This window comes from Mustela nivalis, assembly GCF_964662115.1.
Source record: "Mustela nivalis genome assembly, chromosome: 13".
Taxonomy (NCBI): Eukaryota; Metazoa; Chordata; class Mammalia; order Carnivora; family Mustelidae; genus Mustela; species Mustela nivalis.
In genome coordinates, this window is record NC_139032.1 from 83,476,125 (window position 1) to 83,618,107 (window position 141,983).

The 141,983-nt window shown below is 45.9% G+C and overlaps 6 protein-coding genes across 17 annotated transcripts in view; 3 read left to right on the forward strand and 3 right to left on the reverse strand.

Moving 5' to 3' along the window:
• The window catches only part of OLFML2A (olfactomedin like 2A), a 27,918-nt gene extending 26,016 nt beyond the window's left edge, over positions 1 to 1,902 (forward strand). Inside the window, exon 8 of the mRNA XM_082695534.1 lies at positions 1 to 1,902. This exon is cut by the window's left edge and continues 2,524 nt beyond it. The gene's annotated coding sequence lies outside the window, so the exon portion shown is untranslated.
• Positions 1,903 to 32,903: 31,001 nt separating this feature from the next.
• On the forward strand, positions 32,904 to 37,838 carry WDR38 (WD repeat domain 38). Of its 3 annotated transcripts, XM_082695592.1 has the most exons (9): positions 32,904 to 33,278; positions 33,809 to 33,929; positions 35,241 to 35,357; positions 35,461 to 35,558; positions 35,868 to 35,948; positions 36,198 to 36,329; positions 36,409 to 36,558; positions 37,316 to 37,363; positions 37,467 to 37,838. In XM_082695592.1, the coding sequence occupies exons 1-9, from the start codon at positions 33,210 to 33,212 to the stop codon at positions 37,539 to 37,541; spliced, it is 891 nt and encodes a 296-aa protein (XP_082551718.1). In that variant the 5' UTR covers positions 32,904 to 33,209; the 3' UTR covers positions 37,542 to 37,838. The 3 variants fall into 3 exon arrangements, with proteins under 3 accessions (XP_082551718.1, XP_082551717.1, XP_082551719.1); XM_082695591.1 differs by having other exon boundaries at positions 37,316 to 37,838; XM_082695593.1 differs by lacking the exon at positions 35,868 to 35,948 and having other exon boundaries at positions 32,960 to 33,278.
• On the reverse strand, positions 37,839 to 47,051 carry RPL35 (ribosomal protein L35). The gene is made up of 5 exons (XM_082695604.1): positions 46,853 to 47,051; positions 42,036 to 42,740; positions 41,482 to 41,618; positions 39,980 to 40,061; positions 37,839 to 38,019 (listed from the first exon to the last, which is right to left on the reverse strand). Exons 2-5 carry the CDS (start codon positions 42,036 to 42,038, stop codon positions 37,870 to 37,872), a joined length of 372 nt encoding a protein of 123 aa, XP_082551730.1. The 5' UTR covers positions 42,039 to 42,740; positions 46,853 to 47,051; the 3' UTR covers positions 37,839 to 37,869.
• Positions 47,052 to 47,152: 101 nt separating this feature from the next.
• ARPC5L (actin related protein 2/3 complex subunit 5 like) lies at positions 47,153 to 54,498 on the forward strand. Its single transcript, XM_082695600.1, has 4 exons — positions 47,153 to 47,427; positions 51,848 to 51,920; positions 52,838 to 53,014; positions 53,968 to 54,498. Exons 1-4 carry the CDS (start codon positions 47,279 to 47,281, stop codon positions 54,028 to 54,030), a joined length of 462 nt encoding a protein of 153 aa, XP_082551726.1. The 5' UTR covers positions 47,153 to 47,278; the 3' UTR covers positions 54,031 to 54,498.
• Positions 54,499 to 55,515: 1,017 nt separating this feature from the next.
• GOLGA1 (golgin A1) lies at positions 55,516 to 103,879 on the reverse strand. 2 transcript variants are annotated; one of them, XM_082695496.1, is made up of 23 exons: positions 103,674 to 103,879; positions 102,814 to 102,863; positions 101,664 to 101,966; positions 96,522 to 96,612; positions 94,501 to 94,575; positions 93,486 to 93,583; positions 92,103 to 92,135; positions 89,350 to 89,478; positions 88,861 to 89,030; positions 88,299 to 88,410; positions 78,127 to 78,252; positions 76,018 to 76,113; positions 73,097 to 73,192; positions 71,471 to 71,620; positions 70,673 to 70,768; positions 64,813 to 64,902; positions 63,705 to 63,807; positions 63,421 to 63,578; positions 62,794 to 62,937; positions 59,287 to 59,346; positions 58,565 to 58,735; positions 58,168 to 58,254; positions 55,516 to 57,686 (listed from the first exon to the last, which is right to left on the reverse strand). In XM_082695496.1, the coding sequence occupies exons 3-23, from the start codon at positions 101,796 to 101,798 to the stop codon at positions 57,606 to 57,608; spliced, it is 2,301 nt and encodes a 766-aa protein (XP_082551622.1). In that variant the 5' UTR covers positions 101,799 to 101,966; positions 102,814 to 102,863; positions 103,674 to 103,879; the 3' UTR covers positions 55,516 to 57,605. The 2 variants fall into 2 exon arrangements, with proteins under 2 accessions (XP_082551622.1, XP_082551623.1); XM_082695497.1 differs by having other exon boundaries at positions 103,199 to 103,814.
• A 1,038-nt stretch (positions 103,880 to 104,917) lies between these two features.
• The window catches only part of SCAI (suppressor of cancer cell invasion), a 143,147-nt gene continuing 106,081 nt past the window's right edge, over positions 104,918 to 141,983 (reverse strand). For 7 of the 9 annotated variants that reach the window (XM_082695536.1, XM_082695540.1, XM_082695542.1 and 4 more), the window contains 5 exons: positions 140,585 to 140,666; positions 126,802 to 126,874; positions 122,961 to 123,134; positions 122,687 to 122,787; positions 104,918 to 114,072 (listed from right to left, as the gene is read on the reverse strand). In XM_082695536.1, coding sequence (XP_082551662.1) covers positions 113,926 to 114,072; positions 122,687 to 122,787; positions 122,961 to 123,134; positions 126,802 to 126,874; positions 140,585 to 140,666 — 577 coding nt within the window. In that variant the 3' untranslated portion in view covers positions 104,918 to 113,925. Of the gene's footprint in view, positions 114,073 to 122,686; positions 122,788 to 122,960; positions 123,135 to 125,917; positions 126,060 to 126,801; positions 126,875 to 140,584; positions 140,667 to 141,983 lie in introns of all 9 variants that reach the window. The other 2 variants (XR_014301975.1, XR_014301976.1) reach the window with 2 other exon arrangements.

Sequence of the window (141,983 nt, forward strand, 5' to 3'; positions counted from 1 at the left end):
TAGGGAGCCAAGCAAGGCCTGACTCATAGTGGTGGACACATCCAGCCTCCCCCACCCAACGCCAGTGGCCTCCACTAAACAGTTCCTTCAGGGGGCTGCGTTTCCCTTGGCCCTGGGTGTGGGTTTTACAAGACTGTGTCTTTCATGATATCACAGCCTAACCATGCGAGCAGTGTTCAGACTCCTCTTGCTCATTAGTCTAGAAAAAGGGAAAGTTAGAAAGGACAGGATTTGGGAAAACGAAAGGACAAGCAAGATCGTTTTCAGGGGAAGGCGATGCTGCCTGCAGCCTCCAAACCTTCCCAAAGCCCCTTCTGTTTTCAGGCCTGAGTGGGGGGGGGGTGTTTATGGTAGACGGAATTATTTTCCTCACTTTATAGATAGTTGAACTGGAAGCCAGACATGGGTCATTTGTCATGAAAGCAGTTACGTGGGGAGCCGAGTCTCAAAACCAGGTCATCTAACCATCACCACTGACTGAGTGTTGGGTAGGCCAAGCCTGCCAGGTGCGTATTCTTGCATCATTGCAACAGGGAAGGTCTATACTCAGAATACGCCCATTTTATAGATGAAGAAACTGAGGTGAAGGGACTTACCCAAGGTCACACAGCAACTTAGTCTGTGGCAGATCGGGTTTCAGGGCTCGTCGGTCCATGTTGTTTGTCAACTGCATGACACTCCAGGGGCAGCTCCGGAAGTGTAACCAGGCCACAAACTGCATCTACAAAGGACACCCAAGAAGGAGATTGGGGTCAGCTTGTAAAGAACCTTGAATGCCAAGCTAAGGACTGCCTCCAATTGCATTTGGAACAAAGTCAAGTGTAAGTTAACAGAGAGAAAATAATTCTAAGACAATTGGAATTGATTTCATTGTTGATGGGAGCCAGGGACAGGTTTTTGTCATGGACTTCATTGCATTTGGCCACAGGTACTTCAAGTAAGAAAGGACCTGGACTGGGGAGGGCCAGTGTTTCTTTCTGACCTTTGATGTGGAGGCAAAGGAAACTGTCTCTGGTATTCTGAACACATGAAGGGGCTTCGATTGCCACCTTACCCCCTAGAGATTTCTAGCTCTTGACATTTAATTTGCTCTGTCTGTGGAGGAGAGAAGGGGGCTTTGCCTTGGGAGCAGCCCAAGGTTTTCCTGGGAATCATTTGAATGTTCCTGAAAACCTCTATGCTCCAAAGCATCATGTTCTCCTTGACGGCATTGGAAACCACTCTGGTGACAGGAGCACACAGCACCGGACAGCTGTCAGGGAGTAGGAGGTAGGGAGGCCTGGGTTGGGAATCTGGCTCTGCCTCTTTCATGCTGCATGCTTGAGCAGGGTAGGGACTGACAGAGGGGACAGATGTCAACTCCATTTTGTGGCTGAAGACCTGCAGCTTAGGGAGGACTGAGGGCAGCTGAGGACCCAAGCAGCACCCTCCTAGAGCCAGAAGGCGCCTAGCACACGTTCTCACTGATGCACCCAGGAACCCCCAGGACCCTGGCATTACTTTCCCCCCTGACAGGTTATGAACCTCAAGTTCAGAGAGGTTAAGCGACCTGCTCAGGGTCCTAAAGGTCCTCAGGTCCTAGCAAGTAGTAGAGTCAAGATTTGAACCAGGTCTGTTTCTATACCAAAGCCCCAAACTCCCTGTTAGGAATCTTGTAACGAGTCGTGTTTTCTCTTTTGCTTTGGCCGCTGAGAACCTCAAAGTCAAATTTGAGATTAGTTTTAATAATTGTACTGAGTCACCAACTGGACTCTGACTTCATTCTAGCTTTCTGCTTTAACTTTTATCCTGATCTGTTTATTTTTACTCTATTGTATTTTATCTATGTTTGTAAGTTGCCACAATACCTTTTTTTGCAACAAGGTGGCATATACCTAAATAAATACATGATCAAAAACTCCATTGAAAGTCTTGACTAAACGCCATGGTCTGCTTCCTCATCATAACACAGACATCTAATAACAAAAAGAATTGCTTTCCTGGGGAAAAGAGTATCAAGGAACTGGGGACGTGGGCCTTGAGCATCTTAGTCTCACGTTTCCCAAACTTGTCCCTCCTGTACAGACCTTCCTTGTGACTTCTGCCATTCCCCTTGAACATCTTCAGTATGGTTTACTATTTCTCTTTCAGATGATTTCATTCTTTTCCTTTTTTTTTTTAAGGTTTTATTTATTTATTTGGCAAGACAGAGATCACAAGTAGGCAGAGAAGCAGGCAGAGAGAGGAGGAGGCAGGGTCCCTGCTGAGCAGAGAGACCAATGTGGGGCTCGATCCCAGGACCCTGGGATCATGACCTGAGCTGAAGGCAGAGACTTTAACTCACTGTGCCACCTAGGCGCCCCTGGATGATTTCATTCTTTTTACTAAAATAATTGTATTTCTTTTTTTTTTTTTTTTTAAGATTTTATTTATTTATTTGACAGAGAGAGATCACAGTAGGCAGAGAGGCAGGCAGAGAGAGGGGAAGGAAAGGAAGCAGGCCCCTGCTGAGCAGAGAGCCCGATGCGGGACTCGATCCCAGGACCCTGAGATCATGACCTGAGCCGAAGGCAGCGGCTTAACCCACTGAGCCACCCAGGTGCCCTAAAATAATTGTATTTCAAAGGGAATCTTAAAAAGCTGTCAGCAAAAACAAAAATGAGTTTTTATTTTTTATTTATTTATTTTTAAGATTTTTATTTATTTATTTGGCAGACAGAGATCACGAGTAGGCAGAGAGGCAGGCAGAGAGAGAGAAGGAAGCAGGCTCCCCGCTGAGCAGGGAGCCCGATGTGGGGCTCGATCCCAGGACCCTGGGATCATGACCTGAGCTGAAGGCAGAGGCTTTAACCCACTGAGCCACCCAGGCACCCAAAAAATGAGTTTTTAAAGGAGGAAAATTACAATAGTAAAAAAAAAAGTTCTTTAAACAAAAAAAAAAAGTTAGTGGCCACCGTGCAAGGTGGCTGCGGCGGAACACTGAAAGCAAGCAGCACTACGGCTTTCTTGTGGTTACTGTGCCTGTGATCTCTGGCCCAGATGTTCTTCGTGTCAAAAGCAAGGTTAGCAAATGTCAGGGGTATGAACGACAAATCATCAGCGAGTGGACATTGACCTTGATATGATCAGAGGGATGAGACAGGAGGGAATGGCTTCTCCCTCCTGTGATTCAAGGTGATTCAAGGGCCTTTCACCTGGCTTAGATAACTCTAAGGAGCTCTCAAACCACTGCTGGTGACACGGATTTCGACAAAATTTCCCAAACACAAACACATACACATTCAGCTAGGCCTCAGCTCCCCAGCCTTGGCATTGCTGGGCCCTGTCCCTGTGGCCCCTGGCAAGAACAAGGGTCCTACTTCGCCCAGGCCAACCAGCCAGAAGCACAATGCTAACAGCGGTTGATGGGCCCTGTCCCTCTCACAGTGCAGACCCCGCTGAGGCTGACTCAGGCAGGCCAAACATGGCTGGGCTTTGGGTAGTCTCTAACATGGCCTCTCACTCAGGCCGTTGGCCAACCCTAGCCCAGCCTCTTCCCCACCGCCCCATTTTCTCCAGCCTCTGCGTCACCTGTTCCCTCTGGCTGCTACACTGGTACCTGCACCTGTGCATGGCTGCCTCCTTCTGGCCATTCATGTCTCAGCTGAAATCCCACCTGCCCAGGGAAGCGGTGCCTCAAGGCTGGGTCTGAAGTCGGCCCCAGTCACACTGAGTAAGGGACAGGTGAGGCCAGGTAGGGAAAGATAAGTAGGAGGCAACATGCCTAGGGTCACAGAAATCCTAGTGCAGAGAAATGATATAGACAAGATATTAACCAGAGAGAAGGGAACATAACAAATCCACTTATTTTCATAATATTTACAAATCCGCTTGCTTGCCTTCAACATTTATAGACAAGATATATACCAAGGTCCCTGGTGAGTTTTCTGTAAAAGACTGTGTCCATAAAAGCCCTCAGTGGCAATCCATTTGGGACCCCTCTCACTCTAAAGAGCTCCTTTTCTTTCCTTATTGTTCTCACCTTCACTTAATAGACTTTCACTTCACTTCGCCCTTTTGTCTGCGAGATTCATTCTTGGTCTCCATGAGACAAGAACCTGCCCCACCGTGGTCTTTTGTCTCTTCCCTGTGGGCACCTACATTCGTGTACTTGAGCTCCATGAAAGCAAAGCTGTTCCCACCATGTCACCAGCACCCAGGAGACTCCCAGCAAATGGCTGCAAATGACTAAGGGTCAGAACTTTGGGCAAGTTCATACAGGGTCTGCTGAACAAGGCACCCTTGGCTCCAAATATGTGACCACAGGAGGGGCCCCGCTTCTTTCATTAATTTGTGCAGCATAAGTCAGGTTCCAAACAGAAATCTCTGGAATGCTATCTCAGATTGTTAAGGCTGGAAAGCAGATTGGATATTCCCAGAGGCTCCCTCCATCCTGCAGGTGGGTGTAACTGGGAAAACCCATCTTCGGGGGAAGACACCCACCTAAACACTGTTCTGCTCCACAGCTGGGCGCTTACACAGCAAGGAGAGCTGTAGCTTCACGGTGCTGGACATGACAGGCACTCGGCTCTGGGTCCTGATTCAGCGTTCAGGACAGCTCGGTGACCAGCAGAGGCCGGAAGCTGTAGAGTTCAGTGGGCTGGGGGGCTGGAGGGACTCATCTCTGACCCTCACCCGCGTGGCTGACAGCAGCCTCTGCCGGGGGGCGGGGGGGGGGGAGCAACAGTAAGGCTACGGAGCAATTTTGTAAGCCCTAAGCATGACGTCCAGGAAGTGGCGGCTACTGTTGCCCTTGTGGCCAGTGACTGCCCTGCTCCGAGGGACTGCCAGTTCCCCATGGCCTGTGCTGCGGGCTCTCCACCGTGTGCTGGCCCCTGGGCACCGAGCTGAGCAGGCCTCCTCCCTGCCCTTGAGAGCTTGCTGGGAGGCGGGGAGCCAGACGCAACACCACCCACGTGGGGCACTTGGGGCTCCTCCAGCGGAGATTCCCAAGGGGCTCCACGTGCTTTGCTAGGGAGCCCCGGAGGAACCAAGCCCAACTTGCCTCTGCATCGAAGCAGAGCCTCCCCTGGCCCCCCTACTGATGTCGTCCTCAAAGAGGACCACTCTCTCTCTGCCCTGTCGACTTTCTTCCCTGGTTTCAAGCCCTAAAAGCTCCCCGTGGCAGGTGTGGAAGGGAAGAAATAAAACTACCTAATTATCCCTAGGCACTGAACATCTGAGTGTGTGCCCTGCGCGGCGGGGGCGGTGCTCCGTCTTCACAGCCAGTCCTTGGATCCTTCCAGTCACCCCCCACACGGTAAGTACTATCGCTGTCCACGTTTCACAAGTGAGGAAACTGAGCCGCCCACCGCGACCTCATGAGTTCAAGGTCACACGGCTGGTGGAGTCCTCACCCTCTCAAAATGCACATCAACCTCAGCTCGTTCCAGAGCCGCTGGGGAGTATAAAGGGTGCCGATGGCCAGGCAGCCCCACTGGCTGATGCACCATAGGCTCTGATGGAGGACTGGGATTGAGTGTTTTAAAAGCTCCCCAGAAGATTGTGCTGTGCATTCAGGGCTGAGGCCCCTGCCCCTGCCCCTCCCGCCGCTCAGAAAGAGCACCCAGAGCACAATGGGGCGGATCTGTCCGATGCCAGGTTGCGCCCAGATTAGCCGCTGGAGAGGGAACAGAGAGAGCAGGCCTCAGCCTGGCATGTCAGCCACTTCTCCCCTGTGGGGCGGCTGCGGCTGGGGGTGGGGTTCCTAGGGCTCAGAGCTCAAAGGCTCCCTCTGCCCCCAGGCAGTGCCCAGACGCTGCCCTGCCTACCCAGCCCGCTCTGAACTCTGCCCACGTCTGGGGCCAGCCCCTTGACCCCCCACATTCCAGCAGGGACCCTGCGAGGCAGGAACAGACAGGGCTTTCAGGGTGCTTGCCGGCCAGGGGGGACGAATTATTAACGAGAATTATCTGCCATGAGCACAGGGTGCCATTTCACGTGCCAAAGGTTGGCTGGCCCCGCCCCAGCCCTGGCTGCTTGGCTCTGGGGCCCTCATTCCAACTGTGCGAGGACAGAAACTTTATTCTCTTCCACAGCCAGAGGCCTCCGCCCCTCACCATCTGTGCAGCCCCCCTCCCCCTCGGCGAGCCCCCCCCCACACACACACCCAGGGGCCAGAGCTTTCCTTCTCCAAGACTCAGCACAGAGCGGATTACATAAGGGTGATTTGAAAGTCAACTTTCCCAGGTCTTTTTAAGCCAAGGACTTTTATCGACAAGCCAAGTCGTTGCTGTCAAGATGTTGCCAAGATGCCAGAGTCACTGTTGCCCCAACCTGTTCTGGCTTTTCGGCACAGGGCCCTGACAGATGCAAACAGCCGCTGCAGCCGGGACAAGCTTCCTCTGGAAGGAGCCAGGCCGTTTGGAGCCAGACAGCCCTTGGTGTGAATCCCGCCTCTGCCACCTACCTCCTGTGGAACTTGAGGGCTCTGTTGGAAGTTTCTTACCTCAGTTTCCTGATCTGTAAAATGGGGGTGATGACCTTGACCTTCCAGGAATGCTGTGGGGTTGAAATGAGATAGTGGATGTGAAAAACTCCTAAGTGGGAGCATGGAGGGCATACAGCAAGGCAAGGCACAGTTTCGGTCAGGGACCTCAAAGGCTGACTTAGGGCATCATCTTGGTCCTACTCCCAGAACCTCAGGTTGGGGCAGACCCAGAGTGACAATTGTCAGCAAATGTGTAAGCATATTCTCAAAACTTTTGATGACTTTTCCTTGCCTTATATGACAGAGCCCAGAGGGCACATTCCTTTCATCCATCGTGCCTACTCGGATTGATTGGTGCTGTCTACGGAAGCTGCCCAGTGTAAGGAGGAACACTGAGAGATTAGTGATGTCTGCCACGAGAATAAAAAGTCAGGCCAGTGTTACATATGCTACATTTTACCATTCCTATTACAGAGCAAGGTCTAAAAATACTTCTCGCTTGAGTTTTTGTCTAGATGTGTGCAGCAGCCTCCACACAGGTCTCCTGGCTTCTTGGTTCTTCCCACCCTCCGATCCTCAACTTCTGCTGCTGGAGGGAATTTTCTAAAACGAAAATCGGATCATTTCATCCCATTACCTATCACTGACCCCTGGCTCCTCCCCTTGCTTGGAGGATCAAACCACACTACAGGGTTGACAGTCCAGGCCCCCACTGGCCTTCCCTGTCTCTTCCTTGGCCACTCATTTCCAGACACCCCCACCTATAGCCCCATTGATCTGAGCATCTTCAAGAGCGGAATTGTGAAGATTCAAGGCAGCTTGGAAAGTCAGACCGAAAACCCTGATCTGGAGTTGTAGACTTCAATGAAGATCAGAGGGGCAGCCAGAGACCTCCTCAGCATTTGCCACTAGTATGTTTGACAAATGAGAGGGGGCTGGTAAACTTCCAAAGACCCCTGTGGTGTGGTTTACCAAGGCTGTCATCCGGCTCACCCTGAACCACACTGACCTGTCGGGATTAGTACGGAGTTGCCCCACGGAGGGGAATGTACCCTACTCTCTCTCCTGATTGCCCATTCCAAGACAGCTCCCTCATCAGCAAGACACAGGATGGAGGCTTTCAGGCACTGCTGGGTCCAAAGCTCTCTTGCCCAGGGTCCAGACAGGCATAAGGGTTCCTGCCCCACCAGAGGCCAGTAGGGCTCCTCTCCAAACCCCCTCAGTCCTAACTCTTGCTAGTCCCCTGAAGGCAATCAGATAATTCAGTCTTTCAATTTCACAAACTTTAGACTGAGCACGAATTGCTGAAGAGGCCTGAATGAGTGTCTTGAGGGAAAATACCTTCTTTAAAGAAAAGAACCGAAACAGACTTTTTTGTTTCTTATTTTCTATTTAACTATTACTTTGGAATAATGTCAAGGTTCTAAATCACAAGAGTAGCACAAAGGATTCCCGCATACCCTTTCCCCAGATTCGCTGATTACTCGCATTTGTGAATTTGTTTCACCATTCTCTCTCTCTAGGTAGATCTTTTTTCTGAACCATTTGAGGGTAACTGGCAGAAACGATGTCCCCTTTGCCCTAAATACTTCAGTATGTATTTCCTGAGAAGAGAGATACACATATACCCACAGGACAATTAGCAAAATCGGGACATTTAGCATTGACATAACATTCTATCTATTCTACAGGTCTCACGCAAATTTAGCTAACCGTCCCAGTGATGCCCTTCAGAGCAGTTTTTCTCCCAGTTCAGAAACCCATCCAGAATTATATATCACATTTAATTTTCATGTCTCCTTAGTCTCCCCCAACTTGGGAACAATCCCTCCTCCTTTCTGTCTTTCATGATGTTGCCATTTTGAGAAGTGCCAGTCATTTACTCTGTAGGATATTCCTCAATTTTCATTTGTCAGGTATTTCTTCATGATGAGATCAGGCTGTGCGTTTCGGGCAGAGCAGAAAAGATTATTGTCTATTGTGCATTCTATTAAGAAATACTTGTTGGGGTGACTGGCTGGCTCAGTTGGTAAACTCTTGATCTTAATTAATAAATCTCTAATTAATAAATATTTAATTTAATTAATAAAATCTTTTAAAAAAGAAAATCTTTAAAATTTTTTAAATTATTTTTTAACACTTTTTTTTTTTAAGATTTTTTATTTATTTATTTGAGAGAGAGAGAGATCACAAGTAGGCAGAGAGGCAGGCACAGAGAGAGAGAGAGAGAGAGAGGAGGAAGCAGGCTCCCTGCTGAGCAGAGAGCCCGATGCGGGACTCAATCCCAGGACCCTGAGATCATGACCTGAGCCGAAAGCAGTGGCTTAACCCACTGAGCCACCCAGGCGCCCCTAACACTTTTTTTTTAAAGGTTTTATTTATTTATTTTACAGACAGAGATCACAGGTAGGCAGAGAGACAGGCAGAGAAAGAGGAGGAAGCAGGCTCCCTACTGAGCAGGGAGCCCGATGCGGGATTTGATCCCAGGACCTGGGATCATGACGTGAGCTAGAAGCTTTAACCCACTGAGCCACCCAGGCGCCCCTAAAAAAAAAATTCTTAATGTCAGGTTGTCCCGTTACAGGTGATGGTTATTTTGGTCACTTGGTTTGGTCACTTTGGTCTACCAGTTTTACCTACTGTACAATTACTATTTTCTCTTTGTAATTCACAAATAATTTCTAGGGGAGTACTTTGAGATTATACAGATATTTTATTCCTTTTTTTTGAAGATTTTGTTTATTTATTTTGAGATAGAGTGAGCGAGAGAGAAAGCGAGCGAGAAAGCACGTGAACAGGGTCAGAGGGAGAGGGAGAAGCAGACTCCCCACTAAGTAGGGATTCAATCTCAGGACCCTGGAATCATCACCAGAGCCGAAGGCATATGCTTAACAGGCTGAGCCACTTAGGCGCCCCAGATATTTTGTTCCTCATCAAACTTTCATTCTCTATGTTTAGATCTTGACAATTCTTATCTATATTAATTATTACTCTGATGATTACAAAATTGTGGCTCAAAATTTCTGTTGTTATTAGCAGTCTACTATAAAGAAGAGCTTACAGTAGTTGTACATGTATGCTTGTTTAGATGACGGGCCATGAATACTTATCTGAGCCAGTGGGTTATAATTCATTACTATCATTATTTACTTGATAACCAAACTGTCCCAGATTTGTTTGGGATGAAAGCTCATTCAAGCTAGCTGGTATGGCGTTTTGCTGATCTCTCTTATTCATTGAGTGCTAGCTTACTTTTAAGGGCAAAAGAATGCTCCCGACTCATCTTCTACTCTCTCTGGCCTGGCCCAGAAATCACCCCTTTCTCCACAGAGCTCTGGTTCCCTTGGTAGAGGATGGTATTTAGAAGCTAGGAGATGGAAGCCTAGGTGGCTCAGTGGGTTAAGTGGCTGCCTTCAGCTCAGGTCACGATCCTGGAGTCCCGGGATCAAGTCCTGTATTGGGCTCCCTACTCAATGGGGAATCTGCTTCTCCCTCTGACCCTCCCTTCTCTTGTGCTCTCTCTCTCATTCTCTCTCTCTCTCAAATATAAAAAAAGAAAATCGTTTAAAAAAAGAAGAAGAAGCTGGAGCTAGGCACTGGGTGGGCTTATTATTTCTAGGTCCTCTCAGTGGACAGAACTAGGAAGTTCATGCGTACCTAAATAGAAATCCAGGAGTTCATCCCGTTACCTCCTAGTCCAGTCCAGTATCCCAACATTCTTCACGGCCTTCCCCATAGCATATCTGAGTGTCTATTTCAGTGAGAAACCTGGTTCTCAATATCCTCAATGTAGTTAATCTTTTACTCAATCCTCCAGTACACAGAGAATAGTTTTAGAATTGCTAATCCATGCCACTGTGAAAAACAAGCCTTTTAGATAGCATTTTCAACATTTGTTTGTAATTCTTTAATTTTTTTTTTTTTTAAAGTAAGCTCTACACCCAATGTGGGGCTTGAACTCATGACCTGAGATCAAGAACTACATGTTCTACCGACTAAGCCAGCCAGGTGCCCCTTTAATCTTTTTTTTTTTTCTTCACAAATTTGCATATCATCCTTGCTCAGAGGCCATGCTCATCTTCTCTGTATATGGGCTGTATATAATTCTTTTTATCTTCAGACTGAGAATATATATCAAAGTTCTGTATTCAGTGGGAGAAGATATTTGCAAACGACATATCAGATAAAAGGCTAGTATCCTAAAATCTATAAAGAACTTATCAAACTCAACACCCAAAGAACAAGTAATCCAATCAAGAAATGGGCAGAGGAGGGGCGCCTGGGTGGCTCAGTGGGTTAAGCCGCTGCCTTCGGCTCAGGTCATGATCTCAGGGTCCTGGGATAGAGCCCCGCGTCGGGCTCTCTGCTCGTCAGGGAGCCTGCTTCCCTCTCTCTCTCTCTCTCTCTCTCTGCCTGCCTCTCTGCCTACTTGTGATCTCTGTCTGTCAAATAAATAAATAAAATCTTTAAGAAAAAAAAAAAAGAGGTGATTTATCACATATATGTAAATAGCTTAGTTTAGTTGTTACATAAGACTTTGTCATGTCAGCAAGTCATAAAAAAATCTGCCCTGTGTACTGAAAAAAAAAGTTCTGTATTCAAAAGTTACATGGATTGGTTCTTTTTTCCCTTCAGTATGGTTTGTTATTCATTTGAAATATAATTCAACAATTTATAAAATTATGAACACAGAGTGATTTCATTGGAGATTACTTCTTTCCGGGGCTTGTTTTACTTCCCTTATCAATAACACATAACTAAATTTTCTTTTTCTGCTTTTTCACTTATCTTCTTGCTGCTTTTTGTTTTAATAAAGGAAATTAACTAATTTACATGTAAAGTGAAAGCTAATATGTCTGGTCTTTTTCCTGATACTTTGTTTTTGTTTTTTATTTGTTTACATCTTTTTTTTTTTTTTTTAAGATTTTATTTATTTATCAGAGAGAGAGGGAGAGAGAGCAAGCACAGGTAGACAGAATGGCAGGCAGAGGCAGAGGGAGAAGCAGGCTCCCTGCTGAGCAAGGAGCCTGATGTGGGACTCAATCCCAGGACGCTGGGATCATGACCTGAGCCGAAGGCAGCTGCCCAACCAACTGAGCCACCCAGGTGTCCCTACATCTTTTTTTTAAAGATTTTATTTATTTATTTGACAGACAGAGATCACAAGTAGGCAGAGAGGCAGGCAGAGAGAGGAGGGAAGCAGGCTCCCCACCGAGCAGAAAACCCAACACGGGGCTTGATCCCAGGACTCTGAGATCATGACCTGAGCCAAAGGCAGAGGCTTAACCTCCTGAGTCACCCAGGCACCCCTGTTTACATCTTTAATATGTCCTTTTTTTTTTTTTTTTTTGAAAGTAGGCTGCATGCCCAACATAGGGCTTGAACTCACAACTCTGAAATCAAGAGTTGGAAGCTCTACTGATTGGACCAACCATCTCCCCCACCTTCAATAGGAATGGGAGAGAATCAGCCCCTTTCATCTGCCAGTGTCCAGCATCTGGTCTGGAACATAATAAAGCTCAGTAAGCATTTGTGGAATGTTCACTAAAAGCTCAGCAAGTAGCTTTCCCTTGTACCTGGATAGATAGACATGGAGTCTTTGACCTCATTGAGATGATAGCAATGACTGTATCAGTAGTTGCTGAATAATGATGCGGAAAGTCTAAGCAGAGGGACTGAATGTTGCAATCACTGAACAGACTATACTTGTTACTTCTGAACACTGACTCGGAACCAGGCATGGAGCTATATTATGCTATTTGATCCTCACAATAATCCTATTTCACAGATGAGGGAACAGGGTTTAGAGAAGTAATTTGTCTTCACAACTAGGAAGCAGTAGAGGTAGGATCTGAATCCAGACCTGATGTCAAAAATCTACCTTTTACCCATCACATGTCCCTGCATCTACATATTCAGCGACAAACACATACACGGGCAATCCCAGGAACTCTGAAGCTGTTGTTTACAAGATTAAAGTTTCCTTCACTGGACCCAACTGCCAGCCAGATGGCCAGAATGGAGGCTAATCCCACATGGTCATGCCCATGAAAGGATAGGAAACGCTCCTTTAATGGCTTCGAAATGTACCACCCTACAATGTCCTGCCCATCAAAGGTAACTCAGATTTGTAAGGTTTGGCCAAAGTATGAGGAAACGAACATTCTTGGGTTCTGCTGGTGGGAGTGTAAATAACAGGCAACATTGATAAGACCTTATTACAGGCCAGGCCCTTTACACCGGAGTTTCTCAACCTCAGTACTATTGACATTTGGGATAGGATCACTCTTTGTTGCTGGAGGGGCATGTTTAGCTGCCTCTCTGGGCTCTTCCATTCAGATGTTAGTGCTACCACACCCTGGCTGGACAACCGAAAACATCTCCAGACATTGCCGAGTGTCTGTAGAGGGGTAAAGTCACCCCCAGCTGAGAACCGCCATTTACATGTATCAGACTAATGTAATTCTAACAACAATCCTGTGAAATTGGTACTTTCATTATCCCCATTCTATAGATAAGGCAGCTGAGTCATCCATAGGTTAAGGTCCTATCTTTCAGGAACAGTAGAAAACAGATTAAAACCCAGGCAGTTAGAGTCCAGAAGCCACAATGATTCACTGTAGTGGGCACCCTTTCTGATCTGACATTTCCCTAGAACAATCTGAGACAATATAAAAAGAAATAAACATGCATGCCATTTGGCCCAGTCTAGAACTTTAAGGAAATGTACACACAGGATGCTCAGCTCAGCGTTTACTCTCACGAAAAGCTGGAAGGGCAGTAAAGACCCATCCAGGGGGGGTCATTCTTTCCTTTCCTTGTGGGCCTGAATGCTTAAGCACTGAACGCAAACCAAAATTATTATTATTATTAAAAGATTTTATGTATTTATTTTAGCAATGGGGGAGGGGCAAAAGGAGAGAGAGAGAGGCAGAGTCTCTGCTGATCGCGGAGCCCGATGTGGGGCTTCATCCCAAGACTCTGAAGTCATGACCTGAGCCGACACCAAGAGTCAGACATGTAACCAACTGAGCCACCCCAGCACCCCAAAATTGTTTTTTAACCTTATAAATTATTCTACAGACATTAAAAAGGGTTATGCAATACTGAGATAGATAAAGGTCCTCCGTATTTTACTGAATAATAATTTAAGAAAAGAGTAGAAAACCCCATGTAGACTATGGTTTTATTTAGAGAAAAAAAAAATTTGTACGTAAAGCAAGGGGGAAAAGTACTGTTTGTACCTAGAGGTGATTTGCAGCAGCCCTTTCATTTGTTGAGAATATTACCTGATGGGATGCTTGGTGTGAGAGAAGGGCCAGTCACAAAGGTCACATACTGTATGATCCCATTTATGTGAAATGTCAGAATGGGCAGATCATGGAGGCAGAAAGCTTGGCGATTGCCAGGGGCTGCGGAGTGAGGCCGGGGGAGTGGCGGCTGATGCACGTGGGGATTTTTTAATGAGGTGGTGAAAATGTTCTGGAATAAAATAGTGATGATGGTCCCATAGCCTCATAAATATACTAAAACTCACGGAATTGTACGCTTTTAAAGTGTGGATATTATAGTATCTGAACAATGTTTCAGAAAAGCAAATTCTGACAGAAATGCAAAGAGAAACTGACAGATCCAAAGCAATGATTAGGGAGCCATTGATGTGATGGAGTCTGGCTGCCCAGGAGGCCTTGGGACTCCTGGAGAGATATTTCCGACAGAGCATGGGAAGGGCAGCTACGGTTAATTGAATGTCAAAGAGTACCCGGACAAGATGGGGGCATCCAGGGCTGACACAGGGCTTCCATGCACACAGATGGGTACTCATTTCTGCCCCATTGCTCTCTATGTTCAAGCCCCAAGAGGCTCTTGAATTAGAGGTTATTCCCTTCAATGGGCTTTGGTGGAGCCAAAGGGACAGTTTGGGGGTCCACCAGCCCCTACTCCTACCCCTAGTAAGCCCACAGGCCAGGTAAAAACAACAACAACAACAACAACAACAAAACTGTGCAATTACTGCAGGACAAGCCCTTCAGTCCCCACTTCCAACTTGACCGACTTCACCAAAACCCAACTCAAAATCACACAAACAACAAGGGGCCTTCTTTTCCTTGCATAATGAGAAATTCTGAGTAAGGCAGTACAGAATTGTTTATCCAAAAGCTAGAGGACATCGCTGAGGACTCAGATTCTTGCTTTTTTTGGCTCAACCACCATCAGATGTTGGTCTCATCCTCAGGGGCGCAAGATGGCTGCAGCAGTTCCAGATATCACATACTCACCATCAGTGTCCAGAGGCAAAAAAGGGTTTGGCTGGTTCTTCCCAGAGGCCCTCCTACAGACTCTTTTCCCTCCTCAGAGTCAGAGCTGGACCACATGCCCTCCCCTGCCCCCAACCACTGGCAAACAGATGAGGACCTCTGTGATCTGCTTAGACTCATCAAGATAACCTGAGGAGGGTGCCTGGGTGGCTCAGTGGGTTAAGCCACTGCCTTCGGCTCAGGTCATGATCTCAGGGTCCTGGGATCGAGTCCCGCATCGGGTTCTCTGCTCCGCAGGGAGCCTGCTTCCTCCTCTCTCTCTCTCTGCCTGCCTCTCTGCCTACTTGTGATCTCTCTGTGTCAAATGAATAAATAAAATCTTTAAAAAAAAAAAAAAAAAGATAACCTGAGGAAAGCAGTAAGCTAATGGCTGGAGGGGTACACACCAGAACAAAATCTGGTTTTTTATTGCAATGGAAGAAGGGGAACTGGCTGCCAGCTGTGGTGGCCCCACTGGAATTCCTCCTCCAGAGGCTTGCCCTCTATGACATGCTCTTTCCCAATTTCTCCAGGTAAATATCTTTTCTATACTCACATCAATCTGTCTTCTCCTCTAGGGAGCCCTCCCTGTCCTCACTGGCTAGGTCAAAGAACCAGCATCTTCTTCACATCTCTGGCCACAGTTGCAACTAAATAATCACATATGTCATTCTCTAATGAAAGTCGGTCCCCAGAAGCAGACCTACCCTTTATTCCGAGGACACAGTCAGAACCTGACACACAGTAGGTACTCGATAAACAGTTATTGGTTAGACAAATGCATCAGTATGTTACAAGAAGCAGATGTAAGTTCTGGAACATGATATTAAGAGCTTTCTCTGGGTGGTGAGATTTTTTTTTATTAAAGTATAACACACAGCAGAGTGCTCACATCTTAGGCGTAGCTCAATGACTATATAAATGTGTAAGCAGCTGGGGGAGTGACATGGAGTAATTTTATTTTCCTCTCTGTCCTTTCATGGGAGGTTTAAATCTTTTTCAAATTTACAAGGGGCTGAGTCATTTCTACAAAAACAAACCTTTATTATTATTATTATTTTAAACAAAGAAAATGTCATTTTCAACTATTGGGGATGTGGAAGGAACCCATGGGGTGCTAAGAATTTCTTCCTTCGTTTTGTTTTCTCTTCCTCCCCAATCCCGCAGCAGGGGCACCCTCCTAGAGTTTTAGATAACCTCCTCCTTCCTCCAGGGGGTAAGTTGGAGTGTGTTACAAAGGCCCAAAAGGCTGTGCTGGGGTCAGGATTAAAATGAGGCAAAAGGTAAATTTTCATGAGAAAAAAGGTATAGGTGTCTTTGTCTTACTTTTCTTTTTCTCCCAAAGCAGGAATTTGGGGGATTTGAAATATTTGGCTCTCTCTCTTTTTTTTTTTTTTTTTAAGTTTTTATCTTTTTATAGGACACAGAGAGAGACAAACAAGGGGAAGGAGGCAGAAGGAGGAGGAGAAGTAGAAGTAGGCTTCCCACTGAGCAGGGAGCCTGACATGGGGCTTGATCCCAGAAACCCGGAATCCCGACCCGAGCCAAAGGCAGATGCCCAACCAACTGAGCCACCCACGCGCCTCATGTTTAGCTCTTTAAATAAAGAACGGGAATTCACTCTTAAAGATGTGCCCATCTGAATCATTTGTATATGATGAAATGTTCATTGGTTCATTTGTTCAGTCACTCATTCATTCACTGGGGTCCGCCTGTAGGTGTAAGGAACACAGAAATGGATCAGATCCCGTGCCTGACCCCAGAGAGACAGACAGCCACGACGACTATCACTTCAGAGTGTGACTGGTGCACTAATGATTCCTCAGTGGGCACGACATAGAGCAGGGGCTATTGTCCCAGGGAAGGGGCATCTGATGTGGGTTTTGAAGCAGAGAAAGTGCAGAAAGGCATTTCAGGCAGAGAGAACAGCTGAGCCAAAGCACGGAGGCTAAGACAGCATAGCACGCTGAGTGCGGCGGTCAAGGGCATGGATGCACAGCCGGAAGGCCTGGGTTTGCGTCTTGCCTTAACCCACCTCTTAGCTGTACCATCTTGAGCAAGCTTTTCACTCTGTGCCTCAGTTTTTTCATCTATTAAATAGAGCTAATGACAGTGCCTACCCCATAGGGTTCATGAGGACTAACTCAGATAAATCACCAAAGAGCTTATGCCTTTTTTTTTTTTTTTTTTTTAAGATTTTATTGGGGGTGGGGCACCTGGGTGGCTCAATAGTTAAGCCTCTGCGTTCAGCTCAGATCACGATCCCAGGGTCCTGGGATTGAGCCCTGCATCGAATTCCCTGCTCCATGAGCCTGCTCTTCCTCTTCCTCTGCCTGGTGCTCCCCCCTGCTTCTCTCTCTCTCTCTCTGTCAAATAAATAAATAAAATCTAAAAAAAAAGAAAAAAAGGATTTTATTTGGGTGCCTGGGTGGCTCGGTTGGTTGGGTGTCTGCCTTTGGCCTGGGTCGTGATCTTGGGGCCCTGAGATCGAGTCTCATGTCGAGCTCCCTGATTCGAAGGGAGTCTTTCTCTCTGCTTGCTTCCCCCCCTGCTTGTGTTTTCTCTCTCTCTCTGTGTCAAATAAAGAAATAAAACCTTAAAAAATATATTAAAAAATATTTTATTTATTGGGGTGCCTGGGTGGTTCAGTCATTAAGCATCTGCCTTCGGCTCAGGTCATGATCCCGGCGTCCTGGGATTGAACCCCACATTGGGCTCCCTGCTCAGTGGGGACCCTGCTTCCTCCAATCCCCTTGCTTGTGTTCCCTCTTTCACTGTTTCTCTGTCACATAGATAAATAAAATCTATTTTAATACATCCCCTTAATTGCCTCTTTAAAGGCCTTAGCCCCAGAGGCGCATGGGCGGCACAGTCGGTTAAGCATCTGCCTTTGGCTCAGGCTGTGGTCCCAGGTCCTGTCTCAGGGCCCTGGGATCGAGCCCCATGTTAGGCTCCTGGCTCGACAGGGAATCTGCTTCTCCTTCTGCCCCCTCTCGGACTTTGCTCACTCTCTCTCAAAAAAAATTTAAAAAATAAAGAGGCAATTAAGGTAAAATGAGGTCACTGGAATGTACCCTGATCCAGTTTGACTCTTATCCCCATAAAAAGAGAGAAGGACAAGACAAGCGCGCAGGGAGGACCACATGGGGGCACAGGGAGAAGCCGGCCGCTTACATGCCAAGGAGAGAAGCTTCAGAAGGAATCCATGCTACGGCACCTTCCTCTGCAACTTGCCGTCTCCAGAACTGTGAGAAAGTCAACTTCTCTTGTTCAGTCTGTGGCACTCCCCCATGACTGCTCGACTCATCCAGAGTCCAGGGGTGCAGTGGAGGGACTTGGGGTTGACTAGATGTGGGAGCTAAGGGACAGAGAGAGGACAACCGTGGATTCCGGCTGATGTAAGTGGAAGGAGGTGCGGTCGCCGAGATGGGACAGGGGTGAGGGCAAAGAGAGCGAATTCTGTTTCAGGCTGGTGAAGTATACCAGGGGAGGAAATGCCTCCACGCCCTCCCATCTCTGCGTCCTGGCCTCTGAGTGTCCTGGCGCCAGGCCTACAACGGCTCTACCAGCCACGCTGTGGTGACAGATGCTGTCCCACCCAGCCCCAGTGCAGCCTGGGTGGGGTGCAGCCAGCTGGGCCTTGCCGCAACGTGCAGAAGTGGAAGGAAGGGTGGACCAGCTGCGGCACAGGCCTCAGAGATAGGGCCAAGGGCGCCCATCCTTCTAGGAAAACAGTCTGGTCCCCAGGATACGGCTCTGTATGTCTTATGTCACCTTGGCTATGTCACCTTGCTGCTGGCCCAGTCCAAGTCACAATTTTCTTGGGCATAGTGACTGGGCTTTCACCACTATGAAGGGTAATAGTACCCGCTCCCTGGCTGTCATGGCCAGGGCTCATAGGGGTGCAGTGCCTTGTCCGGCTGCTTGTGCATGTCTGTGGGCCCCTGGAGTCTGTGCTCTTCAGAGCTCTGATGGCCGGCTCGGTTCCAGGCTTCCCTCAAAGTGGACTTGGGCCATCTGCCCCAGACGTCCAGTCACTTCTAGAGGTGTCATCTCTGAACATGTATTCCTAGATTCCTAGATTTTATGGTTAAATTTGTTTTGTTTTGTTTTGTTTTGTTTTGAAGGAGTTTCAAGGCTCATCTGCTATAAATATTTAATGTGAGAACTTGGAAGCCTTTGGAGGCCGGAACTGTAATTACCGCAAAGTGCTCGGGTGGCATAAATCCCTGCCAATTCCTGGGCCATCTGGGGAGCCCAGGCCCTGCCCCAGTGTAGCCCTTGGGGATTCCCCCCCACCCCCTCAGGGGTCCTGGCCAAAGCCACTTCCCATGGACTAGGTCCGAGCTCAGCCCGCCCGGGAAGCTGGCTGGCTTCCCGGCTGTGGTTTTTGTCCTGATGTGCTGGGAGGTGTCCCACGGTCTAAGGCCTGGCTTTGGCTAATGCCTCTCCTCCCAGCAGAGGGCTAGGGGAGACATGGGGCTTGCATCCAGTGAGGTCCTGGGTTCAGATCCCACATCTACCTCCTAGAGGTCCACAGGACCTGAGTGTGGGCTCAGGAGCCAGATTCTGGATGAGAACCCAGATTCAACCACTTCTCAGCTACATGGCCTTGGGCATCTCCTTGTTTCCTCTTCTCACATAGGAAAGTAGGAGAGTACTGATCTTTGGGTACAGTAAGTACAGGCTAAGGGAAGGCATTAAATGACCCAATATGTATAAAGTGCTTGGAACAGTGTCTGACACAGACTAAAGGCCCAGCGAATGTGGGGTACTACAGTTATCGTGGCTTTGAGGAGTGTCCCTTCAGCTCCCTGAGCCTCAGTTTCTCCATGAAAATGGGAGTGATAGGGGACCCTACCTCAGAGCACTGATCAGCTGATTAGATGAGATGATACAAGGAAAACATTTAGCACAGTACCTGGCAACTAGTGAATGTTCAGCAAGTTACTAGCCATTATTTTCATCATCCCAAACCCTTCCGGCAAGCTCACCCTCCAGAAAAACCGTCTAAGAGGTTAAAGGATGGAATTAGTGGGAAGAGAAGCAAAGCTCCACATCAAACCATTTCTAGAGTAAGGCTGCTGGCCACCCTGAAGCCCTGTAAGCCCCTTGGTGAGCAACACATGTCGGGCGAGGGACGGGGAACATGAAGGGTCCGCAAAGCAGCATGTCCTGAAGGCGAGGCTGGCAGCTGACGATCGGAAGCGGCTGGGAGGATGTCAGCTGTGGGGCTGGGGGACTGGGCTGGGGGGAGGCAGAATGCCAAGGCCAAGGGTGGGGCGGGGAGGGGCTGGGAATCTGAGCCAACGGGTGGGACCAGGGGCACCATTCCAATCTGGCTGGGAGCTCAGGCAAGTTCCTGCCCCTCTGAGCGACACTTTGCTCATCTGTTAAGTGGGGCCAATGATGCATCCGATGACTCAAAGAACACATGTGCACACCCTGCCAGGTGCGCGGTAGGTGCTCAGTCACAGGGCTGTTGCTGTGACCTGGAGGCCTAGACCAGTGTTGGGGAGAAACTGGGGACAAAGCCTCCTGTACATGGGACGGAGCACAGAGAGAGGGCAGGACTGCTGACCCTGGCTTTAGAGCATCTTGGCTTTCCTCCTCAGCATCTTCTGCAGACTGTGCAGACCCGGGCAGTCTCCCCGGCATCCTAAATGTGGAAGCAGATTTCCCAACCTAAGAATGGGGCTGGTGATGCCAGTGGGCACTGGAGAGGGACCCTGGGGGTGAGGCTGCCCTCCCAGGGACTGTCTGTAGCCCGTCCCCATGCTCTGCAAACTGCTTCTTCCTGAGACTCACTCTGGGCCTTTCTTCCAACCAGGAGGCACCAGGATCATTATACATTCCTCCCCAGGCTCCAGACTTCAGGTCTGCAGGGCTGGGAGTTCAGACCCACTCTGCTCCGAGCACTGGGACTCTGATCTCCAGCTGCGAGGTGATAAAATGCCTACACGATGAGAGGAAGTGAGGTGAATGACAGAGGTACTGTGACCGGCGTTAGGCTACTACTAACTGGCGATAGGTCAGTGGGAGAATCAGCTGCTCCCAGACCACAGCTGACCACAGGTAACTGAAACTGTGGGAAGCAAAACCTCCGGTAAGGGATCTACTGCATAACAAATCTAGGACCCTGCGGCCCACACACGCAGAAGGCACAGCCAGCGTGACAGGTGACAGGGACAGTGCGACATTTGCAAAAAGTGACCACATGCTGGGATTGAAATCATTCTGAGCCTGGTGTGACCACATGCATTAGAAATAAAAAGACCCCCTGGGGACCTGGGGGAGGGGAGCTGCCGAGGCACCCCATCAGTCTTGGTCGTGAGAACAACGGGATGTGTGGCCATCCTGCCTCATTGTTCCTGGGGCGTTTTTCAAAACCAGCATTTACTGAGCATCCCCTGTGTGCCAGGTCTGTGCTCTCACTTGTGACTTCTCACCAGGAAGTGGCAGGTGTCATTATCATCCCCACTCTGTAGAGGACTAGGTTGAGGGTTGGAGAGTTCAAATGACTTGCCCAAAGCAAGTATAAAGCAGCCCAGGGCTGTAAGACTCCATGATTTTAATTACCTGTGGAGCTGGTACCCCCCACACACACACACACTGATACCCCCATTTTTCAGATGAGGAAACAGAGGCTACGGCACAAAACCCATAAATGGTAGATTGGAACTGGGGATCCGAACCCAGGTCTAAAGATGGGTATTAAGTCTTTACAGGGTGGGAAACTGAGGCGGAGGGCTGCTGGGACTTGCTTGGGAACGCACAGCTGGGGGTGGCAGGAGGCTGAGATTCAGGCCTGAGCTTCTAGAAAGGGAAACAAGTCTTAGAGGAAATGACCACAAATGCCTCCCACCCGGTCCCAGACAGGAAGGGAAGGACAATGCCCCAGACAGACTGAAGGAGAGGGCTTCTCACCCCCTGGGCCCCAGACCCCGGGGGGGGCCCCAAGGCGGACAGGCATCCATTATCTCGTGAGGTCTCGGGGTTGGGGCAGCTGAGCAAACAGCAGTCCCCTGGCAACGACACAAATTGGCCATTGAGGAAGATCAGGGCCTGGGGGAAGGGTGGGGCTGTTGCGACCAGTCCCCAAGTGGAGGAGGGAGGGGCTGCCTGCAGGGCATCCCAGCCACCAACCCTCTGTTTGTGGGTGAGAAAACTAAGACACTGCCCTGGGATCACAGAGCTAGTCCGTTCCATTCCCATCGCTCTGGAGTCGGGTGGAAGGCTGTGTGTTGCCCTGTGGGGGCCAGAGTGAGGTTCCAGGCATGAGGATATGAGCCCAGGAAGCCACAAGTTGCTTCTAGTTCATCCCCGAGCCCAACTCCAGGTGCCTCAGAGCAGCCCAAGCCTGAGGAACTCAAGGTCCCATAGCAAGCAGAGGCTGTGGTTCTCTCCTTGCCCTGCTCCTCTGCTCCTGCTTTCTGGCAGCAGCTCTGCTTCCCGCCCTACCCTTCTCTCCCATCACCCCCAGACCAGCTGCGTCCTTGGAGGGTGCACGAGGCTGGTCAGATTGCCACATGGCACGCGGGTGCCAGGTGTGGCTGAGACAGCTGGGAGGGCAGGTGGGCAGAGGGGGCGTGGCTGCTGGAGGCTCCAGCCAGGATGGAACCCACAGCAGCTGCGCCACACCTGCTCGGGGCTGCCCAAGGGGGCCCAGGCTTCCATGGCCGCCAGTCCCCAGGGTCTGCATCCTGAGTCTGCCACTGAAACTGGCTGGTGACCCTGGTTTGGAGTCTGTTCCTCTGCCAGGCCCTCAATATCCCCATCCGCAAAAGTATTGGCCTGGTGTGAAAATGTGGTGTGGTTGCGCTGTGCGTGGCACCACACCTCCCGGCACCGTGATGGTTGGGTTATTAGGATTATTATTGCCTCCTGGTGGCCTGAGAAGAAAAGGGCAGGAAGCCAGAGACCCTCTGCACAAAGGCCTGGGGGTTCCTTGACCCCTGGAGTTCAGTTCTTCCTCCAAGTTGGGCCACCCCTTGACCCTGCTGTATACCATTCCCCTTTCCCCATTGCTCACCCCACATGTGTGGCATCACAGCCCATAAATGGTGTGAAATTAGAGTCATTCTGGCTGGAACCGGGCCAGCGGCCCAGAATTCCACACCTGGGTCTCCTCTTCCCAACCTTTCATTGACCCCGTCAAGGAATTCCAAGGTTGTTCTCCTCTTCCTTTTCCTCTTCTTCCTCTTCTCCTCCCTTCTTTCTTCTTCCTCTTTCTCTTCTTCTTCTTCTTCTTCTTCTTTTTATTTTTTAAAGTAGGCTGGATGCCCAGTGTAGAGCCCAATGCACAGGGCTTGAACTCACAACTTTGAGATCAAGAGCCGGAAGCTTAACTGACGGAGCCACCCATGCACTCCCCACTCCCCAGGTTCCTTCTTGCACCCACTGGGTTCCATGACATCTACTCTGAGAACCACTGCCCAGGAGATGTGAACCAACCCCCTTATCCTGGCATTTAAGGCCTCCATTTCCTGCAACTCTTTTCAGCTTCTTACTCTTGCTTCCCATATTTGACCCTCCAGGTGGCCCCCAGCCCATCGCTGCCTCCCAGATCTTTTTCTCTCTGTTTTGCATCTGACAGCTACCTCCTTACCTCCAGGAGCCTAGAAGCCCATAGTCTCCTATGGGCTCTCCAGCTGACCTCTCTGACTGCCCAAAGCGGGCCCAGTCCTCCTCCCTGAGTCTCTCAGGCCCTGCAGAGCTCAAGCGGCAGGTGCATAGGGCTTGAGGGGCAGGATTTGGCAAGAGCAGGAGAGAGGGATCTAAGTGGGAGAAGGCTATGTGGGTAGAGGACAGAAACAAAGAAAAAATGAAAAAAAAGTGGGGGAAGGAAGCAGAGAGGAGGGCCGGTGTGGGGTTTGGCAGCATGACCACCCCATCTCTTTCTGCCCCACTTTGCCCTGAAGCCAAGCCCGTCACCCCCAATTCCAGTGGGATTCCAGGAGCTCCATTCAGGGCCCAAGGTGGATCAGCAGCCCAGGGACCAAGGGACAGACAGGGAGACCACCCATCCTGGGTCTTTGGTCCCTCAGTCTTCTGGGTCAAGTGTCAGGACAGAGCTAGTCCAGATCCCAGCTGGGGCCACACTGGGAGGACTCAGTGAAGTAGGACAGGGTTTAGCCCAACTCCGTGAGCAGAGCTGTGGCCATGCTTGTCTTTCCGATGCTGCTGGGTCAGCCAGGCTACGTGCCACTGGTTTCATCTCTCAGGGCTCTGCTCCCAGATGATCTGCCCTCCTCGGTAATTCCTAGGGTAGGGTCAAGTTCCCCCAAAACACTAGGAAGTGAGGGTAGGGCCACCAGATGCCAACTTTGGTTCTCTGCCTTCACAGATGCCCCAGAGCCAGTCCTCACCCTTCTCAACTGTTCTCCCTCAGAGCCAGGATGGACACAGGGAGCCCAAGGGCTGGACACCGGCTTCATCTGGGATCTCTCTACATAGAATCCAGGGGAGGCTGAACCCAGCGAGGCTAGAATGGTCATTCAGGGGACTTGGGCAAGTGTTGCAGGACCTGATCATTTATTTGGCTCCAAGCAAACAAGTAATGCATATGTTTTCTCAGGGGATTCATGCAAGCATCTGGCGGTTCACTACGTACTGGCCACCTGCTTTATGCTCTGCCCATGCTGGATTCCTCCAGAGGTCCCCAAAGCTGGCCCCGGCACCATGGAGAGAGCAGTGGGGGTCAGGGGAACCATCCACGGGGCCTCTGAGTTCGGACACTTTGGGCTTGAGTTCTGGCTCTCTTTCCTTGTTGTGCTGCGGCTAAAGCCTAGGGCGAACTGAATCTCAGTTTCCCCATCTGTGAAATGGGTGTGAAGTTTCCTGCGAGGTAGGATCTCGTGAGAAAAATCACAGGGAATAAGGGATATGAAAGGAAAACCAACACTGTACTGATCAGAGTGACATAGAATATATATAATGTAGCCCAGCTCATTTATTCCTGCGTCTCATCACTCAGAAAGCATTTTCAAGACCTCCTCTGGGCCTGGGCTGAGCACAGCGAAGAATGACGGACTTGCAGTCAGGGTGGCATGGCAAGACGGACAGTTTAGGACTCAGGCCTGGTCTCCATTCTGGCTCTACCGCCCACCAGTCGCACTGGTTTGGGGAACTTACCTCCCAACTCAGACCCTAGTCTCCTCATCTGCAAAAAATAAGATTGTACTAAGTTGTCCTTATCAACTGAGACTGGCAGGCCTTTGAGTGCTCTGAGTTTCACTCCCTCTCCTGCCCTGATTATTGTTGGCCTGGAGTTAATTTCTTCTGGAAGCATCTAGAAAGCAGTGGGTGGGGCTTGACCCCAGGCTGCAAGCTGGAAGACAGATGGAGCCACTGAGGCCTGAAGGGGCACAAGTTCTTGGTAACCACTGGAAGGGAGCAGCCATTTCCTGACCACTTATTAGGCCCAAGGCCCCAGGTCAGGTTCTGTTTGTCTCATTTAACGAGGCAGCCCCTCCTTTCTCAGAGCCCCTTGGACCAAGTATCACTGTTTCCACTTTACAGAGAGAAAACAGGGTTCAAAGGGGAAGTCACTAGAAAGATGCCCACCCCCACAACTGTTCACAGCTGCCTCCTTTAAGGAGTCAGGCTGGAGGTATGGGGGAGTGAATGGACACTTGCATCTTTTATTTTTTTAGTATATATATATACATATATATATGTATGTATTTGCAGAATGTAATTTAAGACATTCTTAAGATGCAGGCACAGGCCTCACCTGAAGAAAAACAACGGCCACAACCCCGGGAACTTGGGAAAACGGGTGACTGTCCCCCTGTTGTGTCCCGGATGTTTTAAGCGTTTTAAAAAGTAAATAAATACCATAAAAGTCCTCTCGGGCTAGGCTGAGGTCCTGTCTCCACAAGTTGGATGAGCGCACAGAGGCCCTGCCCAGACACCCGCCCCTGCCCCCTCATTCCATCCGAATCCGGGCCTGGCTTGAGGAGTGTGTCCATGACCTTCGTGGTGCTCATCCCAGGGCCTCGGAGATTTCTCCTTCTCTGTAAAAGTTACTGGAACGTGGGATTGGCCCAAGCAGCCTGTGGTTAAGTGTCCCTGAACCTGAGAGCTTGGAACGGAGGCCCAGGGCCACGGCCCATGTTTGGGAGAGTGGGTGGTGGTCAAGCCCCCTGAGCTTCTCCAGTTCCCTCTGGCATCTGGGTCACTCTGCTACCCAAACAGAAAAACGGTCTTAGAAAAACACAGGCTAAAAATATGATAAGATAAATAAATACAACCGAGTTTCTAGGTCTAGCAAATTGTATGTCAAGAGAGCCAGAACAGAAGGTGTAACTCTGACGCCACAAGGAACTGCCAGAGGCCAGGAACCAGGAGGGAAGAAAACCACTGCATTCCCACTTTCCCAGAAAGGGTGAGTCCAGCAATCAGGGACTATTAGCCCAACACTGATTGCCAAGCAGTTCTGGACAGATTATCCAGCAGTGATCTGAGAGTCCTCAGAAAAGGACGCGGTGACTAGAAATGCCAAGGAGGGTCACTGGGAATGAAATCACTATGCTCTTCCCTCTCTCCTTTACCAACAGGGCAACCGTGCCCTTCCAGATAATTCCTGTCCTCCCAGGGTTCCCTAAAACATGGGGGATTATCTTCTTACCTTCCGGACTACACTAGAAACCCGCGTACTTGTGATATAATACTTCAATAACACAGCTCACCATCACAGAGCACTTAACAATGTGCCGGACGCTGTTCCAAGCACTTTGCATGTATTAAAACTCAATGCTCAAAACAAGTGTAGGAGGTGGGTATTAATCATTATCCTAATTGTAGACACGAAGAAAAGGAAGCACAGAACAGCAGCACAGAACTTCCCGAGGTCACAAAGGATGGACTCTGGGGCCAGATCGGAACGCACTTGTGGGCCTTCTGACCCCACTGTGCACAGCAGGTATTAAGCCCTGACATCCCTGATTGATTAGCAGAGGAGGGTGGGACTGGGAGTAAAAGCCCTGATCATACCAGGAGTGCCAATCAATGTGCCCCGCCCCACCGTGCACGTGATCCATGCTGGGCCAATCATATGCTGCCCAAGGATCCTGTGAGCTTTGAGGCGCCCTGGCTTAACCGCCCTGCTTCCTGTCCTTCCCATCATTGATTCCCCCCAGCCCCTTCCCATATGGTCTCTTTGGGCCATGGATACTTTCTGTTCTTTGCAACCAGAGAGCCAGGCTTGAGGTAGGAGCTCATTGCTCTCCTCCCTACCCAGATCCACTCCTAAGGGAGTGGGCGCTCCTTCACCGCACAGTTAGTTCATGATTCTTGAGCATGGATGGGTGCGGATGGGTGCAAAAACAAAACAAAAAACCAAAGCAGAATCCGTGGAAATCTCCAGTGGTAGGCCACAGGGCTCTGTCTGTAGCATTTCCCATTGATCATCATTTTCACAGTTTGAATTTGGAACACGGAAGACCTGCTCATAAAATTCGCAGCTGCCACAGTGGCGGAATCAACGTTTTGTGCAACAGAAGCCAGACTTAAGAATGCTTTCAGGACTAGATGGCTGGCTCAGATCCAAGAGAATGACACCTAATCAACATAACATAACATTTTGCGTGTTCCCGATAAGTCCATTGTGCAAGTGCCATACAGGGAAGGGAGAGTTGGCTGGACAGTGCTTCGTGGGAAAAAGCCCTCCCTGCAAATTCATTGAGTCACCAGAATAATGCAGCTGTTGCAAAGATAAATGCCTCCAGCAATGCAGGCTGCATTGTTAGAGATTGTCTAGAAAACTGGAAATGACAGGGCCTTTCAACTTGGCACTTGTTGGCCCATACACAGAGAGCATGTTTCCAGGTCTGGTCCCCATACTTTAGTAGGAGTGACCATAACAATGGCAGTGCAGTCCAGTAAAGGTGGCTCCGGTGTTGCTCCCACCTGGAGAGCTAGGACCTCTGTGTGCAAGTAACTGCAGGGGAAGTCTAGAGAAGCCCCAAAGATACAACCGTAGGGGACCAGCTGTAAAGACCACAGAAATGCTTTAGCCAAAGCCGTTTGGGAGGCAAGTCAATAGAAAACAAAACAATACACAACAACAACAACAAAACCACACTGGAGCTGACTCGGCAAAAACAGGACTTTGAGGGGCGCCTGAGTGGCTCAGTGGGTTAAGCCTCTGTCTTTGGCTCAGGTCATGATCTCAGAGTCCTGGAATCCAGTCCTACATTGGGTTCTTTGCTCAGCAGGGAGCCTGCTTCCCACTCTCTCTCTGCCTGCCTCTCTGCCTACTTGTGATCTCTCTCTCTCTGTCAAATAAATAAATAAAATCTTAAAACAAAAACAAAAACAGGACTTTGAGGAAATTGGAGCAGTTTAGGCGGGCAGCCTCGGGAACCAGTGCTGGGAGCTGGAAAGCTGGCAGGAACCAGCGCAGTCTGACTTTCCACCTTTGCTCTGCGGGCTTTTGATACAAAACAGCCTTCTCTGTTTCCTGGGGCACTGTGGGAAAGCGCACCCCAACCCTGGCATTGCATGATGCCCTAAACTGCTCAGGACCATGGGTGGTGGAGACAAGGGATGGAGGACGGGGTGAGGAAGCCAGAAGCGGGCAGGAGGGGTGGACAGGGGCCAGAAAGGTAGGGCAGAGTATTAGAGACCAACTCAACAAACACCTGAATGCCCATGGCCCAGCTCTGAGCCAGAATTACCCCCAGGAGCAAGGACTGTTCCGGGTCCCCTGTGTCCCCTCCCTTCTTCTCCTCATAGTTAACCACTCTGGTGATTTGGAAGTTTGGTGTTCCCTGCTTTACTTAGTTTCAGTACCGTGGGTGTATGCCTGAGTAAAGGAGGGTTGCCTTCGGCATGTCTTAATTTTCATAAGATGGGACCTTGTCTAGGGCACCCTCTGCTACGTTGTTATTTGCTGAGCTGACGCTGATGGTTTGTGAGACGTTTGTACATCAATATCAGAGCTATGTGTTGTTCATGTCCCTGGCGGGGTAGCTGTCATGGTTTGGCTATACAATCATCTATTTCTACAGTTTTTGACTATTTGGATTGTTTGTAGCCTCTCAGAGCTAGCTGGCTGTGTCCCTGCACTGGAATTGCAGGGATGTGTGCTGGGCCTAGCTCCGACTCTGTTGGACAGTATGAAGCAGATTCTGACTCACCCAAGACTTTCCAACAGTGGGAGTTTCCTGGGGGCATCTGGGTGGTTCAGTCATTGAGTGTCTGCCTTCAGCTCAGGTCATGATCCCAGGGTACTGGGATCAGGCCCCACATCAGGCTCCCTGCTCTGCGGGAAGCCTGCTTCTCCCTCTCCCACTCCCCCTGCTTGTGTTCCCTCTCTTGCTGTCTCTCTCTCTGTGGGATAAATAAATAAAATCTTAAAAAAAAATAGTGGGGGACATCTGGGTGGTTCAGTGGGTTGAGCCACTGCCTTTGGCTCAGGTCATGATCAGGGTCCTAGGATCAAGCCCTGCATTGGGGCCTCTGCTCGGCAGGGAGCCTGCTTCCCGCTCTCTTTTCTGCCTGCCTCTCTGCCTAATTGTGATCTGTCAAATAAATAAATAAAATCTTTTAAAAAGATAAAAAATAAATAGTGGGAGTTTCCTGTGATGGGATAGGCTATCGTGAGGGGTAGTGAGGTCCCATTCATAGAGGAGTGGGCTATGTGTTGGGGGCAGACGGGGGCTCACACCCCAACTTCCCCAAGCTATATTGAAAGAGTGTCTGGTGCATGGAATGAGCCAAGGCCTTGGGGGTGATCGACACAGATCAGAATCTAAACTTTACTACTTTTTTTTTCCTAAGATTTTATTTATTTATTTGAGAATGAGTGAGAGAGAGAAAGAATGAGCAGGGGGAGGGAGAAGGAGAAGCGAATTCCCAGTGGAGCAGGGGAGTCCGATGCGGGGCTCAAGCCCAGGACCTTGAGGTCATGATCTGAGCTGAAGGCAGATATTTAACCAACTGAGCCACCCAGGCACCCCAGGTTTACCACTTTCTGGCTGTGTGACCTTGAGCAAGTAATTTCACTCTCTGAACTTCCAGTTTCATCTTTCAAGTGGTTGTGTACTCATGGCAGTTTGAGAGGGAACCGAGGGGCGTGGGAAGGCAGGTATTTTGAGAAAAAGAAGAAAGGCAAGGCTGGTCCCAGGACCGTGGGTCACCTTCAAGACTCAAAGTGAGGGGCGCCTGGGTGGCTCAGCCATTAAGTGTCTGTCTTCAGCTCAGGTCATGATCCCAGGGACCTGGGATTGAGCCCCACATCAGGCTCCCTGCTCTGCAGGAAGCCTGATTCTCCCTCTCCCACTTCCCATGCTTGTGTCCCCTCTCTTGCTGTGTCTCTCTCTGTCAAATACATAAATAAAACCCTTTTTAAAAATGATAATTAAAAAAAAGAGTCAAAGTGAGAGTAGGAAAGTCCAGCAAAACCTGGACAATCTGGGCTGGGGAGAGAATGTGGCAGTCTCCCTGAGAAGGAAGAGAAAGTCTAGAGGTGGCAAAAGGCATCCTTGAGGACCCTTATGGAGAGGTTAGAATCAGACTCTCCCAATCCCAAGGGCAGAACCTGGGCCAGTGAAATACTTCTGCCGCCATGGTGACCATGATCCACCACTCAGGCCCTCCCTTCCCCCACCACGGACCAAACCCTCTGCCCAAGACCCTCAGCCTCCACTGGGCATGGAGTTGGACTGTCCTTGGGCACCAGGTTCTTTCTACGTTGTGAGGTATGCCCCGCTGCAGGCCGCTTGGGTGAGCCTGGCAAAGGACATTCAGAGCGTCACGTTTAGATTTTAGGCTTGTGGCTGTCGCAAGCTCTCCCACTTCTCTGAGGGTTTACTGCTTGCCAGGAGCCCTTCTGGCACCATCTCACCGATTCCTTAGAAGACAGACACTGTGACGGTGCTCATTTTACAGTTGAGGAAACAGGGCCCTGAGTGATCAGGTGACTTGCCTGGTATGCAGAGCTAGAGTGGCAGAACTCGAGTTTAACCCAGACCCGTGGCTCTAATGCCCCATCTCTGGGGCAGAAGCTCTGACTTAGTCTGGGGGATGGGCAAGGGAAGGCGCCCCAAAAGTGATATTTGAGCCAGAGCCCAAGTATGAGGCCAAGAGGATGGGGAGCCCTGTGTACACAGGCCCAGGTTGGGAGTAAAGCTGGAGGGATGGGGAAAAGGGCCCTTGAGCTGAGTTTGGGGAGCAAGGTGGGGGTGGGAGGGCAGCGGACAGGGACAGGATGCGGCCGGAGAGGTGGATATGCTTTGGCTCCTGAGGCCCCTGGAATTCATGGTGGGTAGTTTCAGCCAAAACTCCGCTGTCAAGCAAAAAGATTTTAATCCTGGGGGCTGGCTCAGTCAGTAGAGCATGTGACTCTTGATCTTCGGGTCGTGAATAGTTCAGGCACCAAGGTGGGCCTAGGGCTTACTTTAAAAAAAGAATGGGGGGGGGGCCCGGGTGGCTCAGTCAGTTAAAGGTCTGCCTTCAGCTCAGATCATGATCCCAGGACCCTGGGACTGACCCTCACAACTTCCCTCACCCTCCCTTTGCCCCCCCTCCCTGCTTGTGCTCTCCTGCTCTCTCGGTCAAATAAATACAATCTTTTTTTTTTTTTTTTTTTTTTAAGAGAGAGAACATGAGTAGGGGGAGAGGCAGGCAGTGAGACAGGGAGAGAATCTTAAAACAGGCCCCATGCCCAGCATGGAGCCGGACATGAGGCCTCTTACGACCCTGAGATCATGACCTGAGCCAAAAAAAGAGTCAGATGGTTAGCTGACTGAGCCACTCAGGCGCCGCCCCCCCCTCCAAATATTTTAACCCGAGCTCCAGCTCTACCAGCTGAGTAGTCCCTGGGCTGGTGGCCAAGGTCTGTTCCCAGGGCTCTGGGAGTGATGGGCTGGACTAGGTTAGGTGGTTTGGGGCCCTCCAGGTAGAGCAGGAGCAGCCAGTTGGCTGGGGAAATGTTCCAGAGGGGGCATGGACTCAGAGGCGGGGTTGCCTGCGCAGAGGGAGGGGAGAGGGCCCAGGGGCCAGACAACTCTGGGGAGCTGCGTATGCACGCATGTCTGGGGATGAGGTAGTGGCCTTACAGGCCCAACTCAGTGACCTGGGCCCTTTTGGAGTTAGGATGCGGGTGGTGCCGCCTCAAAGCCACCATTGTCGTCCCTTCTCCCGCCTGACTGTCTGGGACCTAAAATAGAGCAAGAGCACAGTGGATCTCGTGAGAAGAGTCTGGCAAAGAGGTCGGGGGGTGGGTGTGTGTGGAAGGGTGTGAGTCATGGCTGGGAACCCTTGAGTTTGAAGCTCCCAAAGCCCAGCTCCCCCACCTCCCGGCCTCCAGGGAGCCTGGAATCCACGGGATAGTGGCGGGGAGGATATCTCTGTCCCATCCCTGGCCCATTGGAGGGACTGGGCCCAGCTCTGCCATAGAGGTGCTGGATGACTAGGCCACATATGCCCCTTCAGGGCCTCAGTTTCCCAGATGTACCAGGAGTTAGGGACCTTGGCATCTGCTTGAAGCTCCTGGAATTCATGGCAGATGGTCCTACAGGCCCACAAAGTCAGACAGACATGGGCTAAGTCCTAGTTCCTTTCCTATTGCCTGAGTGGCCTTGGGCAAGTCCCCCCACCTTGTGGAGCTTCCATTCCCTCATTTGTAAAATGAACATTGAAACCAAACCCCATTCTTGTCTGATATCAGCTTCAACTATCCAGCAAGGAACTCGACAGCTCCTGGAGCCTCCTCACCATCTCCACATCCTCGGATGCCACATTTTGTGCTGCCAGGATGTTAGCAAGTGACCCCACTTTCTCATGCCCTGTGCTCTACCCACACTACCTCTGACCCCCCCAACATTCGGCAGGGCAGAGCTGGGTATCTGTTCCAGCCCCCTCCATGGGAGCTGTTCAGCCTTAGTACTGGACACTCCAAGAGGAAAGAGGTCCTGGCACCAGGGTGGGCTCTCCTGGGCACCTACCACACGTGCCAGGCCTTGCCCTTGGCTCAAGCCTGCAGTCCCTGGGGGACGGGGATGTACAACCCCATTGCGCACATGGGGAAACCGGCTTCTCTCAAAGGGGTCTGGGAGCCCTGGGCGAATGACTCGCCTCTGTGCGCGGGTTCAGGCGCGCGCGGTGTTTGGGGCTGGCATGCCCTCTAGCGGCCGCCGTGCGCGTCGTCTGGCCCCGCGATCCGAGCTGCCCAAGGTCCGGCCGGCGGTGGTGGCCGGCGTGGAAGTCCCTAATCCGGGCCGCCCGGAGGTTCTGTCCGCTGCGCCCCACCTCCCAGTAGCTGAGAGCCGTCTCTCCCAACCTGTCCTTTTGGCTTCCCAGAGACTCTGAGGCGGCTGCGCACCCCGCCCTGATTGCCATGGAGACCGCTTGTACACAACTTCTCCCATCCCCTCTACCTTGTCCCAAGTGAGGGCTGCAGGCCGGACCAGCGCCTGCCTGGGAGACAGCCCACCAGGCCCGGCGGCCTGGGGCCCATGAACAGCGGGGCCCCAGGGCCGCTGGCCGTGGAGAGAGTGAAATTCTTCGGCCGGCACCGTGGGGAGGTGAGGTCCAGTAGGGCTCTGCTGACTCTCGGCTCCTGTCTTTGGGTTTAGAGGGTTCCTGATTCTGCCTTGGGTTCTCTGGCCCCCAGCTCCAGATTCTAAGCTCTGGTTCTTGAGGGCTCAAACGCTTGACCGACTCCAGTGTTTTTTTGACTTTGGCTTTAAAGTGAATCCATGGTTTAGAGTAGGTCTTCAACTCCTAGGTCTAGGCTCCATCTCTAGAATGGGCTCTTGGCTCTGGGGTGTTAGGCTCTACTCCTAGAAAAGGCTCCAGCCTCTACCTTCAATGAGGGCTCTGAGCTGCAGGCTCAGGTTTTACAGAATTCTAGAGAGGGCTCCAAGTTCTTGCCTCGGATTGCAAGAGTGGTTCTGGCATTCTGGGCTGTGGTTGTAGAGGGAAGCCTGAAGTCCAAGCTCCCACCTGGGGTTCCTGGGGCAGTGTTTGGGGCTGTTCCTGGAGTCTAAGGTCAGGGTAAACTGACAGGTGTTTCTTGCCCCAGGCTGGAGCTACTTCTGTGCTCTCCTTCCAGGTCAACTCCTCCGCCTTCTCTCCGGATGGCCAGAGGCTGCTGACAGCATCTGAGGATGGCTGTGTGTATGGCTGGGAGACCCACAGCGGGCAGCTGCTATGGAGGCTGAGTGGCCACACAGGTGGGGCTCCTCAGGCTGGATGTGGACACGAAGGCCTGTGGTTCTGTCTGGCATTCTGTAGAGCCTATGACCGTGACCTCTGACATCTGACCTGGGCATCCAGACAAGACAGTCTGGGCAGGGCTGGAGCAGTAGAGAAAGGACACAGAACATGCTCCCTGGGAACTTTGATGCCAACAGACCTGGACTCAGATCCTACTACTGTTTTTGTTTTTAATTTTTTTTAAAAGATTTTATTTATTTAGTTGACAGAGATCACAAGTAGACAGAGAGGCAGGCAGAGAGAGAGAGAAAGAGAGATAGAGGGAAGCAGGCTCCCTGCTGAGACTCGATCCCAGGACCCCAAGATCATGACCTGAGCCGAAGGCAGCGGCTTAACCCACTGAGCCACCCTGGCGCCCTGTTTTTAATTTTTTAATCTCTACACCCAACATGGGGCTGGAACACATGACCCTGAGGTCAAGAGTCACATGCTCTACTGATTGAGCCAGCCAGGTGTCCCAACTCTACTATTGTTCTAAAAATTGTTTAAAAATATACATATTTACTGTCTTCACCATTCTTAAATGCACAGTTCAGTAGTGTTAAGTATGCTCATTATGTAACTGGTCTCCAGAACTCTTTATCTTGCAAACTGTAAACTTTATACCCATTAAACTCCCCATTACCTCCCTTGTTTTAGACCCTGGCAACCACCATGCTTTCTCAATGAATTTACTCTAGGTACCTTGTGTAAGTGGAATCATACAGTATTTCTCTTTGTGACTTGCTTACTTCACTTGGCATAATGTCCTTCAAGGTTTCATCTATGTTAAACTACTTTTTTGACTGTGATCATAAGTTGTGTCACTTGAGCCTCCATTTTCTTCTCTTTAGAGATAGTTGCTACCCTATGGGATGAGATAATTCAAGCGAAGTGCCTAGCACCCAGTAAGGACCTAGTAGATATAACTACTGTAATTATTATTGAGACAAGAAAGAAATCTGGTGATTACAGGGCAGACTGCCTAATGCTAATAATATTGGAAGTCCAGTGCTAGAACTCTGAACCCAGGGTGGGCTCTCAAAAAGTTACTGGGAAGTGTCTGCATTTGCTTTTGGTATTGATTTTACAAATGTGCAAATTAGGGTTGGGGTGTTCCAGGTGAAGCCATGGAAGCTTGGCTTGCCAGATAGCTGAAGGGTGAGAGGGTTAGAAGGGAGTGAGAACGCAAGCAGGTGACAAGGCTGGGAGAAATTAGCAGGGGCTGGCCAGCAAGGGCTGGAAGTGGAGGGCAGCACCCTGTTCCCTGACCATGGCTGCTTACCCAGGTCCTGTGAAGTTCTGCCGCTTCTCCCCTGATGGCCGCCTTTTTGCCACTACCTCTTGTGACTGTACCATCCGCCTGTGGGATGCAGCAGAAGCTAGGTGTCTGCATGTCCTAAAGGGTAAGCGGGATGGGACAGGAGCCAAGCAGCCAGGCCTGGGTTCCTTTTTAGATCTTGCTGTGTCCTATTCCACCATGACCCCTCTCCAACTTCGCATCTGCAGGTCACCAGCGGAGTGTGGAGACGGTCAGCTTCAGCCCTGACTCAAAGCAGCTGGCATCAGGTGGCTGGGACAAGCGGGTGATGCTCTGGGAAGTGCAGGTGTGTGGAAGCGTGGCCAGAGCAGGACCTGGGACCAGGAGGAGACACACCCCACCCCCAACAGTGGCCCCAGAAAGGTTGTTCCATCTTCCCTACTGCCCATGCCCACAGCTGGCAATCCATCTCCCCATGAGGTTGACCTGGCCTGGTCTATCCTCTCCTGTCAAGGCTCAGGTAGTCTCCCCAGACCCTGTGTCATCACCTTACCCATGCAGCTCGCAAGGAGGGCCTGATCTGACCCATCTGAGGCCTAGAATCTGGTACAAGACTTCTGGGCTGTCCTCCAAAGCTCAGGGCTCTCTCCTGCAGTCTGGCCAGATGCTGCGCCACTTGGGAGGGCACCAAGACGCCATCCAGAGCAGTGACTTCGCACCCAGCTCAGACTTCCTGGTGAGCCACACCACCTCTGCCTGAGCCCACCTCAAGGAACCTGGAACCCATACCCACTTTCCCACCTGGGGCTGAGCTGTGGTTAGAATCCCAGACCTTGAGTGACTGCTCTTCTGAGCCCGTTTCCTCATCTGTAAGATGGGAAATTCACCCCGGCTCAGAATGCCTGCTTTCTCGGAGTCTGGCTAGCTAGGAACCACAATGGCGGGCACGGGTTAGCTGGTTCATGCTCACAGCAGATGTCTGCAGGCCACTGGCTCCTGGGACTCCACTATTTGCATCTGGGACCTGCGGATGGAGACCCCGGTGATATTCCCCCACGAGCTGGAGGGCCACAGTGGTAACATCAGCTGCCTGTGCTACTCGGCATCCGGCCTCCTGGTGAGCTGGGTTTCCCTGGGTTCTGGGCTGGTCCCCTGCTGGCTCCAGACCCATGGGCTTAGAGCTGTCTGCTGTCCAGGCTTCTGGCTCCTGGGATAAGACTATCCACATCTGGAAGCCCTCTACCAGAAGCCTGCTTGTTCAGCTCAAGGGCCATGTTACCTGGGTGAAGAGCATAGCTTTCTCCCCGGATGAGTCACAGCTGGCCAGTGCTGGCTACTCCCGCACGGTAAGCCCAGCCCACCTGGCCCACCCTCCCGGCAAACTCCTATGCCAACATCTTCCGTTAGCAAAACCCTCAGCACTTTAGAAATGTCCATATCCTATTTGCCCTAAATGGGAGGGTTCCACAAGCAGAACCCAGCTGCCAACCTCCTCTGTACCTATTGCCTGGCACCAAGGTCTGTGCTGGCCCAAATGCTAGTGGCAATGACTTTTTCTTTTTTTAGAGATTTTGAGAGTGCCCTAAGGGAGAAGCAGATTGCTCACACTGAGAAGAAGGCCAATGCGGGGCCTGTTCCTGGGATCATGACCTGAGCCAAGGGGCAGTTGCTTAACACACTAAGCCACCCTGGTGCCTGTCCCCTTTGAGAGTGTGTATGGGAGTAGGGAGGGGCGGAAGCTAAGGGAGAGACAGAGAATATCTTAAGCAGACTCCCTGCTCTCAGCCCAATGCAGAGCTCAAACTCATGACTGAGATCATGACCTGAGCCAAAACCAAGAATCAAAGGCTTGACCAACTGTACCACCCAGCTGCCCCTGGCACTGACATTTTTAAGACTCATCACAGCTTCAGGGAAAAGAAAACCGCATTGCCCTGAATTTTTACATCAGATATTATGCTGAGCATGTTAAATACACCTCGGAGAACAAAACCCATGCCAAAAAGGTTAAGAGGTTGGCTCGGACTCACCCCAAAGTGATTTCAAGGACGTCAGACTTACAGGGTGAGGTCTCCCCACCCTTCTGCTTGTTTTTATTTCCAGGTCAAAGTCTGGGACTGCAACACAGGAAAATGCATTGAGACCCTGAAGGTAAGGCCTGTGGGCATAGCACCCAAAGGTGCAGTAAAAGGCCTGCCAGGGGAGGCTGGGGGCAGGCAGGACATGTACCCTGAAAGTGAAATGCTTTCTGCAGGGGGTCCTGGATGTGGCCCATGCTTGTGCATTCACCCCAGATGGGAAACTCTTAGTGTCCGGAGCTGCTGACTAAGCAAGACGCCGAACGCACTGCTCTAGCAAATCATGCAGAGCCTCTGGGATGGAACATCACCACAGATGGCTCTCAGATCTCAAGCCTGCCTCTCCCTGCTGGGGCACACGCAACCTGGCGGAATGAACTCATGAAAGGACCGTGAGCGCACTTCCACACCACAGCCCCCAAACCAACCACAACGGAGCCCCCACCAGATCCCCGCGGCCAGGACTGTCATGGCCCCACACCGGGGCACAGCAGCCCACCTCTCCCGCATGGTTACTCAAAACGCCCGCAAACACAAAAGCAACACCAGCCAGTTTGTCTGTTTTATTGGCGCCAGTGCTCAGGCTTTGACCGCGTATTTCCGCAGCGGGTATAGCCGCTCCTTCCGCTGTTGCTTCTTGGTCTTCAGGTTCTCCTCGTGCTTGTTCAGCCGCCGGCGCATGGCACGCGTCTTCTTGGGCCGCAGATCCAGGGGCTTGTACTTCTTACCCTGGGTGACCGGAGAGCAGGGGGGAGTCTGAGCACCAGGGTTTAGGAGCTACTGTGGCAGCAAAGGAAGCCCCCTAAGGCTGGAACTGAGCTGCTGGGGGGCATGGGGAGGATGCTGGAAGTGACTGAGGGAGGCCACTGGGGTGCGGAGTGTAGACCTGAGTGTAAGGAGGTGTGGTACACCCAGCGCAGCAGGGGACTGAGACCCTGTAGGGGGAACTGCCCTAGTGTGAATCAGACCTGGTCCCTGCTCAAGGAGCTCCCAGCCCAGTGGGAAAGACTGAACAGCTAAAGGGGGGGCCCACCACTGGGGAGGAGGAAAGAGATTAAGGTTTCAGCTAATGACAAGCAACAGCCTGGAAATCAAGCAACTTGGTTAATACCACTTCCAAGAGGGAGAAAACAGCGTGCATAAAAGCTCCAAGGGATGGCAGCTCAGGTGCTTTCTGGAAACTGCCAATAGCTCAGAGAGGGAGGCGCAGGACAGGGGTGACAGCCTCAGGCAGAGAGCTGCAGAAACCAGCTGCACAGATGAGGGTAAGCTCTGAAGTGGAGGTTTGGAGGCTAAGTCTTTGTCCACCCATATCCCCATTATTGGCAGCACAGGCAAGGGCCTCATCCATTTCAGACTGAGCCCTCCGAACTCTGCTATCCACCAGACCAGGCACTAGCCACACCTACGATCTACATTACAAACCCAGGTCTTCAGCCACCACAGCCGTGTGTCGCCAGAGGTTACTGTACCGGATGGTGCAGACACAGAGCATTTCAAGCACCGCAGAAAGTCTATGGGACAGAACTACCAGAGGGCAGAGGCCTCATCTTTATGGCCCTGAGTGCTGCCTGGCAGGGGCTGCACTCACTGGAAGAAGACAATTTTTCCTGACGACCACTTCTGTGGTGCCCACAGAGCCTGATCAGAGTTTCAAGCCCAATTCTCAGAAAGACGCTCCCGCAAATATATACACATCCAGGGATGACGGCACTCCCCCAGCCCAACAGTACATGCTAGAGTCCCCCAGGCAGCTAACCTAGGCCCAACACGGTGGCTTTTTTTGACAAGTGAAAGCCTCCAGCTAGTCAAACACTAACTGGGATTTTGACATGAAGCCATTTTGCAGATGTACTCAATGCCCCTAAATCAACCGACTTTTAAGAGAGACTATCCTGGGTGATTTAGCAGGCTTGTTTCGATCAGCTCAAAGGCCTTTAATGCAGGGCAGAGGTTCTCCCCCAAGAAATCCCACCTGAGAAGAGCAGCTTCAACCTGTGTCTTCTTAGTCCTCGCCTGCCATGAACTTCCCTTCCTGACAGCCAGGCCTACTGATTCTGGGCTTATTAGCTAGCCCCCAAAATCACAAAGGCCAATTCTTTGTAATAAATCAGATGCGTGTATTCACACATATGAAGTCTCTCACTGGTTCTGCTTCACTACTTAAGCCTTGGTAACACCAGTATTATGGACAAGATCAGAAAATGGTCATAAAAATCTCCCAGAAGCACTCAATCCACCCCTCCCTAAGACATGGTTTGTAACACTGACCCAATCACTCCATTAACTATAGGTGACTCTGGGCAATTTAACCTCTCTACACCTTGAGGTCCCATCTGAAAAATGAGAGTATCAGGCGCTTGAAAGTGACTGAGACAGTGATGGTAAAATAATTTGAAACATTTAAAGGCAATCCTCACAGACTGCCCAAACCCACTCAGCTGGTGAGGATGAATTCCAAACCCAAAGCTCCAGCCAGACTCTTACCACACTGTTGATATCCTGAAAACTGCAGCCCTGAGGAGACGCAGTCTGCGAGCCATGCCAGTGGCAAGACGCTGGTTAAGAAGCAAAAAAGCCCATTCCCATGCACCCCAGCAGAATCTCTTTATACTACCCTTCTGGACAAGGGAGGGCTGAAACTTTGCTGCCTGCAGCTAAGCATCTAACTCCCCCAGCCCAGACTCACCTTGTAAAATTTCCTGAGGTTCTCTTTCTGCGTCTGGTTGATGACTGTGAGAACACGGGCGATGGATTTGCGAACAACTCGGCTGCAAAACACAGAGACATCAGTGAAGGTGGTGGAGACATAGAATGCTGCTGCCCCCCGCCCCCCTTTCCAAGGCATCTTATTCAGGACCTGACCATATGTCGTAAGGCAGGGGGATTCCCCACCAGCTCATCCATTATCACCCAGGAGGTACCTAACCCTGTGTTTGGGGGTTAAGGCCCGAAGACTCTAGGAGGTGGGCATCTTACAAGTAGGGACAAGTAGGACAGGAAAGGGTTCTGAGAATATATTAAGTATTCATTGAGAAGTGGAGGGTAGATCAAGAAAGATCTTCCACCCCAGGCCACACAGACTCAAAGCTATGAAGACCTAACCGGTGCCGACCTGAATAAGCTAAGGGAAATCCTGCCACAAACTGTGTGACCAGACTCAGGAGTCATAGGAGGAGCCACTTGGGAGGGAAAAACAAGACGTTTGACATTGTAGAAACGCAATGAGGGGAAAGGAGGAACACAGGAACAGGCTGGCAGTCATGCTGAACTGGGGGCTTGGTGGGGGATGAGGGAGGGCCACTGGGTTACACAGCTGGTAAACACAGTCCGCATTCAGCACGCAACCTGTGCGTTCCCCAACTCATCCAACCCCCTCCCAGCACCACAGATCGGTTGTTGGGGGCCCATTTTATAGAAGATGAACACAAAACAGAACAAAACAAAAACTGGGTGGTGAGGCAGCACATGTTAGGTAGGATGTGGCAAAAGAAAATGTGTGCTCAGTTCAGCAGTTTCCAAACCCACATCCCTTTCACAAGCCCTGATTCTTTTTTTTTTTTAAGGATTTTATTTCTTTACTGACAGAGATCACAAGTAGGCAAAGAAGCAAGCGGGGGGTGGGGGTGGGTGGTGTTGGGTGGGGAGAGGAGGCTCCCTGCTGAGCAGAGAGCCCCATGCGGGGCTTGATTCCAGGACCCTGGGATCATGACCTGAGGGGAAGGCAGACTTTAAGCCACTGAGCCACCCAGGAGTCCCACAAGTAAGTTAACTACAACTCAAGGGAGGGGTGGGCGCAACGCAGCCACCTACCAAGTGAGGAGGAAAAAAATCAAGTGCTGGTGGAAAGTGATTAAAAAAGGGTCCAGGTAGATTTTTCCAGGCAGCCTGAAAAAGGGTCTGGAGGGACAATCTGTTCCTTCGCCCGTCACAGAGAAGCTGAGCTACCTTCCAGGCAGAAGGGCAAAATGGTCCACGGCAGACAAGAGGTCCATCAGACAGCGGTGTCCCACGCGGCTGGGTGCGGGCAAGGGGAGCCTGGGGAGGCTGGTAGGACCGGCATGACATTCCTACCCACGCGTCCGTTCAACGATCACCTAATCGGACGCTGTCTCTGGACAGCCTCGAAAACCCACACATGCTTCGGGTGAACGGGTGTGCCCCACACCCAGAGAACCGGCCTTCACTCACATCTTGGAGAGCTTGGAAGCCGCGCCGCCTGTCACTTTGGCGACGCGCAGCTGGGACAGCTCCACCTTCAGGTCTTCCAGCTGTTTAAGCAGCTCCTCCTTCTTCTTGCCGCGAAGGTCTCGAGCCTTAATCTTGGCCTGAAAGCAAGTACAGGTGTGGATCAAACACCACCCAATAGGGCCGCCTCCCCCTCCTCAGCGGCCACCCTCCCTAGCCCGACAAACCCAGGAGGGCGCGCCAGGGCCAGCTTCCCTCGCCGAGGCCGTGCCTTGGGCAGGGTGACCGACGCCCCGGCGGGCCCGCTTTCACCCAGGTCTGCAGCGAGGCTGAGTCGCTACCCCCATTCCGCAGACTGGAAGACGGAGGCGCCGGGAGCGCGGGCCCAACTCAGCAAGGGGAGAGGGCGGGAGACCGGCTGTGGCGGCATGAGACCACTCCGCACGGCGCCTTACAAGCCCGGCTGGCAGATGGGACCCCAGTGCTCACCTCGAGCTTCCCACCCCAGGACCCGAGCCCCACAGCGTGCGGATGGCACCCGATTCCACCGCCCTCACCATTTCTGCACGATCTGCCGCAGCCGCCGCCGCCGGAAAGAGGCCGAGGGAAAGAGGAAGGGGCGGGGCTGACCTCCACGACTACTGCCGGGTGGCTGCGGACGCGGCCAATGGCCCCGCAGCGAGGGAACCCTAGCTCCGCCCCCGACGCCTCCACACGCCTCGCCTCCGGGAGCGCCTGGGTACAGCCGGTTTAGCCCCGCCCGGAGGAGCGCCGCGTCTGCGATTCTCCTGGTCGGCCTCGTCTCCTGAGCAGAGCGCTTGGGGAAACCGAGGCCCGGGTGACCGGCTGCTTACTGGAGATGGCACAGTGAGGACTCGAATTCCTCCCTTTAGTCCTTTACTCGTTCATTCATTCATTCGGTAGACCTTGCAGGATGCGCAGTCTGCTGCTCTGAGCTGGGCGCCAGTACCCGAGGGGTGGAGGGGATGAGGGTTGAGGGTTTTCAAAGATGAATTAACATGGCTTTTACCTTGGAAGAATTTTTAAAATCCGAAGTGGGCGGGGAGAGGCAGGATCAGACAGCTGTACCTCCAACTCCATAAACCGTTCTAGTGGAGGCAGCTTGTGGCAGGGGAAAGAGCATTCAGAGCCTTTGTTTTAGTGAAACCGTTCCAGTTTCAAATTTTTGCTCTGCTGCCTAGTGCTTGCTCGCGGAGACTCTTGGCAAATCCCTTCCCCTTTCTGAGTCTCAGTTTTCTCACCTGTGAAACGGGTATTTTTGAGGATTAGGACCACGTAAAACTGAGCACAAGATCTAATGTAGAACAGTCACTCAAAAGATCATTGGTATTAATGCACCCAGTGGAAGGAACACTTGAGTTCATAATGTACCCAGCGGAATGAACGCTGAAAGTTAAAGGGAAATTCACAAAGCAGGGAAGGTGTTCAGGCTTTCTGACTGAGCAGTTTCATTGTTGCCTCAACCAGCAAGCACGAATCTCTCTAGTGTCACTTCATTGCTGTAAACAAAGATGCACCAACACCTCTTAGAGCTTAGTGAAAGCCAGGTTGCCCCCTTGTTGCTGTCAAGTTCCAGTAAGCCTTCCATTCCCTTATGGGGCTCTATAAATGGGACTTAGCCCATCGGACTAAATCGGGATACTACTTCCCTTTCGTCCCATACTTTTTCTTTTGTTGTCCTTTGTTTATTCTTAGTAATTTCTTCATCTTTCATAGCGCTCAAACTCTCGACCCTGAGATCAAGAGTAGTGCCCTTCCATCTGAGCTGGCCAAGTGCCCCAGGTCCTAAGCTTTCCGGGCAATCCTCTCTTTAGCCCCAAATATCCTGAGTTAAATATTTATGTGTCTGTCTCCACAGCCAGTCTGGAAGTTCCCTGGTAGATCCATGGCTGACATCTGATTTATTTATCTAGTTTCCAGGCCCAACACATGGATGCTTGTTGGATGAATGAATTAATGAGCCTTGCTACAGACCATGGTGAGGCAGGCTTCGAAGAAGTGGATGGGTATGGGGAAGAGAGGGCAGACAGAGGGCAATCCTGGCATGGATTAGTCTTAAAAGGAAGTTGAATGGTGCAGAGACTTTGCTGTCATACTTTCCAAATGTTTATAGTTCTTTTAGAGCTAATGACTGTGCACATCTTTCTGAACTTGGAAGTTATCTGTGGCTCCTGTTTTCTCTCACAATGCCATAGCCAGCACACCAGTAAATTCTGCAACCTCTACTTTCAAAATAACATATTCCCGCCACTCTTAATGCCAATTGCCTGGCCTAAGCTATCATTCATTGCCTGTCACCTAGACTGATGTCATCTTTTATTTATTTTTTTTAAAGATTTTATTTGTCAGAGAGAGAGCCCAGAAGCAGGGGGAGCAGATGGCAGAGGGAGAATCATGCTCCCCGCTGAGCCTGATGTGGGACTCGATCCCAGGACCCTGGCATCATGACCCAAGCAGAAGGCAGCTGCTTAACCAACTGAGCCACCCAAGCATTCCTGGTGTTACCTTTTATTTTTTTATTTTATTTTATTTTTTTATTTTTATTTTTTTTAAATATTTTATTTATTTATTTGACAGAGAGAGAGATCACAAGCAGGCAGAGAGGCAGGCAGAGAGAGATGAAGGGAAGCAGGACCCCTGCTGAGCAGAGAGCCCCATGCGGGACTCGATCCCAGGACCCCGAGATCATGACCTGAGCCGAAGGCAGTGGCTTAACCCACTGAGCCACCCAGGCGCCCCACCTTTTATTTTTTTAAAGATTTTATTTATTTATTTGACAGACAGAGATCACAAGTAGGCAGAGAAACAGGCAGAGACAGAGGAGGAAGCAGGCTCCCCGCGGAGCAGAGAGCCCGATGCGGGGCTCGATCCTCAAACCCCGGGATCATGACCTGAGCCAAGACAGAAGCTTTAACCCGCTGAGCCACCCAGGCGCCCCCTGGTGTTACCTTTTATTTTTTTTTTTTTTTAAGATTTTATTTATTCATTTGACAGAGAGAAATCACAGGTAAGCAGAGAGGCAGGCAGAGAGAGGAGGAAGCAGGCTTCCCGCGGAGCAGAGAGCCCGATGCGGGGCTCGATCCCAGGACCCTGAGATCATGACCCGAGCCGAAAGCAGAGGCTTTAACCCACTGAGCCACCCAGGCGCCCCTGGTGTTACCTTTTAAACTGTCTCTCTACTATTGGCTTATATTCTCATATATTCTCAAGACAGCTGTTAAAGGGACCCTTTTCAAACTTAAGTCAGTTCATGCCACTGCCTGGAATTTCCAGTGTTGTCCCATGAGGTAGACCACATCCTTTCCTCAGCCTACAAAACCTTACAGCATCCTCTTTATACCCCACTTCCATCTCATCTCTTTTCACTCTTGCACTCCAGGATGACCTTTCTGTCTCGTGAATATACCAGGTCAGCCCAATCTCTGGGCTTTTGCTTGGCTCCCTCCTTCGCTTCTTTCAGGTCCCTGATCACTGTCACCTCCTCAGGGAACTCTCTCTCTCTTTTTAAGATTTTATTATTTATTTGACAGACAAAGATCACAAGCAGGCAGAGGCAGGCAGAGAGAGGGGGAAACAGGCTCTCCGCTGAGCAGAGAGCCCGACGCGGGGCTCAAACCCAGGACCCTGAGATTATGACCTGAGCTGAAGGAAGAGGCTTAACCCACTGAGCCACCCAGGTACCCCTCAGAGACCTCTCTGACCATTTTATCTAATGTACTGCCAGGCACTATGTGATTTTATTACCCTCAGCATGCAGTCATCCCTGACAAAGACATTTAAAATTCTGCCTCCATGGCTGGGAGATCCACAGTCATAAGTAGGGTCATTATTGCTTTCACTAGAACAGGCTATATCCTTAGTTGTAAAATGGGTATTTCTGGTTTATTTATTTTTTATTTTTTAAAAGATTTTATTTATTTATTTGATAGATAGCACAAGTAGGCAGAGCGGTGAGCAGAGGGAGAGGGAGAAGCAGGCTCTCTGCAGAGCAGGGAGCCCAGTGCAGGGCTGGATCCCAACCTTAGCCAAAGGCAGCCAGCCGGTTAACTGACTGAGCCACGCTGGCGTGCCAACATTTCTGGTTTAAAGTTCCTTCTGACCAGGAAGTTCTGGGGATTATCAATTTCTGCTGTCTTGTAGCCTGCCTGAGTCATAAAGATTTCTTTCAAGAAATGGAGCTGAAAGGCAGGTGGGCTTTGTTTCTAGGACCCCTGAGACTTTTACTCAGCGCCTACTTCCCAGCTAAGAGTCTGTATCTTTAGCCCCCAAGATTAGGTAGCATCATAATCTGGCAATATTTTTTTATCTGTAGACACAATTCAGTGGAAAGTATTGGGGACAATAAAAACGAGTCATATTTCAGTAACTATTGGCCTTTATTAAAGGCCAAAGTACAATTAGGGGCACCTGGCTGGCTCTGTCAGTAGACCAAGTGACTCCAACATGGGGCTGTAAATTCCAGCCCAACGCTGGAGGTAGAGATTACTTAAAAACAAAATCTTAAAAAAAAAAAAAAAAGTACAACTGTATGAAAAAAAGACCCAATTTAATCTAAGGTTAAGGCCTATTAACAATCCCTCGAGCTGGGGCGCCTGGGTGGCTCAGTGGTTAAGCCTCTGCCTTCAGCTCAGGTCATGATCTCAGGGTCCTGGGATCCAGCCCTGCATCAGGCTTTCTGCTCAGCGGGGAGCCTAATTCCTCCTCTCTCTCTCTGCCTGTCTTTCTGCCTACTTGTGATCTCCATCTGTCAAATAAATAAACTCACTCTTAAAAAAAAAAAGATTCCCTCGAGCAACTATCCAGGCACTCAATCCTGGCACTAGAGTCGTCCTTGACTCTGCCCTTAGTCCCCTCACTCTCATCTTTCCCCGTCTCATGCTCTGGGGATTTGGCTTCCCACCAGGATATGCCTCTCCAGCCAGGACTGACTTCTTAACCCCCAGGACCTTGCCCCTTCCGTTAGGTCGGTGATCACAGGGTCATCTTCCTCTCCCCGACCCCCGACCCGCCAGGTCCAGGTGACCACTACACTCGCGGGTCCAAAACCAAATATTTTGTGTTGTCAGCACTTTGGATACACTCTAAACGTCTTTAAAGTTTCCCAGTCCGTTAACAACAAAGTCACTGTGTACAAGGCAGAGGCAACTTCCTCCGAGGTCTGTGGTGGCGTTCAAGTTTCCTAAAATCCGAGAATTAGGGTCCCTCACCCCGTCACTCCTGGAGCTGTAAGAACTACTCAGGCTTCAGCTCGAAGATTATTTTCTCAAAGAAGTCTGCCCAGCACTCGACAAGCAGAGCCGGGAGCCTTTTCCTGGGGGCCCGTGCACCCTCCATCTGGGCAATGATGACCCACCGGGTCCGCGGCTGTGTCCGCGCAGGTCCCTTCCAGTACCGGGAGCTCCTCGGATTCAGGAGGGAAGCCGAGCGCAGTTATGATGTCCACGATGCTCGGTCTGCGCGGGGACAGAGTGCCCGCTCCTCAGACCGCAAGCATGAGGCTCCCCAAAGACGAGGGTCCGACTGCGCGCCGTGTGGTCGATTATCCCGCGGATTCTCCAACGCTTCCAGCCACTCCCCCAGGCCCCGCCCCTCCCTCCCACCGGCCCTTCCGGTTCCGGCGTAGCCCGGAAGTGGGCGGGCGGCGGCGTCTGCGCGCGGAGGAGGTGGAGGAGGCGCCGGGCGGCGGCTTCCCGCCCCCGAGCCTGAGCCGGTGCCGAGCTGGGTAGAGCCGAGGTCGGACCCGGAGCGGAGCCGGCTGAGCGGGCGCCGAGTCCCCGCCATGGCCCGGAACACGCTGTCCTCGCGCTTCCGTCGGGTGGACATCGACGAGTTTGACGAGAACAAATTCGTGGACGAGCAGGAGGAGGCGGCGGCGGCGGCGGGCGAGCCAGGCCCGGACCCTAGCGAGGTGGACGGCCTTCTGCGGCAATATCCTTACCCAGCGCGGCGGCCCGGGCGCCCCTCAGGCCGGTCTCCGTACTCCTCTCACCCCCGGGCCCCTGAGGTCCGTCTCCCAAGTCCCTTCCCATCCGGTCTCCCTCGGGCCAGGTTCTCTTACTGCGGGTATGCCCCCCTTTCCTCTCACCCGGTCTTCCCACTCCTCTTGTCCCGGGCTCCCCTTGTCCCGGGCTCCGGCCCACGGATCCTCCCTCAGCGCGGCGCCTAGCCCGGGTTGGACCCGCCGGCTCACCAGCCCCAGAAGCACGCCCAACACCCTGGCAGCCCCGCAGGCTCCTCACTCTACCGCGAGGCCTGCCCTCTTTTCTCCCCCTCTGTCTCCTTATCCCCGCAGACTGTGCGTTTGGCTCCCCTTCACTCCATCCCTCCCTTTCAGGAAATGGGGCCATTCTCGAGCTAGATGGGCGGGAGGGGCCGAGGTGAGCCCCGCTGAGTAATTCAGCGGCCTAGAAGGCTCCCGGGCACAGTCCTCTTGGGCCGGCTTGCAGCAGCACATGAAGGTCGGTGGGTGGATGGCTGAGGGGTAGAAAGGAACCAAGGGGGAGCGAAGGCTGGAGCCTTGGTCCAGCCCTGAGGTGAGAGATTGTGCACCTCCCACCCCACAAGGAGTCTGACCTCCCGCTTACTGCCACTCTTTTTCACCTGTTCTCGGTTTCCTGTGAACACCCTGGGCAGTGGAGCTTGATGGTCTCAGCCACGTTCAAGAAGTCACTTTTGGCTCCCTCCCTGAAATAGCCTTCTTGTGCGGGAAGCCGGGAAGAACTAGTAGTTGAGAGCTAAGACAGTCCAGACAGCACCAAGTGAAATGTAAAAGTAGAACCTCATGACTGGAAATGACTATTCTTGTGGCCGCATAAGGCAGGCATTTAGAAAACAGGATTAAAAATAGAGGTGGTTGTCACAGCCTGCTTGGTCCCTTAGCAGTTTGAGCACAGGAAACTAACTTATTCTCACAGGAAGGATTTTTCTCTATTCAAATGGTGTTACAGGAAGTGCCTGCCCCTCCCCCGCACTTGCCAGGGCAGGGTCGGATGCTGATGCTGTATATAAATCAGGTTCTGGGTGTTTAATCAGTTGACTCACCTTGGGAAGGCAGGCCCGAGGACTACCTTAGGGAGGAGTCCTGCGGGGTTCCTCCAGTGTGCCTTTGAAACAAAAACCAGATTTTGTTTGAACAGGAATGTGCTTTCAAAGGTGGGGATTCAACCCCTGTATTTCCTGCCCCATCAGGACCACCCTGCTTACCCCATTGATGAAATGGGGTCACGAGAAGGACCCTCACGAGGGAAGATTGATTCTGCAGCCTGGTGCAGGACGTGGCTTATGGGCAAGCAGTACCAAAAAGGCTCCAGGGTTGGGTCTGTGGCCAGGACCATCCCCAGATGGGGAGAACAGAGTCTGGTTATCTGCTGTCTTGGTCCTGGTGCTACAGATACTTGTTGAAGGTCATCTCTTGGTACACCCCCTGACTAATGACAGGTTCCTTGAGGCTAATTCCAGGCTGAGGTTTAGCACATTGAGTTGGTGGCCGTTTCTCCACTAGTCTTGGTCCTGGTGCTACAGATACTTGTTGAAGGTCATCTCTTGGTACACCCCCTGACTAATGACAGGTTCCTTGAGGCTAATTCCAGGCTGAGGTTTAGCACATTGAGTTGGTGGCCGTTTCTCCACTAGTGACAGTGTCAGAAACCTTGTTACCATAGACTGTCTACCTCGGGATTGGTGAAAGGGAGGTTCGCAAGGAGAACTGAAATTCTGGCACATGTGGAGCCCAGGGAGGGAGTAGGAAGGAACTGGTATTTTCTGAGTCCCTACCATGTGCCAGGAATTGGACTTCTATTAGATCACCGAATTTAAACTATAGAGTAGGCTGCTAGGAGCTTAGAACAGAGGCCAGAGGATTAGGGATAGAGATTGATTAATTGGAGTGGGGGAAGGTAGGGAGGAGGAGGCCTGTCTTATATCGTATAGGGAATTGAGTCATGGTAGGAAATCACTCCGATGAACTAGAACATGGGCCATGTATCCATGCAGATCTAACTCTGTTGTGCTATAGTTGCGTGACCTCATACCCTGTCTGAACCTCAGCATCCTCTCCTGTGAACAGGAGGGGAACAAGGCTGCCCTTACAGGTTCCGTGGGAGCATCACAACAACCTTGCAGAGGCTTCACAGTGCTGGGCACGCAGCAAGTATCCTGGACTGTAGTTTGGGTCTTTGGGTAGAACAACAGTAGGGGATTTGGTAGAGAATTTAGCTTTGGAGTTGGGCACACTTGGATTTGAACGCCAGCTGGACAGCTTACCTTTTTGACATTGGGGAAGTCATTTTCCTTCTCTGAGCCTCAGATTCATTGCCTTTCAAATGAGAATAATGATTCTTGTCCCAGAGTGTTGGTAGCAGTATTGAAATGACATGTGCAAGCACCTGGCACAGGAGCTGAGACCTTGTAGGGAGTTTAAATATCCATTCCTTTTCTTCCTCACTGAAGAACCTTCTGGTCTCAGGAACGGATGTGTCCAAAGAAGTGGTTTTGAATAATTTTGCACTCTCTCCTCCCCCTGAAGAAATCTGGCACTGTTTGGAGACCTGGGGCACGCTGCTGGGATCTAGTGGGCAGAGGCCAGGGTTGCTACTAAATACAGTGCAGTGAGCATACAGGACAGACTTACACCGGCCATGTGGTCTGAAATGTGAAAAGCGCTGTGGTTGAGAAACCCTGACCTAGAGATGAGGGGCAGCAGTCCCCAGCCTCCACAGGATGTTCTGTAAGCTGAACCTGGGGCCCAACCTGACACCTGCTGTGCACTCCCTGCTCCCCGGTTCTCCCCAAGCTGCTAAAGGGCCTGTATCCATCAACACCTATGGCGAATGCTTGGTGGACTGGCACTACCAAGGTAACTAAAGCAGTGACTTTTTGCCCCCGTGGACTAGGGACCCCCCATCCATCCCTCAAAGATTCTGTTTGCCAGCCACGCTGGTTCGCGGGGAGAGCCGGCCTCTGTTTCCTACTAAGCCGCTGAGACTGTATTGCTCTGGGACGCCAAATCCGAAAACAGTGCCAAGATAGAAGTTATCAGTGGCTGATACCAGACTGGCCCTTGCCTGGCCGAGGAGAGGGAGTTCCAGCAGCGACAGGGGGTGGGCTGCCTCTCTGTCATAGAAGGTGGATCGGCGGGCAGGGGGTGGGGAGCTCAGCGGGTGTGGCCCTTGGGTGGTGTGGGCCCAGCACAGTCAGGATGGAGCCCACACAAGGGAGGAAGGGACGGGGCTTTGCTCCGGAGGCTCCGTTCACACGTAGGTATCGCTGCACAACCAGGAGTAGAGACCTGATTGGGCAGAAGCCATTCCCTTGTTCTATTTTTGAAGCTTTTTGGCTGAAGCCAGTGTTTCAGATGAGGAAATGAAAGTTGGCTGATGTAATTCAGTTTAAAATAGGTGTCACCTTTGGGGACCTAACCCAGATTGTCATTTTCTTGTCAGTGCTTTGCATTCAGACCTCAGCAAAGAATGTGTCAGGATTGCAACTAAGGTTGAGGGAAGTGGGGCAGATTGACTCGTATTTTGGGGAAAAACTTTTATTTTTTATTTATTTATTTTTAAAAGATTTTATTTATTTATTTGACAGACAGAGAACACAAGTAGACAGAGGCAGTCAGATAGAGAGGAAGGGAAGCAGGCCCCCCTGAGCAGAGAGCCCGATGTGGGACTCGATCCCAGGAACCTGAGATCATGACCTGAGCCGAAGGCAGCGGCTTAACCCACTGAGCCACCCAGGCGCCTGGGAAAAACTTTTAGATTAATAAATCTCCCTTCTAGTAGTAGTTGGGACGTCACAGACCCGGGCGGGTCTTGAAAGATAGCAATTTTAGGACATCTTAATTTCTTTAGCAGTGGCGTTGATAAAACTTTGGATTAAGCGTTAGGAGATCTCCATTTGTGCCTTCGTCCTTCCCTTTTGAGAACGGACAGGTGGGCGGGCCAGCCTCGCATCAGCGTGGTGAGGAGCCCCAGGGCAGACCCGGTGCCCAGGACCGAGCAGGTGCCAGTGGGCTCAGTCAGCCTCTATATCGCGGGTCACCCGGAGAGGGCACTTGCTTTGCTCCTGCCTTCTAGGGTGGGAGGGAAGGAGTGTCCAAATGCGTTTTGGGGGCGGCAGAAGGAGCAGCCGTGCACAGTAGAGGGGCCCTCTGCTCTTGGTGTGGCTCTGGGGAGCTACAGGCCGCTCTCTGACTGGGCTCTGGCCACACCTGACATCCGCAGTGGGGCGCAGGGGAGGGGGCATGTGGATGTTGTTTGAGTCCTCTCTCTCAAGCTGTTTTTGAAATGAGTTTGTGAACAAAGGTGTGGGCATGCTTGAGCCGGACCGTCCTTAACCGGTGGTGATGCACAGGGGACATGCTTCGGGCCTTCCACGCCGCCTTGCGGAACTCTCCCGTCAACACCAAGAATCAGGCCGTGAAGGTAAAGCGGGTGCGGCTGTGGCTTTGCCGGGTGCCGCCGGGCCTGGGCCGTGACCGTGACGGTCTGTGTCACAGCTGAGTGAGGGCTCTGCGGGGCTCCACACAGGCGTCTGTTGTGCGTCCGCCTCAGTGAGGCTCTCCTGAGGGAGTGAGTTGGCGCTGGGCAGCGCTTCCATGGCAGCCTCCTGGCACTCCTGCCATCAGGCCTGTCTGCGTTTAGAGTAAAAGCTCCCCAAAGAAACAGTCTCGCCTCCCCAGGGCTTCCTGGGGTGAGAAGTCGACCCAGCCCTTGCTGCTTAGCAAAACTATAAATTAGCTTGCCCCGTGGGACTTAGCAGTGGTTTGGCTTTCAAGGTTATCGAATAGGCTTTACTTGTGTAAGGATATTTAGTGCTTTTAGGATTTCCTGCCTTTTCAAACGTTGAGAAGATAGGATCCTGCTTTATCACATCACACCAGTTTAGAAGCTGTCAAAAGTTTGCTCCAGGGAAAGGGGTCTCTCTGAAGCGGGGGTTTTGCTGTCTTGTGATAGCGTCTTGACGTAAGCCATGGCTGCACCTCTCGGGTGGGGGGAAACGGCCTGTCTCTCACTGGGGTGAACGCAGAGGGGAGCTGCAGCTCTTCAGGGACCTGTGAAGAAAACCGATCTCCACGGTTGGGATCTTGGGGAGCCTGAGCCTTGCAGATGTCCTCAGGAGCAGGGACGCTTCTCTCCCGTAGACCACTGCTTCTCTCCCCGAAAGACGTGGAATAACTTAGCGGCCGCTCACATCGTAACCGTCCCAGATAAACGAGAAAGGGGACAGTGTTTCTAAGAGTTCTGACCGCTCGGTTTGGCATATCTGTGCCTGTCTGGGAGGGCGTGGGTGTGCCTGGGCTTGGGCTCCGGCCGGCACTCCCTTTCTCTCTGCTTCACAGGAGCGAGCCCAGGGCGTGGTGCTGAAAGTGCTCACGAACTTTAAGAGCAGTGAAATTGAGCAGGCCGTCCAGTCTCTGGACAGAAATGGCATTGACTTGCTAATGAAGTACATTTATAAAGGCTTTGAGAAGCCCACAGAAAACAGCAGCGCAGTGTTACTCCAGTGGCATGAAAAGGTACGTGAGCACACTGCCCGCACAGGTGGCCTGTGCCCGCCTGGCCCCTGCCCCAGGGTTTGACGTCAGGAGGCCAGAGGTTCCGGGACCAACACGGGACAGTGTGCTAGGCATTGGAGAGTAAGGGGCTACACCTTAAACAACCTAGGACATCTGGTCGCTTCTCCAGTGGCAGCACCTGGTAGGGGTTCCCTGGTTCTGGGAGTTCCAGTTGCTTTAGCTGCTGATTTGTGCCAGGCATGTCCTGGGGACAGGGGACATGGCAGGGGGAGACAGACAGGGAGTCCCAGGTGGGAGGGAGGCAGCTTCTTTGTGGTGGTGGGCGGCGGGGGGCAGGTCACAGGGATGGAATGCAGGCTGAGCCCTCCAGCGGACTCTCAGGGCTTCCTGCTCTGGCCTCGGCCTCACCAGGTCGGAGGGGGCAGTGGCAGAAACCTGGATGTTCACTGAATAGGGCTTTGAGCCACCGGAAGCACGAAGAGCTGTGCCTGTCCTCTGCTCAGGTCCTTACGAGAAGAAGGCATTTCAGCCAGCCAGCTTCCCCCTTGCGGAGCTACGGGCAGCCTGCTCGTCATTATCGCAGGCCAGGCTACTGCTGACACCAGGCCCTTCCCCAGAGGCTCTGTTGAGTTCGGGGGGGCTCAGCCGCTTGGGCAGCCTCGGTGCTGGGCTGCAGTGGCCTTTGGTCGTGCTGCTGGGCATGCTCTGCCTGCTTGGCCAGAAGGTGAACAGGGCTTGGGGAGGGGGTGGTGGCTGTGCGACTTAGGGACTGAGCAAGCCGGGTGCCTGTTGTGGAGGCCAGGCACTTTGGTCCCTTTATGGCGACTTGGTGCTGAGCCCTGTTGGCATTTCTAAGGAGGGCTCGGTGATGGGTGCCATGTCCCCCAGCAAGCCGGGCTCCCCCTGGGTCAGCCACGTCTCATTTGATTCCTTTCCTTTTCCTGCCCCCACAGGCGTTAGCAGTAGGAGGACTAGGCTCCATTATAAGAGTTCTTACAGCAAGAAAGACTGTTTAAAAAAATAAAAGGACTCATGTTACCTTGAGAAGAATTTTGGATGCACAGGCTGACGAAGAAGGGATTGCCAGTGGACCATCTTCTTAGGAACTTCCAACTAAAGTATTTCAGGACATGCATCCGCTGAAGTGTATTTTATTTTCAAGGTGGAGGGAGAACTCGTCTGTTTCCTAAATCCTTTGCAGGATCTGATAGTCTATGCCTTTGTCCACGAGTAACTGTCTACCAGAGCGGCTGGCCGGCGCTGGTCGGGTATACCTGTGTGCTCTGCCTGTTTCACGTGGGGGAGGGACCATCGAGGCAGGTACAGATCCAAGGGCTGTGGTCAAAGGGAGAGCTTGTGTTTTTGAAGTAGTAAAACTTCGAGGGTTTGTACAGACGCCCCGTCTTCCCAGAGAAGACGGGCTCTCTTGGATTCATTGTAAAGTGCCTGCTGCATCAATAAAGCTCTTGGCTTATTAGTATGTACTTTGCGGTGTGTTTCATGTATGTAAAGTGAGTACGGAATGGGATGGTAATGAATGAGAAACTGATGTGGGGGTGGGCGTGCCCCGCAGAGCCGGTCCGGGGAGTGAGCGTGGCGTCCGGCCCTCTTGCCGCCGCAGTACCTCTGGCCTGGGCTCCGTGCTGCGGGCTGCTGTGGGGACAGAGTTTGGCGGACAACTATTTATTGGATTTACTCCTTTGATTTGTATGTAATTTTGAAGCTTATTTAATAAAGTACTAAACATTCAATTGATCTAGGCTTTTAAAGTCTTTAGTTTGTGTGACTACATGTGGAGTCTTTTGGGCGCGTGCCCCAGAAGGGCCTGGTCACCATCTCCTGACGCTGGCTGGGGCTCTGTGGCAGGAACACCCTTACTGAAATGCTGACAAAATTTTTTTAAAAGGATTAAAAGCCAGAAACGTACCATCAGCCTATAGATACAAAAGGAACATTTGGTTCCCATAACCACTAACAGCCAGCTGCTCTGAAGAGCAGGATGTGTTTGTAACTTTCTAAGCACATGGAACCGCAGTCTGCGTTCCGTTAAGGGACGTTAAGGGACCCCACTGATGTGGTTCTTGGAGAGAAGACATTGACCAAAGTGACACAATCCTTCCAATTCCTCTGCAGAACCTCCACCATTCCTGGGAGGTAGGACTAGGCTGCTGCCTTCATTAAATCACATATATTTACCTAAATGCGGGGTGGGAGTGCTTTCTGAAAGACCAATGTTCTAGAGCCGTCTCCCCTCGCTCCCCTTTCTGTACTTCCAGCAACAGCCAGATGCAAGCGAGCACTTGGGAGCGTAGGGGAAAGGACACGGAGCTTCTACGCTCTCCGAGCTCGCTGCTCTCCCCACACCTGCTCACCAAACTGGAAGGTCTGTTCCGTAGTCCAGGAAATTTGCCTCAGAGCATTAAAAAGGAGACACAAAGGACTAAAATTTCCTTAGTCAAATACTGATACACCAGACCCAAGCAAAACCCACTGAAGCTGCATCTCGATTAAAGAGCTTTAATCAAAAAGTGACACCACAAATGAATTTTCTACAGCAGTCTTAGATAGTACAAGTCCTATTTACAACATGGAGAGTGATCCAACTCCGATGCTCATATAAAGGGCTATACACACTGTATCACAGAACGTTTTATACAAGTAAAAGTGCATTGAATCACTTGGAATATTTACTCCACTCTTCCTCTTAAAGCTGAAGGAGATTCGACATGCAGGAGGAAAGCCTACTCAGAATGAAGCCTCCCTTAGCCAGTCCAGGCCGAGTGAAAGCTGCGGGGGGCCTGTGGGCAGGGAGGCCACAGTGGAGTCAACAGGGGACCCCCTGCGCTGTCGCTGTCTAGGAGCCGCTGGGAAGCCCTGAGCCACCCAACGTGGGGAGACTCCTGGAACAGCTGGAGAAGCCACCTCTCACCACAATTACAGAACAGAAGCAATTCCTATCTTGTGTCCCCACCAGATAAAGGAAAACTAATATTCTAAACAAAGGAGAGCCATGTGCAGGGAGGAGCCACGGGAGGAGGTAGGTGACTGGAGACCAGGAGGGCGGCAGACAGCCGAGCAGAGAGGACGGTGATGCTGCCCTTGCTGGGTACTTCCGGGTCTGCGGACCTGCAGTACATTTACTCAGCAAATCCCTGTTTTCCCGTGAGATTATATTTTACATATTTTAACCCTATGCATTTTTGAGAAATGTAACTTTACATCATTGGCTAACTGAAAATAAATTTAGGAGCTTCACTGGTTCATTTAACCAGTGAAACTTGGGTCAAACGTAATCAATTAGCAGTCTCTTGGGAGTCCGTACTGTGTATTCTCCAGTGCAAGCACGTTCCCCTTTCCTTAGTAAGAGAACAAGTTTTCAGGGTCCCTGCCAGAGCCACTGGCCTGCTGTCACGCACTATGGCCAGTGGGGGGCTGTCTGGAGGCCGGAATGTAGTGTTGGCTTAAATATGCAGGGATAGGGGCAGGGGTTGGGGGTAGAAGGGGTGGCTCCACATACAAGGCGATGTTTTGGTCGAGGATGGAGGGGACCACGACGGCTTCCCCTGAATGGAGCAGACAGTCCTTAACCACAGCAAACGGGATTAGCATTTGCTCAGTCTTACAACACGGAGTTAAAAGCAAAGCAAACGAAATACCACCACTGCTTCAGAGGGAAGCAGAGACCACAGATTGCTAGTGAAATTAAAAAAGGGAGAGGCGTCCCAATCCTAGAAATAGTTTCCTCTTGATGCTCTGATTTGCCTTCAAGAACACCAGATAAATGGATTTTATAATACAGAGACATGTTTATAATAGCGAAGAACTTTAGCTATAAAAAATAGTTTAAAATGGTTTACCAGCAACCTATCCAAGACAAGTACATTCATTAAAAAGGCAATTGAGTGTATTTGGTACTAAGGATCTTTTTTATAGATTTGCTAGTTCTCCTCAGTAAGGTGAGATACTGTCAGAGTTGCATATGCAGGAGTCCACCCTGGCCCCAGAGTACCTTAGAGATGTGCACGCCTAAAGCTCTGGGTGGTTTGGGAAACAAGGTGAAATAATGTTTTCTTGAGAGGAAGGGTTAAAAAGCCTCTTCTAGCTCATCCAACCCCAAACATGCTAACCGGGAAAGCCCAGTCCAGCGAGCTGCTGTGTGTGGCAGAAGCAGGCGGGGCAGGCCCGCGACCACCACTCCGCCGGGCCGCCTTCACGCCCGGAGCCATCTCCGCGGGCTGGACCGGGCCTCCTCCTTGCCCGAGGCGGCCGCTGCAGCTTCAAGCGTGAACGCGGACACTCGGCGGGCCCCGGCGCAGACGGGCAGCGGCCAGAGCTGGGATGCGAGCAGCGCTGGGGAGATGTGGGGTGCGCCAGGACCCTCCGGCTCACGAGCGCACGGACACTGGGTCCGCCAGCTCCGAGGCTCGGGTCCGTCTGCCGGGAAGGCGGCCTTAAGTCTTGTAAACAATGTTTTGACGCTTGTACAAAATACTGCAGTTACAGTGATTAAAAACCCACCCGGACTGGTGTGTCAGTGTTCTTTTCACAGAAAAAGTGTCACCGCGTGGCGCTCGCCTGTCGGTACCTCCATCTAGGACCAGGGTATCCGAGGGTTGGAGATGGAGGGCCGGATGCTGCCCTTGGGGGCTGGCTTGGACCCAAACCACGACATCTGTGTTTGAAACAGAAGGGGCTCGAGGTGAGCACCGGGGTGAGGGGCAGAGGAAGCCCGAAGGCCGCCCTGTGGCACCCCCACGCCCCGCGGGAGCTCGCGGTGAAGACGCTGCTTGCACTGACTGGTCTGCGGGGCCCCAAGCCTGTTCTGAGGACGCCAGGGGAGCCGGAGAACATGGACTTGACCAGAACCAGGTGATGGAACCGGAGGTAATTCTGCCTTGAAATGTATTTTTGTTCTATCCCTTCGGCATGTACCTTCTGAATATTGTATTTTTTTTTTTAAAGTCTGGATGCCAGGCCAGACCTGGGGCTGTGGACGTCAGACGTGTCAGTGACAGTGTCCGGGACAGCCCCAGGCCCGTTGGCGGGGCACGGTGGGGCCGTGCGTGCAGGAATCAAGCGCATGTCGGGGGAGCTCGCGGCCCCCCCCAGCACCGGGCTGTAACTCAGTTTTCTACGAGCCCGCGGAGACCTACCTTATACTCCAGGGTTTCTTTGAGCATGTTCTCTTCCTCTTGTGAGAAGTTCAGCAACACTGACACAGCTTTTATAAGGTGAAAAGCCTGGAACAAAGAAAGTTTTGCTGCCGTGGGCCCTGGTAGGGGCAGAGTGGGCGGTCGGGGGCCCTAAATGGCAGCGCTTCCCAGGTCCACTCCCGCCAGCTTCGTTTAGGGCCACGTTGGGCTTTCCCCGGTCTGACCACAATGACCCGTTCTTCCCGTGCTTTCCCGGGGAAAGCACGAGGCATCCACACTGGCGGCCAAATCGGAATGTGGGAGAGGAAGAAAGAAACGGACTTGGGGGAGGCCACGCGAGGCTCGGACCAATGAGCCGGGTACTCCGTTACCCCACAGGCGACTCAGAAGCCTCTACCTCAGATTCCCGACAGGACATGAATTTCAGAACCACGTGCTTCAGGTATTCAAAGTTGATCTCGCGGGCATCGGTCAGGTCTGCGCTGTTCGTGACAGAAGGAGCCATGTTCGGCATCTCAGGGCCAGGCTTGTCCCGGACTTCAAAGAGCTCGTTGTCGGGTCTGATTTTCTGAAAACCCAAAGGAAAGATGCTACACTGAACCCCCGAGTCAGGTGTGAAACCCCCCCGGGAGATCCCCAGGGCCCACATGGTGACCATGGGCTGTTCCTTTACCAGGCCCAGCGCAGGGCAGCATGACAGGGCCCCCCATAGGCAGGGAGTGCCTTCTGGGCCCGAGGAAGGCCCGGCCCCTCCAGCTGGGGTGGCCGCTGATGAAGGAGAGGTCATCAGGGGACGTTCAGACATTTCCTTTACCCGGGTCAGGACACCTCTGGGGCAGGGAGCACCCCACAAGGGGCAGAGGCGCTGCTCCTCTAAGTCTGGGCCTGGCACTGTCCGGTCCACACACGGCGCACGATCACGTCACCGACTTCTCAAGAGCACCAACGGGCTCGGGCAAGGACGCCAAGTGCCCACAGTCCCACAGCTACTTGGCAGAAGCCTGTTCAAGCTAGCAGGGCCGTTGTCCCACCAGCCAACGTCTGGCTTTCCAGAAGCTTCTTGACATCAGTGGGGATGGGTGGGCTTCAACAGGCACGAGGTAGAAGAGGGGCACTTACCAGTTCCTTCTGGAGAGTCTTTCTGAGTTCCAGCATCCTCTGCTGCATCTGCTTTATGGTCTGAGACAAAGCCCCGCCCCCACAAGACACCACTTGTTAAATGCACATGTCGCCATTCTTAAAGTGCAAAGGACAACAGAACAGCCAGCTGCTGCCTGGGGGCCTCATGTATCTGTTCTAAGACCCTGCCCTGTCTCCCAGGAGGCTTGCGTTGTCACACCTACAGGCCTGGGGCTCCTCCCCGGCTGTTCTGCATGCACATGCTCACAGTGCCCCACAAAGGCCACTGTCATACCCCCTCTGTGGAGCACTCAGGGCCTCAGCCCACTGGATGGTTTCTGGGGCCTGCCTCTGGAGGGAGTGCAGTTGGAAACTCCTCTGGACAGAACATTTTGTTCTTTTTCTTTTTTAATAAGATTATTTATTAATTTATTTGACAGAGATCCCAAGTAGGCAGAGAGGCAGGCAGAGAGAGGGGAGAAGCGGGCTTCCCACTGAGCAGAGAGCCCCATGCGGGGCTCGATCCCAGGACTCTGGGAACATGACCTGAGCTGAAGGCAGAGGCCTAACCCATTGGGCTACCCAGGCGCCCCAGAACATTTTATTCTTCAGAATTATAATTCTGTGCCATGATCCTGTATCACTGCTCTCCTGAAATACCATAATTTTTATGTTTTTTTTTTTTTTTTTTTTTTTATTTGACAGAGAGAGATCACAAGTAGGCAGAGAGGCAGGCAGAGAGAGAGAGGAGGAAGCAGGCTCCCTGTAGAGCAGAGAGCCTGATGCGGGACTCGATCCCAGGACCCTGAGATCATGACCTGAGCCAAAGGCAGTGGCTTAACCCACTGAGCCACCCAGGCGCCCGTATGTTTATTTTTAACAGCGTAATAGATCATAGTTTTTTTGTCCTTATCTGTTCTTTAAATTTTCTTTTTAGTGAATTTAGTTAGTGTCAAGCCTTAAGTGTAATTTGTTACACACTCCACTGATCACTAGGCTAACTTCTGTTTTCCCAACGAAAGCACTGACTGTATGATCAGCAATACAAGAAAAAAATGTTAACCCAAGTCTCACAACTGTAACATCAACATTAGTTTTTCCTGTGGATTTCTAGTCTATGTCACCAATCTTGGGGTGAGTAGCTAGAATTTTGTTTCTGTTTTTTAAAAAATTTACTTATTTTTGATAGAGAGAGGGAAGAGAGAATCAGTGAGTTGGGGGGAGGGGCAGAGGGAGCAGCAAACACCCTGGGATCATGACATGGGCCCCAGGCAGATGCTTAACTGACTGAGCCACTCAGGCACCCCAGTAGCTAGAATTTTGAATAGTGCTTTTCATTTATCAGTTTTCACACCTTTCCACAGTTTTCCTTTTTTTTTTTTTTTTTTGGCAAGTTCTATGCCCAATGTAGGGCCTGAACTCCTGACCCTGAGATCAACAGTCACATGGTCCACCAACTAAACCTGCCAGGTGTCCCTTCAATTTTAACTTTAAATGTGATAGTAACTCTAGGGGATGCCCTAGGCTGAGCCTCCACTTTATTTTTTGTTTTTTTTTTTTTAAGATTTTATTTATTTATGAGCCCAATGTGGGACTTGATTGCATGACCTGAGCCGAAGGCAGTCACTTAACCAACTGAGCCACCGAGGTGCCCTGAGCCTCCAATTTTAAAGCGATGGTCAGCTCTGCTTTCTCCAGAGGTATGTCCACAGTCTCTGCACAGAGTGAGACGGCTCTGTGAGAGGCTCAGCTTCTGTCAAGCACATTAAATGGCCTCTAAACACCCTATTTTATAAATGGTAATGTGCTGTTTCAGTCTGTATTCTCTTGGCTAACCAAGAGCCTGGGCACTCGTTTGAAAGTACATTTGCTATTTTATATTACCTGATTTTTTAGGCTTTTGGCTCATGGACTAATTCAACTAACAAATACCGACTGAGTCCCTACTATTAGTGGCAGACAGCTACCTGGAGGCTGGGAAAAAACAATAAAGAAAATGAGAAAAATGTCTGCTCTCAGGACGGAAAAGTGCCAATAACCAGTATTTAGTACATCAGAAGGTATTAAGAAGCATGGAGAGAAAGAGCGAGGTAAGGGGACAGGAGGTTCTTCTGGTGGTGAGGGCTGCCAAGGGCAGCAGGGAAGATGCCTTGACAAAATAACACCATGAAGGAAGTAAGGGAATTGCAGGGAAAAATCTTCCGACAGAAGGCTCAGAAAGTGCAAAGGCCCTGAGGCAGAAGGGTGCTTAATATTCACAGAAAGACAAGGCCAGTATGGCTAAGAGGGAGTGCTGGGGACGGCAGGGGGGTGCAGTAAAAGGAGTACTAAGGGGTCAAACCGCACAGGGCTTTGTGGGCCACTGCAAAGACAAGGCTTTCATAGGAAGTCATCAGAGGGATGGATTTGTGGGGTGACAGGGAAACCAGTTAGAAGCCCAACACCAGCCTGGAGGGGAGAGACCATGGTAACCTGACCTTGGGTGGCAGCAGTGGAGGGTATGGGGAGCAGCTCAGTTTGGGTGTAGTTTGAAAGAAGAGCCCAAGGACTGGCTAAGAGTGTGGCTGTTGCTCGTGGAGGAGACACAAGGGTTGAGAACGACACCACGAGTTTTACTTTTCATGCTTATTGAGCTAAAGGGTGGCAGCACGGTGAGTCAGAAGTTTGGCTTTGGGTGGTTTAATTTTCAGATGTTTTTAGACACTGCTGCAGAGGTACAGCAATGATCTAGGGTCCCTGGGAGCACCTGGGCTTGCAGGAAGGGTGCGAAGCCTGCAGCGCGCAGCAAGGGACTGACTGCCAGGAGAGAGGGGGTCAGAGCGCTGGGCCCGGGGGCACATCATGCTGTTTGTTTGCTTTTCCGTATTCGATATTTCATACTAAGATTAAACGTGTGCGTGTGAGAGAGAGGGAGAGGGAATGAGCACTTTCTCCTTTTGATAAAGGTCTAAAAAAATCCCCACCATCACACACTGAGGCTGAGCAATGAGCAGTGAGCACACGTGACTTCCCGGAGCCCTTGGCAAGCAGGATGGAACAAGACCCCGCGCTCGCAGGGCGGGGAGTCATGACATTTATTAAACCTCTGCCAATACCAGAAATGCACAGGACAGCCTACGGACACTTTCCTTTTGTCCCCAACACCCCTCCCCCCCGGTAAAACCACTTGAAGTCAGGCCTCACTGGGTCATTCCACAGCCGTGGAAAGGAAGTGGGAGGGAAGGGATCTGGTCCAGTAGGACCCACTGGTGACAGGAGAGGTGGCTGCGAACATCTGAAGTCACTACTGCTCGAGCTCTGACACTGTACATGATCTCTAGTCGGGGAGGTGTGAAAGGAAGGCAGCGCAGGAGGAAATCCAGGCAGGCCTTCTGCTGAAGAGGGGAGATCTCCCCCGAGACGTGCCCGGGGCATCCGCAAACTCTCTAGAAAGGGACTGGCCAGTTTTCCGCACAAATACAAGGACAGTGCTGGGAGATGAACAGCTGAGCCAGAGAGCGCCCTCACCTTATTTTTCTCCAGAAGTTGCTGCTCCAAGTCCTGTTTTTCCTTCTGTAGCTGCCCTAGGTCCATGACCTCCACCTCGCCGTTTGGGATTCCCTCTGCTGCTGGAAGCTGGTACACGGGGCCCCCCGTGGCCCTTGAGGTTACCTAGACAGCAAGTTGAGAGCCAGGACAAGGTAATGGTCAAGTTAAGCTGAAGGTCCATGGGAAAGTTCCAGAGGTGTGGACTGATGAGCTCGAACAGGCAGCTGGCCAGGAACCACACCTGAACCTTGGCGATCCCGACCAGTGCCTCCCAGAGGGACAATCAGCTTTCGCCGCACGAGCGTGGCTCTAACACCTGAGCCCTGACACGTGCTGCCTCATCTGATGGGCTCCTCGACACCCGCGAGCTCTCAGTTAAGCACCTCCGCTTTAAAGACAGGAAGCTAGAGCACAGGGCAGTGACCTGCCCCACAGCCCGGAACTAGTGAGCACCAGCTGTGCCTTCCTGGAATTCCAACCCCTGCAACCCCCCCAACCCGACATCTTCCCGCTTCTTCGTGGCCAACTGCAGCGGTCAGCCACGTGTCCTGCCGCAGCGCACACTGTGGCCACCACGCCCGGCCCACGGCTCCGGTGGGGACTTACGTGTGGCTCGGGCCCCGACAGCGCCAAGCCCTGGTCCGGGCTGGGCAGCCTCAGCACGTCGTCTGCTGCAGCAGCCTCAGCCTCCTCTGCCCTCAGGCTCTGCAGGGCCTCCAGTTCACTCTGCAGCTGGTGCATCTGCGACAGGGCAGAGTCGTGACCTAGGCCGGGGGTTGGGGGGACACCGTCAGCCAGGTGACTCCACGCCGCTTCCTGCCTAGGCCACTTCCGGGCAGGGGCACCAGGTGGGAGCAGGTCAGAAGGCTCGACAGGGGAAAACTCCTCACCTTTCTTCAGCTGGAAAATCTCCTGCTCTTTCTGGAGAATCACCTCGGTTTTTTCCTGCAGAGTCTGCTCCTTCTCCTCTACGACAGCTGTGAGGTCAGCAGCCTTGGACAGAAAGACCAACATGACGTGGTTGGCAGCAGTCCCCCTGTTTCCCCCAGAAGGAATCTCTACTTTTCCCCTACCCATGGAAGGGGCCCCATGAGTTCACAGCAGTCCCTGCAGTCCACAGCCTGGAACACCTGCCAGCTCAGTTCTGCTGGTCTGGGCACACTCCGGGCCGCTGCCCACCTGGCCTACGCTGGGCCTACGCTGGGCCTACGCTGTGGCTGTTCTGCCTGGCCTTCTGGGTCCTGCCTGCCTGCCACATGCCCGGCATTTGATACACGTGACCCTGTCACACAGGTTTGTTAAACCCTCGGAAAGGTGTAATTATCCTAAAGCCTTTCCAGAGGCAAGTAAGACTCACATTTATTAAGGACTTACTGAAGGCTTAGGGCCCACTAACTACCAGGTCTGGGACCTGACACTGAGTCTGTCTGAAAGGGAAGGCGTTTCCCAGCCTTCCCCCTGACAGCTCAGCTGTATTATACGGTCTTGGGGGCCTGCAGCCAGTGATGGCCCCCTCACAGAATTAAGAGTCCAATAACGGGGAACCTGGGTGTCTCAGTCCGTTAAGCAGGTGCCTTCAGCTTGCATCATAATCCCAGGGTCCTGGGATCGAGCCCCGCATTGGGCTCCCTGCTCAGCAGGGAGTCTGCTTCTCCCTCTCCCTCGGCCTCTGCCTGCTGCTCTGCCTACTTGTACTCTCTGTCAAATAAATAAAATCTTAAAAAAAATTAGAGCACAATACGTACCCAGATAGGACTTTTCGCCAGGTAAGCTTAAGAACAATAAATGACCATCAAAAATCAAAAAAGGCCTATCCTGTGGGGTGAAGCTTTCTTTATAACACCTTTCTCCTACCTTTCTAGAGACCTCAGGGGAATCACTCAGTGGATGGCATTCCTGAGACCTAGGTCCAGCCCCTAGGGAGGCTGGTCCTACTGAGGCTGGCACACCCCACCCCAGGGCTCACCCTCCCGTGTCCCCCGCGTCCGGAGGGGCTACCTGCTGCTGGAGCTCCTCCCTCTGCTTCCGCACCTCGTCCAGGGCTTGAGCCATGGCCACACTCACAATTTCTCTTTGGCTCCATTCTTCCTGCGATACAGAAAACAGATAGGAGATTGCATCTCAAAACTCATTTCACAGTTTTTAGCTGCGCGCTACCTGAAGCCCATCAAGAATATGGTCTCCCAGGGCCAGATTAACGTTCGTCCTGCTCCTCCGGGCGCCCGGGCTGCAATGCCTGCTGTAGCCCTCCAGGAACTGTCCTGCTGGGCAACCCACCAGCCTCTCCGCAGACGGGCACACTGCAGGGCTTGGTTATCCCCTGGGTCAACCATCAGTGCCTGGGCCAAGGTTAGGGGACTGAGAACCTGAAGAGAAGAACTGGTCTAATGAAATCAACACAGGACAAGAAGAAAGACTCCTAAGCCCAACTGAATAGAGCAACCCAATTACGGGAAAAATAAGAAGCAATTACTGAACTGTAATAGGACAAAATGCCACAAACTCATCAAAATTATCTATTTTATAGAACAGAAAAAGGCTCTGCGAGGTTCATGTGCCTGCGGTCCCACGGCTAGCGGGACAGCCGGGTTGCAAGCCAGCACCTGCCTGAGCTCTCAGTCTCCGCTGCCCAGAATATCTCCTACGTGGACCCGGGCTGCCTCCTCAGCCTTCCCCAGAGCACAGGAACGATCTCCGGACAAACAGAGCAGTCCTCTTTCTTGCGACAGAAGCCGGGCTCACTGCTCAGTCCCCAGACTTCTCAGGTGCCTTTGTTCTGGTCAGAGAAGTTTGTTTTTCAGGTCAACCGCTGAGGCCGACAAATTGAGTGGACATCACCACAGCAGGACCCGACAAATTGAGTGGACATCACCACAGGTCATCAGGTCAACCCAGGATCACCGCATTTCTGGGGGGAAGAGCCTCATCGCTGTTCCTCCCCGTTTCCACCCTGCAGTTTCAGGTGGTGCTGGTGGGGCTGCCAGTACCGAGACGCCCATTTTGTGGCTACCGAGATAAGCACGTGGTTCGGACCTGGCCAATCACAGTACTGCAGCCCCTGGCCAAACTGACCTGTCCAAGGGGTGGCTCTGTCACCTCAGAGGGACCAAAGTTCCTTGTTATATCAGATGCCTTTTTTGTAAGGTGAAGCCTGAGGGGAGAAGCCCTCTTTCCGGAGCTGGTATGTTACCAGCTTGGAGTTGCTGTGGTGATGTCCACTCAATTTGTCGGCCTCAGCGGGCATCGTGGAGACTCAAGGCCAACAGCTTGGGTAACTGACAGGGTAGGAAACAGCACGACACAGGGAGAAAAGAGACCTGAGGCCCCGCACCCCCTGGTTCCTGTCGGACAGGTCTTTCTGGTTCTGTGAGCTACTTATCTCCCCTACTGACACTTCCCTTTCCACTGATGCCAGTACAAGTTGGTTCGTGGAAGGAGAGGCCAGCCTCCTGGCCAGGGGCGTTCTGGCTCCAACCATGGAGTTGTCAGAACTGACCTTCCGTTGAGTCTATCTCTAGTAAAGACGAGAACAACGGGCGCCTGAATTCAAGCGGAGGGACCCTGCCCCACCTCCAGACAACACCCCTCCTCATCAGGGGTGGCTCTGTTGCCGCAGGAGATGCAGCTTTGAAAGCCTGGCCCTCTGGGGGCAGAGAACAGAAGCCTTTTCTGGGGAGAGTGAGCGGGGAGCTCTGGCCGCCCGTGTGTGAGAGGGCCGGCAGGCCGACTGAGCGAAGGCCAGGAAAGCAGCTGAGGGCAGGAACTGGACTCCAAGACCCTCCCTGCCAGGCACGGCCTGGGCACTCCTCCTCGGGGCACAGTGGGCCCGCAGGCTAATCCTCTTGAAGGCAAGGGGGAACAGGTTCGGTTTTAAAACAAAAAAAGAAACTAGACTCCCTCAAGAACCAGCCAGTGAGGGGCCAGCTGGCACACAGAACGGAGTCCACATGGCTGTGACGTCCACACTGCAGCCACAGAGCCACACCCGCTCCAGGACTGTGGTACTCAGGCCCCCGGCACCGCTCAGCGTGGCGCCTGTCACCGGGCTCCCCGCCTCCAGCAGCTCTCTGTACCTGGGAATGCCTTCCCTGAGGGAATTCTAAATATGTATGCACCTAAAAACAGTGCTTCCGAACACCTGAAGCAGAGATCAGCAGAATGAAAGAGAAAAAGAGACAAATCCGTGATCATCGCTGGAAGAATCTGCACGCCACCCTTACTAACTGATGGAACAGGAAGACAAAAAAGAAAAATCAGAAAACACAGAGACTTGGACAATACTTTCACCCAACTTGATCTAAGGGACACTTAGAGAATGCTTTCTCCTCCCAGCCGCAGGGCGCTGAAGTATTTCCCCAGACAGACTACAGGCTGGGTCATAAAACAAGCCTCAGTAAATATCAAAGAACTGAAATCAGTGTGTGTTATCTGACTATAATGGTATTAAACTAGAAATCTAAGATATTGAGAACATTCCCCAAGCGTGCGAAAATGAACCACACTTCCTGTGTGTGCGTGCTGGTTTTTCAAGTTACTGCCTACCGACCTCGCTCCCCCTTTTATATTCTGCTTTGCCCTGCTATGCCCGGGACTCAGCAAACCCCATTTCTGCTCATCGAGCTGGTTCCATAGGAGTCTCCGCCAACAGGAGGAGCTCGAAGGAGCCTGGAAGGCACCAGGACAGAGCAAAAGACGCGCTTCCCCTGTCAGCTTGGGTTTCTGTGAGTAAGGCTGCTTCATGGGGGCAGCAGCAATTTTGTCCTGAGGCAGCAGGTTTTTCCCAAAAGTGGGGCTGACTTCATTCTCTGCCTTGTTCTTCCAACACACACCAGGCACCCACCGAACAGCGTCCCTCGGTCAGAGGTCTGTGTGTCAGATCTGCAGGGCTCTTTGTCTTAATTCCTAATAATTCCACCTTTTGGGGGGAAGATTTTATTTATTTATTTGACATCGATCACAAGCAGGCAGAGAGGCAGGCAGAGAGAGAGAGGAGGAAGCTGGCTCCCTGCTGAGCAGAGAGCCTGATGCAGGGCCCGATCCCAGGATTCTGAGACTGTGACCTGAGCTGAAGGCAGAGGCTTAACCCACTGAGCCACCCAGGCACCCCATAATTCCACCTTCTTTGCTTTGTTCCCTAAGTTGTAGCCATTCTTGCAGTGGCTACCTTTGTGATAGCTTGTAACTGTTTCTGTGAAAACCTTACATGAGAACATAAATTCTCAAATAACCAATATGGTTCTTTCCCCTGACTGGACCATGATGGACACACGGCAGGACAGATTTTGTTTCTTCTTGTGTACATTAGTTGTAATGATCATTGCTCCTCATTCTTTCTTACTGCCTTACATCTTATCTGTGTCTATCTAGAATCTTCCTTCACCTGAAGGATGCTCTCTAGCACTTCCTTCCATTCACCCTAACTGGATTTGTAAGAATCCTCACACCTGTGCCTGTGACTTGACAGCTTTCAGCAGTTTAGAAACTTCTTAGCTATTATCACTTCAGTAACTGCTTTGGTCTCAGAGCGCATGGGGGTTCAGTCAGTTAAGCGTCCAACTCTTGGCTTCCACTCAGGTCATGATCTCAGGGTTGTGAGATCAGGCCCAGCCTCGGGCTCTGTGCTCAGCACTAAGTCCACTTGGGATTCTCTCTCCCTCTGCCGCTCTCCCTGATCTCTTTTTCTCTAAAATAAATAAATACGGATGCCTGGGTGGCCCAGTCGGTTAAGTATCTGCCTTCACTCAGGTCATGATTCCAGGTTCCTGGGATCGAGTCCCACAATGGTCTCCCAGCTTGGCAGGGAGTCTGCTTCTCCCCCTCCCTCTGCCTCTCCCCTCAGCTCGTGCCAGCTTTCTCTAAAATAACTACAAATCTTCTTTAAATCTTTTAAAATACTAAATAAAATCTTAAAAAAAAACTAACTGCTTCAGTCTCACCTGTGCATCCATTCCCCTCTGAGCTCCCGCGGACCGGGCTCAGGCGCCCCCCAGGATCCAGTCTTTCCTCCTGCCTTTTCTGTGTTTCCCTCCGTCCTTCCTTCCACTTCACTAATTCTCTCGAGTTCTAATTGACTCTTAATCATAATTTTTTAAAACGTATTGTTTTTTAAAAATAACTTTCCTGAAATATAACTAACACCACCCTGCACAATGTGGTGAGTTCAGGTGAAGCCATCACCACTATAAGAACAGTGAAAACATTCATTACCTCCGAAAGCTTCCGTGTGCTCTTTTGGAGTCTCCCACGTTCTTTGCTCCAGCTCTACATTCTCTGGCTCTCACGTTCTAATTGTTTCCCTTTAAACACTACTGTCTTTTAGAATAATTTCCAAATCTCTGCTGAAATTTTCAATTTTGTCCTTTATGCCCTTAAACATAGTAAGTGATTTGATATCTGAGCCTCCTAACAGGTCTTCCTCCTTCTCTACTTGCTTCCTTTCCAGAACATTTTTCTACAAAGAGCCAGAGTAATTGTTTTAACACAAAACATCTCCCTCAACCCTCTCAGGCCCCGTCCCTCTTCAGGAGCTTTGTATCGTTGCTCAATAAACTGTGCTGCTCACCAGAACCAAACAGAACAAAATGCTGCACGAAATTTCTTCCAGCACTTTTTTGCTTAACCCTTGCAACTACTTCCCTGCCTGCCTGCTCTCATCTTGCTCTTCCCCAGCCAACTGACCGGCAGCCACACTGATCTTTGTGCTGTTCTTGGAACAAACTAAGCTTTTTTCTGCCTCAGAGATTTTCTATTTGCTGTTTCTTCGGTCTGGACTATTCCCTTCCCAAACGTGCACACCACATGACTCAGGGCTTGTGCTCAAATACCACTGTCGCCCTCCCTAACCCCCTGTTTACAAGAGCCCCGTCCTCCCTACTCTGTCCCTCACTCTGCTTACTCTCCGCAACATCCAGGACCACTGCTTGGCTGCCGTCTCCAGTTACAGGCTCCACACGGGTAAAATTCTGTCTGTTTTGCTCCTGTACCAACCAGCACCTAGAGTGGTTACTACCCGTACTCCAATGTCTGCTGAAGGAATACAAGGAAACAGCTCGGACCCCAAGGCACAGGCTTCCCACGGTTCGGTGCCTCCGCCCGAGCAGCGGCCTCACGCAGTCGAGACTGTTCTGAACGCGGACTTCATGCAGACCCGCAGCGGGGGATGTTCTGAGAAGGCCTCTGCCAAAAGTCCCACAAGATCCCTGGGTCATGACCGAGTTGGGCAAGCACTGCAAGGATCCATCACTTAAGGGCTCCTTTGAAATGGGACAGAGGAGCCTGGAGGCCTCTACGGAAGCGGCAGAAACTCCCTTTCCTTTGCATCCAGTTATGACTAGGCAGAGACATGGGCGACGTATGATGAAAGCGCCAAGTTCTCAGGAGGGAAAGGGATAGTCCAGCAGACTGTCCCTTCATCTCTACACATGGCCTCCGACAGAAATGGGTAAGGTCCTTAGGACCACTTGAGCCCGTGCTTCCCTGGTCCCACGAGAAAGCTCAATGACACTGGTGCTGACGGCATGACTTTCAGGCCATGTGGACGGTGACCCAGAAGGGGAGCGGGTTGAGTGAAGTCAGACCAGCATCGCTTCAAACTAACCACAGAACCTGGACAAATAACTTCTCCTCAGAGCCTCAAAGGACATTAAGTACAAAATGAGCCTAATTCTTCCTACCATCCTGGGTCACTGAGAGGAATTAATGAGGTGACAATTTGCAGCAAATGTCTAAGAGAACTGTTGAACAAATGCTAGTTCACGCCCTCTCCACTTGGGAGTACAGAACGTTCCCTGGGCTGCCCCACACACACACGTAAAAGACAGGCCACTGCCTTGACACACTGGCGCCACCAGATAAATACCTTTAGCTTCTTCAGCTCAAGCTGGTGGTGTTGTAAAGAACGCTCACATTCACTCTTACTTTCTTTGAGGGCTGCGTTTTCTTGCTCCAGCTGTCTCTGCAAATTGAGAAAAGCATGTGTGAGAAGAAAAGGCTTTACCCTATTTCCGCAGGGCACCGTCCTACAGACACGGAGCCTTTTTTTTTTTTGATAGACAGAGATCACAAGTAGGCAGAGAGGCAGGCAGAGAGAGGAAGGGAAGCAGGCTCCCTGCTGAGCAGAGAGCCCGATGTGGGACTCGATCCCAGGACCCCGGGATCATGACCTGAGCCGAAGGCAGAGGCTTTAACCCACTGAGCCACCCAGGCGCCCTGACACAGAGCGTTTTTAAAATGCACCTCACCCTGCATGTCACTGCAGGGTCAGGAGGAACCAGCGGACAGAGGCCTCGCAAGAAGAAACATGGCACCTGACCTGGAAGATGGGGAGCGGGGAGGGACCAGAGAGAGGGCGAGACCACGCCCGAGGAACCAGAACACTGCAGGGACACAGCTGGAGGAAGCTGAAGGGGCTGCTCAGGAAAAGCCAGCAAGTCCCTGCGCAGCCCCGAAGCAAAGCAAAGCCATCTGTTTGGGGTTTGAGAAAAAGCAGCCTTTTTACAGCCAATCTCATGAGCAGGTGCCTTGCTGCAAAGATGAAAATGGCTCCAAAAAGTGGTTCCCTCGTTCGGCAGGGGCTGGTCTTCTCCCGTCAATGCCCTGGCTGCCCAGCACGCAGGAAGCCTGCTCCCAGCCGGGCCTGACCCTCCTCCCCACTCACCACCGCTTGCTCCGTGGCTGTCTGCTCAGCCGCCCGCGCTCTCTCCAGGGCAGCGAGCTGGGCCTCCAGCGTGCGGACGCGCTCCATGCCCTGCTGCTCCCGAGCCAGCACCTGCTGCTGCACCAGGCTGCTCTCCCTGTTTGCGGCGGCCTATGGGGGGCGGAGGACAGGGACCCGTGGGGATGACGAGGAACCCCTTCTCTCCCTCCGTGATCCGAAGATGGGTGTCCAGTAGAAACAACTCTCCTTCCTGACCTCTGGTCTGGGTGCTGCTGAGGTCCCCACCTGCAGCTCTGCCCACTGCCCCTGGCCTGTTCAGAAGCTGACATCTGGGACTGGTCTCGGGGCTGGGGGGACACCTTAGGGTACCAGCCAGTCCGAAGACACAGCCCCTCTTCACCCTACTTGGTGCTCACTGTGACGGCTGAGGCCTTTCCTGGGGAGGCAGTGTAGATCTTCTTCAACTTATAATGGGGCTGGGGCTCGATAAGCCCATTGTTAAGTTGAAAACATGAAGTCAAAACACGCATCACAGCTTAGCCTAGCCTACGTCAAATGCTCAGAACAGGGGCGCCCGGCTGGCTCAGTCACTCACTGCATGTGGCTCGATCTTGGGTTCGGAGTCTGAGCCCCACACTGGGTTCAGAGATTATTTAAACATAAAATCTTAAAAAAAAATTTTTTTTTTTTAAATTTCTCAGAACACTTACATTAGCCTACAGCTGGGCAAAGCTTATTTTATCCTGAAGTGTTGAACAGCTCATGTAATTTAGTGAATGCTGCTCTCACAGTGAAAAACAGAACGGCTGTCCAGGTACAGAACTGGCTGTTTACCCCGAGATCGTGTGGCCACCTGGGAGACGGGCTCCCTGCCACTGGCAGGCACTGAGGGAGAGTACTGGACTCTCGTTAGCCCAGGAGAAGCTTAAACTTCAAAATTTACGTACAGTTTCTACTGAAGCCAGACTGATTTTGCATCTCATAAAGTCGAAAAATCACAGAGCTGAACCATCATAAATTAGGGACCATCTGTACAATACAGCGATGGTGAACAAGGGCTTTGACCTAAGAAAGTGAGGGTTTTGCCATTTACTAGCTGGGACACCACCACGACACTGGGTTCTTGATCCAGTTTTTCCGAACCATCATCCTCTAGAGCACGAGGCCAACTGCACGCAGCCCTCAGGTCTGCAGCAAGGACTGCGTGAAACACGGGCAGGATACTCAGCACAGCGGCTGGACGGCAAACATGCAGTAAATACTGTTTCTAGCTCTCTAGCTTCTAACCCAACACCCCACGTGGGGCTGCGACAGCTGGCCAAGCCCTTGCCATGTTCTCCCCAGAGCCGGGACCTGTTCTCCGCAGCCCTGGCTGCGAGCCGCCCCTCTAACAGCTCGAGACCGAGGCTGGACCCTCCGGCCAGCTGTCAGAGGGGAATCAGGCTCCAACTCCTGGGGTAACCGGGCTCCGCCAGCAGGTCCTGACTCGCCCCATACGCAATGCCCACCTGCTTACATCCAGCGCCACGACCATATGGAAGGTCGGGTCCAGATACCTCGGCGGAGCGAGTTGGGGCAGCGGCGGCACAGGCGTAAAGCAAGTCCTGGGGGCGCAGAACCACTTACGAGCTCCTGAATCCGAGCCTCCTGGGCCGCCGCGACATCCCCGCTGTGCTTCAGCTTCTCCTCTGATGCCAGCAAGCTCTGCTCGAGCTCCTTCACCTGAGGGGGAAGAGGAGCCTTCTTTCATTCAAAAGAAGCTGAAGTGTGGTAACAAATGGCTTTAAAAAATCAAATCCATTTACATCGTAAAATGGGTACATTATAGAAAAGTTTTAAGTTAGAAAAAAGACACCGATACATCTACCATTCTGCAATGCCAGCAGTCTAACATCTTTTCCTCTGGTGCATTTTTTAAACTTTTTTTTAAAACAACTCTGTACACAACTCTAGGAAAACTATGCATTTTTCCTCCTCACTCAAGGTTCCTTCTGCATTCCCACGTGTTCTTCAGAACTTAGATAGTTTATCTCAAGGACACCTAACGATCCACTGAACCACGGCCGCCGGTGCTGGCTCCACGGCAGTTCCCGCTTGCGCATCTGAGACAACACATTAGTGAACGTCCTCACCCAACATTCAGTGAGCCACTTCCTTAGGACACATTCCCGCTCGTGGCACAAACTTTCACTCATTCCACAGACATCAGCCTGTCTGACCACACTGGGCTGTGTGGCCGTCCCGCAGACAGGACCACACCTGGTCCACCCCACTGGATGTGGCTCTCCAACGGGGCATTCTGATCGGGTTTGAGCCATCTTTGCCCATCTCCCTGGTAAAGTCCTCTTGTTTGTTGAATAAGGTCTGACCTTGAGGAAGTTTATTATTAAAACATAAACACAAGGGAGGTTGCAGCTTTGTCAAGGGGAAGTAGGTACTTAATGAGGGAAGGATACATTCAGGTCTCATGGTTCCTCATAAACATGCACATGGAAGACTGAGCTGAAGCAACCCCCGCAGAATGCTGTATTTCCACAGAGGAGGACGGTAAATGTTACTCATCCAGGATCACGAATTTTATTAGTGGTAGAGCCAGAACTGAAGCCTAGTTTTTTAAAGTCATGGGTTCAGAAAGCAGCTACCCAAGTCTCAACTTGGAGGAAGCACTCAAGAAAATTCAGATCCTCCAGAGATTAAGCACAGAGTTATAATATGACTTGGCAATTCCACTCCTTGGTATAAACCCAAGAGAAATGAAAGTAAAAGCTCACACAAAAATCTTGTTCATAGCACTACACTAATGTTTATTATTCACAGTAGCCAGAGGGTGGAAATAACTCAAAAAACCATTGACAAATGATGGGTTTGGGGGCACCTGGGTGGCTCAGTAGGTTAAGTGTCTGCCTTCAGCTCAGGTCATGATCTCAGGGTCCTGGGATCGAGCCCAACATCTGGCTCTCTGCTCAGCAGGAAGCCTGCTTCCCCCTCTCTCTCTGCCTACTTGTGATCTCTGTCAAGTAAATAAACAAAATATTAAAAAAAATAACAAATGAAGGGATAAACAAAACATGGTACATATGAAGGGATGAAAGCTTTTTTAAAAAAAGCTTATTCAGCCCTGGGGCACCTGACTGGCTCAGTGGTACAGCATATGACTCATGATCGCGGGGTCATGAGTTCGAGCCCCATGTGTGGTGTGGCATTTAATTAAATTTTTAAAAAGGGCTTATTCAGCCTTAAAAAGGAGTGAAATTCAGACACATGCTACAACATGAATGAACCTTGAAAACATACGTCAAGTGAAATCAGCCAGACACAAAAGGCCACATTCTGCATGATTCCACTAATATGAGATTACTAGAGTAGTCAGATTTATAGGGATAGAAAGTTGAATGGTGGTTGCCCAGGTTGGGGGTGGGAGAGAGTGGGAAGTCAGTATTTAATGGGGACAGAATTTCAGTTTGAGAAGATGAATACGTTCTGGAGATGATGGCCATCTGGTTACACAACAGTGTGAATGTGCTTCATGCCACTGAGCTGTACCCTAGAAATGGCTGAAATGGTAACTTTTATGTCATGTTTATTTCATTACAATAAAAAGAGAGATATTCAGAAACAGAACTGAATTCTAATAAAACAAAGCAAACTGTATGAGAAATACAGAGCTTCAGGCGTATTTATCAGGAGATAAGATTTTAAAAATGAGCTAAGTATTTACTCTGGTCTGAGTGTTTGCGCGCCCCCATATTCATGTGGAAATCCTAAGGCCGGAAGTGACGATGTGACGGTAACAGGAGGTGGGGCCTCTGGAGGCGCTTAGGTCACGAGGGTGGAGTCCACATGATGGGATCAGGGCCCTTATGAAAGAGGCCCCACAGAGATCCCTTACCCCTTCCACCACTTCACCCTCACTTCACCCTCACCCACTGGCAAACAAACAAACAAATGGCTGGACGAGGCAGCCATGCAGATGCAGAACCCCGCATGCGCTCTGGGGGAGTAGAGCATGGGGCAGCTCCTGCAGGAATGCTCTTGCCCTACTTAGTCACATTAGGTCATATGCATTCTCTGTCCTAGAGGTGACAGGGACAAGGCTGCTGGGGAGAAGGGGCGGCGGCTGTGGCAAGCTGGATGTCCGGCATCTGGTAGGTAGCCACCAAGTAGAGCAGTGAGCACAATGACGTGGACACGGACCCAGCGGAGTGGGTGAAGGGGACCGTGTGCGTAGCACTGCAGCGCTTACATAACTCGCACATGTGCGCACACAGCAAGGCCGCCCACTTTAAGGTAACCCCACACACAGGGATCCGTATCAACTCCATCAGAATGGGTTCCAGTGGGAGGGAAGGGACCGAGGAGAGAGGGAAGAAGCAAGAGAACAGTGCCATGTGCAACCACGGTGCCGATGAGGCAAGAATGAAGGTAACACAGGCCTGCGGAAATTAAGGTTTTCCAAAGAAAACCTCTGAGCTCAGCAGATTCTCCCCCAGTGATGTCCAACCAAGCTACCACCCAGACACAGAAATCCCTGCCAGTGAGGTCAGTACCCGAGTCTCCAAGACGTCAATGGCCTTGGCCTGGCTGCTTCTGGCTGCCAGGAGCTGCTGTCTGGTATCCTCCAAATTCTGCTCAGCAACAGTTTTCTGTAAGTTGAAAGAAGAGTAAATGAAAACAGTCATTTTTCCACTGAATGCTTGTTGATGTCTACTGTAGACAGTGGTTTGTTCGAGGCACAGGGGACACAAAGGCATTAAAAACAACAGCTGAGATAAAAATTCACATATCATGAAGTACACATTGATAAATTTGACATACTCCTTTGACCTTGAGCCTGAGGCAAAGACTAACAAAAAAATTAAGAGAGTGCAATTAGTGCCTGCGAAAATGCCTAGAGCAGGCCACGCACTGCCTCAGGAAAGTGGGCGGCTTTCTAATTCACAGGTGGCCTGGGGAGGGAGGAGTACGCAGGCAGAGTCATGATCAGTGGATTCGTGAAACAGCCTGGGACACTCCGGGAGCTACAACTTGGAAAAAGCTACAGCAATGGTGGATTCAAGTCAAGAAATAAGACTAGGAAGTCAGGCAAAGGGGCAGATCATGGGAACCTTTTTATGCTGCAGAAAAGAGTCTGAATTTAATTCGGTAGGCAGTATTTTTTAAAGTGCGGTTGTCCACACACTGGTGTTAGATTACCTTGGTGACAGAGGTAGGTGGTTGCTAACCTTGAGGTCTAACATCCGGCCTACTGAAAACGGGATTCCTGGCAGCAGGAATAGACTCTACACAAAGTGCCCAGGTACCTCCTGTGTACACTAAGCTTTGTAGTAATGACGATGGCCCAATACTAAGGACCATGATATTAAGAGCTGAAATACACAGAGACCCTACTATGTTTTAGAGTTACATTCCACACACTTCACATATTGTAACTCCTTGAATCCTAACAATTCTATTGCTTGGTACAATTATCCACCCTATTTCAGAGGAGAAAACACAGATTCAGTTACTCTCTAAGTCCCCAATTAGTAAGTAGAAGATACGAGATACAAACCTAGTTAGTCTGATTCTAGAAATCAATTTACACCCCAAACCCAAGCTAGACACACTATAGGCTGCAGGGGAGCTGCGGAAGAAGGTTAAGGGAGCGAGGCGGCCAGGAAGAGCAGCTCGGCAGTGGGCGCGGTGGGCTCAGAAGACTGTCTCGGGGGTGAGGGAGGAGACTGTGGCTGCCGTAGGCCAGTCTGGAGACCCTACTCTGGACTAGCCAAGAGTTGCTGGAAGCCCTGAAGTACGACACTGGCAGTGGAGATGGAGATGTTTAGCTGAAAGCAAGACAGTGAGGATCTAATCTAGGCCCAAGGCCTCGGCTTTGTCACCTTTGTCACAGTGAGGTTAGTCACTTGGATACAAAGAGAAGGAGGAACAGAATATGGGCAGAGAGGGGTGCCTGGGTGGCTCAGTGGGTTAAAGCCTCTGCTTTCAGCTCAGGTCATGATCCCGGGATCCTGGGATCGAGCCCCGCATCGGGCTCTCTGCTCGAAGAAAAGAGGAGGAGCCTGCTTCCTCCTCTCTCTCTCTCTGCCTGCCTCTCTGCCTACCTGTGGTCTCTGTCTGTCAAATAAATAAATAAAATCTTAAAAAAAAAAAAAAAAAAAAGAATATGGGCAGAGAATGGGCTCAGGCTTGATGAGAAAGCAAGTTCACCTACACCACTGGGGAAAAGGCCAGTCTGCTCAACAGCCTCGCTCAGGAAAGGGGGGTCTCCTCACTGCCGAAGGCGACTCTTGCTCACGCCACAGGCAGGCAGTGACGACTGGCCGGCAGCCACTGGAAACCGCATGTGGAAGAGAACGGGGAGCTAAGATAAGACAGTGGCATAAATCACCAGGTGGGTGATGCCACTCATTCCTGAGCATCTCTGAATGAAGCTCTCCTTTTGCTGAGGAAAATGTGGAACACACAGGTGACAGGTGGCTGTTTTTGCTGTAAGCAGGATAGTCAGAAGTTGGAGGGAGTGCTCGTCTCTCCCAGCTGCTTGTGGACCTTCTGGCTCTGTGGCTCTAGGACTGTAGGAACCTCCAGGATTCCCACCCCCTCCCCAGCAGTGGCTGTCCCAGGAGAGCGGCTGTCCCAAGGGAGCGGCTGCCCCAAGTTACCTCTTTCAGCAGTTCTTGCACGTGTTCTTCTCCTGATAAGTTCTGCTCTAGTCTCTTCTCCAAGGACGAGACCTTCTCCTGCAAATGGGTGATGAGTATTTCCTTCTCTTGAGTCTCAGCAGTGGCCTACAAGTGAAGCAGAGATTATATTATACTATAACCCCTTTCTCCCTCCCACTTCCTGTCTCCTCTTGGACCATCACGTTTCCCTGAAATTCTGTTCTCAACTGCCTCTCAGACGAATACACAGCTATGAAATCTTCCTTGAAAAGGGACACAGAAGATGCCAGACCAGAGCCCAGCACCACCCTGGCATCCGTTCAGACCTAGTGCAGCAAGAAGCAATCACTCATTCAACTAAGCAACTAACAATGTGGGAAAGAACAAGGCTATGACCTCAGTGGAATGCAGCCAAGACCCTGAGAAGATGCTCCTCTTCTTTAAGACAACCCGTTTGTACTGTCGTGATCTACTTCCTCTACTCTAAGCACACATTTAATTCTACTAATGCATCCAACAGGACCTACATCTACCCAGATGCCAAACGTGGCAGAGGTAATCCCACTCAAGAAGGTCCCCACAAGCCCTACAAATGATCAACAGAACAATGCTCCTGGAAACGTGCGGCTGGGTGAAGCAGTAATGATGCCAGCGCTGGTGACTGTAGGGCTAAGGGAGAACTTCGAAACCACAGGATCACATTCACGCTGCCTCCCAGCACAGGAATCAGAGTAGAGCCACTGCACACCTCACACCTGGGTCCCAAACAAACAGCCATCTACTTGATCTCGGCTCTCTCAGGCAATGATGGTGCCTGATGATCTCGGGCAATGATGGCGGCTCGGGACTTGGTTCCTCTGTTACCAATCTTTCAATGTTGCTTAATGTCAAAACAGAGGATCCAGGAAACTTTGATTACACAAGTTCTTAGATCCCCAGTGGTCCCTGCATCCCCTGATGATGCCCCAAAAAAAGTTGTATAGGGGATGCCTGGGTGACTTAGTTGCTGAAGTGTCTGCCTTCAGCTTGGGTCATGATCCCGGGGTCCTGGGATTGAGCACCACATTGGGCTGCCTGCTCAGCAAAGAGTCTGCTTGTCCCTCTCCCGCTGCCCCTCTCCTTGGCTCATGCTCTCTCAGGAAAAAAAAAAAAAAACAAGTCTAAAATAAAAAACGTTCTGGGGCGCCTGGGTGGCTCAGTGGGTTAAAGCCTCTGCCTTCGGCTCAGGTCATCATCCCAGGATCCTGGGATCAAGCCCCGCATCGGGCTCTCTGCTCAGCGGGGAGCCTGCTTCCCTTCCTCTCTCTCTGCCTGTATCTCTGTCTACTTGTAATCTCTGTCAAATAAATAAATAAAACCTTAAAAAAAATACAAAAATAAAATTTAAAAAGTTTCTATAGCATCAACATCTTACTGTGAAGACCTGTACCTCCTCACAGGCACTCTGCTTCCTCACTTTATGACTCTGTTGATGTATCTTGAGCTACAGACCTTTATGTTCAGCTTGGAAGCCAGCCAATCTCTCCTCAGAATAAAATGTTGCAACTTGGGCTTAGGGTTTTAGGATGAAGCACTTGACATTCTAAAATTTTCACAGGGGGGCACATGGGTGGCTCAGTGGGTCAGGCATCAGACTTCAGCTCAGGTCATGATCTCAGAGTCCTGGGTCTGAGATCTGGACCCAGGATCTGCATCAGGCTCCTCACTCCCTGCTGTCCCCCTTGCTCTGCCCCTCCCCCACTCATGCGTACATGCCCTCTCTCTCAATAAAATCTTTAAACAAATAATTCTCACATGGGTGAGAGTATGGGCAGTAGTGGATTCCAGAGATTGAACTCTGTAGATTCAAGTTTCCATAATTCAGTAAACTTTTATCAAGTCTATACTGCGTGTAGTCTTCTGAGGATACAACCAGACAAAGTTCTGGACACGGAAGCAAGGGTGCTGCTGGTAAAGACACACAGACACACAAAGAGTTATGAAACGATACAGTCTCGCTGCAACACAGGGACAGACAAGGTGCTCTCTCAGAGTCAGGAGGGATTAACTGCGGAAATCGGCTCAGACCTCCCTGGTAAATCCAGGGAGAAGGCGAGTGGGGCAGAATGAGCATTCTGGGTAAAGCGCAGCACATGCAAAGAGGTGAGGGCCAAGTTCAGCGCGACTAGGAAACAAGGAGGAGAGGTAAAGACAACTCCAAATCTGTAACTTAGCTGCCTGGTGAAACAATACCTCGACACCAAACAGAGACGACAGGGAGAGAGAGTTTGATAGGAAGGAAAACACGTTTGGCCATGACGGCCAGTCATGGTGGGTCTCTCACTAACAACGGAATCTCCTAATGCAGAGCAGGATACGGTGGCAGCAGCAGACAGAGTGTGCATGAGGAAGCACTGCCCATACACCCTGGTCCTTAAGACAGCCCTTCACTGTGTCCATTTATAAGGACATTGAAGCTTAGGAACTAGCCCAAAGGCACAGGCCAGTGATAAATTAAAGATTCAAATTCAGGTCTTGTGGAGCCAAAGCCTGTACTCCTTCTACTACACATCTATGGGAACTTGAGAGGTACAGGTGACTCTACAGTGAAAACCAAAGTTTTGGTGTTAGACAAAGTTAGGGACAGGAAAAGAATCAGTCACCAATTTCCATTTAGTCTTCTTGTACACCATATCCCATATGAAACCACCCTCTCCACTCTGGGTGCTTTACTTCAGGCCCCCAACACTTTATATGCCACATTATCCTTAATGGTGAGAAACTCAAAGCTTTTCCATTAAGATCACGTACAAGGCAAGGATGTCCCCTCTCATCAATCCTTTCCAATACTGTATTAGAAATCCTTGCTAATGTAATAAGACAAGAAAAGGAAATACAGGTACATAGACTGGGAAGAAAAACCTAAAATTGTCTTTGTTAGTAGATGACATGATCATCTATCTAGAAAAATCCAAAGAAGTTGGCAGAAAACTTCCGAAATAACAAGTGGTTACATAAAGGTTGCAGGATACAAGGTTGTTATACAAAAGCCAACTGCGTTCCTATGGACCAACAATAAACAAGTGGAATATGAGATTAAAAAACACAATTACCATTTACATCAGCACCTCCTAAAATGAAATACTTAGGTATAATCTTACGAAATAGGTGAAAGATCTATGTGAGGGACACTACAAAACGCTGATGAATAAAAAAAACCCAAAAATATAAACTAAATAAATAGATAGTCCATGTTCACAGATAGAATGACTCAATATTGTTAAGCTATCAGTTCTTCCCAACTTGATCTGTAGATTCAATGTAATCCCAATCAAAACCCCAGCAAGTTACCTTATGGATACCAACAAAATGATTTTAAAGTTTCTATGGAGATGCAAAAGACCCACAAAAAACAATACAATATTGAGGGGAAAGAACAAAGTTGGAGGACTGAGGCTACCTGATGTCAAGACTTATATGAAATTGGTCATCAAGACAGGAACGTATGGGTGAAAGACATACAGATCAGTGGAACAGAAGAGAGAGCCCAGAAAGAGACCCCCACAAATATATTTGGTTGATATTTGACAAAGAAGCAAAGGCAGTACAATGAAGCAAAGACAGCTCCTCAACAAATGGGGCTGGAACAAATGGCATCCACAGGAAGAAAATGAATCTAGACGTAGTGACCTTATATTCTTCATAAAAATTAACTCAAAATTGTCACAGAACGTAAAACTCAAAACTATAAAACTCCTAGAAGATAATATAAGGAGAAAACCTAGATGACCATGGGTATAGTAATCATTTGTTAACTATACCACTGAAAAATAAACAAACAAACAAACAAACCACCGAAGGCATGATGCACAAAGGAAATTACTGATAAGTGCTCGCTTCGGCAGCACATATACTAAAATAGGAAATTACTGATAAGCTAGACTTCATCGAAATTAGAAACTTCTGCTCTGCTAAAGACAATGTCAAAAGAATAAGAAGTCAAGCCACAGAGTAGGAGAAAATATTTGCAAAAAACTTACCTGGTAAAAACTGCTATCCAAAATATAAAAGAAACTCTTACAATTCAACAATAAGAAAACACAAACAACCCAACAGAACAAGGCAAAGAATAAAAAAGGTGTAAGAATCTGAAACAAACAAAACCATCATTATTCACAGATGACTGCTACTTAAGAAACTCAAAAAATCTGTAGACTAGTTATTAAGCTTGTAAGAGTTAATAAATTGCAAAAATAATCAATACACTGGGGCACCTGGGTGGCTCAGTGGGCTAAAGCCTGTACCTTCCGCTCGGGTCATGATCCCAGCGTCCTGGGATCGAGCCCCGAATCAGGCTCTCTGCTCGGCAGGGAGCCTGCTTCCTCCTCTCTCTCTCTGCCTGCCTCTCTGCCTACCTGTAATCTCTGCCTGTCAAATAAATACATAAAATCTTAAAAAAAAAATCAATACATAAAAAGAATAGTACCCCAATATGCCAGCAACAAACACAGAAAGTAATTTTTATTTTTTTTTAAAGATTTTATTTATTTATTTGAGAGAGCGAGTGAGCATGAGAGGAGAGAGTTCAGCAGGAGAAGCAGACTCCCTGCTGAGCAGGGAGCCTGATGTGGAACTAGATCCTGGGACTCCAGGATCATGACCTGAGCCAAAGGCTCAACCAACTGAACCTTCCAGGGGCCCCAAAAAGTAATTTTTAGAATGATACAATTTGCAACTGGTATAAAAAAATAAAGTACCTAGGAATAAATTAAACAGTAAATAACAAACTTTAATGAAGAAAATCACAGAATCTTATATGCATTAAAAAAAAAACACATCAGGGACGCCTGGGTGGCTCAGTTGGTTAAGCAGCTGCCTTCGGCTCGGGTCATGATCCCAGCGTCCTGGGATCGAGTCCCACATCGGGCTCCTTGCTCAGCGGGGAGCCTGCTTCTCCCTCTGCCTCTGCCTGCCATTCTGTCTGCCTGTGCTCGCTCTCTCCCCCTCTCTCTCTGATAAATAAATAAAAAAATCTTTAAAAAAAAAAAAAAAAAAAAAAAAACACATCAGGGGCGCCTGAGTGGCTCAGTGGGTTAAGCCTCTGCCTTCAGCTCAGGTCATGATCTCAGGGTCCAGGGATCGAGCCCCGCATTGGTCTCTCTGCTCAGCGGGGAGTCAGCTTCCTCCTCTCTCTCTGACTGCCTCTCTGCCTACTTGTGATCTCTCTCTGTCAAATAAATAAAATAAAATCTTTAAAACAAACAAACAAACAAAACATCATGCTCTTGGATAAAGAAAATTCACATCATAAAGTAATCACTGCTCTCCAAATGGATCTACAGATTCAATGCCATCCAATCAATATCCCCCCCAAAATTTTTGAGGAATCTGACAAGCTGTTCTGTGAAAGAACAAGGGGCCAAGAATATTCAAAATACTTATAAAAAAGAATTAGTTGAGGAGATTTATCTTATCAGACACTAGGCCTTGTCCTAATAGTAAGGCGATATATAGTATCATGCAAATACCACAGTGGCGTATGGCCCAAAGCCCAATAGTTCCATGTACATCTGGAAGCCTGAACCTGACAAAGCTGACATTGCAGACTGGTGAGAAAAGAACAGATTTTTCAGTAAATGGTTATCATAATTTTTTTTTTTTTAAAGATAAAGATCTCCTTCTCAAACCAAAATCATAGCTTAGGTGTATTAAAGACTTGACTGTAAAAAGCAAAACTATAAAATTTCCTATATAACAATATAGGAAAATAGCATTATGATCCTGGGTTAGAAAAGATTTCTTTAAAAACCAAGAGTGGGGGGTGCCTGGGTGGCTCAGTGGGTTAAGCCACTGCCTTCGGCTCAGGTCATGATCTCAGGGTCCTGGGATCCAGCCCCGCATCAGGCTCTCTGCTCAGCAGGGAGCCTGCTTCCTCCTCTCTCTCTGCTGCCTGTCTGCCTGCTTATGATCTCTCTCTGTCAAATAAAAAAAAACAAAAACAAAAACCCAAGAGTGGGGGCACCTGGCTGGCTCAGCCAGTAGAGCACGTGACTCTTGATCTGGGGGGTCATAGAGTTCAAGCCCCATGATGGGTGTAGAGATTACTTAAAAAAACACATAAATGAAATGGAAATCCCACTGAACAGGGGAATAATTTTTTTTAACAGTAAATAAATAAAAATAAAAAAGCTAAAGTGTGAACTTAAAGGAAAATAATAAATTGAACTATACTAAAATTAAGAGTGTATTTTTTAAAAAATTTTATTTAATTGACAGAGAGAGGGAAATCACAAGTAGGCAGAGAGGCAGGCAGAGAGAGAGAGTGGGGAGGAAGCAGGCTCCCTGCGGAGCAGAGAGCCCGATGTGGGACTCGATCCCAGCACCCTGGGATCATGACCTGAGCCGAAGGCAGAGGCTTTAACCCACTGAGCCACCCAGGTACCCAAGAGTGTATTTTCATCAGAACAGATCATAAAGGGTGTGAGAACAAGACAAAAACTGGGAGAAGACATTTGCGACCCATATAACTAACAAAGGAGAATAGCAGCCAGGATATATATAATGAACTTCTATAATCAAGGAGAAAAAGAAAACGCAGAACAGGCAAAAGAATTGAATGAGTACTTCACAGAAGAACAATAATGACCAGTAAGCATGAAAATATAGTGTTACCTCATAGTAATCTGGAAAAAGCAAATTAAAATCAAGTTAAGAGGGGCACCTGAGGGTGGCTCAGTGGGTTAAAGCCTCTGCCTTTGGCTCAGGTCATGATCCCAGGTTCCTGGGATGGAGCCCTACATCGGGCTCTCTGCTCAGTAGGAAGCCTGCTTCCCCCTCTCTCTGCCTGCTTCTCTGTCTACTTGTGACCTCTGTCTGTCAAATAAATATACAAAAAAAATCCCACAAAATCTTTAAAAAAATTTTTTTAAAATCACATTGAGATAATATTTCATACACTCTAGACTGGCAAAAAGTTAATGTCTGATAATACACCATGGTAGTGGGGCGCCTGGGTGGCTCAGTGGATTAAGCCGCTGCCTTCGGCTCTGGTCATGATCTCAGGGTCCTGGGCTCTCTGCTCAGCAGGGAGCTTGCTTCCCCCCCCCCCTCTCTCTCTGGCTGCCTCTCTGTCTACTTGTGATTTCTCTCTGTCAAATAAATAAATCTTAAAAAAAAAAAAAAATACACCATGGTAGTAAGAAAACAACAAGTCAAGCAATCCCTTATAGGCGGCTGTGGGACTGTGTGAATTAATATAGATACTATAGAAAAAACTAGGCATTATCCAGAAAAGTTGAAAAAGTACAAAAGTTTTTTTTAATTTTTTTAAATTTTTAAAAATTTTTATTTATTTGTTAGAAAGAGAGAGAGAGAGGGAAATACCGAGCGCAAGCACAGGCAGAGTGGCAGGCTAGAGGCAGAGGGAGAAGCAGGCTCCCTGCCGAGCAAGGAGCCCAATGTGGGACTCGATCCCAAGGATGCTGGGATCATGACCTGAGCCGAAGGCAGCCGCTTAACCAACTGAGCCACCCAGGTGTCCCAGTACAAAACTTTTTTCAAAGATTTTCAAAATTTTTAAAAAGGTTTATTTATTTATTTATTTGACACACACAGAGAGAGAGAGAGAGAGAGAAAGAAAGCACGTGCTTGAGAGAGTACACAAGCTGGGGGCGGGGGTGAAGGCAGGCATATGAGAGAGAGGGAGAAACAGGCTCCCTGCCGAGCAGAGAGCCTGATGTGGGGCCTGATCCCAGGACTCTGGGATCATGATCTAAGCCAAAGGCAGACACCCAACCAACTGAGCCATCCAGGCGCCTCTAAAAGATTTAATTTTTAAGTAATCTCCACACCCAGGTGCCCAGGTGGCCCAGTTGGTTAAACGACTGCCTTTAGCTCAGGTCATGATCCTGGGATCCCGGGACTGAGTCCCACATTGGGCTCCTAGTTCCACGGGGAGTCTGCTTCTCCCTGTGACCTTCTCCCCTCTCATGCTCTCTCTCACTTTCCCTTTCTCTCTCAAATAAATAAAATCTTAAAACAAAACAAAACAAGTAATCTCTACACCCAATGTGGGGCTTGAACTCACAATCCCAAAATCAAGAGTCTCACATTTTACTGACTGAACCAGCCAGGCACCCCCAAGCTTTCCACATCTTAAATGTACTCTAGAGTAACTTGCACAGGTAGATGAAAGTTTGCAGTAGCCTTGTTGGTAATAGTAAAAGACCAGAAACACCGCAATGTTGATGGTCAATGGAACGGATACATTTTGGTAACCTCATACTACATGGTTGAAGAAAGAACAAATCACAGCTGCATGACCCATATGCACGTTTTTTAGGAATACAATGTTGGGCACCAAAATCAAGTTTTAAGAATACCTACAGCATAATTTATGTAATTTTTAACAAGCATGAGAGACAACAGAAGATACATACAGTTTAGGGATAAAATAATAGTAAAATTATAAAGCAAAAACTAAAAAGGGAACAGAACAGTTTCTAGATTGTTTACAAAAGAAAAAGCAATGTGATGGAACAGTGAATGGCACATGGGCAAGCTCAGAGGGAAGCATATTATTCTTTTTAACCTGTGGGTTAGCTACATAGGAGCTCACTGCCTTGTTACACTTGCTACCTGAAATAAATGTTCCATCTATTCAATAACCATAAGGACAACAAAAAAACTGACTCAAAACTCACGATCTTCGTGAAAAAACTGTCTTTCCTCTGGCACTCGTAGCCCAGTGACTGACACCATCAGCTGCTCATTTGATCAATCATCACCGAAACTTCCTTTTCTCTTGTTCTTCTCCTACATCCATTACATTAGCCAGTGGGTCAGTCTCCTCACGACTTCATCCGTCTGTCTACTCCCCCATTATCTTCATCGCCACTCCTGTCAAAGCCACCATCTCATGCTTGGACAGGTACAAGAGCTTCCTACCTGGAAACCCATTCAGTGGTTGCCTCCCCAACCAACCCGTTCTTCTCTCACTCAGTGTGTCCTCTCCTCCGGTTCCCTGAATGGGCTCTTCCTACTGCCTCAGGGTTTCTGGGCTTATGGTTCAAACTGCTCACTGTTCTTGCTTCAAATTCTCTCCCACTGCCCCTCCCCAGCTCAAATGTTACTTCCTCACGGGAAGTACTGTCCGACTCCAAGGCTCGATCTGATCTGATGCTGTTAAAGGATTCCACATCACCCTGTAGTTTTCCTTCATGGCACACATCATGGTTTGCAAGGGGTGTACAGACTTCTCCTCACACAAATCTTCCTCTACTATAATGATGCTCTAAGTCTCTGCTGCACTTGGGACTAGCAGTTCTCAAGGGATGAGGGTAGGGTTGGTCATACCACCCCCCAGGGGGTGTTTTTTCATATGATGGAAGGGCGTGACTGCCAATGCCTGAAGGTGCTACCGGCACTAAGATCGCAGAGGCCAGGAAAGCTGAGTGTCCTGCAATGCGCGGGACAATCATACGGTACAACTGTTCTATTCAAAATGACAGGAAGAAACATACCACTGAGGAACACTAGTCTACAGTCAATAACAATATTTTTTATTCTTTATAGTCTCAAGACAGCACAGACCTATAATAGGAAGGAAGGAAATGTATGTTGGTCAAATGAACAAATGAATTATAAGGATTACCCTTTTTTTTTTTTTTGAAGATTTTATTTATTTACTTGCCAGACAGAGACACAGGGAGAGAGGGAACATAAGGATGGGGAGAGGAAGAGGGAGTAGGCTTCCCGCCAAGCAGGGAGCCCATCTCGGGGCTTGATGTCAGGACCCTGGGATAATGACCTGAGCTGAAGGCAGACGCTTAACAACGGAGCCACTCGGGCACCCCAAGGATTATCATTTGGAACAAACTGGATTAGGCCACATCAACCGCGAATGCTACATTTTCTTATGCTCAAGGCCCACCATGTAGTACTTAAAGACAAATGTGAGCAGATCAAATGGCGCGCTTTGAGACTTCCTACCAGGACAACACTGACCTCTTCTGTTCAGCTGTGTGACCACCCATGAGAAGGCAGCCTGGCTAGACTGGGAACTAAGGTCACTTAGGCTGCAGGAGAAAGAGAAGTTTCAGCAGCCACCCTGAGAGAGAAATTTCTGACAGATTTAGTTTCTACCCCATTCATGAATCCTGGCAACCTGGATCCACTCCTAGTACTCCACTCACCTTCTGCAAATCCATGGAAAGCTGCTGAATGAATGCTTGGAGCTCTTGTTCCTTTTGCTCCAGGGCTGAGATCTTATTTTCCACACCTGTGTTTGAAGCTGTCACATGATCTCTTCATTGAAAGAAAGCAGACAATAAACACATTTGGAAATCTCATCTAAGAGACATTCTTCTACAGGAAAAATACAGATGGTTCTTTATATGTCAGGGCTGCAAATGCTAGTCATTGGAAGATTATCAATGGAGAAGACTCCGTGGCTCTTTCTGAAGTAGAAGCCCGGAGAAAAAATCCCACCCAGGTTTAAGCAAAAAATCGCTGTCTCCTTTTGGTTACTCAATAGCTTAGAAACAAAAACATATCTGGATCACTTGGCAGGCTTGGAAGCTGGACTTAAGCAGGTGAGGGGAAGGAGGGTCTCAAGCCCTGGGCAGGTAAGGACAGTCTAGAAGCCTTTGCCAGAACTGAGATCAGAAAGTGTTGCAAAGAGCAGTGGGGAGAGGCAGGCAAGCTGTAGCCAGAGCTAACACCGCTTCCCACGGGCCCCACAGACCAAGCAAGAACCTCTGCTCTTCCAGCGCTGAGCAGTGTCTCTGCAATTCTTCTAGCTTCTGGCTCAAGTCTGATGACATCTGACTGGAGGTCATCAACTCCTCCCGGGTGTGACTAAGTTCTCTGGTTCGAGCCTCCAACTCTTGCTCCATTTTCCCCAGACTTTCTTCTTTTTTTAAAAGCTGATAAAAAGATACAAAGTTTCACTGGGCCACTACTAAGAAATACTACTGAGACTTATTTTTAAAAACATGGACCAACAAGTCAAACTTTCCTAACAATTTTGTGGGCTTATAAGGGGCCCAGTAGTAAGAAAGAAAAAGAAAAGGAAGCACATTTCAAACAGAGCTTCCCCACTTTGCTAAATTGAAAAATAAACACATATGATTAATATCAAAGACTACTAGGGTATGTTCATCAGCAAGTAGAGAGTGATAACTAGTAAAATCAGAGCAATTCATCATCTATACAGCACGTAGCTATGAAAATAAAAATGCGTACCATGTGCTTTACTTTACTTAGTTCCTGTTGCTGGAACCCCTCTAATTCATCCATTTCATCCCTCCTTTGGAAAAGATTCAAACTCTGGTTCTTCATTTCCTGTAACTGAGCTGTCAGAAACCTTTTCTCCTATTTGGAGGAAGAAGACATCATCTCAGGGAACGAAGACACCACAAATCCTTATTATGTATGCAGAATGCTTTTTAATAAAATCTACAGAAAGTTTTTATTTTTATTCAGCAGAATTGTTATTTCTTTTAAAGATTTTATTTTTAAGTAATCTCCCCGCAACATGGGGCTCAAACTCACGACCCTGAGATAACAGACTGCTAGCTCCACAGACTGAGCCGGCCAGGTGCCCCCAGCAGATTACTTAATAAAGAAAAATCTTTTGGGCGCCCGGGTGGCTCAGTGGGTTAAAGCCTCTGCCTTCAGCTCAGGTCATGATTCCAGGGTCCTGGGATCAAGCTCTCTGCTCAGCAGGGAACCTGCTTCCCTTCCTCACTCTCTGCCTGCCTCTCTGTCTACTTGTCATCTCTGTCAAATAAATAAAGTCTTAAAAAAAAAAAAAAAAGAAAAATCTTTCAAAAACTCTCTTGTCAGCAGACAATAGTAAATAACAGGAAGCTTTATGGTGATATGACCAATACAGCATTATCTAACTCTCTTTAAGTTAAAAATACATGTGTTTTAAATGATCCAGCTGTGAATAAGGGGAGTAAAAGCAACAACTGCTTGACATCTTGACATTAAAAGTTCTTAAGTTTGATTAGAAATCGCAGATCCTCATTTTCCCGGTCTGTTCTCAGTAGCATACTGAACTGGATGAGCAACGTGAGTAACTGGAGTAAGACTGAGTACCCTGAAAAAATGAGATGCATTTAAGTAATGTCAGTTCGCAATTTCAGTTAGGAAGTCAACAAAAATTAGACATGACTGGTGTCAGCAGGTTACAATTTACTAAATGACAGCTTCCCAAGATAGACTCTTTTCAGGACAAACCCTGCTGCTACAGTTTCTAATTCCTGATTGAAAAGAAATCTAAACAGTCTAAAAATAACAGTTCCAAAAATGACAGTGGCTTCAAAGACCTACATAGATGTCTCACTGCTCTTCTGGGTCTAAAATATTTCCCAGTCCCTTTTTGAGCAGGGAAGAGGGGGTGGGGATCGCCTTAGTGCACTGTCGGTGGTTTTACTTAGTTCAGTCCTGCATGTTTCCTTAACAATTTTAAAAGACAAAAAACAGTTCAATGAGAATTTCAACTACTATAATCTTACAAGTTTCTTTTAAGAAAACTTTAACCTAACCAATACCTCCATATTTAAGAAGACCATCATTAACACCATGTTCAGATTTTTTTTAAGCACAAGTTTCTTTGGGAGATAGCTTTTTTCTGTAATTCTTTCCTTACAAAAATATGTTCAAGCATTCTGTGATAAATTGATAACTAGATTTCTAGAACACACAAAGAGAACTGATTTAACTTGGAGTTTTATTCCAAGAATACAACAACAATAAAACTCATCTGCTTAATAAAATGAACAGTATAAATACACGTGTGTGTGTGTGTATGTGGTGTGTGTATATATATTTAGAAATGAGGTTTTTTTATTCATTTAAAAAAAAGATTTTATTTATTTATTCATGAGAGGCAGAGGGAGAAGCAGGCTCCCTGGGGGGGCCCAGTGTGGGACTCAATCACAGGACTCTGAGATACTGACCTGAGCCGGAGGCAGACACTTAACTGACTGAGGAACCCAGGTGGCCAAACAGTAAATTTTTTATTTTGCAACTGAATTTATCAATCTAAGAAATAATTTTTTACCCCAAAGAGTAATTTAGGAGTATTTGATGAAAACAAAAAATGAATTAGGTAGCAGCATATAATTTGGGCTGAGGGAGTGGACTTTTAAATTAAAATGTTTTTCTAACTATAGGCCTGAAATTTCATCTTCCTGTTCATGTCTGGGAGCCAGGAATACATTACATTAACACCTACACAGTGTTACACAAGCTATGGTGCTAGAGTAATCAATTTTCCTCGTCCGTGTTTAGCCAAGAAATGCTCTTATCTGCTCAATGCTGAGCCTTGAAAAATGCCCTCCTTCCCCACTGCCTCCTCAAAAAGTATTCCTAACATTACCACAGTGCCAATTAGGGCCCCAGCAGGAAACAGATGGCAGTCTCAAATTGGGTATTTTGAGAAGAGTTTAATAAAGGGACTTTTGAAAGCTGTGGGTGAGTAAGAAAGCACAAAGCTAATGTGCTCGTAACAGTTGGGCAGGAAGGGACAAAGGGAATGTAAAGGTTACAAGAGACCCAGGAATATCCAACTAAAGCTGTGACCTTTGGCCATGGGATACAAATAACCTGAAGGGATCCCACATGGAGAAGGCTGGAGGAATAAATCCCGGCCACCCACAATTCCTTTGGAGTTCCCCACTGGCAGAACCCAGTTGGAAACCAGAGGGCAATGGAGCCTGGCTGCCGCAGTTTCTGTCAGCCTCCAGGGACACGGAGAAAGGTCAGATAAGGGAGGAGAGGACAGTGGGAGGGGCAAACCAAAGACATCCAGCATGCCCCTCAAGCAAGGGCAGCCATGAGCTTTTCAAGTCAGTGTCAACTCAACCAGCACCCCAAGTCTAAGAGGTGGTAGAGTGATCTGTACACTGGGTACTGGAAAAGCCATTTTCCAAGCCCTGAGGAGAGGCCAACATTCATACTGAGATAAAAATAAAAGATGAACTAACCTTTTCAAGCTGATCCATTTTTTCTGACCATTCCTAAAATAAAACAACAAAAAGGTACAGTTTCCAGGAAAGAGTATCAGTAACATAAGGTTTTCAGAAAACAAAACAACCTAACTCCCCTGCAAAGCAAGCAAGCAACCAATCAAAACAGCAAATAAAAAACCCCATAAAGTTGGCTTAGTATTAAGAGAACCAAGAGTCCTAAAAGGAGAAGAAAATGAATTTTATAGAAACTTCTAGAACACACATATAAACCTGAAGATTTTTACGAAGCAGAGCACCCAACAAAGTTGTAGTGTGGTGTTCTGATGCAGCTTTTCACTTTATTCCTGAGTGTTTTTCCATGAATATTATTATTATCTCTTGGGAGTGGGTAGCTGAGGCAGCTGAGTTGGTAACTATAATTGATATTTAGAAACTAATTTAATGAAGGTAAAAGGGACCACCCTCGCCAGCCCCTGATAATTATTTTCCTTCTTATCTTGATTTTACCAATATGCTTTATGCCATCTGGTATATGATGCCCCTTATTCACAAATCACAGGAGGAAAAATAACCATCAGTACAAAAAGCCATATTCCAAGTGCCTACAATCAAAATTCACCAATTTTAGATGATATCATCATTTATTTACATTTACACCATAGTTATCTAATAGGTATTGGTGAATAATGTCTTTTTCTGGCTAGCAAATGTCCTAATACTCCCTTTAAAATACTCACTTTAAAACCAACCAACTCACCAACTATAGATGAATTATATATATTCTTAAGTGAAACATAATAAATTGATCCTGTCTTAATAAATCAAGATTACCAGTATAATATCTTGATGTTTTTCTTAAATTTAAAATGCCATCGAAAGAAATATTTACTTCATAATTACTGTAATAGGTGGTAATAGTACTATTTTCCTTTCTTACTGTTATTCATTCAGCATCTATCAATGGATGGTTCTAGTGAGATTACAGGAGTTCTTTTGTCTAACTCAGTGGGGTTAAAGACACTAGGAAACAGACCGTAAGAACTATGTACATCATAGAAGCTGGGCTTGAGAGCATTCTCTACTCTAAGAGGCAAATGTTTGGGGTTTAGGGGTCTAGGCCTTAACACAGGTTTTTAGAGGACAGAAACCATTTCCCTTCTTTTGGGATATGCCACCAGATAGAACACATCATTTCCCTTCTCCCTGTTACAAAGTTACACAGAATGACAGAATGATATTCTCTATTCTGGATGCATCTCACGATTACAAATGTAAATTACAGAGCATTCCTTTTCTCCTAGGCTGCAGATATTTTCTACCAGGTTTACGTCATGATTTTTGAAATCACGTCACTAAGTGAAATCTTTCCACCAGTCTTGGGCGTCACATATAAAATACCTGGTCCTTTCTGGCTAATGCCAAAGCCAGTCCTTCTGCCATTTTGGCTCTGTTGGCTTGGAATGTCTCATTCTGCTCTTGAAATTTCCGCATGGAAGCTGTTAACAAAGAGGCTCTATTTGAGATATGGCAATATTTCAGAAACGGCATGACAAACAGCCCATGTGATTATTTTACAACTGTAACCTAACAAAAAAGATCAAGGTCAAGTAAGTGGATAATGAGACTGGGAAAAACCTGATCCGTCTCAACATTATCCCAGAATCTTTTGGGCTTAGCATTAGAGCATAGTTGTTTTTTTGCTTTCTCTTGTTCTATTTTGGTAATAAGCAAGTATATACATTTAGGAAGATGCCAAAAGGTAACTTTTTCAACAGTACAATGATAGTAGGTAGGTTGCTAGAAGAGGCTAACGCTGTTGCTAAGTGATGGTTACTAGCATACTTTATCAGAATTAAAAATAAAATTCAAAACTATGCAAAACAAAAAACCTTTCTTTCACTTCGTTTTCCTTTAAAATTTTTTAAGTATATGTCAACAGAAAACTTCTTTAGCATCTTTCTTGGATTGAATCCAAAGGAGAATATATGAATTAGGACAGACCAAATAAAATGTACGTTCTATTGCTGGAGAAGTGATGACAGCCAAAAATTTCCCCCCATTCTGAATACAGCAGCATGAAGCTACGGCTAGAACAAGGCTCCTAACTAGGCTTAAGGGCCAGGCACATGATTTTACTAACATCGAAGGGCAGCCAATAAACCGGAAAACCGGATGAAGACAAGCTAGTACACATAATGACCTTCTCCTAAGAAGCATGCCCATAACACAACATCAACAGGAATTGTATGCTTATAAATATCAGACAAATGTTTTACCACTCTGATTAAGAAGTACACTTAAAAAGATTTGAACTATGATGGACAAACTTAGCCAATACACTATGGTTTCATTAAAAAAAACCAAAAACTAAACCCTGAAAAGATTGAAAAAAAGCAGGAAAAAAAATACGTACAATCCTGGTGTTTTTCTAATGCAATTTCAAGCTTCTCTTTTATCTTCTGCAAGTTTCGGACCTGTTCAGCATAGTCTTGGGTGAGGAGGGTGACGCACATACCAGGAATGGACAAACATCAGGAAAGGAAGTTAATTAAACAAAAAAATGAGTGAAAGTGATGATGATTTTCTCAACCCGAAAACCATTGCTGTTAAGGAAAGCTAGGCAGACAGCCTCCCATTAACAATGAACAACACAAGCAAACAGGTATAGTACAAACCATCCACGGTGTAAATGGTGAATACAAACAGGCAGGTCTGTTTAGCCTGGATAGAGAGCAAGAAGTGGGCCTGGTCTGATCATCAGAAACGCCCTGCTCGTTAATTTCAAACCTCCGTTTTCACTTCCCCTTCCAGTATTAGCGATAGGACAGGACAAAAGGAACTCACTGAACAGCTCACAGTTCATACACCTGTGTTAACAGTGGTTGGGACAATAGCAAACACCTTACCACAGGATGGTCTTTACCTTCAAAGTACTTTATTTTCTAGAAAAGTCAGCTTCCTTTCTATATGGGAACTGAGCTTCCTATGCCAAATTAAAGGTGAAAGTCAGAATTAATTATCTGAGTGGCCAAAGATAGTATGGTACAGTGGAAAAGTAGGCAGGCTTGGGCCAAATCCCAGCTGTCAGTCTGTAGCTGAGAGACCATAAGCAAATTATTGATCCCAAACATTAGTTTCATTACTTAGCAAATGATGGTATTAATTACAATGGCCTCAAACGCACTTAATAAACTGCTTTCTGTGTCCTAATTAGATAACAAATTAGGTGTTTTCCTATACCAGAAGCAGCGGACACGCTTCAGTAAGAGGTTCAGGAAGAGGTACCTGCTGCTGCTGTTTTTCATATGAAACCTGGAGGAAGATACCTAGGACACAACTGGGCTTTCTAAGTGTCCTTTCTGTGCCCTCTCCCTTCCCTAATTTTAGTCAAGCCCAAATAATTCTTCCGTCTCTATGTCAGGGAAGGCATGTAGCTTTCTCCCCAACATTAAACAAAAGTAAAGTTATTTCACCTCTGTTCCTGATGTTAGTTACAAGTAGGTATAATTGGATTTAACAACTGAATTTAAAGAAGACTATAGTTAAGAGTACGGACTCTAGCAAGCAAATGTGGGTTTGGATCCGAGCTCCACCACTTACTGCTTCGGTGACCTTAACCTCGCTAAGCCTAGTAAGGCTACAGTGAGGATAAAAGGAGATAGCGCACCAACTGGGAGCTGGGAGCTAGACTACGGACCTTTGATAACCTCACAAACACAAGTATTTGTATACAATTTGGAGAGTTTTGTAGTCTACTGCTTTCACTCCAATAAAATGTGCATAAGGCCAAGGGACAAAAAGAAACACAGAAGCCATTGACCACTTCACAGGATGAAACTTTCAAAATGTATCCGCTGGCAGAAACCAAAATAAGAAACTCACAACTCTATCACAAACATGTCCTGCTCAGGCAAGGATATAATGGAAGTTGTGTGAATTGTAAACTGCACACAAAAGACATAATGAGAGTTACAGCTTCTATACAGGTGTTGAGTATCACTGGAAAGTGGTCTAAAGACCCAGGACACTTACACAAGTGATATGCAGCTGTAGCAAGTGGCAACGTAGCCACTCTAGTGCTGAAGAATCCATCTGTTGGCCATTCCCTGTAAGTACTATCCCCTACCCTGACAGCTATGCTAACAGGTGGAAGATCGTCAAATGTCATCTACGTATACTTTTAATACCTTTTATATCCATGGCTAGAAACCTCAGGAGCAGAAAAACCCAACTTATTCTTTTTGAGTTTACAGTCTTCAGTACACTAACAAAAGGAGGGAACCAAAAGGGCACAAATTGCTCCATTTTGACTAAGAAATACGTCAATATATAGCACTATCACCATAAGGTGACACTATATCGTTATTTGACATAGACAGAGGGTCAGCCAAGGAGAGTGTTCTTTGCTTGCTTTTTATGAAGTCTTAGACATACCAGAAAGTCTGGCTTCAAGTTTCCGGATCTGTTCATTCCTTCTCAAGAGCTGGGATGAAAGATCTTCTCTGGAGCTGCTTCCATCGGAAGCCTGTGGAAATACAGACAAGAGGCCACATTCATACATGGGTTTTCAGCAATGTGAGACGACCCCAATACTGGACGGGAAAGCAACAACTCTTGTTTCAGCTTTCAGTATACTTTAAATGTGATCACTGAAGAGCTTCTTAACATACCTAGGTCCTAGCTTCTCTACCTGTGAAATAGGAGCAACACTATCCCCTTCTACAACGTGGAAAAGGTAGGAGATGCTAAACGGACTGTGTGTGTGTGTGTGTGTGTGTATACACAGTATTAGAATAAATAATGGCAAACAAATCCATTATGGTCATATCACACCAAGTACATGATACAAAGAATATATTTTCAGTAATAAGAAAATCAGCCTCAGTGGCTCAGTCCGTTAAGCTGCTGCCTTCAGCTCAGGTTGTCATCCCAGGGCCCGGGGATTGAGTTCCACATCGGGCTCCTTGCTTGGCGGGGAGCCTCCTCCTTCCTCTACCTCTGCCTGCCGCTCCCCTGCTTGTGCTCTAACAAGTAAATAAATAAAATCTTAAAAAAAGAAAAAAGAAAATCATTTTATTTTTCCAAAGGTAAAGTCCTGGCAGAAAAGGTCAGAAGGTTCTTTAACGAGGGGTCAAAGGCTGGTGAAGAACTGATCACTGACATTGATAAAGTTTCCGTCTAAATGCATCAAAGACTTTACCAGATAATACGGATTCATTTTAAGTTTTCCTTAATAAAATGGAGATCTCTCAAAAAAAACATGGATTCAATAATCAACATATTAATTAAACATCAATTTTCCTCAACAATCTACTTTATTTTTAAAAAAATTTTTAAAGATTTTCTTTGAGAGAGGTAGTGAGTGAGTGAGTGAGTGAGTGAGCACGAGCAGAGGGAGTGGCAGAGGGAGAGGGAGAAGCGGACTCCCTGCTGAGCAGGAAGCCTTGGGCTTGGCCTTGGGCTCAATCCCAAGACCTTGAGATCATCTCCTGAGCTGAAGGCAGATGCTTAACTGAGCCACCCAGATGTCCCCACAACAATCTATTTTAAAATGTCTGGATACTACTATTACTTTGGGCACTGCTTACTATTGCTAACAAGTAACTTATTTATCTTTTTTTTGGATTATAAAATTTTTAAAAATACAGAAGAGTAGGGAGAATGGTTTAATTAACGTTCTCCATCTACTTTAATAATTGCTGATGTTTTCCCCTATTTGCTTTATTATTTTACTGAAGTACTATAAATAACAGATATGACATTTTGCCTTAAATACTTTGATAAACATTTCCCAAATATAAGGTCATTTTCCTTTATAACCACAATACCATTATCACACCTAAAAAATTTTTATCCAATATCTAGTCTTTAGTCATGTTTCCCCATCTAATACCCAAAGTATCTTTAAAGGTGGTTGAAAATTCACTTTATTTTTTATTTTTTTAAAGATTTTATTTACTTGTCAGAGACACAGCAAGAGGGGGAACACAAGTAGGGGGAGTGGGAGAGAGAGAGGCAGGCTTCCCACTGAGCAGACAGCCCAACGTGGGGCTTGATCCTTGATCCCAGGACCCGGGGATAATGTCCCCAGCCAAAGGCAGATGCTTAATGACTGAGTCATCCAGGTCCCCCCAAAATTCACTTTAAATATTCACTTATGTATCTAGACACTTGTCCAGTCCAACATTTATTTAGACTTGGTTTAGTTTATACATAAGAGGCAGTCTCTGGAGGTGGAGGACCTGGGTTAAAGTTCCATCCTCACCACTTAGAAAATAAGAACTTGGGCCCATTAGTCACCTTCTCTGTGCACTGATTTCATCATAAGTAAACTATGACAACAAACATGATCAATCTCACACAGCTGTGATGAGGATTAAATAAATCAACACTTGTCAACTCCCTAAAACACAGAATAGCACATAATTAGTTTCAATACTTATCTATATATTAGAAGTTATGATTATTACTGTTAGTAAGACATCTGCTTCTCAGCTGTGCTAAGCACTGGGAACAGTGGTGAAACAGAGTCCCCAACCTAAAACAGCAGGAGAAGCAGCTACTATTATGAAATGCCTGTTAAAGAGCCAGGCACTATGCAAAATGTTTTATTTATTAGGCAGAAGAGGTAACATTGCAGGCCTGCAATCACGATTCTTAGCAAGGTCTGTCTGTAAGGCCAGCCCCGGGGCTTAACTATGGGAACTTAGACTTTAAAGGGTTCCCACTATTATTGATAAGAAAGGTTCACTGTATCTAATCTGTTTGTGTACAAAAATATGGTTTATGCTGAACACCTGTTTTCCTTCCAGGGGTCTGGAATTTTGGTAAATGCTTGGCATACGGTGCCTATGTGAAGAGCCCCAATAAAATCCCTGGGCACTGAGTCTCCAAGGAGCTTCCCTGGAAGACAACATTTTACATGTGCTGTCACAATTTTTTCTGGGGGAATTAAGCATGTCCTATGTAACTCTAGGGGGAGAGGACTTTTAGAAGCTTGCACCTGGTTTTCTCCAGGCTTTGCCTCATGCATCTTTTCCTCTTGCTGATTATGCTTTATATTCTTTCACTATAATAAGTGACAGCAGTAAGTAAAACCACGCTGAGTCCTCTTAAATAATCGAACCTCAGGATGAACATTGGGGACCTGAGACCCATGCTTTAATAAGACAAGTATAGTTCCTATTTTACAGATGTGGGAACTAAGGCATAGGAAGGGAACTTGCCCCAAGTCATACAGTAACAATGAAGTTAGGAATCGAATCTAGGTCTGACTCCTTAACCTGACCTGAGTTCCCAACTACTACTCTCTACTGCCTTTCATACGCCTCCCAGTTTAGTGAGACAGACAAGCAAACCATCAACAATGCAGTGTAAACAGGTGCTGTTACAGAGGTCAGGAGGAGATAAGGGACCAAACTTGGCCAAGAGGGGTAAGGAGTAGAGGGGATGACAAGGGCAGGTCAGGTCAAGGGGGCTTCCTGAAAGTAACATGTAAGTGGGGTCTTGAAGGAAGCTCAAAGTCTGTTAGAAGAACTCAGGAGCAAAAGGAAGAGATGAGACATTTCAGAGACAGGAGACAAGTGCAAAAAGCTGTGGGCATGAAGGAATATAACACATTCCAGAAATGCAATAGGTTCAGCGTGGATGGAGCACAGGGTCTAGCAAAGTAGAGTGAGATGAGGTTGGAGAGGGAAGCTGTGCCAAGGCCATGAGAGTTTACCACTGTACTATGTATGAATTTGAACTTCACCTTGAAGGTGATAGGGAAACCACTGAGGAGTTTCAGGCATTAAAAAAGAGACATGAATACATCTGCTTTGGGGAGTTATTAGAGGCAAGGAGCCCAGAGAGACTACAACAGTTGTTCAAAAACAAAAGACAGCTTGAAATAAAATGGAAGTAAATGAACTCCTGGCAATGGAGTAAAGAGAGCAAGTCTGAGACATTTAGAAGATGGAAAACCAAAATACTTGTTGACTGGACACCAAAAAAATGGAGGGAAGAATCTAAAATGCTTCTGAAATTTCTTGCTGGTGACTTGGGGGAATGGAGATACCCATTTGAAGAGGGAGTTAAATAATTCAGTGTTGTTCATTTTAGAATTTAAGACACTAGAGGAAGAGCATTTGGTTGGAGAAATATATGCAGTGGGATATACAGGTTTGGAGATAGGGCGTGAAGATCAGAATGTAGAGACGGTAAGTTCAAGTAGATTACTTCAGCAGTCTCAATGGAAAATACTTTGAATTCAGGCCAGTTTCTATATCTGGAATACTTTCAAGATGACAGACTTCATTTAGCATGTCATCATAAAGGCAAAGCAGGTATTTCTGCCACAGAACTCAGCATTGAAACTATATCCTTAAAAAAAAAAAAGAAACTATATCCTTCAGCCTGGGGATCAAATGTGCATTACATTTCCCGTTAAATATAGCAGCCAATGATATCAGGTAATCTTATTGTTCCATCCCAATAACCTAAGAGCTTCTGCCATGTAATTTGACCCAGGACAGGTAGCAGAAGAAAGGAGGAAGAAGACTCATCTGACCCTGGAAACAACTCAATTGTCTATCATCAGGAAAAGACAGAGATAAATTGTGGCCTTGTCAAATGCTGGAATCTTACACAGCAGTAAAAGTAAATGAATCACAGCTTCATGGAACACAGATGCATTCTAGAAACATGGTGAATTAAAAAAAAAAAGTTCAAGAATACTATGGAATACCATTTTTATAAAATTCACAAATAAGCAACACTAAACAACAAATTGTTTATAAATATATACATATCTGGGAGGCTATTTTAAAAATCAAGAGAATGATAAACACAAAATTTAGGATGGGGTTATCTGGAGGGCAGGGAGGAAGAAAGTGAACTGGGAAGAAGCATACAAGTGCCTTCAACAGTATCCACAATGTTTTAGTTCTTTGGATAGGTGACCCATTAACAAGCATTCATTTTATTTTTATGCTTTATACTTAACAGTTACATTACATACATTCTTTTACATACACCAAATATTGTAATTTTTTAAAAAAAGATAACTGACTTTGAGAGGATCCTGTCATATGCCAAAGACACACTTTTAATCCTAAGGCATGAGATCTACCTAACAACACAACAGCATCTTCATTGTTCTTAAATCTTTCCAAACACAAAGGTCCTTTACAAATAAGGGACATACTGCAGGGGTGTCTTCTTCTCATCAACTTTCCTAGTAAAATAGAGTACTCTAATTCCACACCATAACTCACAGACCATGTTAGGCAACAATGACTTACAGTATATTTGTCTGCAGAGATAATAAGCCAAGGCTTTTTGGAGAAACGAAATATAAAAGAAAATGCATAAAGTATAAAAAGAGTGTAACAGGACAATGTAGAGAATATGAAAAGGGACTCTGAAATAACAGGAAAAAACAGAAAAGCACCTTACAGTAGGAAGAATCAGATATAAACCCCAACTAATCTTTCAATTTTAAAAGAAAATACTTATGGGAAAGTCTCTTTGAAATACTATTTTAAAAATATATCAAGAGTGTACCAAATATTAAAAATTAAAAAAGATACTTACAAAGTCATCTCCCGAGTCAGCTCCCATAGAGGCAACGGATTCCTTGCTCACTGACCGTGGTATCCTAGTAGCGCCCCCTGGCCTCTGAGCCACAGCTGTCTCTTCTGCAATTTTCTTCTTCAGTTTTGCAAACATTTTTGCTGTGTGGTTATCCTGCACGGGTGACCAGCTAGTGAACCACCCCAGTATTCTAGTCCTTTGGCCAGCAAGCAGGACTTCAGAGACTGGTGCCTAGAAAGTTCCAGACATCCAAGAAAACTGTATTCCCACTTCAGTGTGGGCCAAGGTCTTACAGAACAGTATCTATAAATCAGACGAAAGAGAGCTAAGTTAAACACAGGAGAGATTTCAGAACTGAGTTGCTTTTTAAGCTTCAGGTTTCAAAATTAAGTTTCATAATTTTACGTGGACATTTAACAGGACACACTGCTAAACATTTAAAAAGCACTCAGGTGTTTCACGTGCATAAACAGATAAGGAAATCCAGGCTTGAGGAGATGAGGTAATCTGCCAAAGAGTGTGTCCTTAAGTGGCAGGGCTGGTATTTGAACCCAGGACTCTGACTCACAAGTCCTTACTTTTTCTTTATTATGCCACGTTGGCTATGGCATATAACACATATAGTAAAACTGCCCAGGGTACATGTTAATGTCACATAATGGTTGGAAATCCTCCCCCCAATATTAACTACAGTTTACTTTTTTTTTTTTAAGATGAAGACAAAATATGTACTCAATATGGGGATAAAGGTATAACATTCCAATGTTCGAGGATGGTTTGCCATCAGCTCTTGACTAGAAAAAGCTGACAACCTAGAAAAAACAGGCAAGCCAGACATCTATCCTCTATAAGCATCAGATACCCTTAAACATTTCCTAGAAATTCTGTATGGTTCTCTTTAAGAGTGATTAAAATGACCTGAACTCAGTTTCGTCTTCAGAATGTTTTACATGATAATCAACATGAGATTCAACCTTCTTTTCCTCCCAGTGTTGTATGAAACACCAATATTCTGGTTCCAACCTTAACTTTCCATGTTCTGTGGAGGACACCTAGGTTCTGCTCTGAGATCTACGAAAGACTTCTTACCACTTCAGATTATCCATGTAAATCTGTACAATTCTCCAATATCTGTAAACCACCTACTCACCTGGCTTATCTACCAGATTTAAAACAGCTTGGAGGTCAAAGCATTCTGTCCTGCATGAAAACAAAGATAAAATGCACTGGGTATTTCCTTTCAAGTGTAAGGCCAAAATGTTTGGGGGAAATGGAAGAGGATAAAGGGAGAATTAACCAGAAGACAGAAGAAAGAATCTATCACTGCCACAGTCCTCAGTGGGACACCTTCTCCTTTGCGTTTGTGATCTACCTGGAGCTTCACTAACAGGCACAAAGAACAGGATCTCTCATTGGTGCCTAAATTTACTTCACCTTGGGAGACTCGAGCAAAAACAACTTGAATGAGATTCCGGTTTCCTAGGGCCAGTATTTATTTCTCAGTTGATTCTGACAGTCACACATTGTTTGTTTACCTGGCGAGATCCGGGCAGTCTAGTCACAGAGCCTTGACTCGCACTAAGAACGTCGCCGAGAAAAAGAATGGCTAAACTGGGTAAAAAACAAGAGCCTAACGCCCAGGGATAGGCAGGTACCTGCCACGCCAGTCTGGATCCCACTCAACTCAGGCTCCTTCTAGAACCGCCCGCGTATGGACTGTCAAGGAAGAGAGAGGGACTCAACGTCTCTCCCATCTGACAGCAAGGAAACTGAGACCCAGAAAGGAGGAATGACTTGTCCAAGGTCGCTGGTGGCGGGGGGGATCCTGACACCCTAGGCTCCAGACTCCCCGGCCGGGCAGCCCCTCTGCCCCCACCCCCGCCCTTTCAGCATCCCGGTACCGCCCCCCGCCTAGGGTCTTGGACAACCCCGTCCGGGCCGCTCTGGGGCAGACCGAGGCCACCGGGAGAAAGAGGGGCCTCCTGGCATCTCCGGCCCCCGCCCGCGCACCTGCCGCTCTCTGGGCAGCGGGCAGAGCCCCGCCTCCGGGACCTCTCGTGAACACCGGCCCGCGTCACCAGCCCCCACGACCGGCCGGCGAGCAGAGCAGCGACCCGGAACCGCACCTCCACCAGCGCGCCGGAAGTGGCTGCGCGCGGGGCGGGCCTGCCACGCGCATGCGCCCGCGCGCGGTCTCAGCGGTCGACGGCGACATCATCCGGGCTGCGGTTGGGCCGGAACCGCTGGAGGGCGCGGGCGCGAGCCTGGGTGCTCCCTAAGGCCGGCCCGCCACGTCACCCAGCGGCCCGACCCGTGGATGATGACAGGGTGGCCATAAGCCTTTATTGTTCTTTTTTTTTTCTTTTTAAGGGGGCGGTGCGGAGCGGGGAAGTGGGAGGAGCCCTGTGGCCGAAGGGAAAAGCACCCAGTTGGTGCCGCGGGGCCTGCGCGTGTAGTGGGGCTTTGAATCCTAAGGCCACTGCTGCGCGGAACTGAGAGGGAGTTTCCGTTCCGCTCCCCGCATCCCAATCCCACTGCGCCCTGCCCAACCGCCTGTCCACGGCATAGCAGGTGATCACTGCGAGTCCGTGCCTCCCTCCTCACACAGAAGCCTGTGGCTTTGGAAAGTACAACTAGGTCTTCGCGCTTTGTGACTAGTTTTTTTTAAACTCTTGTGCCTATGACCAACTGCAGGTTATACGTTTTATATCTATGTAATATATAATGTACCACATAATGTACCATTGAAAGCAAAGTTTCCAGAATCATACTCATATCATACACTCCGATATACTGCATTTCAAAATAAGAAGCTGATAGCAGCCCACCACATTCATCTCATTATCTACTCATGGTTCTCCAACTTTTGACAGTTATACAAACTCGAGAGGTAACTGCCCCGTTCAAAGTTACACTGCAAATTAGCCTGCGTCGGGTGTCTGGACTCCTCGATGCCAAACAAGTCAGACATTCCACATTGAAATCGCACATTTGAAAACCCCCAAACGACCAGAGGGTCAGCAGCTTCCATCCCCGCCAAACAATCCTCCCTCCGCGTGTGAACTTTTGACCACTTCGAGCAAGGCAGGGAAAAACCAAGACCAGGACTCAGAAGAAACTTACCAACCAGAAGAATAAGCATAGAAGCTACGACCCCAAGTCAGTCCTAAGTGTCTGAGGTATGTTCTGAAAGAAGCAAACCCTAACAGTTTAGCACGTATGTTGTCAACAATTCTGAAAAAGTGCCAGAAACCTTAAGCAAATAATGTTTATTTTTATATTGATGATACACTTAATATACACGTGGATTCAAGATACAAAATTCATTTACAAGAGTTCACACCTGATGAATGTAGTCACATTCCTAGAGAACATTTATCAATGCAAAAATGTTTTCAATACACGGACAACAAAAATCAAATGTTCTGTAATCTTGCTATTCAATAAACATCAAAACAACGTTTAACTTTCCATCCTCTACCATTTAAGTGCCCTTAAGGTGGCAGGCACCATAACACAAGAAAACATTGGAAAGAAGGGCCTACAGAATCCACCTGTGGAATCACAGTGTTTACTCTGAAATTCATTTAGTGAAGTAGTTAGTGAAAGGCTTGCTATCCTTTATGACAAATCACATATCATACAAGAGTCAAAAGTGATGAACTCAAGAAAATAAAACGTTTCAATAACTTCTGAGTTTCTAAAATCTATGAAGTATTAACTGTAACAGACAAAGCAGAAAAAGGCTGAAAAAAAACACAACAGGAAAACATCCTTAAGAGTATGTATGGCTTAAGCAATTCAGAAACACGAGTAAGACTTTCACAATACCACAAATGTTGAAGTCAAATGATATTGACAAAATAATTTTCCCCTTAGTTATTGGTAGTAAATAGCCCCTTTAAAATTTATTCTACTGATAACTAATGAATCCAAATGGTTTGCTGTCTCACAGAGCTGAGTTGACAGATTTTGATCTAAAATATTAACCCACAATACCCCAAATTTAGTACAAATGAGCAACAAGACAAAGTTTCAAGGATTACAGTGATTTGTGAATAGCTAGATAGGCAACCAAATAGCTTCATTATTTGCACACAGATTAGCAGCACTTGGATAAGAACTGTTACATGAAAATTATTGTGCTTCAATCTCTTGAGAGCTAATAAATATAACTCTATAATCCCTATAGTGTTACAATTCTATAACATTTCAGTTACAGACGAGCACAACTTTTAAAAAGTATTTCACACCACTACAAAATCAAGTAATTGTATTCTCCAAATGTAATTTCTGCTATGATTGAAACAAGTGCATTTATGTCTAATATCCATAATATAGACAATAGGTTCACCATTATTTTCAGGGAGAAAGATCAAACTTATTTTAAGTCCTATGTGATCAGCTTTAGTGATGATGTGAATAAAGAAAACGGATATTCAACCTTACAATGGAAATTCCCCAGAGAATATAATAATGTGGCCTGAAATGACAATAATCTTTAGAGCAAAGTAAGAAATGATTTATAACTGCTTCCTCTGATTCAAATTACTATTTGTACTGGTGCTACACAATGAAGATAACCTATTTGGATAATTTCCTTCACTTATAAGCTCTACTGTGAAAATGTTAGGACATTGTATCTGCCTTTCCTATTATCTAAGTTCTATCCACCTCAACTGGAAGAAGTCTCTAAAATGTAAGACTCAATTGATTGTTGAACAGCAAGGTTTATTAAAAACAAACAAATCATTGTAGAACTAGCCATATGGTCTATGTGGCAAAAGGAATGTATCCAGATAACTATAAAAAGTATGAACATGAAGTCCTAAAATATTTTACTGACCATTAAAAGTTATTTTTAATAAGATAGCCAAGAGCTAAAAAAAAAAAAAAAAAAAAAAAAAAACCAACAAAACAAAACCAAACCCCTCATTCTTCAGGAAATAATAAAAATTCTTATTATCCTCTAACATTCTAAGCAATTGTTTTCCTGCAGATTTTTAGTACATCACAACACACAATTTAGGAAAAAATCATAACATGCAAAGGAGGGAAGGAATAAAATTTTTTAAAATGCAGTGGTTATTTTTCTATAGTTTGTAAGTATTTACTTGGGATTATCATATATTATCATTTCACAATTTATAATGGTTTATCATACTGATTTGATGTTTTGAGAAAACTTAGGGGTCCAATTTTAATGTTCACAAATCCTAATTTTCATCACAGACAACTGGATATTCACAATAGCTTAAAAAGAGAAAATAATACTAGTGATAGAAAAATTTAAATACTGCTTACTGCAGACCTATTGGAAAGCTAGCTATAATTCCCTATCTCATTCTGAATATAATAGAATCACTCTATTAACTTTCATTCCGTAAGCCTATCATTAAGTGTAGAACTCTGAACCCTGAAATTACCAATGTCTTAATAAACAATACTACACCTAAAAAGATGATTGTCTTAGGATATAGACTGGAAATGTTCACCAAAATAGGAAAATATTCTTAATAATAGTATGTTTTATGACCAAATTCAGGCTTAAGTGAATCTGGACTGCAGAATTAACAAAAAGTACTTCTTACTATTAAAAAATTGAATCTAGGGGCGCCTGGGTGGCTCAGTGGGTTAAGCCTCTGCCTTTGGCTCTGGTCATGGTCTCAGGTCCTGGGATGGAGGCCTGCATCAGGCTCTCTGCCCGGGGAGAGCCTGCTTCCCCCCTCCCACCACACCTGCCTCTTTGCCTACTTGTGATCTCTGTCAAATAAATAAATAAAATCTTAAAAAAAAAAAAAAGCAAAAAACTGAATCTACTGTTCAAATGTTTTTAAAAAATCACACTGCTTAAAAAAAATCACACTGCTTAGAGTAGTTTGATAAGAAATAACGTTAAAGAAAACATGAAAGAAATTAACAAAAAATATTTTTTAAATTAAAAAATGGTGTTCCGTGATTAGTATTATACAGAAATGGAATTCTCAAAAGTTACACCAAACTAATAAGTGAAAAATACCAATTTTAGCTTAAGAAAACATTTCATATTTACAAACTTCCAAAGGAAATGTTTCTATGGCACCAACAAGTCAGTTACACTTAATTTAATACATTTATCTTTACCCAATTTAAGGGTATGTCCCCCTACATTAACCTGACACCCTTCCCTTCAATAGGTGATTGAGTCCATTCACACATCAATTATTTTTCCTTAAACACAAGGCATGCTTAATAAGTTTCTGTTCAAAAACTCAGTGAAGCTGGAACACAGTGTAATACCATGTTCTAAAATTTTAGTTTGAGGAAGATGAATTGCCTTATGTATTTATTTATTTATTTACTGTAAGGTAAAGGGGTCACAGTGTTCAAAATGACTGGGAGGTGCAGCACAAACAGAAATAAAGTACAGAATGGGGGAAAGGTTTGGTTTTCTAAGCAATTCTTACCTCATTTAACTGCAAAGTAATTGACTTTGCAACTGTTAGAAAGAGAAGTCATATTCACAATGTCAATCTCACTTCTTACTGCCGCTCCTTTCCTCCAACTAATGTCCATACTGAGCCTGAGTCAGTTCTATGAATTTTAAATAGCATAACATCTGCTGTGCTACTCTCCGATGGCAATGAATGATTTGGTTACTAAAACAACAGAATGTCAGATACTACGGACATTTTCACTGATTTTTCAGAAACAGTACATTACCAGATTTTCATATTTACTTACCAAAAAAGGCAATTACAACTTTTTAAAAAATTTAATACTGTAACTGAGAGGTGTTAATGAATAGCTGGCTTCTTATTAAAAATACAATGAAGAGGCAAATAAACATTTGTTGGGTGGTAAAACCGACTTCTGACTAATGTAATATTCTATCACACAGATGTAATCGTCTGAAAAATAATGGGGTAAACAGTTGTTTTGAAGTTATATTTTATCATGCAAAAATAACCTCTACTTAATTTTTTCGTGAATGTGTTCTAGCGTTTACTATACATCTCCTAACCTCGTCCGTGCAAATACACGTGCCAGGTGGAAACAGGAGTAACCAAACACTGAGACTCTGAGATATTCCGTGTACATACACTGGCACTGCATATAGTCACTGTCCTCTAAGAGAATATCCTCCCCCACCCATCATCCTTGGTAGAGGTTCGGAGGCCCAGACTTGATAGCACACCATGCACCTAATATTAAGAATTCTATTTCATGTGTGAATATATCATCAATTTGCAGAACACAAGTGGTCTCATAGAGACAAAGAAATGCAACTGGAGGCATTTTATTCACTAGAAGCATTTCCTCAGATGAACCTACTCCTCTTTGATATGCGACTCCAATAAGAAAAATCTGTAGTCTGAAACGCCAAGACAGGACTAAATTCATCACAGCGGCTGCAAATATACAGATTAATCATCTCCTGTTCCTTATTAAATCTGACCCCATCTAGGTACAGCTTTCCTCTGCTGATGCCCCTTTTCCTGCCTCACAGAGACAGCTATAAAACGAGACACATAGGTGAAAAACACTGTTCCAAAATTAAAACTTAGTATCAGGTATTGACATGGCAACTACCAACAGATTTCTCTACTTAATGGACATTTTCCTATCTGTTTTGAAATGTGATCAAAGTAACTTTTTCCCTTAGTTCTCAGTATAAATACTATTCAATACTACTACTCAACTAAGGGTCAAGAAAATAAAGGACTAACAGACCTTAAGAACCCGCTGGTGTCCCAGTCTCACACTAAGGGTTTTCAGGCTTATATCACTAATTTCTCGTCCATTTACATGGAAATTGGCAGATGATTTTAAAGCTAAGAATATCCTGCTTTCTGTTAATATTTTCACATCCTAATTCCAACTTCAAATTAGCCAATTTTTCCCAAACACAAGCCCCTCAGAATAGGGGCTCATGAATGAGACACAGCCACAAACTAATTACAGCTGCACGGCCAATGCCGCCATGATGTCCTCACAGAACTCAAATAAATTCAGCCCACAGTAGGTATGGGTATATAATATACACATACTGCATACCAATGTATTTACAAATATGTACATATATACAAAAGAAGTATACACAGAGATTGCATTTAGCATCACAAAAATATACACATGCGATCACAAATAAAATAAGATTTTCAAATAAATAAGGTCAACAAAAGAGCCCTCCGTGTAAATACCCTTTATACTCTCCAAACACACACAGGAACACATACATCTAAAATATCACCGGAAATTCATACCATTCATATTCATATCAAATCTCTTTACTCACTTAGGGTAGGGAGGTGGTTCTGAATCACTGGCAGTAGCCACGATTGCTGACCCTTGGCACCTTACTCTATTTCCACTCCAGAATATTCTCTATATATCAGGCTGATTACAAGACTTCATGTATAACTAAGTACAAGATCTTTCAACTGAGTCCAAACCCCTTTTAAGAGACAGAAAATTACGAAGTCACACAGGTTAGAGATTAAACTTGGGAGAAGAATGCTAAAGAAAGCACCACAAATTGACACATAAATCAGACTGGATGCTTTTCTGTTTTCCTCAATGGGATTCAGTACAACTGCCACCTAATCTATTTCAGCGAATTCTATTACAAGAAGAAATAAAGGGCAATAGCCACAAGTAAATAAAAAATAAACCCAGATCCTGTATCAGGAAAATTTCAGTCATGACTAGATTGCACTTTGCTTTTATAATTTCAAAACACTTCAACTTGGTAAAAATATAAAGGGTACAATAAATTCTCTGTGCTTTGAGGGGTTTTGAGAGCACCACTTCCTAGGAGGAAAACACACACACATATACAAAAAATATATCCTGGCTGGAATAAAGGTTAAAGTGTCTGACTCGGGGATTTCTTAAAATTAATAAATAAAAATTTGCTGGGCTGATGGATTTCCTGGTTTCAATATTTGATTACTTTAAAAATACCCTAACCTTTTGTGCCAAAATAGAAATTTCTAATTATTCCTTTCCTGTTCATTATAGAAAGCAACCTGAGCTACCAGAAAGACTGGGCTGAGGTTAGGAGATGTGAGTTTTAGTTCTAGCTCTGCTACTATAAATAAATGTACAGTGTTTTGGGGTCTGAGCTTTCTCTTCTGAGAAACAGGGAAAATAGCTGCTTTGCCAACTTCAGAAATACACAGGTGAACAAAGAGAAAATAATTCAATTGTGCTTAACACTGTTTTGTGTGTAAGGGACTTCTTGCAATCCTATACCTTGTTCTGTTTGCAGTGATTCTTAAGGGAGGCGAGAGACTGTATCAGAATCTCCAGGGGGAGGTTGTGCAATTTGAAAACAAAGAAGTGCTTTTCCCCATTGCTTTGCTTTGTTTTTAGTTCCAATGTTTAAATTTCTATGAATTCTAAAATTAAATAAATAAGGGGCTTAATATTTTTAGATATATAAAGAAGAGTGGTATGCATTGAAAAAAGAGATTCTTTGCTAATACCCATGAGTGATTGTCCTTTTACATGTCTTCGTTTTTGCTTAAAGTAATGTCTTAAAATGTAGAAGCTTGGTGATGGATACAGGATAGTTCACTAAATGCTACACATGCTTAAAATTTTCATAATAAAAAGTAAAAAAAAAAAAAAAGAAAGGAACATGAAGAATTTGCACAAATGTAGTCTTCTCAATAAGGCCTACCCTGATCACTCACTTACACACTGTTCTTCACCCCAAAACAATGAAAACCTTTCCCTTACCATGTTCTAAACTTTCTTCATACAACTTACAACTCTCTAACAAATTTTCTTATTATGCTTATGGCCTGACTCCTCCTACTAAAATATAAGCTTCGTGAAGACAAGGATTTTTACGTCCAATTCATTTGCTTTCTCAATGTCTGGAAACAAAATCTGGAGTATAGTTGTTCAGTGCACATTCTGAAGGCATGAATGAAACAATGGTTTAGAATTTTCTAGCCCAGTTTTCCTTTCTTAAAGATTCAAGATCGCTTTGGCTCACTTTAGATTTTTAACTACCAAAAAGAAATTACACTACTATCAGCTCAAGAACAATGTCATCATCTAAACCCTCCTTGTAATTTCTAAGACCCCTTGTTCTTGGACAAACATGTTTCTAACCACAAAAGCTCAAATTTCTTCACCCGATTAGCTTCTAAATAACTGAGACTCAGATATATTTGTGGACAAAAACAAATTAAATATGACTTAGAAAAGAAAACGCCCATGCTAAACTTAGGGGAACTGGTTTTCCAGGTGGCAGGGGGCGGGAAATCAAGATTGCAATTATAGAACCATACAACTGGACGGGACCTTGGGCTAATGCCTTCATTCTACAGATGAGAAAGAATATAATAAAACAGAAACATGAAGACACTTGCCAAAGGGCATAAAGCTAGTTACCAAGAAAGGCAGGATTACAACTCAGGTCTCCTAGTTCTCAGACCAGTGTTCTTTACACTAAATAGGTGAGAATAAAGCTCAGGAAGATAAATATTATTTTAAGCGTCAGGGGAGAGGAAAATACATGAGGTCAGGTACATTACTGGCAGAGAAATTCAAGGGGACTGAAATAAGAGGTCAACCTATTGCTGTAACCCAGGTGAACATGGTTATGAAAGGAAAGCCATTAAGTTTATAAAGATATCAAGAAAAAGAAAAGCAGTCTTTATCTGATTAAAAAAAAAAACCCATCAGGCAAAAAAAATCTCCCTCCAGGACAAGTCTTCTAAAGCTTTCTGAAATAATGGTTAAAAGAACAAACAAAAACAATGAAGAAAAGAATGAATGAAATGCCACGAAGTCCCCTAAATCCAAGAACAGTAATTTCAAGACTTCAGATGAAAAATTAGCAAACTGGAACAGGTATATGAATAACTTAGACCCAAATAATACCCTATGCCCGAAATGAAAACCAAAGTAAAAATGTTACAGTAAAACTTCCCTATGGACACAGGAAAGAGGCACCAAAAGCAATCACCTTATTTCCCCTGGGACCACCAGAGGTAGAATGTGAGCCTGTACAGAGTATTAGGTAGAAGGGCTTTCGGTTCATAGATTTCTGAACTTGAATGCCTTGGAGTCTAAAGAAGAGGGAAAAACCCAAAGCATCATAACAAATGCTTATGAAATTATGAAGCGGATGACAGAGAAGAAAAACACAAAAAACTTTGTATTATATACGGAGTCCTATTTAAAATAATAAAAAAAACTTGTGCATGAATATAAAATGTTAAATATAGAGTTAAAAAGATCTTATTTCCAAATTGTCAATGCAAAAGTTACTTCCATTTCAGGTTAAATAACAATTTAGTTACCCCTGACTAAAATTAATAACATCTCTGACTTTGACGTCTCATAAACGTGAACTAGGCAAAAAGATTACAATCTCTGTACTATATGCCACAGCCTTCAATCTGGATAGTCTTCAAACTTGATATCATGAATTAAGAGTTTAAATAGAATTCCTTGTGGAAACATTGTATTATGAAACCAACAATCTGATTTTTTGACCGAAATGCTTAAAAGTCTTTTTTTTTTTTCATTTCCAGCATTCAGATTATAAAGAAAGCAAAAGATGCCAGTGTATCTCATGATAACACAAGGCTCACACATTCCAAGTGATATTTATCATCTTAAGACTTCAATTAAAGATTTAACTTTCAAATGCAAATCAATCCTATACAGTTTCTGAAATTATGACAGTATTTAATGAGTTAAGTAATTTTTAAAAAATGTCTTGATTATGCTTCAAAGGATCACACATTTGTCTACCTACTATGTTGGAATGAAAAGAAATATTATGGAAAGCCTGTTCTTGATTTTTAATAGTCCATGCTGGCTAGTTTCATCTTTGTGAACAATGATAAATTTTCTAAATCCACACATTTTTTTTTTAAATCCACACATTTAAGGTCCAAGTATAAGGGCTGGATTTTCCTCATTATATAAAAATAAATGATTTACTCTTCTGAGGGTGAGAACAGTGACTATTTGTGTGTAGGGACAGATGTTGGAGGTAAGTAGCCATACCTCAAAACCAAAAAGTAAAAATTCCGAGATTAATTGAGTTTTTTAAAAGACTTGAAAGACTGTATTTTAAAACAGTTACCCTAAAAGTTTGAACAATTTTTTCAGTTTGTTTTTAAAATGGTGGCCTTAAATTAAAAAATTAAAACTAAGTAACACCACTATGTGTCTTGGTCATCACATTAGAAAACTGCACCATGTAAAATCTGTGGCAAATGAAAAATTGTTTCAACAAGAGGATTTTGTTTTAATAGTCATCTATGGTACTCTCAAGGAACACGTTTCGAACATCCAGAATGGATGCTAATTCCAGAATGTGCTTCTGGAGATGAGGGTTCTCCACTGTTTCATCCCTTGGCAGTTGTGGATATGATTCTGGATAGTTTCGTGTTTCCTGGTAGGCAAAGGAGAGAAAAGTCAACTTTTATAGTTTAATGAAAGAAATTATATACAACATTAATAATATTACTGTTAACATTAACAATAGTAGGAATAACTTAATATGTATTTCTCTGCATATTAGTATGACTCTTAATAGCAGTATACTTGTTGAACATAGGAAATTACTGACATTTAACTACTTTGACCTTAAAAAATTACAGTTTCACATGGTTCAACCTAATATATTCACTCAGTGAGTCATTTTACAAGTATTTATTGGGTCTTACCATTTTTGAGTACTCCGCTATACTGTAGAAATCATATAATTCTAACTTCTTAGGGGAAAGTCCTAGCATATGTGGAAATTCAACAAGTATTTGTTAAATGAATGAATAAATATATGTTGCAGCAGAAATTAAAATAGAGGGAAGACGGGGGTGCCTGTGTGGCTCAGCTGGTTGAGCAACTGCCTTCAGCTCAGGTCATGATCCTGGAGGCCCAGGACTGAGTCCCAAGTCAGGTTCCCTGTTCAGCAGGGAGTCTGCTTCTCCCTCTGACCCTCCCCCACTCAAGCTCTCACTCTCTCTCTCTCTCAAATAAATAAAATCTTTAAAAAAATCTTATTAAAAAAAATGAGAAGAAAGACATGATAAGCACTGAAAAAGTCAAATTAATGAGCCTTGGCTGGGGTGCCTGGTTGGCTCAGTCAGTTAAGCATCCACCTTTGGCTCAGGTCATGATTTCCAGGTCCTGGGATTGAGTCCTCTTCGGGATCCCTGCTCAGTGGGGAGTCTGCTTCTCCATCCCTCTTGCTTTCTCTCTCTCTCCTCTACCCCTCTCCACTGCTCATCCTCTCTCTCTCTCTAATAAACAAAATATTTTTAAAAATTAATGAGCCCTGGCAATTAATTATAGGATGAGAGGTTTCAAAGATGACTGTAAGATTTTAGGAACAAATGATGTAAGAAAAGGTCTGGGAGCCATTTGAGAGAAAAAGACAAGTAAAAGAAGAAAATATTTGGAGAGAGTATAAAGCTTTAGGTTTTAGGTATATTTTATCTGAAGTAATACTGTAATAAAAACAGAACTGCCCCCTCAAAAGGAATTTAAGAATTCAGGTCTATCTCAGAAGAAAGGTCTAGGCAGTATATGTAAAGGTGGATATAATATCCATGCAGAGAAATATTAAAGTTGAGAAAATGGCTAAGATTTCTAATAATATTAGAAGAATGAAAAAAGAGTCCCTAAGAAGAAGAAGAAATAATATCAGAAAGGGGGGGGAACCCCAAACAAACCCAAACCCAGAAGAGGAATAGTAAAGGAAAAAGGAAAAAAAAAAACTTTAATTACACAGAAGCAGAAGAGACCATTTCAAAGATCAGGTATTCTGACTTGGAAATTCTTCTTTATTTGATAATTTTTTAAAAAAGATTTTATTTTATTTATTTAACAGACAGAGACAGAGAAAGCACAAGTAGACAAAGTGGCAGGCAGAGGGAGAGGTAGAAGAAGACTCCCCGCTGAGCAGGGAGCCCCAGGTGGAACTCGATCCCAGGACCCTGGGATCATGACCTGAGCAGAAGACAGCCACTTAACCGACTGAGCCACCCAGGCGCCCCCTTTTTTTTCTTTAAGATTTTATTTATTTGAGAGGGAGAGAAAGCATGAGCAGGGGGAGGGGAAGAGGGAGAGAGAGAGAGAGAGAGAAGCAGACTTCCTGTTGAGCAGGGAATCTGATGCGGGGCTCAATTCCAGGATCCCAGGATCATGACCTGAGCCAAAGGCAGCCGCTTAACTGACTGAGCCACCCAGGTGCCCCTTGGTAATTTCAATAGACTAAATTTTGCCACTCATTTAAAATTTCACTGATAAATAAGTTAATACTTTCCTATGCATCTCACATGACAGTTCATATATTCAAATATCACTTCTACTTTTTTTCAGCCTGTAGGCATTATTCATTAAAATTATAAAGACCAAATTCTTGTTTTAACGCACTAAATACTATGAGGAGAGACAAAAAAAAACTGTTCAACACCCCTAACAAAAGAAAAAATCCAAAAAACAAGAGCTACTGGGGGACAACTGTAAGGTGAACAATTCTCTCTGCTCACACAGGGGTGAGAGAGTTTGAGTTTTGACCAAACAATTCCTAGAGGGGAGAATATTCACCTCTTAAAAAGGGGACATATGAAAGAGACCCCAGAAACATTATGCCTCTTAGTGTTTGGCCAAAATATACTTACATCTGTATGCTACCACTACTCTAAATCTACCTCTAAAAAGCTTAAAAACAAGCTATAAGAAGGTCAAAGGAATTTGCAAATTGATTTAACCCCTGCTACAATAAAGTCCAATACTCTTTAAAGAAAGACAACAAAGTACAGAATTCAACATCATAAAATTCACAATGTATATACCCTAAGAGAAAATTACTACATATATAAAAAATTAGGAATATTAGAACCCAAACCAGTAGGAAAAGTCATAAACACAAACTTATAAATGATAGAGAATACAGCATTGGCAACAAAGACTTTAGCTGTTACACATACATTCAAAAGCACAAAGGAAAACATAATTAGGAGGGAAATGAAAAATATTAAAAGAACCAAACAGATCTTCTAGAGATGAGAAAAATGTAATTCCTGAAATGAAAAACTACCTGGATAGGATTGACAGCATATTAGACACTAAGGAAGAAAACATCAGTGAACTTGAAGACACAGCAACGGAAACTGAAATGGAAAGAAAGAAAAAGAATTTTTTGGAAAAATGAAGAGCACATGAAGTGATGTACAAGTTAATAACAGGTTGTGTAATATATACGTAACTATGTCCAAGAGAAAACTGAGGAAGGAAGAAAAATATCTGAACAAAAATGACCAAAAGTATTACAAAATATTCCAAAAACATTCCACAGATCCAAGATGATCAATGAACTCTAATTAAAAGAAAGAAAGAAAGAAAGAAAGAAAGAAAGAAAGAAAGAAAGAACACCCTATCAAGGTACATCATAATCAAATTATAGGAACTAATAAGAAGAGAAAATCTTAAAAATATCCAGAGAAAAATGAAGACACATTACACATCACAATAATTGATAGAACAAGTATTCAGAAAATCAGTAAACATAGAAAAACCATGATGAACAACACTATAATTCAAGGTGATCTAACAGACATTTATAAAACTCTTCATCTGATGGTATAACATTAGTAGCATGTATGTTTATTCCAAGTGTCTGTGTAACATTTACCAGGATAGATGACATCTGAACAATAAAACAAATCTGAATAACTTAAAAGGACTTAAGTCATACAAGGTATATTATCTGCCACAAAGGAATTAACTTAGAAGTCAATAAGATAAAGATAACTCAAATATTTATTTTTTATTTATTATTTTAAAAAGTATTTATTATTTGAGAGAGATAGAGAGGAGGGGGAAGGGCAGATGGAGAGGGAGAAGAGACTCTAAAGCAGATTCCGCCGTAAGCATGAAGCCCAGTGGGGGGCTTGATCTCACAACCCTAAGATTATGACATAAGCCAAAATCAAGAGTCAGATACTCAACAGACTGAGCCCTCCCAGGTGCCCCAATATTCAAATATTTAGCTACAAAACAACATATTCTTAAATAACTTACGGTTCAAAAAAAAATTAGAGTGAAATAAAGACTGTTTCAGAGAAATAAATAATGAAAGAATTACCATCAGATTTGCACCATAAGAAATGGTAACAGAAATTTTATAGTAAGAAAAATGATAGCAGATGGAAAATTAAATATAGGAAGAAATAAAGAGTGCCAAAAATGGTAATTATATTTGATTTTCTCTCATTTAGCATTTTAAAAAAAGATTTTAGTTATTTATTTGAGATAGGGAGAGAGAGAGCACAAGTCGGGGGAGGGACAGAGGGAGAGGGAGAAGCAGGCACCCCGATGAGCAGGGAGCCAAATAGGGGGGAAGGGGGGCTGGGACCTCGATCCCAGGACCCTGAGATCATGACCTGAGCTGAAGGCAGACACTTAACCAACTGAACCACCCAGGTGCCCCATCACTTTAAAAGTTTTTAAAAAGATAATTGTTTAGGGTGCCTGGGTGGCTCAGTGGGTTAAGCCGCTGCCTTTGGCTCAGGTCATGATCTCAGGGTCCTGGGATCGAGTCCTGCATCAGGCTCTCTGCTCAGCGGGGAGCCTGCTTCCTCCTCTCTCTCTCTCTGCCTGTCTCTGCCTACTTGTGATCTCTCTCTGTCAAATAAATAAAATCATTAAAAAAAAAAAAAGATCATTGTTTAATTCTATGCTAACTACAAAGTATCATTTAGTATATATGGATTCATAAAAGTCAAATGCACAGAGTTGGGAGGGAGAATGTGGAAGTATACTGTTAGAAGACAATTATATCAAATTTGAAGTTGTATTAAAAAGTAAAACAACAGAGGTAAATCAGTAGTGTTGTTAAAATTTTAAACAAAACCTCAATTAATTCAAATGAAGATGAAAGCAACAGAGAAAGAAAAATGGTACAAACCACAGCCAGGACAAAAAGATAATAATAGTATATTTAAGTCAAACAATGTTAAAAATTACATTTAATATAAACATTAATTCAAAACTAAAAATATCAAATGAAAGTAGACTGGCAAACTAAATAGAAGAAAAAAGCAGGACCTAACTAATGCTATTAAAAAGAAATTCACTTTAGGGGCGCCTGGGTGGCTCAGTGGGTTAAGCAACTGCCTTGGGCTCAGGTCATGATCCCAGGATCCTGGGGTTGAGCTCTCTGCTCAGTGGGGAGTCTGCTTCTCCCTCTGCCTCTTTGCGTCTTACCCACCCCAACCCCCAACCCCCTGGCTTGTGTTCTCTTTCTTGCTCACTCTCTTAAATAAATATATAAAATCTTAAAAAAAAGAAAAGAAATCTACTTTAAGTGTAAGGAGAGTGTAAGGAGAGCCATAGGTTAAAAGTGGAAGGATGAAAACAGATTTGCCATGCAAACACAAACCAGAAGAAAACAGTTATGGTTATATTAACATCAATCAAATAGATTGCAGATCAAGGAATATTGCCATGCATAATAGACATTTCATAAATGAATGGGTAATTTCAACAAGATATAACAACCCTAAGTATGTGTGAACTCAATAACATATATACATAATTCTCCACAGATTGGTTACATAGATTAAATGCAATCCCAATCAAAATGCGAAGCTGCTGCTAAATTTTACACAGAAAGGACCTAGAATAACTAAAACACTTAAATTTTAGGGGGACTCACACTTCAGGATATTAAGACTTACTATAAAACTGGAATAATTAAGTTTTTAAAAACCTGGAATAATCAAGGCAGTATAGTGTATTGTAGAAAAATGCCACTGATCAATGGAACAGAATTTAGAGTCTAGAAATATCTCTATACATACATGGTTGTCAGATTTTCAAAATTGTTACAAAAATAATTCAATGAGAAAAGGATAACCATTTCAATGATACATTTCTTGGATAAAACACAAACCACAAAACAAAAAAATTGGTTAGTTGGAACTTCATCCAAAATTTAAAAGCCATTGTTAAGAAAAGTCACTGTTAAAGAAAAAAGCCACAGAATGCAAAAAAAATATAGCTGAGAAGCACATGAAAAGATGTCTAACATCACATCATTCAGTGAAATGCAAATTGAAACTACAATGAGATACCACTTTATAAATTCACAAAGATGGGGGCACCTGGTAGCTCAGCCAGTTGGGCATCTGCCTTTGGCTTGGGTTGTGATCCCAGGGTCCTGGGATTGAGTTCCATGTGGGGTTCCCTGCTCAGCAAGGACTCTGGTTCTCCCTCTGCCCCTCTCCCTGCTCATGCTCATTCTCCCTCTTAAATAAATAAATGAAATCTTAAAAAAAATATTCACGAAGATGGTTGAAATTTAAAAGACTGACAACACCAAATGTTGGCAAGGATACAGAGAAACTTTGATACACTGTTGCTGGAAACATAAAATGGTACAACAAATACTCTGAGAAAAGTCTGGCAATTTTTCCCTTTTTTTTTTTTTTAATTTATTTATTTGATAGAGATCAAAAGTAGGCAGAGAGGCAGGCAGAGAGAGGGGGAAGCAGGCTTCCCAAAGAGCAGAGAGCCCAATGTGGGGCTCAATCCCAGGACACTGGGATCATGACCTGAGCTGAAGGCAGAAGCTTTAACCCACTGAGCCACCCAGGTGCCCCACTCTGGCAGTTTCTAATAAAACTAAACACATACCTACTCTATGACCAAGAAAAACATATGTCTGAGCAGACTTGTACAAGAATGTTCATAGCCACTTTATTTATAGCAGTCAAAAATTTAAAACTGCCCAGGTGTTCATCAAAAGGAGAAGACCTAAATAAACTGTGATATATTCAGTCAATGGACTACTACTTACTATTACTCAGTAATAATGAGGAATGAGCTACTTCTATAGGAAACATGGATGAATCTCAGAACAACATAGTCAAAGAAGCTTTACACAAAGGAGTGCATACTGTATAATTCAAGTTCATGAATAGGTAAAACTAAGCTATAGTGAAAATAATAAAAATAGCATTACCTCTGGGGTAATGGGTACTGGACTGACTGGAAAAGAGTGTAGAGAATTTTTTGGAATGATGCTATGTTGTATAACCTGATTGGTTTGAGTTACACAGGTGTATGTATTTATCAAAACTCACCTAATGGCACATGTTAGTTTTATGCAATTCACCATAAATGAACCTACATTTAAAAAAGTGTGTTGTGTGTGTGTAGTTATTTTTATGTACGATGAAGCGTTGAGGGGTAAAAATCTATTGATATCTACCATTTATTTCAAAATGCATCACAAAATGAAATAAACTGTCGAATGGAAAGAGGAATGGGTAAATGGACAAACATACCAAAGCAAATATATCAAAATATTAGCTGCAGAATCTAGCTAGCATATATATGGATATCCACTGTACAATTCTTTCATATTTAAAGTTACCATAATAAAATGGAAAAAAGTCATATTTTTAAACTAAAAGTTGCAAGAGACTTAAAAATATTCAGGCATGTGGGTGCATGGGTGGCTCAGTTGGTTAAGCATTCAATTCTTGGTTTCCGCTCAGGTCATGATCTCAGGGCCGTGAGACCGAGCCCTGTATCAGGCTCCACATTCAATGCAGAGTCTCCTGGAGATTCTCTCTCCTTCCATTTCCCTCTCCTCCTCTCCCCATTCACACACACTCCCTCTCTCAAATAAATAAATGAAATCGTTAAAAAATGCTCCGGTAAGTGAATTTACGAATAGGTGCAGAGCTAGCTTATTCTATAGGTAGAAGAGGTTAAAAAAATAAAATAAAATAAAATAAAATAAAACAAAAAGTGCTCAGGCATATTTGAAAAAGAACCAAATTTTACTTATAGAAATGAAAAATGTATGGCTAAAACTTCAACAACAGTGGTGTGTAGTTATGTGAATTCACAGAAAAAAAAAATCACTTAAAAGCAAAATGGACAAAAGATTTGAACATACTCTTCACAAAGAGGAACACAGAATAAGACATGAAAAATTGCTCAACCTAAAAGCAACCTCAGAAATAAAAATTAAAACCACAATGAACTACTATTTTATACCCATTAGACTCACGTGATATAAAGTAAGACTGCAACAAGTGCTGGTGAGATTAGAGCAAAAGTAACTCTTATATGCTGCTAGTGAGTGTGAACTGATACAAGTACTGTGCAAAACATCTGGCATTACTAGTTAAAGATGCTTATATAATCTGACTTCGCATTCCACTACAGAAAATCTTATAAATGTATACCAGGTAACTGATAGGAGATTTCACAGTGGCATTGTTTGTAATAATAAAATAATGGGAACAACAGAAATGTCCATTATCAGTAGAATGGAAAAGAAATTTTTGATATACAGTCAAACAATGGAATCCTAGAGCACAGTGAAAATAAATGGGTGAAAGCTACAGTTGTCATTACCTTGGCTCAATCTCAGGAATATAATAGTAGGTAAAAATAAGCAAGCTGTAGAAGAACAGATGTAATATGGATCCATCAACATGTTGTATAGGAATAGAAATACATGTAACAAAACTATAAAGAAAAACAAGTGATAATTATAAAATTCAGGATTTTAATTTCATTTGAAAGAGAGAGAAGATCCAGGAGAGGCCTAAAAGGTAATGAAAATATTCTCCTTCTTCTTCTTTTTTTTTTTTTTAAGATTTTATTTATTTATTTGACAGAGAGAGACATAGTGAGAGAGGGAACAGAAGCAGGGGGAGTCAGAGAGGGAGAAGCAGTCTCTCCGCAGAGCAGGGAGCCCCACGCAGGATTCAATCCCAGAACCCTAGGAACATGACCTGAGCTGAAGGCAGATGCTGAATGAATGAGCCACTCAAGTGCCCCGAAAATATTCTACTTAAACTGGTATTCAGATGTGCCTTATGTGGGTTATCTTTATATGTTACATAATAATTTGTAAATATTATTTTGGATCTATTCAAATTTTATTTAATATAGTGTATTTTATAAAATATAATAATACATGATTCCTAAAATACATAAAACTATAAAACTGGTCCTTAATAATATTCTTTGCCTACCCGAAAAATCTTGTGCATCCTCATGGTGGCTGAACAAAAGATAAATCTTGTGAGAAGCAAGCGAAGAAACTCATCTCCAAAAAACTGGAGAAATGCTTGATCTGCAAAGAGGAGAAAGAGGATAGTAAAAAGATGCTTAAAAGAAAAACTGAGAAAGTTTGGGAAAACCTTCTCGACTTTCCTGCTTTCAACAAATACCTTTAAAAATTCAAACAATTTCAACAATATAAAACCATTATAGTATGTTAAGTGTGCAGTTATATTAGTAGGGTACCTATTGAACGTGAATGGGTCAGTAGCTGGGCAATATCACGGTTGATTTTTCGAAGATATTCTTGACACTTTTCCCATAGGCCTCTGCGCATGCTTGACAATCCAGAGACAAATAGGAAGGCCATTAGAGGATTGTTCAAAAAGAGAGTGAAGAGGCTACCTCGTTGAGATTGATCTGTAATAACAAACATGTTATATATATATAGACAACAGTTTTGCAAAAAGAAATGCACTTGAGGAATATTTCAATATGATGATAATATACAAAATTAAAGCTGTATCATTAAATCATAATTCAATACAGTAGATTCTGCCTGCAATTACAAAAACATCCCAGGTATGCTGCTTTCTGCTGAACAAACTCAAGACAGAGCCTCGTAAACTTAAGGGAAATGAAAAAGGAACATACTCCTTTGCCTTTTTCACTCCAACTAACAAATTTTACCCAGATATGACAAATACCTGGGCAGCTCACGACAGAATTCTCAGATGAGTATTAGAATTGGCAATCTTTTTCATTCCCTTTTGTTCATTGCTCTTTCTTTGCTTATCCCTTAAACATTAGTTTTTCTTTCTTTGACCCTATATATTGCTGATCTCACCTACTCCTATAATTTCAGGTATCACTTATATGCCTACTGACTCCCAGTTCTCTTATCCACGACCTAGACTGAGCTCGTTAGGCCTAGAACAGCATTGCCCTACAAGAGCTACTAGACACTTAAAATATGAGTGGTCCACTGTGACCAGGTACACTGTGAAATGTAAAATGTAAACTATGTGTAGGACTTCAAAGCCTCACTACAAAAAGGCAAATTAACATTAATTTCACCTGTTAAACTGTTTTCAATGTGGCTACTTGAAAATTTAAAATTACATGTGACTTACATCATCTTCTATTGAACAGAGTTGCTCTAGACTATAATATTCAACCTAAGTTTCAAGGGTAACCTCAAACCCAAGATATCAGAAATGGAAAGGAAATTCTTCCCCCTTGTGTTCTCTACAAATCTGCTTCTTACCCAGTACCACCATTTTCATCAGTAACTTAGCCAGAAACCCCAGAAGTTCACCTCTGCTTCCTTCTTCTCCCTTATTCTCTCAGATCCAACCCATCACCAAATCCTGCTGGCTCTCTGGGCTCGTATCTTTCAGAGCCACCACTATCTCCCTGTTTCCATCAGTGTTCCTCTACAATCCATTCTCCACAGGGTGAATGAACGCTCTTCCATGCTACTCTTCTGTTCACAATCTTTTGATGGCACCCCACTGTCTTCCAGTTAAAGCTCTTCTCAAATCCTGAAAGGTTTTCATGATTCAGTCACACAGTCCCACACCCTATCCTTCCACTAGCAGGTTGTACTTTAATTTCTCTAAGTGTTCCATAAACTGAGGCATCTGGCTGGCTCAGTGGGTAGAGCACATGACTCTTGATCTTGGGGTTGTGAGTTTGAGCCCCACGTTGGGCATAAAGATTACTTAAGGGGCGCCTGGGTGGTTCAGTGGGTTAAAGCCTCTGACTTCGGCTTAGGTCATGATCCCAGGGTCCTGGGATCGAGCCCCACATCGGGCTCTCTGCTCATCAGGGAGCCTGCTTCCACCTCTCTCTCTGTGTGCCTCTCTGCCTACTTGTGATCTCTCTGTCAAATACATAAATAAATAAAATCTTAAAAAAAAAAAAAAGATTACTTAAAAATAAAATCTTAAAAAAAAATGTTCCAGGGGCGCCTGGGTGGATCAGTGAATTAAAGCCTCTGCCTTCGGCTCGGGTCATGATCCTGGGGTCCTGGGATCAAGACCCGCATCAGGATCTCTGCTCAGTGGGGAACCTGCTTCCCCCTCTCTTTCTGCCTGCCTCTCTGCCTACTTGTGATCTCTGTCTGTGAAATAAATAAATAAAATCTTAAAAAAAAAAATGTTCCATAAACTTTCTCGTCACAGAGCTCTTATGTCTGGGCTCGAATGCTATTGTTCTACGAGAACAGTCTTGTTAACCATGTCCCAGCGCCATATGATTCTATATAACCTTCAACTCCACTTTGACTGAGAGAACTGGAGACTTTGGATACCAGAAGTGCAAGAACCTAATTAGACATCCCAAATACTTAGTTATCTTCTAGCTTTGTACCCACACGGGTCATATTTAAGGGATTAGAGGTCTAAGCTTTCTCGCATAAAGATATGATACTTGACTAAAAAAATGTTAAGGACGTATACTACAACTAAGTGTGATAACAAGCATTAATAACAATGACCATTAAAAAATGATAGTTGGGGCGCCTGGGTGGCTCAGTCATTAAGCATCTGCCTTCAGCTCAGGTCGTGATCCCAGGGTCCTGAGATCGAGCCCCGCATCTGGCTCCCCACTCGCTGGGAAGCCTGTTTCTCCCTCTCCTACTACCCCTGCTTGTGTTCCCTCTCTCACTGTCTCTCTGTCAAATAAATGAATAAAATCTTTTGAAAAAATGATAGCACATATTGAATACTTACTGTATACCCAAAATTATTTAACAAAGAGAACTATTATTATCTCCATTTGATAGGAAACTGAGGCACAGAAACTAAGGCACAGAATGGCTACGTAACTTCCCAAGGTCACATAGCTAGTCGGTGGTAGTCGAAATTCAAATTCCATCAGCTTGCCTCCAGAGTCTCTGTTTTTACCCTCTACACAATAAAGCCTTTTGGAACAAATAATCTTGGTATTAACCCATTAGATCATGCCATTTTAAATGAAGCTGCATCTTGACAGGACACAGTGACAGCAAAAAGCACTCTTTAAGTAATTGGAAGGGGTTACACTTCTTCAGAAATGACAGGAAACAGGTTAACAAAGTCCTCAAAGCAGGAGAATTTTACCGTTGTTTGAAGGTAAGTTCTATCCCTTAGTAATTTGACTTTTGGATACAAGAACTTAATATTTCTACGTGTTTTTCCCTGTTAAATAGCAAAACTTACCTTAAAACAACGGTGAAAAGTCTCCAGCTTCTCTCAGGCTTTCAAATGCTGACCATCACTTCCTGTGTCAAACTATGTCAGCAGACAGGACTTCTGGCTGGGAAGTAGCAGTAAAATGCCATCTCCCAGAGAGACATCAGCACTATTCACGGTCAGGGAGATAGTGAAACAGTGACAAGTACTGCTAAAACACGGTTAAGGTTTGTTTAGTTTCTACCTAGCGTAAAGACTGGGAGTTCGAACTAGATTTTACATGTTGGCTTATCAAGGACAAATTATTAAAGACAGTCTTTCTCATTTCTCAGCCATAACACAGACACAGTGTCTCCCTAGCACACTGAAAAGAGGGTCTTTTACTTTAAAAATACAACAAGGTAAAAATGTGAATAAAAGAAACCCTTTAAGTTGTGCCAGTAAGGTTATCCTAACTCTTAGGCATAGGCTGAGAAGTTTTCTAGACCGGAAATCACATGGTCTTAAAAGATGCCTAGAATATGTAGCCAGAGATATAGGAAATCCTGCTGCTATGAAGGGCGACACACACATCAAAACCAAAACTAAAACCAAACCAAACAAAAAAACACCTGCAAAACAAATCTAAAAATTCACAGATCATGAGGCCCCTAGCAGTAAGGGAGCAAAAAGCACCTTTTCTTAGGGACGATTTACCATTTCTTTTAGCCTTATCTCAAGACCTAATAGCACATTAAAGAAGTCTAGCTGTTGGCAAGACTTCTGGGTTTATTTCAGATCGACACCTGCCACATTAAACACTATAAAACCACATGTGATCATTACAGGTGGGGAGGCAAAGACCCGTATTATTCAAAATGTAGACTGTGTTTATTTGCAACCTATGGATATAACAGGTAATGACAACATACCTTGTAAAGCTTTTGGATATGCTGTAGGAGAAAGCAAGCAGACTAGTGGCTGTCCAAATAAGTTTGTGAAATTCTGTAACATATAAGAATTTAAAACTTTCATTAAAAATTTGACTAAAGATAGTTACTCAAGTAATTTTCCAAAGCATGTCATTAGTGTATATAGGGCCCTTTTACTGAGCAGATGCAGAAACATCAGTGACAGCAGAACAGACTGCCATCCATGTATAACTACCATGTGTAATGAGCTTTCTTAAAATAGTGAAGTTTACGAAAAATAAACTATTGACTTCTAAAATAAAGGCATGTAAATAGTTGTAGTGTTATAGGGAGAGGTCATCTGGCTGTCTGTCAAGCGACCACTCCAAAGGGCGATATACACCAATATTTACAAGGGTGGATTTTCCAAGCTCTAGAATCTGGCTCTCAGCCTCAAAGGCTCTAGAACCTGACTTACTGGGGAGCAGAGAAGACTGCAATCATTCTCATTGTGAACCAAATTAACTACTCAAACAGAATGACGTATAAAACTAGAATGTCAATAGGTTAATGTACAGTGAGGATTAAAGCTGATAAAACACTAGAGCACTGTTTGACTAAGGATATCCATTCTCTAAAGGATGGAAAGACACAATATGCTCTTAGAGAGAAACCCATTCTAAAGATACTATTACACTAATTTATTGGAATTTGAACCAACCTCAATAAAAATGGCCACAGCTATTTTTTCCTGCAACTAAAAAAAATAATTCTAAAGTTCATATGGGAAAAGTAGATTAGCCAGGAAAGCTCTGAAAAAGAGAACAAAGAGAGGGAACTAGACTCGTGAGATACTGAAACATACTTTAAAGCCTCAGTAACTAAAAATACGTGGCACTGGCATTAAGAGTAGGCAGAAGACTGATGGAAGAGAACAAAGAATCCAAAATTAGACCCCAAAACAGATAAGACTTCAGTATATATGATAAAGATGATAGGTCAAATTAGGACATAAAAAAATTTGGCTTAGTCGCAAGAGCATGGCATACGTGCAACTCTTGATCTCAGAGTCATGGGTTCGAGTCACATGTTGGGTGTAGAGATTACATAAAATAAATGAACAAAATAAAATTCTGAAGAAAGTGGGAAAATCTGATGGTTAGATGGCTCTCCAGTAGGGGAAAAAACTGGATAGCCCTCTAGAAAAAAGTTGGCTCCATACTTTGCAGCACACATGGATAATTCCAAATATATTAAAGATTTAAATGTAAAAAAATTAAGAAAGAAAAGTGCTGAAAGAAAAAAGGCTTTTTTTTTTTTTTTTAAATAATCTAGAAGATCTTCCTAACTATTATGATCAATAGACCATGGGATACCTGGCTGGCTCAGTTGGAAAAGCAAGCAACACTAGACCTTAGGGTCAAAAATTCAAGCCCAATGTTGGATGTAAAGATTACTAAAATATATATATAAATAAACTTTAAAATGATTAATAGACCCAGTTACAAAATCAAAGGCTTATGCACAGTAAAATACAGTATAAGCTAAATCAAAAGCAAAATGATTAACTGGGGAAAATATTTGCAAGGCACATTACAAAGATTAAGCTCCTTAATATAGAAAGAGCTTCTCCAAACCCACAAGAAACAGACCACTGATCCAACAGAAAAATGAATGGAAGATAACAAGGAATTCACAGAAAAGGGAATACAACTGGCTCAAATACATGAAAAGACGTTACAATATCACTTTTTAACCTACCCGTTTAGCAAAATTTCCAAAAGCTTGAGAATATATACCACTTGGCAAGAATATGGGGACACAAATACCCATATGTAGATGGTAGGAGTATAAACTGGAACAAATTCTTTTTTTTTTTTTTAATTTTTTTTTTTTTAAGATTTTATTTATTTATTTTACAGAGAGAAATCACAAGTAGATGGAGAGGCAGGCAGAGAGAGAGGGAAGCAGGCTCTCCGCTGAGCAGAGAGCCCGATGCGGGACTCGATCCCAGGACTCTGAGATCATGACCTGAGCCGAAGGCAGCGGCTTAACCCACTGAGCCACCCAGGCGCCCCTGGAACAAATTCTTTAGAAGACAATATGACAGTATCTATATTCCATTAATGCAGGAATTCTACAACTAAAAATTTATACTACCAATAAATTCTCAAACCTGTGAATAACATTAAGCCCAAATTTACTCCTTGCAGCACTGGTAGTAACAGGAAAGATTAGAAACAACCAAACGACCAGCAACAAGGGATTGGTAAAATAAATTCTGGCACAACCATATGATGGAGTACTATGCAGTTATTTAAAAAAAAAAATAAAAGAACAAAGAAGTTCTTTATGAAGGGATATGGAAAGATCTGCAACATTTTTTGGGTTTGTTTTTTAAGGGAGAGAGAGAGAGAGAATCTTAAGCAGGCTCCATGCCCAGCATGGAGCCCAAAGCGGGGTTTGATCTCATGACCCTCAGACCATGACCTGAGGCAAAATCAAGAGTTGGACGCTTAACTGACTGAGCCACTCAGGCACCCCTCCAACATTTCTCACTAAGTGGAAACAAAGTAAGCTATAGAACAGCTGTATGTAGCATGTTATTGCCATTTATATAGCTAAGAAGACTAAAGACTATATATTTGTTTTGGCTTACATATATGTTTTAAAAAATTCTAGAAGGATAAACAAGAAACAAACAAAAGTCATTATCCAAAGAAAGAGAGAGAGAGAGAGAGAGAGAGAAAGAAACTGAGTGAACTGAGACTGGGAAGGTTAAGGGGTATCATAATAAGCCTTTTGGAAATTTTTTATTTTGAGACTTTCTGAATATCATATCAGTATTAAAAAATTAAACAAGTAAATTTGCAATTTCTTGCAATCAAAACAAAGGGAGTAAGTAGAATGATATTAAGGACCATTTTTCAGATTAAGCGCCTTGAGCCATTTAGCTACACTGAAAAATGGCCTTCTGGATATTTGGCCTCTTAATGTTCTTGTTCTTGGGTAGTGCTGGGATGCAGATGGCCTTATTTATGTTCCAAGGTCTCCTTTTTCTTTGCTTCCCCTGTTGATCAACCTTTCTCTTCTTCCTTTTTTTTTTTTTTTTTTTTAAATACTGTGTGGAGACAGTTGCTTAACAAGCCTGACTGCTATCTTTTGAAAGTCTGCTTATAAACTTTGAAACCCTGCTTACAAGACTGGCAGTCGGCTGGCTTCTGGGGACTTAGATTTGAGGAGGGTTCCCACCATTAGCAGAACGAGTAAGAGCAGTTTCCTTTACCTGGACTGTATAAACAACATGGTTTATGCTGAGCACCTGCTTTTCTTCTGGGAGAATGGCCTTTAATATGTGCCAGGCAGAGGGTGCCTACATAATGAATCCCCAGCAAAAACCCCGGGCACCGAGTCCCTAGGGAGCCTCGCTGGTAGACATGTTACCCATGTCATCTCATTTGCTGCCAGAAGAACTGAGTGCATCCTCTGTGACTTCACTGGGAGAGGCCTCCTGGAAGTTTGTGCCTGCTTTTCTCTGGACTTGATCGCATGTGCCTTTTTCTTTTGAGATTTTGCTCTGTATCCTTTACTGTGCTAAATCTTAGTAGCGAGTGTGATTATACACTGAGAATTACCAGTTCTCATGAATCGCTGAGCCGGTGGGGGTGGCGGGGGCTGACCTTGGAGACCTCTGACTTCCTCCTATCAGATTATATTTAAATTTTAGGTCTGGGAAACAGTTTCTTTAAGATACCTTACACATCTCTGGTCTAACCCATTTGGTATTCAATTTTATAGTGTAACTCCCATGGTATTATCTTATTTTCTTTATTTTCATGTTTTTGGGAATGTCTCATAATTGCCCCCATATAGGGCTTATATGGTTTAATGCTATTAAGGCAGACGCTTAAGGGATGAGCCACCCAGGTGCACCTCAATGCTTTTTAAAAGATTTTATTAATTTATTTGACAGAGAAAGAGTGAGAGCGCACAAGCAGGGGGAGCAGCAGGCAAAGGGAGAAGCAGGCTCCCCACTGAGCAAGGAGCCCAACTTGGGGCTCAATCCCAGGACCCTGGGATCATGACCTGAGCCAAAGGCACAGGCTTAAATGACTGAACCACCCAGGCACCCCTCTCTCTTTTCAATATTTACACTTCTTGCTAGTCTGGACAATCTTTTTCATTGCATTATTTTGGGAATGTTAAACAATTCTGGTCAGGACTAAAACAAGATCAATCACAAGGATGATAGCAGGCACTCTCTTTTTCTTGCTTATTTTAACTGAGAATACTTTTAATGTTTCTCACTCAGAGTCCAAAATTGGCGACTTAGTATAGTACCTTTTCATCATAAGCTGAGTTTTTTAGTTTTTGTTTTTGTTTTTGTTTTAATTAAGAATGGGTACTGGGGTCTACGGCCATACCACCCTGAACGCGCCCGATCTCGTCTGATCTCGGAAGCTAAGCAGGGTCGGGCCTGGTTAGTACTTGGATGGAAGAATGGGTACTGGGGAGGAGGGTGCCTGGGTGGCTTGGTTGCTGGGCATCTGCTTTTGGCTCAGGCTGTGATCCAAGGGTCCTGGGATCGAGCCCCACATTGGGCTCCCTGCTCAGCAGGAAGCCTGCTTCTCCCTCTCCCACTCCCCCTGGTTCTGTTCCCTCTCTCACTGTGTCTCTCTCTGTCAAACAAAATCTTAAAAAAAAAAAAAAAAAAAAGAATGAGTACTGGGGAGATGTCTGGGTGGTACAGTCAGTTAAGTGTCTGACTCTTGGTTTTGGCAAGGTTGTGATCTCAGGGTCATGGGATGGAGCCTCAGGTGGGGCTCCATGCTCAACAGGGTGTCTGTCTTCCCCTCCCTTTACCCCCCTCACCACCACATTCTCTCTCTAAAATGAATAAATAATTCTTAAAAAAAAAAAAAAAAAGAATGTGTACTCAGGGCACCTTCGTGGCTTAGTTGATTAAGTGTCCAACCCTTGATTTTGGCTCAGGCCATGATCTCAGGTTCCTGGGACTGAGCCCCAGAGTAGAGCTCCACACCCAGCAGGGAGTCTGCTTGAGGATTCTTTCCCTATGCCCCTCCCCTCACTTGCTCTCTTTCTCTAAAATAAATGAATAAGTCTTAAAAAAAAAAAAAAAAAAGAATGGGTACTAAATTTATTTATAAAATGAATTATTATTTTAAAAGAATGGGTACAAAATGACCCCCGAGTTAAGCATGTGATTCTTCTTACTGATCCTATCTGTATAGTATACAATATTGATTGATTTTCACAAAATTGATATACAATTCAAATAAACTCTTTTGTTAGATTATTCTATTAATCCATTTACTAGTCTATTTACTAGTATTTCATTTTTTTTCTACTCTATAATAATAAACTAATCTGGGGTAGGGTTTTCTTTTGTGTGTGTTATTTGTGTCTTAAAATTGTCATTACCATAATAATTTCTATCATTTACTGAGTACTAATACTACTTTTCAGGGATTATCCTAGGCTTCGTAAATCATAACCTGTAATCTTAACAATACTATAAGATCAGTATTGCCAACCTATTTTACAGAGAATGGAAAAGAGACACAGAAAAAAACAAGGACATGATCAAGGTCATGTAAGTGTCTTGTGACCTAATTGCTATTGAATATAAAGTTTTGATTTTCATTGCTCTGGAACTGTATATTTGATTCCAAAAGTTTAAAAGTATTTACAGGTGAACTCCAAAGGGCTAATCTTTCTTGTAGGGGAAAATGAGATAACTTCGATCATTTCCCTCTATTTCATACCCTGACTGGGTTTTTCTGATTTCCTTCTTACAGTGATTAGATTTTTTTCTCCCAGGAAATTATCTATTTAATGGGTACTTTAAAACATCTTTAAAACTTCAAAATAGTACATAGTACCATTTTTAAAGATCTCTTTTCTTCAACAAATACTCCTTGATCCTACCGACTAGACACTGTTCTAGGTGGTAGGAATATAGCAATAAACAAAACAGATAAAAAAACCCCAGCAATCTGTTTTCCTGGAGCTGGCATTTAGATGCGGGTGGAGGTGGCAGGTAGAGACCCACAGTAAACAAAGCAGTTATATAATATATAAGGTGACTAATGCATATTACATATGGAAAAAGCACAGAGTATGGTTAGCAGCACAGACTTTACAATCAGATTGTTTAAATCCCAACTCAGCCACTTACTAGTTGTGTGACCTGGGGCAATTACTTAACCTTTCTGTGCCTTGATTTTCTTTTTCTTTCTCTCTCTCTCTCTCTCTTTTTTTTTTTTTTTAAAGATTTATTTGTTTGACAGACAGAGATCACAAGTAGGCAGAGATGCAGGCAGAGAGACAGAGGGGGAAGCAGGCTCCCTGCCAAGCAGAGTGCTCGATGAGGGGCTCGATCCCAGGACTCTGGGATCATGACCTGAGCTGAAGGCAGAAGCTTTAACCCCCTGAGCCACCCAGGTGCCCCCTTTTTAAGATTTTTGATTCATTTTTTTGAAAGAGAGAATTTGAGTGGTGGGGAGGGGCAGAGAACAGAGAGAGAGAACAGGCTCTCCACTGATCAGGGAGCCCAAAGTGGGGCTAGATTCCAGGACCCTGGAATCAAGACCTGAGCTGAAGGCAGACGCTTAACCAACTGAGCCACCCAGGTGCCCCTGCCTTGGTTTTCTTATCAGTAAAATGGGAATAATAAAAATAACACATCGGTTTCTGAGGATTAAATGTGTTAATGTTTGTAAAGTGCCTAAAATAGTGTATGACACTACACAGAAGCTAACTGTCATGATCGTTAAGGAAAAAATAAAGAGAGGTGGATAAAAAATAAAAGAGGCATATGATTTTAAATAGGGCAACTAGGGAAGACCCTATTGAGAAACTTCAACCTGTCAAACACCTGAAGAACAAAGTGGGTGTCTTTGGAAGAGGACTCAAGGCAGAGGGAAGAGACTCAAAGATCCTAAGCAGCTGACAGCCATGTATGTTAGAGGCACAGCAAGGTCAATGTGGGTGAAGAGAACTGCTAGGAAGATTGGCAAGAGAAAAGCTCAGAAGTGCCTCCGAGGGGAAGAGAGGGCATGTGAGGGCAGATAACATGAAGCCTTTACTCTGAGTGAGATGAGCAGCCTCTGGAGATTTTGAGTAGAGAAGGGACATGATCTGACGTACAGGCACACTCCACAGGAGAACAAGGGCAGAAGGCAGGGAGCTGCTGCAATAGTTCAGGGCAGAAACAGCAACAGCATCAGCCAGGGTGAGGGGAGCGGAGATGGTAAGAATCTGGATGTATCTGTTACAGCCAAGAGGACTGCCTGAAATGGAAGTGGGGTATGAGGGGAAAAGGAGGCAAATATGAAACCAAGGATTTGGCTGGTGCAACTATAGAAGTTGAAAATCATTAACTGCTCTGGGGAAAGCTGGAGATGGAAGAGGTCCAGGGATTCTGTCTTGGGCATGTGAAATTTGCAATCTCTATTAAAATTACCAATCAGAGATATGGAGTAGGTAGATTATATTTGAGTCTGCAGTAACAGCGAGTGGTCTGAGCTGGAGACAGGTTTAGAAACTGTCAGAGCAGAGATCATAATTAAAGTCATGAAACTAAATAAGGGCATCAAGTGAATGAGTTGTAGCTGGAAAAGAAGAGCACAAAGACAGAGGCCAGGGCCATTCCAATGACAGGAGCTTACAAAGATGTGGAAAAACCAGCAGAAGAAACTGAGAAAATCAGCTGACTCCAGACCTCTTTTGCACTGAGGCAATCAAACAACTTGAAGTTAGGTTTTAAAGATTTAATCCAAAGAAAAGGATCCCTGAGAGCAGGGTCTGCCTAAGATGGGAGTCTGATAAGAACCCGGCCCTGGTAAATTGGAATCCTAAAGGGTTATACCTTTCATGTAAAGATGAACCCAACCCAAACTTTTTACCTTCCTTTCCCCATGACTATTCCTCAAGGTGTCTGCAAGGAAAATTTTCTCAGTAGTGAACAGAGCAGAGACAAACAAAAACACCACAGTGCCTGAGGGTTGTAATTATAAGCTCCCCCTCTCATGTTTGCAGCTCAAATTCATACCATGAAGATAATCCTAAAAACATGGTCCCAACACAGTCATGTCTCCAGGTGTCTCGCCAAAGCAGATACACACTATCTCTGGATGAAAGTATCTTCATTCTAGGGCTCAGTGAATTTCCCACAAATCGTTTTAAGGATAATGAGAAGAAACTGGTCAAATGTCATCAAGCATTCAAGAACACAAAAATACCAAAGGGTGTCTTTTGGCAGCAAAAGCAGATTTCAGGTATAAGAATTATCAGATAGATAATAAATAATAAATAAGTATGCTTAGTAAGTTTAAAGAAATAAAGAACAAACTCAAAAACAGAAAAGAGGAAACTATAAAAAGGTAATGGGTTATTTTAAAGGAACCAAACAGAACTTTTAGAAATAAGACATAACCAATATAAAACTCAATAAATCGGTTTAGAAGAAAGTTAATCACAGCTAAAGAAAGAATTTTTGAACTGAAAGACAGAACAAAGAAATTATCCAAATGTCAACATGTTACACAAAAAGACAGAAAAATGTAGAAGAGAAGTTAAGAGATGTGGAAGACACAGCAAGAAGGCTGTGCTAATGAATATGAATGTATGATGAGTTCCAGAAGGGGGTGAGAGAGATGCCAGGGTACCACCAATGTCTGAAGAAATAATGGCTGAGAATTTTCCAGCAATAATGAAAAACTCCAACGTATAATTCAAGAAATCCAACAAATCCCAATAGGTTAAGTATAAAGAAATAAAATGTAGACATACCACAATATAATTGTAGATCACCAAAAAAAAAAAAAGGAGAGAGAGACTATCTTTCAAAGTAGTAAAGAAGAAATGGAATGAGGGACGCCTGGGTGGCTCAGTTGGTTAAGCAGCTGCCTTCGGCTCAGGTCATGATCCCAGGGTCCTGGGATCGAGTCCCGCATCAGGATCCTTGCTTGGCAGGGAGCCTGCTTCTCCCTCTGCCTCTGCCTGCCTCTCTGTCTGCCTGTGCTCACTTACTCTCTCTCCCTCTGTCTCTAACAAATAAATAAATAAAATCTTTAAAAAAAAAAAGAAAAGAAAAAGAAATGGAATGAGTGTGGCTGACTAGCAGAAGAGCTCTTACACGCTCTGGTTAGGCAGGTGAATGTCTTAACAGACTGCAGCAATCTGCAGCCATTAGTTAAATACTTTAGGATGGGGCTGTTTATATAAATATCACTGTTTGTTTGTTAAGAAATTTTATTTATCCATTTGAGTGAGAGAGAGCGCGAGAGGGGAGAAGGTCAGAGGGAGAACCAAACTCCCCATGGAGTTGGGAGCCTGATGCAGGACTTTATCCTGAGACTCTGGGATCATGACTTGAGCTGAAGGCAGTCACTTAACCAACTGAGCCACATAGGTGCCCAAATATCACTGTTTTGACAAATGCATAATTCATGTTTGTTGGCAGAGATCCAGTTCTGTCACAAATATTTAAATATTCAAAGGGTTTTCTTCTCCCAAAGAAAAGAAAGCAGAACTAAAAGAACTACAAGAACTAAAAGTCACTGCCCAGAATGACCGAGGGGTTTACCTTACTCCTACTATACATGTTACACATCTTGGCATTTCAATCACTGTCTTCTGAAATGACGCTTGGACTAGCATGCAAAACTCCTCTTTCGCTAAGTGTTGAGAGAGTTTGGGCTTTGAAATGAGAATGGCTGCTGGAATCAATTAGGCAAAATACTTAAACTCCATAGGCAAAGGTTCCTCATCTACAGAATAAAGATAATAGTGCATACCTTCATTTAATCATTCAACACATATTACCAAGAATATTTTAAGTGTAAGGCAGTGGAGACATAAAGATCCATGAATATATAAACATAAACACACATACAGACTTTAGCAAAAACAAAGCATAGTGCTGATAGTCAGATCCTCACATTCTAAGCTGAAGAACTGAACCTGCTCTGGTGAAAATGACAAGACCACGAAGAAAGACCTGAAGATACTGACATCAGAGATTACCCAGCTAAGTGGTCCAACTAGATCATCGCACCAAGCATCTCAGTGTGACAAGCTCTATGTACAACCTCAGAGATAACAATCATTGTGCTAGCTTCCTCTCTTAAATCTGAGCAAACAAACATTACGATACCCTGAGGAAAGTCTCTATCATGAAATATATAGACAAAACCAAAGAGAAACAAATCAACATAGAGGAAAAGATACCATGCAGGGAGAATTTTAAAATGATAATTGATATTTTCAAAGGTTAGAGAAGGTATGTCAACCAAGATGATTATATATGTACATGCACATATGTCTTATAAACACACACAAATCTGTATCTTTATGAAAAAACATCCAAAAAACAAATGAGAAGTCTAACAGGTTAGAAGATAAAGGCAATGGAATTACCTAAAGAGCAAAAAGAGCAGGAGATGGAAAATAAAGGGCAAGACAATCGGAGTACTAGACTATAAGGTCCAATATAGGAGTGACAGATGGTTCCAAGGTCCCAAAAGATAGAAAAGAGAAAATGGGGAGAGGAAATCAATGGGACAACTCAAGAAAATAGATGGAGTTTCCATGTTGAAAGCACTCGTGATGTACACGCCAAGCTGCATGAATAAGCAAACCCAGACCAGGGCATCCTATTTAAGAAGTTGAAAACTTCTTAATGGAGTTTTCACCGGAGCTCAAACTGATGATCCTAGATGTTTCCAGAGTTTCCTAAGATTGAAAACAGGTCACATAAAAGAATCAAGAATGAGAACGCTTTTCTACCACTTAGGAAATCCTGCAAGCTAGAAAGCAATACAACAAACCCTTCCAAATTCTGAAGGGAAATAATTTCTAATCTAATCATTCAAGCATGAGGGTAAATTAAAGAACAACTGAAGACACTCAAGACCTCAAATATTTTACCTCCTGTTTACCCTTCCTAGGAAGTAGCTTCTGGAGATCCTGCAACAAAATGAAAGCAAATGAAATGGGCGTCTAAGAGGAAGACAGACGGGGATTTGGGAAACAGAGAAGAGATGAAGACTTCCCAAGATAATAATGAAATGAGGTTTGGGATGAGGTCTCCGTGAAGGGCACCATTCAGAGGCTCTGGGAGTGGGGAATAATTCGGCACCAAGAGAAAAATTAAGAGACAGACATATCTGAAGACTCTGAAAGAAGTAGGCGACTGGTGTGCAGATTGGGGACTGAATCAATGCGACGTTCAGACAAAAACAAGGAACAACGTTACGTAATTGTTTGCTCCAGGGAAAGCAGGAAGTTGCACAGGAAAGAAAAAGTTTACTATAAAAAAGAAAAAGTTTACTATACAGCTTGGATTTTAAACACATTTTCTCATCATTATAATATAAGCACCAAATAGTCAGTGAATCAAAATCATGTTAGAAGTCAAGGTAAAAGGTGTAACTGTGAGCTGGGGATAGCAAGAGGAAAGAGCTGAATTTCTTTTCCAGATTGAGATAGTAAGACATAATGCCTAAAACTGAACAATCAAGAAATATCAATACGAGCATGTTATTTAGAAAAATGATGGCTAAGCACCCGAATAATCAGCTACAAAGATGTAACTGGTGGCCTCTGGAAGAAGGCAAGTAAGGCAAGTGAGGGCAGGCCTTTTTGGTAATATGTGTGGGAACTTGCTGACTGAGGGTCCCCACCTTGACCCACACTGGAATTGCAATGACACCCAAGATCCACCTCAGCTCAAGCAATGCAGGATCACACGAGCTGGGGCCCAAGGAGAGATAGTTTTGAGAAGGACCCGAATGTTTCTGATACATGGAAAGAGTTGAGAACTACAGCTTTAAACTACATGCATAACTTACTTCCATAAAAATAAAGAATATTTAAATGAAGAGATATACATGAAATGTTGGTACTTATATAAAGAAACATGAGCAAACGTGTTCAGGAAACACAGCAAAATCGGCACTCGAGAAATAGTACATCAGTCACAGAGTTCTTTCTCATTAGAAATGTGTAAAACGGTAATTTAAGACTTTTCACACATGCTCTGCGGGGGAGAAGTATATATCCGACACCTTCATGTATCAACACAGAGGATGCCTACTTGATTTAGAGGTACCGAACAGTACTAATTTTTAAGAAGACCAAATTTGTCTGTGCCGTGCTCTAATTTGCCTGGTGCATAAACAAGTCTGTTCTGGACAATTTAATTTTTGAAAGGAGTGATACTCCACGTGCCATTAAAAGCAAACAGAAGAACCTTCTATTAATGCACTATTATCCTCGGTGTCAGAATATCGAAATTTTGAATTAAATCATGATATACTTTTAAGATAAATACATTTCCAATGATGCACAATGGTGTTTTTAAAAATCAGCATTCAGTACTCATTCTCTATCCAAACAGCACTTTGGAAAATAGCAGGGACGTACAATGAATGGTATTCTTAAGCCTATAAAAGGTGGTATCAAATATTATCCAATCAAGTTGAGAGAAATTAATAGATGGATAAAATACTCAAAATGCATGCTAGATCCTATTCAGTAGTACACTTGACCTGGTATAGCAAGCGATTCTGTCACACCACTAAACTGTAGCAAATGATTCCTTCTTATCGACGAAGACACTGAATGCTTCCTCTGAATTCTGTGAAGATATAAAATGCCTGGACTCTTCTGGGTTTACAGGTTTAAATAAGTTAGCCAATCAAGCTTTTCTTTCCTTCAGCAGCTTCCTACCCTCTCAAAAAGATTAAAAGCAACAACACACACACGATTTACAAAAGTATACAGCTAATTTTCCTAAAATCAAAAGTTGTAATGTCAAACTTGACAGAACGGGTAGCAGGATATGTGTGAAAAATTTAGAGTGGGTTGGATGCCCTGGAAATTCAGATACTACCTCTAAAACACAAAAATTGGATGGTAAACATATGCTTGGGATCATCTCTTGGCTAGTAGACATGTATTTCCATTGTTCTCCTGAAATAAGTCTACTAATATTTGCTTCTCCGTCTAATTATATGAACACCCACAACAGAAATAGTTTTAATTGGCAGATCTGTGTTCCTAGCATATTTTTGAGCATATTGCCAACTAATGAAATATTCCAAACACATACAAAGATTCTGTTTTCATTTTTCCATAAATTATGTAGTTTGAATTCTAACTGCACTACGGGCGGTTTTTACACAGTCATCGAAAAACCACTGCTTCAATAGCAAAATATAAAACAAAGTCTTTTCACTTTAAATCCCTGTTACTTATTTCAGCCTTCAGGGCCATCTTTTTTTACTTACTGTCACAAATTTTTTTAAAAAGTTAAGTGCATCTAAAACCATTTATGTTGATATTCGGACTGTAACAGCATAAAATGGGATAGAAATTCCATGTAAACTCCAGCAACTCGGCGTATAAAAGGGGAAAAGTTTGAAAACTAGAAAATAAAATTTGCCCGTATCCTCCTACCTCTACAGAAGTAAATTACTCTGGGTTATATAACAAAAATAAACCTCCCACCAGAGATCTTGGAAATCTTGAATTTTTTTTTCCTGCAGGAGAATTTATTATTTTCCACTGAGTGTCCATTCATGCGTTTTCTTCTTGTCTCTATTCATAGCACCAGATCCTGACTAGCATGCACAACCTCAAAAGAAAAGAAACACTAAATACAAACTGCGTAAAATGTTTGAAGAATAACACAAAATAAAAAGGCTGGGGTTAAGACTGCTTACCTTGGGATAGTGCCACAATGACTAACACACACAATGCTGCACGTAGAACTCACCTTGTATGCGACACTGTTGGACGAATCCACTATAATAAACAGGGGCTTCCTCGTGAAAGGGTAGAGGTCTCCGGGATGAAGGCTAGGGAAACAGCAACGGTAACAACGATTAACTGTGCAGCTGCACCGGCCAAGTCTCAGAAATCTTACTCCTCAGTTTGGTCTGCTCCCATCTCTTTTTCAACACAGCTTAGAGCAAGAAACAAAGATTAATTTGGCAAAAGACGAAACATGTCTATATCGACTGGAAGAGACAAGTTAGCAGTTTAGATGGAAAAATATTCAGAGAGAACAATTATTCAGGCACATTCAAGCTAAAGAGAAATCTACAGGGCGCCTGGGTGGCTCAGTGGGTTAAGCTGCTGCCTTCGGCTCAGGTCATGATCTCAGGGTCCTGAGATCGAGTCCCGCATCGGGCTCTCTGCTCAGCAGGGAGCCGGCTTCCCCCCCCCCTCTCTCTCTGCCTGCCTCTCTGCCTACTTGTGATTTCTCTCTGTCAAGTAAATAAATAAAATCTTTAAAAAAAAAAAAAAAAGAGAGAAATCTACAGATTTAATGATGGACTAAACATAAAATAGGAAAAGCTCACACGTCAGCATGTAGGTGCTTGTTTAAAAAAAGTTCCTTCTGGGGCACCTGGATGGCTCAGTGGGTTAAAGCCTCTGCCTTCAGCTCAGGTCATGATCTCAGAGTCCTGGCATCGAGCCCCACATCGGGCTCTCTGCTCAGCAGGGAGCCTGCTTCCCCCTTTCTCTCTGCCTGCCTCTCTGCCTACTAGTGATCTCTCTCTGTAAAATAAATAAATAAAATTTAAAAAAACAAACAAACTCCTTCTAAGAAAATGTTCTGAAATCATGATGTGCTAACACAACCAGATTTGTACTGCAGTGAGTCTTTTAAAAATCTTCATTTATTTTAAAGATTCTTAATACATCATGCTACAATTTAATATTACAGATACTAAGTAGAGGCTCCCCTTTCACTATCCATTATGATTCCTCTGGATATTTTGCACCAGGATCAGCTGGGGTGCTTGTTAAACATACAGATTCATTGGCCCACAGAAGACCCACTGTCCCCGAGGTCTGAAGTCCAATAACAAACATTTGAGAACCGCTACTAAACAAGGCCACAATTTTGGTGTGTATCCTCTTTCTCATGGCCTACCAGACAACGTATGTATAAAACCTTAATATAAATGTGCATATAAATAAAATGATGTGTCAATGAGCATCATCGTCGAACCTCAATGGGTTTCAAATATAAGTTTTTCAAATATAAATCATTTATGACCAAGGTCAATGACAGCACCAATGTATGACTTGGAGGACTGTTAGCTATTATACACATAATTTGAAACACCTCCCTTTCTGCCCTCCTTCCCTCATTCTTCAATATG

What these genes read in the sequence shown, in the direction of transcription:
- WDR38 (XM_082695591.1), top strand. Translation starts at nt 33,210, where the DNA reads ATGAACAGCGGGGCCCCAGGGCCGCTGGCCGTGGAGAGAGTGAAATTC. An exon ending in TGATGCTCTGGGAAGTGCAG is followed by an intron (nt 35,559 to 35,867) that starts GTGTGTGGAAGC and finishes TCTCTCCTGCAG; the next exon opens with TCTGGCCAGATGCTGCGCCA. An exon ending in ACTCGGCATCCGGCCTCCTG is followed by an intron (nt 36,330 to 36,408) that starts GTGAGCTGGGTT and finishes TCTGCTGTCCAG; the next exon opens with GCTTCTGGCTCCTGGGATAA.
- GOLGA1 (XM_082695496.1), bottom strand. Translation starts at nt 101,798, where the DNA reads ATGTTTGCAAAACTGAAGAAGAAAATTGCAGAAGAGACAGCTGTGGCT. An exon ending in ACTTGAAGCCAGACTTTCTG is followed by an intron (nt 94,576 to 96,521) that starts GTATGTCTAAGA and finishes TCCTCACCCAAG; the next exon opens with ACTATGCTGAACAGGTCCGA. An exon ending in TAAGTAAAGTAAAGCACATG is followed by an intron (nt 89,031 to 89,349) that starts GTACGCATTTTT and finishes TCTTTTTATCAG; the next exon opens with CTTTTAAAAAAAGAAGAAAG.
- RPL35 (XM_082695604.1), bottom strand. An exon ending in GCTTCCAAGCTCTCCAAGAT is followed by an intron (nt 40,062 to 41,481) that starts GTGAGTGAAGGC and finishes TGTGTTTTGCAG; the next exon opens with CCGAGTTGTTCGCAAATCCA. An exon ending in ACCTCAGGAAATTTTACAAG is followed by an intron (nt 38,020 to 39,979) that starts GTGAGTCTGGGC and finishes CCGGTCACCCAG; the next exon opens with GGTAAGAAGTACAAGCCCCT.
- ARPC5L (XM_082695600.1), top strand. Translation starts at nt 47,279, where the DNA reads ATGGCCCGGAACACGCTGTCCTCGCGCTTCCGTCGGGTGGACATCGAC. An exon ending in GTGGACGGCCTTCTGCGGCA is followed by an intron (nt 47,428 to 51,847) that starts ATATCCTTACCC and finishes GTGGTGATGCAC; the next exon opens with AGGGGACATGCTTCGGGCCT. An exon ending in CCAAGAATCAGGCCGTGAAG is followed by an intron (nt 51,921 to 52,837) that starts GTAAAGCGGGTG and finishes TCTGCTTCACAG; the next exon opens with GAGCGAGCCCAGGGCGTGGT.